Here is a 144179-nt window from a genome sequence, read left to right as displayed (position 1 = left end):
TTTATGTATAGTAGTTTTTATCTGTTAATCCCATACTCCTATTTGTCCCTCCCTCCCTCCCTCTCCCCTTTAGTAAACCATAAGTTTGTTTTCTATGTCTGTGAGTCTGTTTCTGTTTTGTATATAGAGTCATTTGTATTATTTTTAGATTCCATGTATAAGTGATACCATACAGTATAATAATCTCTAGGTTCATTCATGTTGGCAAATGGCAATATTTCATTCTTTTTTATGGCTGAGTAATATTCCATTGTGTATATATATACATCACATCTTCTTATGCCAATCACCTGGGGTTTTTGTTTTTGTTTTTGTTTTTTTAAGTTTATCTTTTGGATAACTTTTTTTTTAATTTATTTATTTTTGGCTGCATTGGGTCTTCGTTGCAGTGCGTGGGCTTCTCATTGTAGTGGCTTCTCTTGTTGCGGAGCACGGGCTCTAGGTGCGCGGGCTTCAGTAGCTGTGGTGCGAGGGCTCAGTAGTTGTGGCTCATGGACTCTAGAGCACAGGCTCAGTAGTTGTGGTGCACGGGTTCAGTTGCTCCGCGGCATGTGGGATCTTCCTGGACTAGGGCCCGAACCCATGTCCCCTGCATTGGCAGATGGATTCTTAACCACTGCACCACCAGCGAAGCCCCCAGTCACCTGTTGATGGGCACTTGGATTGTTTCCATGTCCTGGCTATTATAAATAATGCTGCTATGAACAATGGGGTGCATGTATCTTTTTGAATTAGAGTTTTCATCTTTTCTGGATATATGCCTTGGAAGGGGATTACTGGATCACATGGTAGCTCTATTTTTAGTTTTGTAAGGAACCTCCATACTGTTTTCCATAGGGGTTGCATCAATTTACATTCCCATTAACAGTATAGGAGGGTTCCCTTTTCTCCACACCCTCTCTAGCATTTATTATTTGTAGACTTTTTGATGATGGCCATTCTGACCGATGTGAGGTGATATTTCACTGTGGTTTTGATTTGCATTTCTCTAATAATTAGTGATGTAATAGAGCATCTGTTCATATGCCCATTGGCCATGTGTATGTCCTCTTTGGAGAAATGTCTATTTAGGTCTTCTGCCAATTTTTTGATTAGGTTGTTTGTTTGTTTGTTTGTTTTTAAAGGTTTGCATTTTAAAAAAAATTTATTTATTTATGGCTGTGTTGGGTCTTCGTTTCTGTGCGAGGGCTTTCTCTAGTTGTGGCAAGCGGGGGCCACTCTTCATCGCGGTGCGCGGGCCTCTCACTATCGCGGCCTCTCTTGTTGCGGAGCACAGGCTCCAGACGCGCAGGCTCAGTAATTATGGCTCATGGGCCCAGTTGCTCCACGGCATGTGGGATCTTCCCAGACCAGGGCTCGAACCCGTGTCCCCTGCATTGGCAGGCAGACTCTCAACCACTGCGCCACCAGGGAAACCCCTGTTTGTTTGTTTTTATATTGAGTTGTATGAGCTGTTTGTATATTTTGGAAATTAAGCCCTTGTCGGTTGCATCATTTGCAAATATTTTTTCTCATTCTGTAGGTTGTCTTTTTGTTTTGTTGATGATTTACTTTGCTGTGAAAAAGCTTTTAAGTTTGATTGGGTTCCATTTGTTTATTTTTGCTTTTATTTCTTTTGCCTTGGGAGACTGATCAAAAAAATATTATTACTATTTATGTCCAAGAATGTTTTGCCTATGTTCTCTTCTAGGAGTTTTATGGTGTCATGTCTTATATTTAGGTCTTTAAACCATTTTGAGTTTATTTTTGTATATGGTGTGAGAGATTGTTCTAATTTCATTGAATTACATGAGGCTGTCCAGCTTTCCCAACACCACTTGCTTTCTCCATTTTATATTATTGCTTCCTTTGTTATAGATTAATTGACCATAGGTGCGTGGGTTTATTTCTGTGCTCTCTATTCTGTTCCATTGATCTCTAAGTCTGTTTTTGTGCCAATACCACAGTGTTTTGATTACTGTAGCTTTGTAATATAGTCTGAAGTCTGGAAGGGTTATGCCCCAGCTTTGTTCTTTTTCCTCAGGATTGCTTTGGCAATTCTGGGCCATATAAATAGTACCACACTTTTATTTAAGATTCCAGGAACATCTGCCCATATGTATTTATTGAGAGGGTTATGCTATATTACTGGTCTAATATAGAGGATAAAGTTATGTTTCTGTCTCATAACACCTTTTGAAATAATGCTGGTTTTATTTAATACCTTTGTGCTGGGGAAACTGTGCTAGGGGAACACTATGGACAAAGGTACATTTTATAGTAATAGAACATATGTAGTTCCACTGAATTTCTCCCTGAAGTATAGGTATTGTTATTGCTAGTTGAAATACAATGTATACAGTGTTGCCGTGTGACTGGAGAAAAAGCAAATTTTAAAAGTACATAAACAAAAATAGAATATCAAATACAGGAATGAAAATTTTGAAAAGCCCTGGTTGATCCTTGAACAACACAGGTTTGAACTGTGTCAGTCCACTTATAAGTGGATTTTTTAAAATAATAAATACTACAGTACTACACAATCAGGTTGATTGAATCTGTGGATGCAGAACTTTCAATATGGAGGCCCGAATGTGAAGTTATACACAGGTTTTCTACTGAGTGGGTTGGTGTCCCTAACCCCAGCGTTTTTCAAGAGTCAGCTGTATTTTTATTTTTTTATCTATTATTTTTCTTAGAAAAGATAGTGACCCATGCAGAAGAATGTTTAATAAATGAGTATTTTCATAACAGCTACTTCACAACAATATTCAGCTAAGGGAAACAGCTAAGGAAATTGAGGCATATAGAAATTAATGAGAAACAGTTGGATTAGGAAATTCACTGAAGAAACTTGAATAAAATTAAACCTAATGATTAGAGAAAGGCAAAATAAAACAGCAATAAGATACCATGTTGAGTGGTACTAGACTGGCAAAAATTAAAAGAGATTTTTTTTTTTTTAAACATCTTTATTGGAGTATAACTGCTTTGCAATGTTGTGTCAGTTTCTGCTGTATAACAAAGTGAATCAGCTATATGTATACATATATCACCATATCCACTCCCTCTTGCACTTCCCTCCCACCCTCCTTATCCCACCCCTCTAGGTGGTCACAAAGCACTGAGCTAATCTAAAAGAGATTGTTAATATCCACTTTGAGTGAGGGTATAGAGAAAAGGGTACTCTCATACACTATTGGTGAGAAAATAATTAATTAAAAAAATGGAAGAGCATTTTTGGAAGACAATTTGGTATTATCTTTCATTATTTAAAATATTCGTTCTCTTTGACCTTGTAATTTCATTAATATAAATCTTTCCAAGAGAACTCTTCACTTTTAAGCTCAAAGATAAGTGTACAAAGATGTTCATTAAAGCATTGTTTCTAGCAGAAAAATCAAAATCTGCAAACAATGACTGATATCCATTTATAGAGAGAAACAGATAAATTATAGTATAGTCACATTATAAAATACCATATAATCACTTACAAGAATGAACTCTACTGTCGAAAATGTACTTGGCATGTTAAAAAGGAAGTAGAATAATATGTAAAACTTGTGTTCATTATATGTGTATGTCTATAAGTACATAGAAAAGGATCTGAAATTATATATTCTAAACTGTTAATAGTGGTCACCTTTAGGCAAGCGAGATTGGAGTCCTCACTTTTACTCTGTACTATTTTTCTACAGAGTTCTAAGTTTTTACAGGAGCACTTGTTTTAATTAATTTAAAACTGAACCAAAAAAGGCAGCTTAGTAGCACTTGAGGATTACTGTGGTGATATATGGAAAAAGCCATGTAAATGTTCAACTCTGATATATCTGATTTGAGGTAGCTGATTAAGTCTTGGGATTTCTTCATCTTGATATCATTTTGTGCCTTTTAAATTTATAGTTCTGAATCGCACAAGGTGCATGATGACCCAGCTTCACATGAGCTTCCTTCATATTTTGGAGAGGCAACAGGTAACTTCTGTCAACACTGTTGAGGGTACAATACTAGACATTTTGAGAAGATAAAAGAAATCTTAGAAAGTAAAGCCCCCATTCCCTTAATGTGATATACAGTAGGAATCTAAGAACATTTTTTGGAATAAAATAAATACAACAAAAAATATGTCAGTATAGAATTTTTGCATGCATTCAGAAGAGATGAGAGAAATGGAAGGCTCAGTGAAAACTACCTTGGGGTGGATGACATGAGAAGCAGCCTTGGGCATTTAGTACACAAAAGCAGCCACAGACAGTTCTTGAGTTGGGAATCAAAACAAAGTGCATTATGTAAAAGATTATTTTCTCAGAGTATTTAGGTACTAATTAGTAGACTGCCGAAATAAACCAAAATCGCCTATATAATAAATAACTGCCAGAAAACATAATTGAAAACAAGCAAACCACCTATATAGACATCTATTAGGTCACTGGGTGGTATCAAACATAAATTCTCCCAGGGAAAGTGAAGGTAGGTATTAGTGAAAGGGGTGAAATATTTAAATAGGCTGAAGTTTGGGGAGTGGCTGTAAGAGCTTTATCATCATGGGGTTTCATGTTCAGCATTCTGTCCTTATTGTTATATAAAAATGTACAAAAAAGAACAATTTATCAAATCTCTCTTAGCTCTAATTGTCCCTTTGGAGGTAGAAATTATACAAATAAAAACCATCAGCATTTTTTTTTTTCTTTTCACACTCTCCTTGAACACATGGGTAATGACATTTTCAAGGATGGTTTTCCATTTCATTGTTCTTGCCTATGTTTTTTCACAATAATGTTTTACAGTAACTCAATGTGAAATAATAGGGAAAAAAAGATAGATAGATAGATAGATAGATAGATAGATAGATAGATAGATAGACAGATCTATATACATTAGATATATATTGGGCTCTGCCCCTGGTTCCTGGCCCAGAGTGCATAAAAACCTTGTAATTTCCTAAATGATAAGAACACTATGACCATCTCTTGTTCTAGTATTTGTCTTTGACCCCCATCCCTGACATAGAGCTCCTAAAACTCTTGTAATTTCCTAAATGACAAGAACACTAGGACCAGGGTGGAGTCAAGATGGCGTACTAGGAGGCCGCGGAATTTGCGTCTCCTAACAACTAGGGCACCTACCAGGCACTGGTGGGGGACCATGGACACCTAAGGGGAGGGGAGGAACCCCCAGTGACCGGGTAGGACGTGGGGCATGGAGGGAGTGAAGGGGGAAGAGAAGTGGAGGAGGGACGGGACTGGCGCACCTGAGGGGCGGCTGGGGGAGGGGAAGGGATCCCACACCCGAAGGGGGAAATTGGGGAACCACTGGGAGGGCAGAGGGTCAAAAGGGAACGTGGCCAGGTTTCCCCTGCCCACTTGGGCCCCTGGGAGCCTGCTGAGATCCTGGGCCTGGTCCTCTGCCCACCAAGGCCCCCTCCAGCTGTGCAGTCCTGAGGGAGTGGGAGGGAGGGAAGGGGGAGCAAAACTAAAGGCTGGACCTCGAGGACCAGCACCCCTGAGGGGTGGCTGGGGGAGGGGAGGAGTTCCCAAACCCAGTGGGACCCACCCACGTTTAGGGGTCCAGTGGTGATGGGGGAGACCCTGGGGGAGATGGTGGGGGAGGGGCGCAAAGGAACAGAAGGGAAAACGGCCAGTGCCTTCCCTGTCCACTTAGGCACCGGGAAGCCTCTTGGGCTCCCGGGCCTAATCCTCTGCCCTCAGAGCCTCCCTCCTGCTGCACAGAACCCAAGCCCCACCCCTACACCCCCACCCAGGGCCCTACCTCTACACTCGGAGACCCCCTCCAATGGTGCTGGGCCTAAACCCCACCCACACACCCTCACTCAGGGCCCTACCTCGAAACTCTGGAACTCCACACTCCAGAGGCCCTCCTTTCCACATGCTGCCTCTCCCCTTCTGTGCAGGTCCTAAGCAGAGGCCCCGCCCCACACTTGAGTGTCACCCAGCCTAGGCCACGCCCCCAGGGCCTTTTGTGGCTACTTGGGTCCTGAGCCTACGCCCCGCCCCATGCTCAAACTTCACCACCCCACCTGCCTAGGTCCCACCCCACCCTAAACCCTGCCCCTGCCTAAGTTCCACCCCTGCCCATAGCCAAGACTCTTTTTTTTTTTTCTTCTTTTTTCCTCTTTTAGATTGGGATACTGTTTTACCTTGTTGATTCATTGTTGTTGAGTCTTTTATATCTTTATTTTTCCTAATAAATCTTTTATTTTTCTAATTCTATTTTATTCTGTATACTTTATTATTGTCCTCTCCTTTTGGCTTGTTCCCTCCGTTTTTCTCTCTCTTTTTTTTTTTCCTGTTGTGGTTTTATTTTACCTTGTTGCAGTTGTTTCAATTAGAGTTTTATTTTTCCTAATATATTTTTTATCTTTCTAATTTTATTTTGATTTTATTCTTTGACATTGTACTGCTTTCTTTCTTTCTTTCTCCCTTTTCTTTTATTTTTTTCTGCACCATGAAGTTTGCGGGATCTTGGTTCCCAGGCCGGAGGTCAGGCCCAAGCTCCTGTGGTGGAAGCTCCAAGTCCAAACTACTGGACTAAAAGAGAACCTCAGACCCCAGGGAATATTAATCAGAGTGAGGCCACCCGGAGGTTCTCATCTCAGCACCAAGACCCGGCTCTATCCAACTGCCTTCAAAATCCAGTGCTGGACGTCTCAGGTCAAACAACCAGTAAGACAGGAATACAGCACCACCCATCCAAAAAAAAAGAAAAAAAAGAAAAAAGAAACGACAAAAAATGAAGGCGAAATAGGCAACCTACCTGAAAACGAATTCAGAGTAATGATAGTAAAGATGATCCAAAATCTCGGAAACAGAATGGAGAAAATACAAGAAACATTTAACAAGGATCTAGAAGAACCAAAGAGAAAACAGTGATGAACAACACAGTTACTGAAACTAAAGATACTCTTGAAGGAGTCAATAGAAGAATAACTGAGGCAGAAGAACGGATAAGTGACCTGGAAGATAAAATGGTGGAAATAACTACTGCAGAGCAGAATAAAGAAAAAAGAATGAAAAGAATTGAGGACAGTGTCAGAGACCTCTGGGACAACATTAAACGCACAAGCATTCGAATTATAGGGGTCCCAGAAGAAAAAGAGAAAAAGAAAGGGTCTGAGAAAATATTTGAAGAGACTATAGTCAAAAGCTTCCCTAACATGGGAAAGGAAATACTCAATCAAGTCCAGGAAGCACAGAGAGTACCATACAGGATAAACCCAAAGAGAAACACGCCAAGACACATATTAATCAAACTATCAAAAATTAAATACAAAGAAAAAATATTAAAAGCAGCAAGAGAAAAGCAACAAATAACATAAAAGGGAATCCCCATAAGGTTAACACCTGATCTTTCAGCAGAAACTGCAAGCCAGAAGGGAGTGGCAGGACATATTTAAAGTGATGAAAGGGAAAAACCTACAACCAAGATTACTCTGCCCAGCAAGGATCTCATTCAGACTCGATGGAGAAATTAAAACCTTTACAGACAAGCAAAAGCTGAGAGAATTCAGCACCACCACACCAGCTTTACAACAAATGCTAAAGGAACTTCTCTAGGCAGGAAACACAAGAGAAGAAAAAGACCTACAAAAACAAACCCAAAACAATTAAGAAAATGGTAATAGGAACATACATATTGATAATTACCTTAAATGTAAATGGATTAAATGCTCCAACCAAAAGACATAGACTGGCTGAATGAATACAAAAACAAGACCTGTATATATGCTGTCTACAAGAGACCCACTTCAGACCTAGGGACACATACAGACTGAAAGTGAGGGGATGGAAAAGATACTCCATGCAAATGGAAACCAAAAGAAAGCTGGAGTAGCAATACTCATATCAGACAAAATAGACTTTAAAATAAAGACTATTACAAGAGACAAAGAAGCACACTACATAATGATCAAAGGATCAATCAAAGAAGAAGATATAACAATTGTAAATATTTATGCACCCAACATAGGAGCACCTCAATACATAAGGCAAATGCTAACAGCCATAAAGGGGAAATTGACAGTAACACAATCATAGTAGGGGACTTTAACACCCCACTTTCACCAATGGACAGATCATCCAAAATGAAAATAAATAAGGAAACACAAGTTTTAAATGACACATTAAACAAGATGGACTTAATTGATATTTATAGGACATTCCATCCAAAAACAACAGAATAAACTTTCTTCTTAAGTGCTTATGGAACATTCTCCAGGATAAATCATATCTTGGGTCACAAATCAATCCTTGGTGAATTTAAGAAACTGAAATTGTATCGAGTATCTTTTCTGACAACAATGCTATGAGACTAGATACCAATTACAGGAAAAAAACTGTAAAAATACAAACACATGGAGGCTAAACAATATGCTACTAAACAACTAAGAGATCACTGAAGAAATTAAAAAGGAAATCAAAAAATACCTAGAGACAAATGACAATGAAAACACGACGATCCAAAACCTATGGGATGCAGCAAAAGCAGTTCTAAGAGGGAAGCTTATAGCTATACAAGCCTACCTCAAGAAACAAGAAAAATCTCAAGTAAACAATCTAACCTTACACCTAAAGGAACCACAGAAAGAAGAACAAACAAAACCCAAAGTTAGCAGAAGGAAAGAAATCATAAAGATCAGAGCAGAAATAAATGAAATAGAAACAAAGAAAACAACAGCAAAGATCAATAAAACTAAAAGCTGGTTCTTTGAGAAGATAAACAAAATTGATAAACCATTAGGCAGACTCATCAAGAAAAAGAGGGAAAGGACTCAAATCAATAAAATTAGAAATGAAAAAGGAGACGTTACAACAGACACGGCAGAAATACAAAGCATCCTAACAGACTACTACAAGCAGCTCTATGCCAGTAAAATGGACAACCTGGAAGATATGGATAAATTCTTAGAAAAGCACAACCTTCTGAGACTGAACCAGGAAGAAATAGAAAATATGAAGAGACCAATCACAAGTACTGAAATTGAAACTGTGATTAAGAATCTTCCAACAGGGCTTCCCTGGTGGCGCACTGGTTGAGAGTCTGCCTGCCAATGCAGGGGACACGGGTTCGAGCCCTGGTCTGGGAAGATCCCACATGCCATGGAGCAACTGGGCCCGTGAGCCACAATTACTGAGCCTACGCATCTGGAGCTTGTGCTCCGCAACAAGAGAGGCCGCGATGGTGAGAGGCCGGCGCACTGCGATGAAGAGTGGTCCCCAGTTTCCGTAACTAGAGAAAGCCCTCACACGGAAATGAAGACCCAACACAGCCATAAATAAATAAATAAATAAATGGATCATCACGTTTAAAAAAAAAAAAAGAATCTTCCAACAAACAAAAGCCCAGGACCACATGGCTTCACAGGTGAATTCTATCAAACATTTAGAGAAGACCTAACACCTATCCTTCTCAAACTCTTCCAAGATATAGCAGAGGGAGGAACACTCCCAAATGCATCCTACGAGGCCACCATCACCCTGATACCAAAAACAGACAAAGATGTCACAAAAAAAGAAAACTACAGGCCAATATCTCTGAAGAACATAGATGCAAAAATCCTCAAGAAAATACTAGCAAACAGAATCCAACAGCAAATTAAAAGGATCATACACCATGATCAAGTGGGGTTTATCCCAGGAATACAAAGATTCTTCAATATATGCAGATCAATGTGATACACCATATTAACAAACTGAAGGATAAAAACCATATGATCATCTCAATACATGAAGAAAAAGCTTTCAACAAAATTCAACACCCAGTTATGATAAAAACTCTCCAGAAAGTGGGCATAACGGGAACCTACCTCAACATAATAAAGGCCATATATGACAAACCCACAGCCAACATTGTTGTCAATGGTGAAAAACTGAAACCATTTCCTCTAAGATCAGGAACAAGACAAGCTTGCCCACTCTCACTAGTATTATTCAACACAGTTTTGGAAGTTTTAGCCATAGCAATCAGAGAAGAAAAAGAAATAAAAGGAATCAAAATTGGAAAAGAAGTAAAATTGTCACTGTTTGCAGATGACATGATACTATACATAGAGAATTGTAAAGATGCTACCAGAAAACTACTAGAGCTAATCAATGAATTTGGTAGAGTAGCAGGATACAAAATTAATGCACAGAAATTTCTTGCATTCCTATACACTAATGATGAAAAATCTGAAAGAGAAATTAAGGACACACTCCCATTTACCACTGCAACAAAAAGAATAAAATACCTAGGAATAAACCTGCCTAAGGAGACAAAAGACCTGTATGCATAAAACTATAAGACACTGATGAAAGAAATTAAAGATGATACCAACAGATGGAGAGATATACCATGTTCTTCGACTGGAAGAATTAATATTGTGAAAATGACTATACTACCCAAAGCAACCTACAGATTCAATGCAATCCCTATCAAATTACCAATGGCATATTTTACAGAACTAGAACAAAAAAATCTTAAAATTTGTATGGAGACACAAAAGACCCCGAATAACCAAAGCAGTCTTGAGGGAAAAAAAGCAGAGCTGGAGGAATCAGACTCCCTGACTTCAGACTATACTACAAAGCTACAGTAATCAAGACAATATGGTACTGGCACAAAAACAGAAATATAGATCAATGGAACAGGATAGAAAGCCCAGAGATAAACCCATGCACATATGGTCACCTTATCTTTGATAAAGGAGGCAAGAGTATACAGTGGAGAAAAGACAGTCTCTTCAATAAGTGGTGCTGGGAAAACTGGACAGCTACATGTAAAAGAATGAAATTAGAACACTTCCTAACACCATACACAAAAATAAACTCAAAATGGAGTAAAGACCTAAATGTAAGGCCAGACACTATCAAACTCTTAGAGGAAAACATAGGCAGAACACTCTATGACATAAATCACAGCAAGATCCTTTTTGACCCAACTCCTAGAGAAACGGAAATAAAAACACAAATAAACAAATGGGACCTAATGAAACTTAAAAGCTTTTGCACAGCAAAGGAAACCATAAACAAGACGAAAAGACAACCCTCAGAATGGGAGAAAATATTTGCAAACAAAGCAACTGACAAAGGATTAATCTTCAATATATACAAGCAGCTCATGCAGCTCAATATTAAAAAACAAACAACCCAATCCAAAAATGGGCAGAAGACCTAAATAGACATTTCTCCACAGAAGATATACAGATTGCCAACAAACACATGAAAAGATGCTCAACATCACTAATCATTAGAGAAATGCAAATCAAAACTACAATGAGGTATCACCTCACACCAGTCAGAATGGCCATCATCAACAAGTCTACAAACAATAAATGCTGGAGAGGGTGTGGAGAAAAGGGAACCCTCTTGCATTGTTGGTGGGAATGTAAATTGATACAGCCACTATGGAGAACAGTATGGAGGTTCCTTAAAAACTAAAAATAGAACTACCATATGACCCAGCAATCCCACTACTGAGCATATACCCTGAGAAACCATAATTCAAAGAGTCATGTACCACAATGTTCATTGTAGCACTATTTAAATAGCCAGGACATGGAAGCAACCTAAATGCCCATGGACAGATGAATGGATAAAGAAGATGTGGCACATATATACAATGGAATATTAGTCAGCCATAAAAAGAAACAAAATTGAGTTATTTGTAGTGAGATGGATGGACCTAGAGTCTGTCATACAGAGCGAAGTTAAGTTAGAAAGAGAAATACAAATACCGTATGCTAACACATATATATGGAATCTAAAAAAAATGGTTCTGAAGAACCTAGGGGCAGGACAGGAATAAAGACGCAGACATAGAGAATGGACTTGAGGACATGGGGAGGGGGAAGGGTAAGCTGGGACAAAGAGAGTAACATTGACATATATACACTACCAAATGTAATATAGATAGCTAGTGGGAAGCAGCTGCATGGCACAGGGAGATCAGCTGGGTGCTTTGTGACCACCTAGAGGGGTGGTATAAGGAGGGTGGGAGGGGGCTTCCCTGGTGGCGCAGTGGATAAGAATCTGCCTGCCAATGCAGGGGACATGGGTTCAATCCCTGGTCCGGGAAGATCCCACATGCCACAGAGCAACTAAGCCCACGTGCCACAATTACTTCTCCTGAGGTCTAGAGCTTGCGAGCCACAACTACAGAAGTTCACGTGCCTGGATCCCATGCTCTGCAACAAGAGAAGCCACTGCAATGAGAAGCCTGCGCACCGCAATGAAGAGTAGCCCCTGCTCGCCGCAACTAGAGAAAGCCCGTGTGCAGCAATGAAGACCCACACAGACAAAAAAAAAAAAAAAAAATTAAAATGGAGGGTGGGAGGGAGACACAAGAGGGAAGGGATATGGGGATATACGTATACATACAGCCGATTCACTTTGTTATATAGCAGAAACTAGCACAACATTGTAAAGCAATATTACTCCAATAAAGATCTTTAAAAAAAGAAAGAAAGAAAGAAAGAAGAACATTGGACCATCTCTTGTTCTAGTATTTGTCTTTGACCCCAATCCCTGACACAGAGCTCCTAAAACTCTTGTAAATTCCTAAGTGGTAAGAGAGCTGGGAACATCTTTTGTTCTAATAAGGTGACTCTGGGTGGGCTTCTGGATGGGGGACAAGCCATGATCAGAAGCTTGGAATTTTTGGCCCCATCCCTTATCTTCCAGAGAGGGGATAGGGAAGTAGAAACTGAGTTAATAATTGATCATGCCTATGTGAGGAAGCCTCCATAAAATGCCAATAGTAGGGGGTTCAGAGAGCTTCTGGGTTGGTGAACACATGGAATCTCTACCCCTTTCCCCATACCTTGCCCTACACATTGCTTCTATCTAGAGGTTCATCTTTATCCTTTATCATATCCTTTTATAATAAACTGGTAAACATCAGTAAATACTTCCCTAATTTGGTGAGCTGCTCTAGCAAATTAAACCTGAGGAGGGGCCTTTGGAATCTCCCATCTATAGCCTATTGGTCAGAAGCCTAGGTGATAACCTGGGCTTGTAACTGGCGTATGAAGTTGGGGGGCAGTCTTGTGGGACTGAGGCCTTAACCTATGAAATTTGATGCTACCTCCAGGTAGATGGTGGCAGAATTGAGTTAAATTGTAGGACATGCACCTGGCGTCGTTTGGTGTGGGGAAAAACCTCTACATGTTTGGTAATCAAAAGTGAGGTGTTCTGTGTAAAAGTAACAGAGACACACAGGAGAGAAACATAGTAGGGAAGAACTGATTTTTCCCTACACGAAAGGAAGAAAACTGATTTTTTCCCCCCTGAGTACTCACCTACTGTCAATCCTCTATTTTAAGTGAAGCAAAGCCAGTTGTTCCTGTAGCACTTTATTTGTAACTCTTATAGCACTTACCATGGTGATTTACCAACTTACATCTTCACCAGACATGAGTTCTTTGAAATCAAGTACTGCTTTAATTTCATCTCTAGTACTTTGCCTGGCATATAAAATAATCAATCAATTAATTAATACTTCTGGTATAGATAGCTTTTGTGTATTTATTAAAGATGGATCTTTTGAGAGGTGGACGTAACACCACTCTCCAATGAATTCTGATGATTTTTCTGAAGCTTCTCTCTATCCTTTACTGAGTACTTTTGGTTTTATAAAAGAAGATCAATATCAGAAGTGAAGGTGATGAAAAAGAATAAAAAACCAAGAAATAATTATTGTTAGAATTAAATGAGTTACATTTCAAGTGATTTCCAAGGAAATTTGACATTGTAGATATATGAAAAGTATAAAATAAACTGGAATCATACATAAATAGAATTTATGAATTTGAGTGAAAGCTTGGCATAATCTCTAATATCATTTATACATTTGAATGGATAGGAGCTCCAGAGACAGCTGTCTGACCTATCACAGAGCTCACTTTATAAGTTATTATACAAAAGCAATTTGATACACATGAATACTGAGGTTTTATAAAAACTTGGAAACGATGAATAACTAAATATAGACATTAAACAAATATGTAATTAACAATAATGTCATGGGACTGTCAAGAGTAACTCATTTCTAAGATGTAGACTAGACCAAATAGTGTAGGACTGTAGAAAACAATTTCATTTTACCAAATCAATTCTAAAAGCTCTATGGAAACTAGCAGGGGATGTACTTCAAATAAGCCAGGACAATAAGTTAGTAAAGAGAAACTGTTCAAAGTACTTGGCACAGCTTGGCAGGGGACCCAGAAGGAAGACTGGGATGATCCAACCAAGGAAGCCAACTTGAAATAAACAAAGATTGGCTAAGACCCAGAAGATAATAAGGGTGTGAAGTGTTTTAGGGCTTCCTGATAAAGAGCTTTAGAGCTGAGGGTGGCATTCTCTAGTATGAAGGAAAGTCTGTGTCTTCTTAGGATTTTAAATCTTACGGAGAATGAAAGCATCTCTTTCTGGTGATGTAAGGACTGGCCAGATGTCACTGGAACTGAAGTTTTCAGTATCTAGTAATTTTTAAACACAGCACATGGTGTATACTTTAGATTTTATCATACAAAGATACTAAAGATATTATCATAGGATTCCAAAAGGGATATATTTGAGGATGCTAATAAGATTATTGTCATTAGAGGGAAACAACAGTAGTTATTTTTACTACTTGCCACGACATTTGTTCATATAACATCTTGTATTTTCTAAATGCTTCCTTTTGGTTTTCCATGTCTTCCTAGCTAGACTGTAAGTTTCTGAAAAGCAGGTTCGCTCCCAGAACCTCAAGTAGTCCTGAATATTCTGTAACCAACATGTATTGCTATTTGTATCCATTCTCTTCTCTCTAGCCCCCGACCAGTGCCCTAATTTTTTTCTTATGTAGACCATTGCAACAGCCTTTTTACTGCTCTCCAAAATCTCACAATATATCTAGGAAGACATGGAAAACCAAAAGGAAACACTTAGATAACACAAGATGTTATACAAAGCAGATAACAAAAATAACTGCTATCTTTTCCCTCTAAGACTGACATTTCCTCTATAGCTCTCCTTCCTTCTATCACTATCGCCTAAACTTCTATATTCTTTGAATTATAACTATTAAACTATATATTATATATGTGTGTACACATACACACACACACACACACACACACACACACACATTGCCAACATAGACGGAGGGCTGGAAGGGCCAATGTTATATGTAAACACAGGGTCTTAAGTTTGTTTTTAGATTATAGTAGAGCAAATAGAAGTTAGGACATGCAAAGTTTTAAGACTCCCTGAGTGGGCTGTGTAGAACCAGCAGGGTTCACTCATGCCTAATAAAGTGTAATAAATTCCAATTAAAGTGTGATGTTGCAGAGTGGGGAAAGGAGGGAACCTTCAGCTTAGAAACAGAGAGTACCCCAACTTGCCTAAAAAAAGAATGTTTTTTAGGAAAGTAGGAAGCTTTGAGAGAAAAGAGGGAAACAGGGAGGGGGTGAGGAAAGGGGCAGACCTCAAGGGCACAGTCAGTCCACTGGCAGAGTCCCCGGACTGCAAGGAGCTCAGAGTGCATAGTAGGCTTAATCCAGATAGAAGCGGAGATAAGGTGCTGGGCGGTCTAAATCCTAGACCAGAAAGAAGAGGCTAAAAGAAAACAGGAACAAAAATCCTCTTAGGGGGGCCAGGTAAAAGGGCTGGAAATAATGGGGGGAATATTTTACTTTTATAAAAGGAATATTTTACTTTTATACAAAATCCTGAAGAACAATAGATCTAGTCAAGGTTAGGAAAGTCCCATAATTAGAAAGAAATCTTCAGCAGGACTTCTTAAACTTTAGTGTGCAGATGAATTACCTGGGGATCTTGTTAAAATGCAAAGTAGAATTCAGTAGGGCTGGGGTGGAGACCAAGAGTCTGCATTTCTAACAAGTTCCCAGGTGGAGCTATGCTGCTTTGAGTAGCAAGGATTTACGGTATTAAACATGAGCATTTGTGTTTCCATACAAATTGTGAAATTTTTTGTTCTAGTTCTGTGAAAAATGCCAGTGGTAGTTTGATAGGGATTGCATTGAATCTGTAGATTGCTTTGGGTAGTAGAGTCATTTTCACAATGTTGATTCTTCCAATCCAGGAACATGGTATATCTCTCCATCTATTTGTATCATCTTTAATTTCTTTCATCAGTGTCTTATAATTTTCTGCATACAGGTCTTTTGTCTCCTTAGGTAGGTTTATTCCTAGATATCTTATTCTTTTTGTTGCAATGGTAAACGGGAGTGTTATCTTAATTTCACTTTCAGATTTTTCGTCATTAGTGTATAGAAATGCAAGCGATTTCTGTGCATTAATTTTGACCCAGCTCCCAGAGAAATGGAAATAAGAACACAAATAAACAAATGGGACCTAATGAAACTTAAAAGCTTTTGCACAGCAAAGGAAACCATAAACAAGACCAAAAGACAACCCTTAGAATGGGAGAAAATATTTGCAAATGAAGCAACTGACAAAGGATTAATCTCCAAGATTTACAAGCAGCTCATGCAGCTCAATAACAAAAAAACGAACAACCCAATCCAAAAATGGGCAGAAGACCTAAATAGACATTTCTCCAAAGAAGATATACAGATGGCCTACAGACACATGAAAGAATGCTCAACATCATTAATCATTAGAGAAATGCAAATCAAAACTACAATGAGATATCATCTCACACCAGTCAGAATGGCCATCATCAAAAAATCTAGAAACAATAAATGCTGGAGAGGGTGTGGAGGAAAGGGAACACTCTTGCACTGTTGGTGGGAATGTAAATTGATACAGCCACTATGGAGAACAGTATGGAGGTTCCTTAAAAAACTACAAATAGAACTACCATACGACCCAGCAATCCCACTACTGGGCATATACCCTGAGAAAACCATAGGTCAAAAAGTGTCATGTACCACAATGTTCATTGCAGCTCTATTTACAATAGCCAGGACATGGAAGCAACCTAAATGTCCATCGACAGATGAATGGATAAAGAAGATGTGGCACATATATACAATGGAATATTACTCAGCCGTAAAAAGAAATGAAATGGAGGTATTTGTAATGAGGTGGATGGAGTTAGAGTCTGTCATACAGAGTGAAGTAAGTCAGAAAGAGAAAAACAAATACAGTATGCTAACACATATATACGGAATCTAAGGAAAAAAAAAAAAAAAGGGCCATGAAGAACCTAGTGGCAAGACGGGAATAAAGACACAGACCTACTAGAGAATGGACTTGAGGATATGGGGAGGGGGTGGGGTGAGATGTGACAGGGTAAGAGAGTGTCATGGACATATATACACTACCAAATGTAAAATAGATAGCTAGTGGGAAGCAGCCGCATAGCACAGGGAGATCAGCTCGGTGCTTTGTGACCACCTAGAGGGGTGGGATGGGGAGGGTGGGAGGGAGGGAGATGCAAGAGGGAAGAGAAATGGGAACATATTGTATATGTATAACTGATTCACTTTGTTATAAAGCAGAAGCTAACACACTATTGTAAGGCAATTATACTTCAATAAAGATGTTTAAAAAAAAAAAAAAAACAAAAAAAAAAACATGAGCATTTAAAGCATTTTTTATAAAAGAAATAGATCAATGAATCAGTATAGAGATCTTCCCAATATAGAGAGATCCCAATACAGAGATCTTCTGTGGGTTTATCAAAGACATTAATTATGAAATTATCCTCCCTTTTACCTTTAGTTGAGGGCAATGAAGACAGTTTTTTTTTATTGGAGTATAATTGCTTTACAATGTGTTAGTTTCTGCTGTAAATGAAGACATATTAAGATGAAAAGAGGGAATACAGTGCCTCAGTTCAAACCAATAATAACATATTTGATAACATAATTATTGCTAGGTGTCTGTATTAATAACAAGATAACTACCTGTGTTGGTTACAGCTAGTACATCTGCATGTTAAAGTGCCGCAAAGAACTTTCTGTGATGACAGAAATGTTCTCTATCTGAACTGTCCAATATAGTAGCCACTAACCATCTGTGGCTATTGAGTACTTGAAATGTAGCTAGTATAACTGAGGAGTAAATTTTTAATCTTATTGAATTTAATTAATTTAAATTGAAACAGCCACGTATGGCTAGTAGCTTCCATGATCATCAAAGCTGCTGGGATGACCAAAAGACAATCAGACGTTTTTGCCTTCTGATGGAAGTAGTCTTCCTATCAAGGCTCTAGAACTAGCTACCAATCTGCAAAGGAGACCCCAGAAGTGTTCAGATCACATTCTGAGAACTGATAGTATAAGAGAATTTACTACCTGACGCCCACAGAAGGCAGTTGATAAAACAGCCAGGGAATTCAATACTCCCTTTATCTAAAGAAGAGTTCTCCTGCCAAGTCATCATCTACAGTAATACTGACTTGAAATAGAAAGAATATCCCACGAAGGATTCTGCCTTTGAAAAGTTCCATATAATACACACAAACACACACATATGTGGGCTTTTGAAGGAGAAATTTTTTTTTTTTTTTAAGTTTTTGGCCATGCCAGATGGCATGTGGGATCTCAGTTCCCCGACCATGGATGGAACCTGCATCCCCTGCATTGGAAGCGCAGAGTCTTAACAACTGAACATCCAGAGAAGTCCCATGAAGGAGAAAATTTGAGTTTCACCTCTAGCTACATCCTCACTAATGTGTGACCTCTGGCAAGTCACCTAACCTCTCTGATCTTCAGTTCTAATTCTCTCTGTAAATTGGAGTTGATAATACCTAGTGGGCAAGGGTGTTAGGAAGGTAAGTTCCTGAAGGACACTGTAAGTTTTAAAGTCCTATGCAATGGCTAATTATTTATTACTCACTAAAAGGGAAGTGAAATGCCATATTTAGAACAGAATCCAAGGAACTGCTCAGACTCTTTTGTTGTACTGAACTTGTGTAGCATGCCACATGACCTTGGAAATGTTATGTAACGCATATTCAATCCTTCATTTTTGTTGTAACGGGATATAACCTTCAAGGAACGAGCATTCCAAAGCCATTTGGGAGAATGATGGTAAGGGAGGAGTGCTTTATTTAGTAGTGTGGGGCCTGGTAAGCATCCTCCCTGCTAAGATTATACTGAAAAGAAAGGAAATCACAGACGGCTCATTTCCCTTGTACTGGTTGTAATCTTGTGGAAACTTCCTGTAAAAGGCAGTTATAGCATTAAACGTAAACTGATTTCACACTCGCCGGATACTACCAGGGCAACAATTGCGGTCCTTTGGGAGAAAAATAAAATAGCATACTTATCCTTTATACTTTGTATTAGTTTGGAAGAACATAGAAACCCTAGTGATGGAGAAACAAGACTCATGCCAGAGGCAAGGAAACTATTTAGAAACATGGTTACCATTTAGTAATTCCACTGAGAGGCAGAGCTCATTAGCCAAGAGACTGGTTACACTAAAAAAAAAAAAAAAAACACAAAAAACAAAGAACAAAAGAACCCCAAAACATTCATTAAACAAAGTACAGCATGAAAAAAGAGTCCCCTTTGATCTAGGTACACATTAACTACAGTTTTAAAATACAAAATACAAAATTTTAATAACATCTGCTAAGGGGTAATGTTAAGAGTAAGTTTAGAAATGGAAATGTGTACATATATTTTATGTACTGTTAGAACCTCAAATGTTGGCATGGCTGTCTCCTTTTTGCTTTCCAAGAATACAGATATCTGCTGAGAGCTTATTAGTGCAAGGGACAGAGTGTGTGAAATGCTGAACTGCAGCAGTGTTGAAGTCACAATAGGAAGCCAGAGGGACTCCTGATTTCCATCACAGTGTCAGTCAACACAGCATCATTTTCATACATACATAAGGCCTTTGCATAATATTTGAAAAGCCTCCATTACTTGAAACCACTGCTAAAGAGAATAGCAAAAAATGTGAAATGCAGCCTCTGCCTTCAAGCCACTTAAAAGAAACATGAACTCAAAAAAGTTGATTAGGAAGAGAGAGAGAGAGAGAGAGAGAGGATTATCAATAAAAGTATAAAACAGTGAAGGCAAAACAAAAAAAGAATTTGTGAAGACAAATTCTGAGTACATAAGAAAGATAATCAGTATGGACAAGTGGTCTGGAAAGAGGGAGAAAGCCTTGGAGAGCTACATGCTGTCTGTCAGTGCCTCCATGAAAACAGGCTACCTTTGCTATGCTTATGAACCCTGGTCTGACACACACATGGAACCCAGAACACAGTTGTACCTTAATTTTCATGGCATCCTATACTGGCAACTAGTTGGCAATTGTGCTGTTGGTTCATGCATGATTTTGATAATTAATCATCTATAACAGGTTAAGTGGCTGTGGCTAATTCCTAAAGCTGAGGACAATAGTACTGAGAGCCACCTGTGAGTACCAGCAATTGTGACCAGCCTCTTTCCCAAGACCCACCTGAGAAAACACAACTGAGCAAATACAAGTGTCCCCTGCCCTGCTGACCCCTGACATGGCCATAGAATCCTTTTTGACTAGTGCTCACTGGTAGCTATACCAGCTGAATGAAGTTGGAACTTGGGTGAAATTGTGATCTATATCTTCTCACGTGGCTTATCAAGTCTTATTGGATCTACCTTCCCTAGCTAAACCAGCCCTTTGGCCTTGACCAGTACCTACCTTAGTCTGTGATATACGTTGGACCGCACTTTTTTGTGTTCTGCTGGAATGAGCTCTCAGGGATGTGTTCAGAGATGGGATGACACAAATAGTTGCAAGGAAAGAGGGAGAAGCCTGTGAAGGGCTAAGAAGGATCTAGTACCTAGCATGCTTCTGGAAAAGCAGATTTCTTGGTCCCATTGCTGATCTGCTGATCACAATCTCTGGTGTGGCGCCTAGGAATCTACATTAAAGCAGTACTTGCAGTGTACTTAAAAAACCTTTTTATTATGGAAACTTTTAAATATATAAAATGGTACAGAATAACCAATCTTGTTTCATCTAAATTCCTACCTACTTCTCTCCACTCCTGACCCCACCGCATTATTTTGAAGCAAATCTTAGATATTATGTCATTCATTTGTAAATATTTCAGTATGTATTTCTGAAAGATAAGGACTTTCACAACACCACAACACCAATTCTTTATAATCATCAATTTCCATTTAGTGTTTGTTTCTCCAATTATCTCAAATTTTATTATTTTTTTAAGGAGTGAGATAGATTTTTTTTTCCTTTTTTTCTTTTTTTTTTTAATTGGGGTATAGTTGTTTTACAATGTTGTGTTAGTTTCTACTGTACAGCAAAGTGAAGTAGAGTTTTCTGTGCTATACAGCAGGTTCTTATTAGTTATCTATTTTATACATATTAGTGTAAATATGTCGATCCCAATCTCCCAATTCATCCCACCTCCTCCCACCCCGTTTTCCCCCCATGGTGTCCATATGTTTTTTCTCTACATCTGTGTCTCTGTTTCTGCCTTGCAAACCAATTCATCTGTACCAATTTTCTAAATTCCACATATATGTGTTAATATATATTTGTTTTTCTCTTTCTTTTTACTTATTTTTCTCTTTTCTTTTTACTTCACTCTATATAACAGTCTCTAGGTCCATCCATTTCTCTACAAATGACCCAATTTTGTTCCTTTTTATGGCTGAGAAGTATTCCATTGTATATATGTACCACATCTTCTTTATCCATTCGTCTGTCAATGGGCATTTAGGTTGCTTCCATGACCTGGCTATTGTAAATAGTGCTGCAGTGAACATTGGGGTGCATGTGTCTTTTTGAATTATGGTTTTTTCTGGGTATATGCCCAGTAGTGGGATTGCTGGGTCATATGGTAATTCTATTTTTAGTTTTTTAAGGAACCACCATACTGTTCTTCATAGTGGCTGTACCAATTTACATTCCCACCAACAATGCAAGGGGGTTCCCTCTTCTCCACACGCTCTCCAGCATTTATTTGTAGATTTTCCGATGATGCCCATTCTAACCGGTGTGACGTGATACCTCATTGTAGTTTTGCTTTGCATTTCTCTAATAACTAGTGATGTTGAGCACCTTTTCATGTGCCTCTTGGCCATATGTATGTCTTCTTTGGAGAAATGTCTATTTAGGTCTTCTGCCCATTTTTGGATGGGGTTGTTTCTTTTTTTGATATTGAGCTGCATGAACTGTTTATATATTTTGGAGATTAATCCTTTGTCCATTGATTTGTATGCAAATATTTTCTCCCATTCTGAGGGTTGCCTTTTCTTCTTGTTTATAGTTTCATTTGCTGTGCAAAAGCTTTTAAGTTTCATTAGGTCCCATTTACTTATTTTTGTTTTTATTTCCATTACCCTAGGAGGTGGGTCAAAAAAGATCTTGTGGTGATTTATGTCAAAGAGTGTTCTTCCTATGTTTTCCTCTAAGAGTTTTATAGTGTCCGGTCTTACGTTTAGGTCTTTAATCCATTTTGAGTTTATTTTTGTGTATGGTGTTAGGGAGTATTCTAATATCATTTTTTACATGTAGCTGTCCAGTTTTCCCAGCGCCACTTATTGAAGAGAGTGTCTTTTCTCCATTGTATATCCTTGCCTCCTTTGTCATAGATTAGTTGACCATAGGTGCGTCGGTTTATCTCTGGGCTTTCTATCCTGTTCCATTGATCTATATTTCTGTTTTTGTGCCAGTACCATATTGTCTTGATTACTATAGCTTTGTAGTATAGTCTGAAGTCAGGGAGTCTGATTCCTCCTCAAATTTTAAAATACTTGTTTAAATCAGGATCCAAATAAGACATAACACACATTGCATTGTTGTTATGTCTCTTGTACCTCTTAAGGTCCAAACACTGGGATAGACCAGGGCAGCTGCTGATAGAAAGTCAGACTAGAAGACCCCTGGGCTCTGAGCTTCATTGTAGGACCATTTCTGATGGTTTCAGGGTAGAAGACTAAGAGCTCTGGCCATTCAAAGACAATTTTTCTTTTAAAGTTGGTAAGATCTTCAACAACTGTGTGAGAGGAGAGAGCTACAAATTCACCCTTTAAAGAAGGGCACAAAATTGTCCTGAGAATGGCCTGGGGAACACCAAAGGCAGTGAATGGATGGTGACTGTGTCTTGGTCATGGGACTGGGAGCAATTTGGAAAGCATCAGTTCGAGCTGTTGATCATACCTTGTCCCTTTAGGTAAGCAATGTGTGTACAAGTAGCCAGCACAGTGCCTTGCACGCGACAGCCAAGATGGTTTTCATATCTTCTCTCAAAGTTTGTAACTGATACTTTTCCTGATGCACTTGAACCTCAAACAGATATGAATTTTCTTCAAAAGAAAAGGGGGCCTTTGCAAGTGACCCAACTTTCCTTGTACTTACTTACCCATAATAACTCTGAGAGCTATGATTTATTGATGGCTTACTAGGGACCAGGCCATGTGTGTAGCAAAAGTGGTACATGGAAGAAAACTGATGGTTATTTGTTGAATGGATGAACAAGGCTACTGAATGCTTTACATTGAAACTTCAGAGCAACTGCCACCACCTTGTCATGGAGTTTACTATTATCTCCGTTTTACCAAATCATGGTAAGAGCGAGACACTGAGCTCCTAGTCTGTTCTAAGTGCTTTCAGTATATTATCACCTCATTAATCCGTACAGCAGTTCTAGGAGTTAGGTACTATTATCCCCATTTACACAGGCACAGAGTTTAAGTAACTTGCCTGGAACACAAATTGTCTAGAACACAAATTACAACTGATGGAACTTGATTCAAATCTGAGCAGGCAAAGTGGTGAGTACTGGAAGGAGAGCAGGGTAGTACCAACACTCCCAGTTACAAGTTCTTTGGAGGAACAAGGCCAAAAATGCAGGTTCAGTGGTAACAGAGGTAACCTCTGACTATGGAGGATCCCCTTACCTCTTCCTTTCACCAACACTGCCCCTTCCTTGCTCTCAAAAAGGATAATTCTGCTGCGAGGCAGGAAGCAAGAGTTACATAAAGAAACCTCGGAAATCAATGGGACGGTTTTTTGGGCAGACTGACTAAACTCCTTCATTTATTCCTCAAACACTTATTAAACACCTATTATGTCCAAAACACTGTTAACAAGCTAGTGTAGGGCTCCCGAGAACAGCAATCCTGAAACTTTCTGGAGATGGCAAAAGAGGAGTGCTGGCTCGTTCGGGAGTTCTCCCACTTTCTTCTTCCTCAGGAATTGTTCTACCCCTCAAGGTGGCAGGAGCAGGAACCTTCATTCTCAGGTCTCACAAACCTGAGAATGAAGAGAAAGCACTGCACACAGAGCTAGACTGATATCTCGGGAGATGCGTCAGAAACCTGGGACTCAGTCCGCCAGGACTGATGATGTATATAGGCTGGCTTTCTAGGTAGAGAAGAGATAATAGAATTTGCAGAGACAGGAGCTCTGAGTCTTCTGGTCCCGCAGACCCTAGACTCCGGCCCGCAACCCCAGCAGGTTTCTGTACAAAAACCTTTTGAACTGAATGCATACATTGTCCTCTAACAATGCAAACGCAGCAGCTGCCTATTGAATAATCGTCCCGCCTCCGTTTAGAGCAGTTCGTGCGTGCCACAGAGGCATCTTCTGCGCTATAGTTATGCAACCTCACTCGCAGCGGGAGTTATTTCCTGTGCTTCTGGCTGCGCCAGATTCATGTAACACGCCTACCCAGGGCTCAATGGAAGTCGTTCTCCATTAACAACCAGTCTAGCTTTCAGAGATGAATGCCCCGCACAGCATACCCCTTGCGCGGTAAGAATCCAAGGTATTAAAACTCTTTCTCGCTCTCCAACACACACACACACACACACAAACACACACACACACGCACTCTCTCTCTCTCTCTGTGTGCACGCAGCTAGGAGACTGCAGCAGTGCAACCAGAGGGACAGCAGGCGGAGCTCTCTTTGTACAGTCCCTCTCTCCAACCCCCACCAACTGAAGATGAACTCATGCCAGTTCCATTCTTTGCAAGGAAAACACACACACACACACACACAAACCCAGAACAGAGCAGCCTCCAGTTTCCTCCTGGAGCACACTGTCATTCTAGCCTCTCCGTTCAAACAACCCGGATATTCCAAAGCGAGTAACGGGGAGCATCGCGCCGCAACAATGCAACCTTCCGAGCTGCTCCCCGTGCAGCTCCCACCCCCGCCCCCTTTCGCGGCGTGCCAAGAGTTTGGAGCGCGCGCACGCACATGAGCGCGGTGCCTGCGTATCCCTCCGCCTCCCTCCTCCTCTCGCCGCTCGGAGGCTCGACAACGATTTGGGAAATGAAGGGAGGAGGGAACTACTTTCCTGAAACTTGCTATGCTGCACACGACTTCGAGTTGCAGTGATTCGCCCGGAGGCCGAAGCTTTTAGTCCTCCTACCCACACGCCCTCTCAGTCCGGGCACCCCGCTCGGCAAGCCCAGCCCGTACCCGCTCCGGCCCTCCGGGAAGCCGGCGTCCCGGAGAAATCACCAGGGACTACTTCGCCTCCTTCTCCCGCGGGCGCCCCCCGGTTCGGGCAGCGGCGGCGGCGGCGGAAGGAGCGGGCGGCTTGAGCGCTTCCGCCGCCCCCCTAGCGGCTCCCCTCTGGCGAGCGTGAGGAGCTGGCCCGCCGAGCTGCTGGTGGGCACTGGCTGGTGGGGGGCTCGCGGCCGCTGTCCTCGCTCTCCCGCCTCTTCTCGGGACCCTGCACCTCGGGCGCGCCGCTCTTCTCCGGCCCGGGTGCGGACGATTGGTTCGCTCGCCCCTGCCTCACACGCGCCCCGCCGCCCCCTCCTCCCCCCTCTGGAGTCGTTCGGGCCGGAGCGTGTCTGGAGGAATCCGCCGCCGTGAGGCCCCTCGCCCGCTTCTGCTAGTCCCGAAGGACCGGCCCGGTCGCCGCCGGGGGCTGAGCGGGCAGCCGGCGGCGAGGCGGGAGATGGTGGGGTGGGCTCCGGCAGGACCGCGCCGCCGCCGCCCGGAGCCTGGGCTCGGCACCCCCCCGCCGGCCCCCACCGAGCGGAGCCCTGCTTCCTCCTCGCCGCATCCCTGAGGGAAGCGCCGCCTCTGCTCCCGGGTTCTCCGCCCGCCCGCCCGCTCGCTCCTTCCTGGCCGGACCCCGCCGCGCTCCACCCCAGTGGCCGGAGGAGCCGCTCTCCAGTCTGCCTTCACAGCCCCCTTCCTTTTTTCCTTTGCTCCCAATTCTCCCCGGCCTCATCGGATCTCTTGGTTGGGCGCTGAGGCGGGGGAAGAGGCTGGGGTCGCCACGGCGGAGGTTGTCGCCGCCACCCCCCTGCGGGGGTGGCCGGGGTTCCCGGCTGGGGGGGCACCGTTCCGGGTGAGGCATCCACCATGGTGAGGCCCCTGAGCCGCTGCCCCCGCGCCCCCCCGGCCGCCGCTGCCTCCTGCCCCTCGGTGCCGCTGCTGCTCCTCCGCCTGCTGTTGCTCCTCCATCTCCAGATCGGATCACGGTGAGGGAAAGATGAGCGAGGAGACGGCGACTTCTGACAACGAGTAAGCACCTCACAGATCTACATTACTTCCCCCCCACCCCCCATTCTTCCTCGGCACCTCCCCAGACCCCCTCGGAGACTTGGGTGCTTGCAATCCTGGAGAGTTGAGTGCATTCTGTTCTGGAGAAAACATTTGATTTTCTTAGCCATTTTATTTAATGGCAGCAACCCCCGACCCCCACCCCCACCCCCACCCCCACCCCCACCCCCAGTATTTAGTTGCTTGCTTCTGGGAGAAGGTATTGAATGTTGGGCTGGAGTTGGGCTGGAATGGCAATTGTACGTCCATGAGATGGAATAATGTAGATGGATGGAGACGGGGTAGAAATTACCCCAGTGCCTGGAAGACCTCTGACCTGTCCTTTTTCACTTTAGCACACCAGTCAACATACCTTGAATATCCGTCCAGACTCCTTTATAGCTATTTCGCTTGGAAACTAATGTGTGGGAGCACCTCCTGCAGCAAACTGCTCTTGAATCTTAATTCGATGAGTCAGTGACTCTTAAATACCGATTAAGCCTCCCCCCTCCCCCCCCCGCCCTTTTTAAACTTATGACCTGTAAGATTCTTGTAAAAAATAGGGCGAGGGAAACATTTTTATAATTTAATAGCATTAAGGACACCTGGAGTGTGGGAGATGTTGAACTATTCTATTTTGCCTTTGCGAATACTGGATTTGTCTTTATCAGGAGCATAAAAGAATTTTGTAGGCTAATTTTTATCTTTCAGCTATATTGAAACACACCGTTTACGTTGATTTAACACTGTTTACATTGCTGAACATGTTGATGACTTCATTCATTAACTTGTAGAGCGTCCCGGCTTAAGTTTTTGTTTATTTGGGCTGTCCTTATGTTTTCCAAACGAAATACTTTGGCTTTTAAATATTTTGCTTTAACATAACAGCTGACTGGAGGAATAATGATGCGGCAACAGTTTCCTATTGAGACGGGGTTTAATTCCATGCGAATATTTGTGTCCGTTTTCTTGTAATTAAATTCAAGTTTTATCTTCGGAGGGTTGGAAATAGTTAAGTGAGTTAGGACTAGTCCTAGGACGCATTCCTTTAAGTAAAGTGCATTCCTCGAATCAGACCTTTCTGAGAAAACTTTAAAGTCCAAGGCCTAGGCTTGTTTAACATAAAATAGCTTGAGAAATGCCAAGCAGCGTCCCCCCACCCCTCAACACACTCTTCTGATGAGCGGGGGTGGGAGAAGGTGGATTGCTGCAGTGTCAGTGCGGTCTAGAAGCAGAAGTGGCCGCCATGTTCTCTCTCTTTTTGTGAATCGCCCTCATTTGCATAGCACACTCTTCATTCATAAAAAAATAATTAAACATCCATCACCTTGGACATCTTGAAAGGATTTCCCAAGAAGAAAATTCGAAGCTCAATTGTCTGTCTTCATGTAGATTTTTGAGTTCAGAAAGTAAGGAGAATTCGAAGTTATAGGTTAAATTCAAAAACAGACGCCCACACAAACAACTACCCCTGTTCTCAGAATGTTGACACAGTTATGTGGGAAATATCAGTTCGGGGAGGTGCTGGGATCACGTGATCGCCTCCATTCATAAAATACCTGGCTGTCCATTCACAGTGCAGTACACTGTCTCACTGCCTTCCGCAGATTAGACCTACTTTGAGAGAGATCAAGAAGTATCTCAGCGCTTAGTTAGGAGAAAAACTGCTAAAAATCCGAACAGAATGACGATAATTTTTGCTGCTGTCTTCTTTTAAGAAAGTAGCCTGGATTAAAATGTCAAGTTCTATTTTGGAGATGGGAGAAGACTAATTAACTATATTTAAAGTAAAATATTGAATACCTCCTTTTTGGGTGCAGCTAATTAGAAACGCTAATATGGGAATGTGAATTGACACACCTGTGAAATACAGTTTTTAAGTGAGCTCTTTTTCAAATATTTGTCATGGACAAATTGAGAATACAGGTTTTTTGGTGTAGTGATTATCAGTGGATGATGCCACTTTTACACTAAAAATGAATAAATATTCCTGGTGGTTTAATTCCAAAGATTTGATATTTGAAACACCTAAGGGCAGTATTTACTGGTAGGATTGCCTTTTAAATGTATTTAGTATGGGACAATTTGGAAATTATCTCACTCACCCAGACTTTTAGAATTCTATTTTCACAAATTTATCCTGGTTTATTCGTAAATTTTTCCCTACTACGGGCTTTGTTATGTTAATGTTGGTAGGACAAGAATAATGTTTTAACATATAATTTTTTGCCATGAGATGTTAACTCTTCATGGGGACAAACTCTTGGAGGTGTTACTTTAAATTTTTTTTATTTTAGAAAGTGATGTGTTCATCCGATAATCAGTTTTATTATAGCCCGCATTGTTTGTGTAATAGCTAAACCACAAAGAGTGAACTTCTTAGGAATGTAGACTTTATTCCGATAACTTACATATTTCATCTTTCATATATATAGTAATGTTTTGAAATGGCAATTTATTATATACAATCATACATATTATGAAGAAACAAGAGATATATTATTGTAGATGCCCTTAAAGCCTTAGCATAGTTTAAAACTGCCCTGTAATATGGATTTTATTTGGGCCTTATGTTTATTTTTTCCTTTTGCTTTACTCTCTTTTTTTAAATCCACAATCAATAGGTATTTACTTAAAGTAGAGACTGTTCTTAACACTCGAATGTTTTTCCACCTGATTTCGACCTTTAAAAAGAGTGAAAATCACCAATATCTTGGCAAACTGTTAACCTTTTCTAGATAGCCATTGTGGTAAAATCTAGTAAGGCCTTTAGAGGCCTCATTTTGAAATCCTCTAGTACATGCTTATTTGAAATTAGAGTTCTGTGTGGAGAGAGAAATAGTTCTCAGAGGTTGACTGTGGGTATATAATTAATCAAGAATTACTGAAGGATCATATTATAAGTCTATAACACTTTGTCTTAGCAGTGCCAAACTTGGGGAAGGGTTGGTGAAAGTCTGCTTTTCTTCTCTAACCTTCAGTAGGAACTGGAACTGCATTAAAAGTGCCATTAAAAAAAAAAAAAAAAAACCCCTCCATGCAAGAGTAATAGTTCATTTCAAATAATGTACAAAATGGTCTTTAAAGTGAGTAATAATTTATTTATTAAACAAATATTTATTTATTTAATAAGTCTTAACATTTGATATATAATCAAACTTTACCTTTTCTGTGATGTTGATGATGAATCATATTCATTTATTGGATTTTTACTATGTGCCAAGAATAAAAATATGTGATAAATGCTTTACACATGTATTATGTAATTTATGTATATACATGTAGCTTCAACAGAGTAGAATTGCATAGTAGGTACTATCATACCTTAATATATTGTGAACATTTTCCTGTGTCATTAAATATTTCCTAAAACATAATTTTTAACACCTACATTATATTCACTGTATAACATATATTAGTTTTAATCAGTCTACTATATCTCTTATTTCTGAACAATGCTGCATTTGATCCTGAGTTCTGTCTTCATCCAAATTTATTACTTTTTCCTTGAAATAATCTAGGAGTGGAGTAAAAGATGCAAATTTTAAGTTGTTTTATTTTTTCTGCTAAGTTGCCCTCTAGAAAAGAAGCAGTGTCTGAGAGTGCTTATGCCTTGAAATGTCTGTCCAGTTCTCTTTGAAAAAAATTTTACCAATTTTGAAGGTGGAAGTGAGATCATGTTCCTACTTTTAAAATGTGATGGATAATAAAATTGATTTTTCAAAAAACTTGTTAGGTTGTTTTGGGGCAGTTGGACTGTTTTTAAATATAAGCAGAATTAAAATGATCATACAAAAAAAAATGATCATACAAAAGGCATCTGCAGATAACTTATTTAACTCTTACCAACTTTTATGCAGTATGGTATAATATAAAGAACATTGGACTTGGAATTGGGAGATGCATTTCTGTCCTCAGTGTCACTAATTTATTCTATGATTCTGGGCAAGTGACAGCCTTTGTGGCCCTTAGTTTGCTCACTTGTAAATCAAGGAATTTGAACTAAGCATCATTATGGGCCCTTGTGCTAAATTACCCTAAAGTAATACAGCGATAGACACAGTGCAAGTCACTAGACTTGTAACATACATATTTGTTAATTGGTCAATTTTATTAGATTGTTGATTTTGACATATTTAAGCAAATGAAAGACTTCCAGTAGAGATCTTGTAGTATTATGAAGTAGAAGCATGAATTTTGAAGAAACAAGATAAATTTGGAAACAGTTGGTGCATTCATAATCTTTTAAGACTTTCTCATTTTGAGCTTAATTTAATAGCCATGTGTCTTTGATAATATATATACATCACAGATGGAGAACTTTGTAGTGCTCTTTTTTTTTTTTTCTTTTAAATAAATATGGTCTCTGGATAAATAAGTGAACAACAGGCTATTGGGCTTAAACATCAACTTGAGTAGTTCTAAGAAGAATATATTAAGATACCAGCCCTCATGCTTTACTTACTGGCCTAGAAGTGTCAAAAGTAAATCTTCTCATTTGGTTATTCATACAAATCATGTTAATCTAATACTAAAGGATAATTTCACATTTATTCAGTGTAACAAATTAACTCAGACAATGAATTTTTTCATTCTTTAACATTTAAGTTTAATTCGCTGTTTATCTCAAGTTGTATGTCATAGCTGCATCTCATTTTAGAGTCCAGTACTAAAGTTATTACAAATCCCCAAGATGTTGTTTTTGTGGCACTCAGAATGGTTTGAAATGGAAAACAAACAAACCAACCTATTGGTGTATTTTTGTTTAAACATAGTTCATTATTTTTGCTAAAACATAATTCATTAGTAATGGATCTCAGACTGAGGTGTTAAATTGATTTAGACACAGAGTCTTAGAATTCAGAGTGTTTTTACTAATCTCTAACTGAAACTTGTTTACTTTCATAATTGAAGAAAATACCAGCAAAGCATAGCAGCATCAGAGGTCCTTGTGACGGCAACTGTATTAGTTTCCTAGGGCTGCCGCAACAAAGTACCACATGTGTGTCATGCCCATCTTCTCATAAGGACACTACTGGATTGAGCACACTCAACTCCAGTATGACCTTCTCTTAACTAATTACATCTGCAGTGACCCTCTTTCCAAATAAGGTCACATTCTGTGGTACTGGGGGTTAGGACCCAACATCTTTTTTGGAGAGATTCAATTCAACCCGTAATACCAATAGAAATCAGATTTTTTTTTTTTCTTACAGTACAATTGCTGTTCAGTTGTTACAGATATCTTGAAATAGCACTTACGGTCATCACTAGTTTGAAATTATTATAGTTATTAAGCCATTGCTAGAGCTTGTGTTTTAATATGTTAGTACAAAAACATTACTATATCAAAATTAATATTTTAGTATATGTGCTGCCAAAGCAAGCACCAAAATTAAAAATATTTTGATAATTATTTCAATATAATTGATTTCTTTTGTAATTTTATGTATTTTGTTTTAAGCCTTTAATATTCTGAGAAAGGGGGCCATTGGCTTCACCAGACTGCCGAAGAGGTCCATGGCACAAAAAGCTAAAGTCTCCTGCTATGACTGAGGTCTAAAGACTGAACCCAAAGATAGAGATTATAAAATAGGAAGATTAAGAAACATGAACGATAAGATGAACAAGTCCAAGTTACAGCTAACGGTTGCAAAAGAAGAGGTAATGGGAGAGAGGAAATATTGAGAGATACTGGCTGAGAATTTTCAAAAAGTAGCAAATTAAACCCAATTCAGTGAACTAAAAACAACAAAGCCTCACAGTAAAACCGAGTTTATCGTGAGATTGCAAGAATGTCAACATGAGAAAATCAATGTAGTTTATCACATTTGAAGATTAAGGAAGAGAAATTATAAAATCTTAAATGCCAGATTGTCATTCAGTCTCTGCTTATAATATGGAAGTGAATGTCCATAATTTATAGATTTGTAATTGTTCATAAATATGGATTTATATTATTTTTCTGCTTCCTAGAAGATTTAGACTTTTAATTTTTCTGATTTAAAATGAGAGTGTTGGATTTGATCAACTTTTAGTGTTGCTTTTAGTTCAAGAATCCGAAGTGATTTTCTTTTTACTTCTGAAATCCACATTTAATCATTCATGTAGCTCATAAATACAGGATTGACTACATAAATTACTTTGTATCTGAAATTTTAAAATTACCTTGGAAGGCATTTTCTTTCTATATTTAGAGTATGAAGAATAAGCTTTGGTAAATTTAAGAGTAATTGGAAATTAAATTTTAATCTAATATCAGTTTTATTATTTTATTTCTAAATGTTATCTGTAAAACAGGGAGTATAGTTTAGATAAAGGCCATTATGACTTGGAATGCAGAATGTAATTGTTCTTCTGGTAGTATATAATGGTACTGTTTCTTATGATTAGACACATTTTGTTTGTCTATTCCCTTGGTTAGAGATTACTTTCACAAATACACCGTATTTGTTAATGTGTTGGTATTCAGTAGTTGCATTACTGAAATTTAGATGGAATTTAGTGAAATGTGACTTTGATGCCACTTTTTCAAAGTTATTGTAACTTTTACCACATCAGAATGTTAATGATTAACTTTGGCATAAAATCACCAAACATTTTTTACTGTTCTGTTGTGAATTACATTGATATTCTGAGATTGGGATTAGGGATCAATTCTGGGTTTGCCCCCTTAGTAATATGTAAAAACATTTCAGAATTTTAGTTGCTGAATTATATATATGGATTTCTTAGTTTTTCTGGATTTTCTTCAAGAATTTCAGTTCAGTGACATTTGAGTGCCTACTGGGCACTTGACTTTTATTTAGCCCCGGAGATACAAAGGTAGGTAAAACCTGATAACTGCTTTCACTATCCAGCAAGGGAACTAGATCCCTCTGAAATGTGGTGAGTGCTCTGCGTATGAAGTTCTTCAAGACTTAAGAAGAAAGTAATTCTACCTTTGGTGGATGACAGAGTGGGAGTTGTGTGAAGGAAGCCTTCAGAAAAGAGATGGCATTTAGGAGTCAGCCAGAGAAGAGGGCAATGGAAAGAGGAAGGGCATTCCAAGAAGATGGAAAAAAAACCCCAAACAAGCATAAAAGTTATTTCAGTGGTCTAAACCAAACCTGCAGTATCTCCCAAGTATGCCTGTAGTTGAAGTGGAAAATTGACCAAGGAGAGTATTAAATAGTAATAGAAAAATGAATAGGGAGAATCAGGAGTGTTTTTAAGGGAGAGTGAGAAGAGACAACAAAAGAAAAGTCTTGAGAGGTAGGAGAGAAAGTATGGAAGACAAAATGGGAAGTGATGAAGTGGAGACAGCAAAAAGTAAGATTACATAAATTTAGGGGGAAGTGTTAATAGTTGAGATTATTTGTTGGATGAGATGGTGTCAGTAATGGAGAGGAAGAGAAAAAAAGATTTAAGGAAAGGTGGGTAATTGGAAGAGCAAGGTCCAGGAAAGAGGAGTCTTGCAAACTGTTTTACTGCTTGTGTCAGATACTGTCCTAGATTTAATCCTTCTAATGACCATGTGAGCTAAGTGTTATCCATAGTTTACAGATGAGATAACTGAGACTTAAGAGAGGTTTAGTAACTTGCCCACAGCCACGAAAGGGAGTGTTAGAACTGAGATTCAAATTGCACTGTATTTATACTACACTATATCTCATATATTTAATGGCCAGACTAGATTTTGAAGAAAATAAGTTTGAAGTGATAGGTAGACAAGTAGAAGTGACAGCTGTTTTGAGGGACTACAGGTTTTGGTAAAGTTAAAGAGCATGTAGAGTGGAAGTGGGGAAAATCGAAAGATAGATTTTGATCAAAGAACACAGACTCCAGAGTGATAACATATGAGGGAAGATTAAAGTAGAAAAAGGTTGTTAGAAGTAGAGGAACCAGGATCTGTTAGGATATTTAAAAAGGTCACCACTGTGGCTGTTCAAGTTGCTGGGTTGGTATCAGAAGTTGAGGCAGAGAGGAATCCTGAGCCAGCACCAGTGTATCTTATAAGTGTGTAGGATGAGCTGCTTAGAGTGGGAGTATGAATATTGACATCTGCCACTGCAATTTAAAGAGACAGGAGTAAGCGTTTTGGGATTGGAAATTGAAAAGGATTATGCCAAGGGGAGGAGGATAAGAAAAGGGAAGGGCTTAGCCTGGAGGAGTTGAGAGTATTGGAAATGAATAGGATCTCATGTAATAATGGTCCTACCAAGAATGAGGGGTGTTGGGAATTAGGAAATAGAGAGGAAGACGAAATATGAATAAATTATCCAGATTTGGATTTTATTAAGAACTTTGTTTTCTGAGAGGCTGATCAAGATGTTGACTGATTTTGTAGGGCTTTATCCAAATAAATTATATTGTCTTTGACAGAATGTTTTGTATTTTTTGTGTACTCCATTCCTAATGTGGTTAGAAAGGCCTTTTCAAAACAAAATTCACTAATTAAATTTCTACAATTAACATGGTGTTCATAATTAACATGATCCTGTGGTTACTACTGACTGTCCCATTAAGACTTTGGCAAATCATGTAACCTGTCTTTGTGCTTGATTCTCCATCTGTAAAACCAGGATAACATGGCCCTACTTCAGAGCCATGTTAAGATAACACGTAACCTCCCTTCCCCTCCCAATAACATTTTTTGATTAGAGATAAGAGAATATTAAAAAGAACTTTTAGTTCTTGAGAAGAAAGGTACTATGTTCATGAAATAATCAGTGCTCATTTTCATTTAGTCTGAAGGTAAGGTTACTTTTTAAAAAGGATTATTGATCTGCTGGAAAAATTGTATTTCAGTTTAAATGTTAAAAAGCTGCTTTTCAGAAAAACTTAAAATTTAAACATTCCAACAAGCAAAAAAATAATTTAAATCTATATTGTGAACATTTTAAAAGCAATTTTAATACCTGAGCACATTTGGGAAGTACATATGAGTAGATTTGATGTCTCTCCATCAATTTCAGGGAAAAGCTATCTTTCTCAGAGTCAAATGAAGGAGTTTTCAAATTATAATGGAGGGAAAAAAATCTACTTTCATGGGAGAAGGGGAGAGGAATTTTTTTTTCAGGTTATTAAAGATTTAGACATTTAATTTTTCGCAACTGTAATCAACTAGGATCCCTGTTAATAGGTGAGATAGGCTAGATCTGCTAGCTAGAAGTTCATTGCTTGTGGTTTAGTGCCGACTTTAATTTGGACAGCTAAAGGTCTGTAAGCTTATGTTTAGTTCATTTTATAGTCATCAACAGCTAAAGGAAAAATTTGTTTATATTTTGATTTAGCCTGATGTTTAGCATTATTATTCTGAAACTGTATCATTAATTCAAAAATAACAGCCTTAGATACATAATTACTGAAACTTGGTTTACGAATGAATTTTAAGTTATCTACAAATCAAGATTTTGAATGAATGTAAATCAGGAACTTAAAAATACGATGATGAAAAATGTATATGCTTTTTCTCTTGAGAATTATTTGATCTAAAAAACCAAACTTAATTAACTTAGTAAAGGTTAAGAAAATATAGCAAATAACTTTAATAAGTAGCATATCAAATTAAGATATTCTTCAACTCTGCGTTATGATTTTTTCAAAAAGGAAGGGGAGAGACAGGAGATGAATGAATAAGACAAGGTGGCCTCTCTAATCATCTTAGTTTTCTTTAGCAGTTTTTCATCTTGATACTTCTGGAGAGAGCCAGACTTAGCTTCTAAGCGAGCCAAAAGAAAAAGAATGTATCTGATGTTATATAGACCCTATTATTGTTGAGTCTGCAACTGTGTGATGTGTACTAGGCCCCAGCATACATCAAATAAGTCGTTTGATTATGGCTAACTTCTAGTCTTCCCATTTTCGCATTTACGCCTTTTCAGACAGATTTAGCTAGGTACTTAGGAGGAGGAAAACTGAGCTGAATCCTTTTAACTGACTCCTATTGTCTGAATGTTTGTTTCCCCACCAAACTCATATGTTGAAATCCTAACCTCCAAAGACAATGGTATAATGAGGTGGGGCCTTTAGGAGGTGCTTAAATCATGAGGATGGAGGTTCCACAGAGATCCCTAGCCCCTTGCACCATGTGAAAAGTCCCTAGCTATGAACCAGGAAGAAGGCCCGTACCCAGCCATGCTGGCATCTCGATCTTGAACTTGTCAGCCTCCAGAACTGTTAAAAATAAATTTCTGTTGTTTATTCGCTACCCAGTCTGTCGTATTTTGTTATTGCAACCTGAATGAACTAAGATGCTGACTTTTCTTTGTTTTGGGGAGGACAAGGAGCAATAATTACATCAAAGAAAGAACAAAATCAATTAAAAACCCAACATAGTTTTCAGTTGCTTCTGGTTCCATACAAATATATTTTACTTGTTTTAATAGTGTACATATGAATATTTATTATTTATTTTCACTGGATATACTTAAAGAATTTCTATGCTTATACATAGTTTTTTAGTAATCATTATTTTAATGCCTATAATAGTTCATCAAGTTGTACCATAAGTTTACATAGCTGTTTTCTTCTTAGTGAACACTTCAGGTGTCCAGCTCTTATAAGTAACATTGTAATGGGCATCTTTTCTGCATATAATTGTTTTTTTTCTGTTCAATTAATTTCTTAGGATGAATTTACAGGAGTGAAATAATTATGTCAAAGAATATAAGTGGCTTTTTAAAAATTCTGGTTATGAAATGCTGCTTCCAAAAATTTGTATTTTTTCTGTTGTGGATTATTTATAAATGACATTCTCATATTTCTTAGATTCCATTTTTGTTCTTTAGTACCTTGCGGGTTTTTTTACATAGCTCCCAGTATGTAATTAAATGATAGCTAATATTTGAGTTATTACCAGCATTGTCTTAAAATCATTTGATAGATTTAGTCTTCATAACAACTATTTTAAATGTTATTACTATTATTACCACCATTTACAAAGATGAGGAAGCTGGGGCTTGGGGAAGTTGAATAGCTTGGCAAAGATTACATAGCTGGTGAAGACTCCAAAGCCTGTACCCTAAAACAGTAGCTTTTAAACTCTCGACTGTAATAGTAACAAATACTTTATACTGTTTGACACAGTGTACATACATACATACATGCATTCATACACACACACACAAAACCTTTTGTAAAACAACTTAGACTTACTGTGATGACACAGGCTGACTTCTGTATTCTATAGACTAGAATTATATATTACAGAATATTTTATCTATTCTGTGTAAGAAGTTAATGCTGGTAAAGACCCTTGTAGTTAAAAGTACCCAGTTCTGAACTACAGTGCATTATATGGGATATTGTCCTCTAAGGATGTATCTCCTTATTGGTACTAAAGATTTACATTTATGTTCAGCTTATTATTTCATGAAAGAAAGAGATAATATGAAAAGGTATAGGATTCTCAGGGGAGTGCATTTCAAGGTTGAGTTGTGAGGCATTGTAGGGGAATTCAGATTTGAATTGCTGTAACTAGATTATAGATAATAAGCCTTATGTCATTGCTTCTCAGATTTCTTTCACTGAAGTGCCCCGAATGTTAAGGGAGTGTATCCCAAAGCAGCCTGTAAAATTGTATAATTATTTTGAAATCTAGTAAACTATCACAAAGATATGTGAATATTGCATTTTAATCAATAATAGAGTTGTATTTTCAGTATGAAATGTTTTTAGTCATTTATATTAGGGAAAAAAAGAAGAACTCTTAACCATGCAGTCTTTACGTATTTATATCCTATGGCATTATATGTCTCTAACTTGTATGACACATTCCTGGGAGAATGTGTACTCTGGTGAGAGGCAGCATTGGGGGTACATTAGGGTGTTGCTCAAGGGTAAGTCATGATTGTGCACTGTAATTATAGCAGCTGCCATTTTCAAACAAAAAGTAGGAATGTATGAATCCAGCAAACATTAATAGAAACTTTTTGAAGTACAAAAACAATATAATCACATTGTAGGAAACTTGGAAGACAACTGGAAATTACCCATAGAAGAAATTTTCTTTTTTGCACTCTTATTAAAAGTTTTGTAAAGGCAAGAAATATATAGGAAGGATTTGAAATTTAAAATTTGTTGTTTCTCTGAAAACTTCACGTAGATCATACGATTTATATAGATAGTGAATTACCTGGGTCAGAAAGAATAGAATTATGCTAATTGGCACACTAAGAAATCTGCAAAGCTGTGTAGAAAAGAAAGAAAAACTCAGGTTCTAGTCTCAGTTTTGCCATTTACTTATGTGACTTAGAGCAAATCTTTTAGTGTCTGAGCATCTGTGCTAATGAAGACAGTAATCTTTTCTCATCCATAAATTACTTTTTGCCTGAAAATTGTATAAAAATGGATTTATGTATGTATGAGTTTTGATTTACTCACAAGGAAAGGTAGTGTTTTCTAGAGGACTGGGGGAAAAAAAGAGAGGTAAGGCAGAAGACAGAAAAAGAAAAGGTTCTAGCAAAACCTTAGGGAGAGGAGGAAAGCTGAGGAAAATGAACCTAAGCCTTAGAATTGAAATGTCTGGGCCTGTTTGGGGAACTAAAGGGGATTGTACACATAAGGAATATAGCTAAGTTAAAGATTATATAACCTCCATATTGAGAAGTAATGCAAAATATCTACATAGGTTACATAAGCTTTGCGAAATATCTACATAGTTAAAATCAAACTGTGTATTAAATGCACTGGAAAATGCCCTTTTAGAATATTGTTTTCAGTAAAACAAGTTCACAAGAATGTTGAGAACCTGAAGTGGGATGGGGGAGATCCTAAACGCTTTAAAGTGATCAGGGGATGGTAAATGAGAATTCGTTATACAAGACCCACTATTTTTGAAAGATAGTTACTGTTGATATTCTGTCCATTATTTGAGCATGCTTTCCTTATTTCTTAATGAAGGTAAGGTAATTATAAGAGTTTTCATAAGCTCATATATTAAAGCAGTGTTTGGTACACAATAAGCACTGTTTGCCAGTATGCCTTCAGATATGACTGCAGTCTCTTACCTTATTTTCTTTCTAAGTATTTAAGTCTTTTCCTCAGTTGCAGTAATAACCTTACCATCTTAGTTGGGGAGGGATTCCTGCCAGCTTTTGTACATCTCCAGCCTTTGAAATCATTATAAAGCAATTGTAGAAAATACATTTTTACCACTAGGTTTTAATTCACTGTCTCTCATTTCTTTCCAAATGTTTCTATTACTTTATTGAAATACTTTTTTTTTCTCTGCTGAAATTTTCCTTATTTCCATTTGCTACCATTTGGGCCTTATCGGAGTTCTTTGAGAATCTAAAGCAGTGTTTCCAATAGAAGTTTCTGTGGTGAAGGAAATGTTCTGTTTGTGCTATCCAGTATGATGCTCCTGTGTGGCTGTTTGGCTTATGAGTACTTGAAATGTGGCTTGAAGGACTGAGGAACTAAAATTTTAATTTAAATTGCCACATGCTAATGATTCCTTTATCAGATAGTGCAGATCCTGAGTGTTTCTAACCCTTCAGTCCCAGCAAATTTTTGAAACCAATGACATGGTCTCTATTCAATCTTAGCCAGTTTGTTGAAAATCTTTTAAATAGGGGGATAGCTAGAGGAAGTGCAGCATTTTCCAAAGTATGGAACTTGCCCCTGGTATGTAAGGTAATTTCAGTTGTTTCACAGATGGGGCATTAAATTGACAAGTTACTCCTTTCTCAATACTTTTTGCATCTTAATTAAAATTTATTTTTTATATGTTTGTTGTTTTTTAATAAGGAAGGAGTGATGTCAACCTCAGTCTCTGGTAGATAAGCCAATACTGTTTGGCTTTTACTATATTAAATTTTATGGTTACCATCTATTTATGGCTTGTGATAGTTTTTTTTTTTTTTTTAATTGGCTGTTGTGATTAAAACCTTTCCTTTTAGGAATAACAGTTTTTGGATAATATATATGGTACACATATAAAGCAAAAAAATAATGAAAGTCATGACTATCAAAACAAAATTGAGTTTGTGACATACTGATCTAGTGGAAGAATTGGATTGGTAGGGAATCAGGAGCCCTGCTGTGCCACTAGTTTGCTGAGCAGGTCTCTGTCTTTTTTAGGGATGGTTTCTGCTTTTAGGAGGTGGGAAAGAGGTTGGTTTAGAGTGAGAAGAGATTTTAAATCTTAAAATGTGTTTTATTCTGTAATAAATCATACCATTTTAGGTAGTAGCTAATGTGTGTTAAGCATTTTGCTGCGTGTCAAACATGAATTATGTCATTTGACCCTTCATTCCAAAGCAGGTTACAATTAACTCTCAATTCTTTTTTAAAAAACCTTTGGTGCACAGAATTAGACTAATCATTATCTTGGTTCATACTGTCATCATTGGTCTATATATGGACCTCTGTAGTCTACTATTTTTACTTTTTAATTGACCAATACCCACTCACAGTACAATCCAAGAATCAGGACAGTGATGATTATTAAAATCTACCTAATGTGCTTCTGTTATATTCCTTTTATCTCTTCTTAGAGCTTACTCTATCCTGAGTTGTGTATTTACCATTTATTTCCTATTAAAAAAAACTTTATCATATATATTTGAACTCTATAAAAGGAATATACATATGTAAGTATCAACTCCTGAACTTGATTTCTTTTTTACACTCAGTAATAGTAAGATGTGTCCATTCTTTTTGCTATAGTTTTTTGTTCATTTGCCCTGACGTGTAATATTCCATTGTGTGACATTACCACAATATAGACAATCTGTTGTCTAAGGATATTTGAGTTATTTTCAGTTATTTCCTATCATGAACATTACCACTGTGAACATTTTTGTAATATGCTTCTGATGCATATATGCTAAAGGTTCTCTTTAATATATATTTAGGAGTAAAATAGTTGGATTTAAGTTATGTTGTAAATTTTCAAGTTTATAAGGTAATGCCAAACTGTGTCCCCACATAGTTCCAATTTGTACTCCTACTGGCAATGTAAGAGAATGGGTATAAAAACTGCATTTTTATAGCAGATAATGATATTTGTTAAAATTTTTTGATTGCTTACTATGTGCCAGACACTGTTCTCAGTGCTTATATGAATTAATAAATTCTTAAAATCCAACAACCACTCTATTGGGTACTGTTACATGCATTTTATAGATGAGGAAATTGAGGCATGATGAGGTTAGTTAGTAAATGACTGTTAGGATTCAAACTTGGTTAGGTCGGGCTGCAGAGTCCAGCCTCTGAACTGTTGTGATATTTTACCTCTCCAAATGCATATCTGTGCATTCACCTTCTCTTTCCTTTTTCCCCTATCCCCATCAATTTCTTGGCCTTTATGTACTTGTGATAGTGAGTGTTGGTTATTTTGTCCTTATATTATTGTGTGTTAGCATTGTCCATTGTATAGTCTTCCTTTAAAAAGCGATTTCTTAGAAAACCTGAGTTTCCTAGAACAAGTAAGATGGCTCAGATGATATCTAGCATTTTTGGCTCTAGTATTTTGTAATTTGACATAATCTCCTATATATTTCATAATTTCAGGGTAATCTTATTCACATTTTCTCTTTAAATATTAAAATGTGAAACAGTTTAGTGTACTTTATTTCATTGTATAATTTTATTTAAAGTTAATTATTTATTTTTTAATAGAATCTTTTTAATCTATTAAGTAGTGAAAAAAAATTCTGGCATGGACATGAATGTATACTCATCTCCACATAGGCTTTTGTATGTACATCTCTTGAACTGAATGAATTTTTTTCCTTTAACATTTGTAGGTATTGTTCTTGAGGTAGTTTATTTATTAAGCCAATCATCTTTGTAATCTGCTAGATGCTTGGTAGATGTTTTGTTTTTTGTTTTACCTTTTAGGTACTGAGTTAAGATGAAGTGTTATTTTAAAATTCTAATTGTAGTGATAGATGAGAATTTATTTGCTTAACGTTGAATGACAAAATTCTAGACCCAATAATATACACCTAATTATCCATATATCTTGCCAAAGTAGGGTATTATCTAAACCTCAGATGTTAAAGTGTTTAGGTTCTGTAAAAATAGTATTTAGAACTGTTTCAGTAAAGAAAAGTCTGTTAATTCAAATCCGTTATGTGTGTGCTGCACATTTAGTGGTAGTTAAATGTTTTCGGTGCAGTGGGCCCTAAAGGATCAATCACACGTGTGTTGGAGTGGTAGGCTGATACAAGCAGCCAAACAGATGGAGATCAGGATGTTGCAGCATTTCTTATTAGTCAAATTTAGTCCTTCTTCTGGATTTTACATTGCTCTTAGGTTTGGCACAGTCATTAGTGCTGATGCTGAATGAAACAGCTACAATAAACGTTTATTGAGCCTTTCTTATATGCCAGAGAAAGGATTGGAAACTAACATTTTTGAGATTCCAGGTGTTAAGCCTGTAGGCTTTGGGGATGTAGATGAGTAAAATCTGGGTCTTTGCCTTCACAGAGTTCTCAGTCTGCTCTTAGAAATACATGATTGGTTCTTTGGTAATGAAGGACTTGATTCTCTGCTAGGGGAAAATACAGTTGTCCTAGAAGAGTGAGGAAAAACATTGAAAGTAAAAATTACTTCATTTTGAAGAGACATGTTTACATGTTATGTGTAACTTTGTGTATAGTTCAGTAGTCTTGTGATCTGACAAAGTAGCTATAGTCTTGTCTTTCAGTTCACTTTGAAGTAGGATAGATTGTGTAAGAAAGGCAAAAGATTTAGTGTCTTAACAACTTAGAGCTAAGGGTAGATGATTACTGTGAACTTAGTCTTTTTATAACTTCACACATTATGTATTATAAAGTTCTATATATTAATGTTTATTTATGGGATGTGAATGACTTTAGTGTTTCCTTTTTAAAAAATCATGTCTGACTAGCAAGAGCTTTGAAATGAGTAATTTGTAATTGTTTAGCCCAGTTGGGTCAGGCTTTAGTGTAAGAGCATGAGATATGTCGTTCAAAGACAGATAAATGGTTCAGACAGCCTAAATTTCTGATAGGAAGACTAAGGGGCATTTTAGGTGAAGTACACAGTTGTGGTTCCAAACTCCTCACATAACTTGTCATGAACCTACTGAACCTACTGTAATTTTTCTGTTTCCTCTTAATTATTTGTATTAAAAATTGGAGATTTTATGGGCAGAGATGTCAAGGTAGAAGCACTGAAGGGATTACATGAACATTGCCTCTTACCAGCCTACATAATCTTGAGAATTTTTTCACTATTATATACTAAAGAGCTGCTCAAAGATCTGTGGCAGTTATTGGTAAAACAAGTATAAGCTAGTCTTCCTCATATTGCTGTGTTTCTTCAGAAATTCATGTGTGTTTATATAATCTCACTTTGAAATAATTTTAGACCTACAAAATAATTTTTTCCTACAAAGAAGTAGGAAAAAATATACAAAGAATATCCATATATTCTTCAACTGGCTTCCCAAAAGTTTAGTATCTTACATAGCCCAATCAGGAAATTAACATCGATGTAATATTATCTACTGACCTTATTTCAAGTTTCATCAGTTCCATAATGTCCTTTTTTCTAGTTCAGGATACAATCCAACATTGCATATTGTATTAAGTATTCATGTCTCCTTAGCCTCCTTTAATCTGGAATAGCTCTTCGGTGTTTCTTTCATAATTTTGAAACTTTTTTGAAGAGTACTGGCCAGGTATTTTGTGGAATGTTCTTCAGTTTGATTAAATTGAAGTTAAACATTTTGGGCAACAGTACTATAGAGTGAAGGTGTCTTCATGCTTTAGGAGGTCTGTGATGGTGATCTATCCCATGCTGATGATACGAACTTTGATCATTTGGTTAAGATGATGCCTGCCAGTTTCTCAGATGGTAGATCCTTTGTGTAATAAGCATCTTCTAGGGGGTGATACTTTGAGATTATGTAAATATCCTGTTTCCTATTATACACTTGCTCACTATTTTTAATGTCTGTTTATGAGTCTTGTCTGTAACAAATATTGTGATGTTTGCCAAATTGGTGATTTTGTTTCCATTATTCCTTTCACCTTTATTAATTGGAATTCTATAGACAGCTTTCTCTTCTCTCCACCATTTATTTATTTATTATTTATTTCTATTAGTATGGACAATAATCCATTGCTGTCATTATTTTGATACTCTGTTGTCCTAGATTTGGCCATTGGGAGCCCCATCAAGTTGGTTTCTGTGCCTTTTGACATGTTCCTTCATTTTTTGAGCACTTCCTTTTTGTTTTCTTTTGTTTGTTTGTTTAAAATTTTTTTGTTGTTTTTTGACAGGGAAGTAGGATTTATTGGTGGGCATGAGCAAGGAGGGGACACTGTTAAGGCTGTCATGAATGCAGGGCCCACCATTTGTCCAGGGGCCACAATTAGGCATGTATTTGACCCCACACCCATCCGGGATGAGCCACTTTTTTGCTACCCTGTTTTCAAATTCATCTGCATTCAACTTAGTAAATCCCCACTTCTTGGAGATACGTATCTTCTGGCAGCCAGGGAACTTGAACTTGGCCCTGCAGAAGGCCTCAATCACATGCTCCTTGCTCTGCTGCTTGGTGCGGATGGACACTATGACTTGGCCAGTGTGGACCCTGGCCACTGTGCCCTGGGGCTTTCCAAAGGCACCATGAACACCTGTCTGGAGCCTAGATTGGGACAGCATGCCAGTCATGAATGGCCACGGGAAAGGGCTGTCTCCAAGGTCCCTTAGGGCAACCCATAGAGGCAACAGGCTGCATACACTACCGAGGAGGCTGCTGTTTGCAGCCATTGCACACGGGGCCCCCATGGGGAAAAGGGCGCGGTCGGCTTAATTGACCGCAGATGAGCACTTCCTTTTTGGCTTCACAAGATGTTCTAGGCTCATTTCGTATTTTCCCTGCCACAGCTGTAGAGTCATCCTATTTATCCAAGGAACTCCGGTTTCTTTTATTGGAGAATTATATTTAGAAACTATTATCTGAGTGGTAGGTGTGCTTATTGGCATTAGGGTGATGCTGGTGGTACTAACCCCATTTTACAGATGGAAGAAAACTAAGCTGAAAGTTAAAGTCTTGTTCATAACAGCCAGGTAAAAGTGATACAGTTGGGACATAAACTCAGGCCTTCTCTGTCCAAAGTCCGGGTTCTTTCTACTTACTCTCCTATATCACTGTAATTCCTTCCTTACACTTGTCTTTTCCGTTAATTCTGTTATTTGTCTTTCCTGGCACGGACAGGGCACACTTTAGTTCGTAATATTCAAGACAATTATTAAACATTATAATAGGTATAGCTGTTTCAAAACAGAAAATAGTCATTGCAGTCCCAAAAATATTATATTCTTGCTATGGTTAAGGCAGTATGCTAGACATTGGTAGTATTTGAGTATATGTTTTGGGAGGACATTGTGCTGAGAATGTTTTTTTGTTTGTTTACTATGTGGCTTTTTTTTTTCCCCCTCAGTAGTTAAGGGGTTGAGGTAGGTGGTATCGCTATTGTAAATTGATTCATTATCCATGGCTCTCGGCCTTAGCGCCATCTTCTGAGAAACGTCCGCCCCATGAGAGCGAAGTGGAGGAAGCAGCACATGTGCAGGCTGAAGCGCAAAAGAAGAAAGGTGAGGCAGAGGTCCAAGTATACTCGTACCCGTGGAGGCCACGGGAGCAGAAACAAAGGGCAGCCAGAGGCCAGGCAAGCTGGTGCAAATTGTCAGACTGCCTGCCTCCTGTCTAGAAGTTGTCTCAACGAATCTGGAACATCCACGACCATTACGATCGCCTCAACCACCTTGGAAAGACCCACCTTGCTCGTATCAAAACGGTCCCCTTTGGTCCTTTGCCCTGGACCTGTGATATTCTGGACTAGTTCTGTTCTCAGTTGTGGCTGAGAATGTAACATGTGTACAATAAATCATCTCTTTTGCTGTCTTAGCTGAAGAAAAATAAAATAAGTTGATTCATTATCCATGAATCCAAATGGCTTAGAGATTTATATATTATATATAAATTATGCTAAATGAATATATAGTATTTAGATTAATATATAATATTTATGTGCCTCCTTTTAATACATTGCCACTTAATTTAGTAATATTATGCAACCATATATGATATCTGTTTGCTAAGCACACTTACGTAAGCACTTTATGTTGTTGCTTTTAATTCTTACAGTATCTTCTTGAGTCGATACTATTTTTCCCATATTCCATGTGAGCAAAGAGACTTAAGTGATTTGCCTAAGATCATAAAGTTTAATAAATATCATAAAGTGGTTTTAAATCCAAGTTTTATACTGCCTACTGTGTGAAGTACTGTTTCTGTTATATATGTATTCACAGTTTCAGAGTGTCTGTTGTCATGTTGAGGGTTTGATGAACGAGTTTATTCTGTATACCTCCATGGGGGATTTTGAGTTCATTCTGCCAAGGTTGGAAGCCCAGTTCTGTCACTTACCAGTTTTGTGATCTTGGACTTTTGTAAATCATGTCTGTAAAATGAGGATAATAATTATATGTTTTGGAAGATTATTGTGAGGATTAAATGTAATCCATGTAAAACATTGAACTGTGTAAATAGCAAGTACTGAAGTGTTAGCTGCTATTAATAGTAGTAGTAGTAGAAGTAACTAATTCGTTGCAAAGAAACTTTAAAAGTTCATACTGTAGAATAAATACTAAGTATTAATTGACAAATATTTATGATGGACTACCTGGGATAGTTTTACAAGTCTTGGATAGTTCATGGAATCAAAGAAATTTAGAATGAGAAAGGATTTCGATTAAATAGCATCTTGTCTCTTTAAGTTTTTTGGATGAGGGTATTAAGGCCTGGAATGATAAAATAATTTGCCCAAAATGTTACAGTTGCATTGTATCAGTCTCAGTGGAAACTTTGATTTTTGACTGTTAATTCTGTGTTTTTTTCCACTGTAGATTTTTTTCCCAATATCTGTTAAGGGAAATAATTTATTTAGGGATGTAATCCTCTTCTTTACTTTTAGGAATCATTGATACCAGTAATCAACAATTATGCCTAAAATATAGCTAATGTAAGTTGGAAGAGAAATATCTGATTTGCCTTTTTAAAGGGATTTTAAAGGGATTTTAATCAGAATCCCTTCATTAATAGGAACAACAGGTAAATGAAAAAGCATCTCTGAAAGCACAGTTCAGATCCTCATGCTAGTCAGCAGGATCTTGGCAAGAAATAGTTTATTTAGCTTGTGGGTGAGTTGTTTATTTAATTTTTAGAAAAGTAAAAGATGCAAAGAAGGTAAAGGTCATGTAGATTCTTATCATCCAAAGTTAATCACTGTTAATCAACTGTCTTAGTCCCAGGTTTTTTAAAAAAATCCATTATTGTTTTTGTGATGGTAATTATAATTGAGTTAGGCTACTAAATCTATTTTATCTAAAAATAGATGAGATGAAAAATGTGATACTTTAGCCTCAGTTATTTAGGACATTCGGTTGAGCACTGTATTCAGGAAGTTAATGAGTGTGTATGTGGACCAGCAAACTACATTTTCTTTTGTAAGCAAAACCAAATGTTTGCAAAACCAAACAAGAACGAGTAAGTGCAAATTATTTAGCATCTCTTATAACTATAAGGACTACTTAGAATGTGAACTCTTGACCATCATTCAGGAATGTGGCTGTAAAATGGATGGCACATTAAAGGAGAAAGCAGTGAATTGCTTTGCCTAGTGAGTGAGCTTAGCCCATCACCTAACATCCATATCTAAAAAGTTGTTATTTATTCTTTTCCCCCACACACATAGCCATGGTGACAAATTCATAATCTACCAGTATGATGAGATATTTCGAAACTAGGTTAGATGAGGAAGAGTCATAGGAACTTGTCATGTTGAGCTTGGGAAGAGTTGATCAGCAAAAAATGTTAGCTATCTCCAGATAATTAAAAACCTCATAAAATATTTGGAGTAAACTTAGATTCTCTTATTCCTGAGAAAAAAACCAGATGGAGGTTAAAGGGTGGGGATGTAAATTTTTGTTTTATGAAGAAGACAACTTCCTAATGATGTGAGTTGGCTAATAATGGAATGGACTGTCTCCTGAAGTTGGGAGTTTCACAACTTGTTATTTTCAAACTGAGTTAAAAAGAATTATGATCATCAATGTAGATCTTTTCAAAACGGATCTTTTCTTTAACCTGTGTTGTGTGTTGTATTAGTCTATGTCTTTCAGGTTCCTTATAACTGCTTAAGTTCTATGCTTTTTAATTTTTATACACTTAGTACACCACTCTGATTTGAAGTTTCCACCTTCTGAAAATGGCACATTTTTCTGTATAAAAATAAAATGCATACCTTTGGAGAAGTACCTCACAGTTTGAGATGTATGGATGAAGAAAAAATCATCTGTTAATCTTTTGGTTTAAAGGAAAGCACACATCACACATATTCAATTCATGTTCACTTATAGGAAGTTCCTGAAAATTTTAAATGTGAAGTTCCTACCCATTTCAACATACCTTCCTCTTTAGTAGATGCTATGAGCTCTTATAGGGCAAAGAAAGTATGTTTTTGTGGCTGTCTTAAATTTATCTGTGGAATATCTATATGAATTTTATCTGTGGAATGAAAAAGCTTTCACTCCTTGATGCTTTCGCCAGCATTACTGAGATCATATATGTTCCCATGTATACATCTTTTTGGAAATAGGTGTGATTTTACTATATGTTCATTAAGCATTCCTTATTCTGCTCAAGAAACCATGGATGGTATGTTTGATTCATTCCAGCTGTGTCTGATATAAAAGCTGCTGACCTAGATAGATAAGTGGTATTAGACTGGTTTGAGTTTTTGGATATTAGAAACACTTGAAAATTCTTATCTATGCCTATTTCCTAATACTAATGGGAAATATATTCTCTATATCTTAACTATAATCCTTTACTTATTACAGATTTTAAAATGAAAGTTTATAGATTATAATTTGATGATTAAAATTTGGTGATGGTTGTTTAACTTGATGATTAAAGTTTGGCGATGGTTGTTTTATTTCACCATTCCCTGTTTTTAATTTCACGTGAGGACCGTGGCTTGTAGGTTAGTAGGAGCCTTACTGGCATGCTGTTTTTGTTTTGTTTTTTAAACTACTGTGTATGAGGACCACGATGCTGATTTAAATCCAGTGTTGCTCATAATTGAAAAGCTTCTCCTGAGTTTTAGTGGATTTCCATGAGGTATACTAGGTTGCTGAACATTTTTGGGGTCAGGGGATGGAGTGGTATTGGGCTTTATATAAAGGGTATGTTGTCAGGGTGGACATGTTTACTTTGTGAAATTAGGATTACAGATTTGAGACTTGTTTCTCTGCAGAAGGGGGAGTCATGATTGTGGAATCATTTTTTTAAGTAGATGCTCTGACCTTATATTTAGACTTATAAAATTGTAGAAAAATGGAAAATATAATTGATAAAGAATATTTATTCCAAATACTATTCTTACTTTTACATAAATGAAGCTGGGAGTAAAGAGCGACTTTTTTTTTTACTTTCTAGTCACAGCTATAAGTTGTGGAGCAGAACTAGAACAGCATGGGTTTTAAATCCTTGCTCAGTCACTTGCAAGTGACATAAGTTACTTAACCTCTTGAAACTTTAGTTTCCTTATCTGTAATATAGAATAACACCATTTTGCAGGGTTATCATCAGAATTAAATATAAGTCCCAAATAGATTAGGCATATGGTAAGAGCTACGTAAATGTTTGCTATTAAATGTTTGTTATTAGACCTTGGATTGCTTTGTTTCATTTTGGTACTTTTATTGTTTTTGTGATTATAAGAGAAGAGAATAAAGGTAACCTCTAACTCTGCTACTAAAGGATAGCCATGATGACATCATGTTGTGAAGTTTTAAGGTGTATTATTCACATCTTTTTATTTCTCTAAAACTGAGTCTTAGGGCTTAGCCTCTTACTGTGAATGAAATATGTAGCTCTTGCAGGGTTTTGAGCAAGAGTCATGTGACCTGGCTTATGTTTTTAAAAGATCACTCAAATGTTCTTGGCTTCTAAATATACTTAGACACTTTTTTTGTTGTTGTTACCTTCTTTTTCCCTGAAAAAGTCCACTGATATTTTAAACTGAATTTCCAACAAATAAACAGAATTTAGATAGAATTATTATCTTTAGAAAACATACAATAAAATGTCCTTTTATTCATTCAGGTCCTTTATACTCTTCATTAAAGTTTTACAGATTTCTTTATATTGATCCTACGCATTTTAGTTTAGTAATTTTATATATTTTTTATTGTAGATTGGCTCTTTTTGTATTGTAATTTCTTAATTCACTGGTAAATAAGAAAGCCAGTTAATTTTTTAATTATTTCTTATATCCAACTGCTACACTGCACTTTTTTTTTTTTTTTAAACAGACTTTATTTTTGTAGAGAAGTTTTAGGTTCACAGCAAAATTGAGTGGAAGGTACAGATTTCCCACATACTGCCTATGCAAACACATGCCTATCTGCTACCATTGTCAACATCCCCCACTAGAATGGTACATTTGTTACAATTGATGAATCTATGTTGATACATCATTATTACTCAGAGTCCATAGTTTACATTAGGGATTACTCTTGATGGTGTAGCGTATTAATCACAGTTGTTTTAAATTCTTGGTTTGATAATGCCAACATCTCTGTCATATCTGAGTCTGGTTCTGATGCTCTGTCTCTTTAAATTGTGTTTGTTACCTTTTAGTATGCCTTGTAATTTTTTCTTGATAGCCAGACATGATGTATTGGCTGAAAGGAACTGCTGTAAATAGGCCTTTAATAATGCCGTGGTAAAATGTGAGGGGGGTAGGGAAGTGTTTTATAGTTCTATTATTAGGTCTTCTTTTCCTCCAGCTTTAATGAGTTATAATTGACAAATAAAAATTGGTTATACTTAAGATGTACAGTTTGGTGTTTTGATATTCGTATATATTATGAAATAATCACCAAGTCAGTGTAATTAACATATTTATCACAGCATATAGTTATCTTTTTTATTTTTCTTTCTTTTTTCTTTTTGGTGGTAAAAAACAATTAAGATGTACCCTGTTAGCAAACTTCAAGTATATAATACAGTATTGTTAATTACAATAACATTGCTGAACATTTGGTCTCCAGAACTTAGTCTTTTGTGATCCTATGTCTCTGGACTGTGAACTTCTCAAATGCTTCTTTGTTTCTCCCTCACCCCTCTTAGGTAGGACAAGATGGCTGGAGTGGGCTGTAGCTGGGTATTTATTTACCTTCCCTTAGGTCAGTTAGGTTCTGATACAACTTTAGGAGGTTAGACTCTGGTTAAATAATTTCTCCCGAGGGCAAACTTTGTTAAGAACAGTGTGCTCCATGTATTTCAAAATGCTTCCTTTCCCCCTTCTGGAAATATGAGGGGATTTTTCTCTGATAGTCACTGTGAGGACTTGGTAGAGTGCCAAGAGGTAAAACTCACAAAAGTGGGGGGCATTTCGATGACTGGGTCCCCTTGGAGTTTTTAATCTCAGAATTTTCCACACTGAGCCTCCAGCAATTCATCAATTATACCTCAGGTTCCCCTCCCCCAGCACTGTTTCCCAAAGAGCTCTCTGCTCTTGCGTTTCTGTTACAATAAATTGTCATTCTCTGTATTCATCTGCCTGGCTCTCCAAGTTTGGGGGCAGTGGTTTGCCCTGTGACCTCACTTCTCTTATGGATCTAAGAACTGTTGTTGATTTTTAACTTTGCTCAGCTTTTTACTTGTTGTTAGCATAGATTGGTGGCTTCCAAGCTTCTTATGGGCTGGTCTGGAAACAGAAAGTCTTCCTTATTTTTCTAATAAATTTGCTTGTTTTTTTGGGGGGGGGTGGGCTGTGTCGGGTCTTATTTGAGACACGTGGGATCTTTCATTGTGGCATGCAAGCTCTTCGTTGTGGTGTGCTGGCTTCTCTGTAGTTGTGGCGCTCATGCTTCTCTCTAGTTGTGGCATGTGGGCTCTGTAGTTTGCGGCACGTGGGCTCTCTAGTTGTGGTGCGTGGCCTTAGTTGGCCCGCAGCATGTGGGATCTTAGTTCCCCAACCAGGGATCGAACCCACATCCCCTGCATTGGAAGGTGGATTGTTTACCACTGGACCACCAGGGAAGTCCCTGCTTGTGTGTTTTTTTTTTTTTTTTTTTTTTTTTTAGTTAAAAGACATATTTTAATCTAGTTTTCCCATTTCTGCTTGTGTTTTTTTAGATAAGCAATCATATAATCTACAAATAAGGATAATTTTTAAATCAATATTTGTATTTCATTTCTCTTTTCCTTCCTCACTCCTCTTTAATCATATAACTGAAATATTAATTTTTTTAACTTCCTCAGTAATGTCCTATAACTGGCTATAATAGAAGCATCTCAGGTGTTTCACTTAGAGGTATGTAATAATCATTGAGTTTTTAATAGCTTTTACCATGTTAGGGAAGTATTTTTCTAATATTTCTTTACCAAGAATATTTTCAAGAACTAATGTTGAATTAAAAAAAATTTTTTTAAAGCATTGTTCAAGGTAGTAAAGTTTTTCTGAAACAGTGTTTCTTAATTCCCAGATTAGTTCTCTTTTCAGCATTTGAATCTTGGGCTGCAAACTATGTAAAAATAGTATCATCCTACTTTATTAAATTTATCAAATTTATATTTAAAACTCTGCTCCTGCTCTGTTTCTGTGTATTTTTATTTATAGTGCACATTATTATGTTGCTATTTGTATTGTCTATCATGCTATTTAATAATGCAATTTAGATGGTGAACTCCTTGAAGAAAAAACTTTGCATAAAGTAGTCTTCTATCAGGAAAACCACTCTATTCCTTCCTTCACTGTTCCGCTTCTTTCTAATTTACCTATGTTCATCCTTCCCCTTTCATCGGATCCAGAGTGCACTTATTTCCTGGGTAGACAAATCACTCTGAGATCTGAGGTAGTCTTCCCTGAATGACACATAGTTGAGACAAATTTTATATCTTCTGGGTTTTGCTAGGATTGTAAGAATGTACTTGCTTGCAACTCTCAGTGTCATTAGAGTTGGTTTTGGAGGCTCTTAGGCTTACCTGCCCCAAGTCAAAATTACTTGACCACAGAGGCACAGGGGAATGACTGTTTCTGGAGGAAGGGAGCTCAGAGGAGGAAGGTAGAGGAAGCTAGGGGAAATTTCCTATTTTAATCTTGCTTAGTACTAAAAATTGTATAAAACATTTTATTGTCGTCATAGAGGTTTATCAATGTGCACATTTAAGTTAGAAGTAAAATTGGGGTGTTTTGTATGTTTTTCTGTTCATTTATTCAACAATTACATACATATTGAGCACTTACTATATCTCAGATAACATTCTAGTGAACAAGGAAAACAGTGTCCCTGCTCACATGGAACATAAGTCCTATTAATAGGAGACAGAAAATAAATACCTAAAGAAATAAGTAAATAAGGGACTTCCCTGGCAGTCCAGTGGTTAAGACTTTGCCTTCCAATGCAAGGGGTTCGGGTTCGATCCCTGGTTGGGGAGCTAAGATTCCACATCCCTCGGGGCCAAAAAACCAAAACATAAAACAGAAGCAATATGTAGCAAATTCAATAAAGACTTTAAAAATGGTCCACGTGAAAAAAAAAATCTTTAAAAAAAAGAAAGAAATAAGTAAATAAGATAATTTCAGATAGTCATAAGCATTATGAGGAAAAGAAAACCAGGAAAAGAAATAGAGTGTAATAGATAAGGGTGGAGGAAAGCTGGATGTTGGGGCTAGTTTAGATTGGGTGAATCTAATTTGAGGAGGATTCATGTTATCTAATGCTTAAGGAGGAAGCCAATAGCATATCTCAGGGGAGTCTCCAAGTAACTGCAGAGGACCTGGGGTAGAGGGAGACTGTTTAAAGCGTGGAAAGAATGCTGTTATGGTTGGAGAGAGGTAGTCAGAGAGGTGTTGTTTTGTAAGTCATGCTAAGGAGCTATTAAAGGACTTTAGATTGCCAAGCTATTTTAAATCAGTATTTTAGTTCTGACTGTTGAATTCTTGAATTAGTGCTTTCCTTTGGAACTTTAATTTTTAAGATTATCTAAGGCCTAATACTAGAGTAACCTGTCCGACTATATTGCCTGAAGTGATCGGAAATAAATTATTCTAAGTAGAATTTTTTTTTTTTTTAATTTTATTTACTTATTTATTTATGACTGTGTTGGGTCCTCGTTTCTGTGCGAGGGCCCTCTCTAGTTGCGGCAAGCGGGAGCCACTCCTCATCGCGGTGCGCGGGCCTCTTCACTGTCGCGGCCTCTCTTGTTGCGGAGCGCAGGCTCAGTAGTTGTGGCTCACGGGCCCAGTCGCTCCGCGGCATGTGGGATCCTCCCAGATCAGGGCTCGAACCCATGTCCCCAGCATTAGCAGGCAGACTCTCAACCACTGCGCCACCAGGGAAGCCCCTAAGTAGAATTTATAGTGACAGATTTTCAGTTCTAATGTATTCAAAATTAAGATTAGTTTTACAGTTTATTAATATTCTGAATAAGTAGTTATTCCTAAATACAGCTACACATCAGGACTCTTTAAGAAATTTAAAATACAGCTTTCCTAAGCCTCATCCTTTAGGAATCAAGGGAGTAGACCAGTAGACCTTGGCAGCCTGTGTTTTTTTTTAAAGTTCTCCAGATAATACTCACAGAATGAGCCAACCCTTGGACATGAGTTTAGGAACCTCTGAACCAGTGGAATTTTTATCTGGAGCAAGTTTGGCCATGATTCCTGGTCACTCATGTGGTCATTATTAAATAAATTTGTTGGGATTTTACATGTTTTGTGTTTCGTGTTTATGAGCAAAGTGTATTCAGCACTTTGAAATGAAAAAATGTATTAAAGTGACATTTAGTTTAGGGAATTAAGGATAAAGTACTAATTGGTTAATTGCTGTTTCTTATTTCTCGCATTGTGTAGGAGATGCCAAATCCTATGTTTATTGCATAGTGTTTTAGTTAAAAAGAGAGATGAATGCAGTGGTTAAAGTGGATAAAAACAATTTTTATTTCGGTTGAACTAAAGATTCATTATTTATTTAAAACAGACGATGAAAACTGCAGGTGAAACCAGTCCACATATAAATGAGCCAGTATTTAAGAAGTCAGAGGACTTCATATAGGCAGGATTTCCAGGTTCTCTAAAAAGATCAAAACATTCTCGTAATACTGAGCTTGCATTCCTGCAAGGCAGCCGCTAGAATGGAGTATTACATATTCCCTTTAGATGGCCACAGTCCCCACCACTACAAGTATTATAAGCACTTTACTATTTTTGTTCATTTATGTTTGTTTTTGGCCTTTGCGTTAAGACCTAAGATACTATTAGAGGTATCTTTATAGGCTGAATCTGAGTCTTCTGTGAAATGAGAAGAGATAGAAAATTCAAACTTTGATTTATAGCTATTAATTCCTTTCTAACAGACAGTCTTACTTAAAATGATTTGTTTAACAAAAAGATACTAACAGGATCTGAATTATTACTTTATTCTCTATTGCTGGAGAAATGAGTGTTCTACATTTATTGTATCAATCCATTAGTACTTTTGCTTTCAAATCATGTTTCCAATAAACTAGGCTTCTCTTTTGCATTTTAAGGCAAACCATTGTCTTGGTTTTCATTACACTGTATTCCTCAGATTTTCCCACTGATCTTAAGTACTCTGACCCCTATCACTGACTCCTCTCTTCCTCCTTAAAAGAAAGAGTATTTCTCCCAAAGCTCAGTCTCAGTATATTCTACTTTTCTTTTTTTTACAGGCTTCTGTTTCATTTTTGAAGCTTCCATTACCAGAATTAATGGTAATTTTAAAAAATTATTGCCCTTATTACTTATTCAAGTTAGTTGTATTGTGATTTCTTTGAGAACAGGGACTGTGTCTTATTCATCTTTGGATACTTTCTGTTTAATATGATATTTGGCTTGTAAAAGACATCCAATCCATTCATCCATATATCTGATTTTTTTATCAAATATCTATTATGTGCTAGGGACTGTTGAATTACTTATGCTCCCCATGGCTTTTTAGTTAATTCCTTTGAGTGTTCTTACCACAATCGATGACAACTCTTATTCTAGATAACGACAGATTCTATTCTGCATCATTTACACTCTGTGTACTACCACTGGACTGAATCTTTACAAGCTTACAGTATTGGAGGTTATCTTTGACTACTGTATTTTTTGTATCCTCTCCTTATTTTCATAATATTTGTTCTGGTTGTGAGTTTTGTTTAAAAGAATAGATTGAGGATTCTACCTTGAACTTCATTCTGTAAAGATACTGCTGCTTTCCCAGGTTTCATTATTGAAATAGCATTTGGATTCAAATAACATCTTCCTAGCTGCCTTTCTCGCTCTGCTTCCTGAATATTCCGAGGTTTCCTGATCCTATTTTTCAATATAATTACTCTTAGATATCAATTTAATTACATCCTCCCTACACAGAAGCTTAGAATAGTTCCCTTTTGACTATCCTTCACCAGTAGGATTCCTATTTAGTGTAATTCATTTTTGTTGTCTTCAGTAATATTCCAACTCAAGCAAGAATAACTTTCATTGCATACTTGTATGTCCTCTTTCATGATGTGTAGCCCATTTTGATTAATTTTTTACCTTATCTTGAATTCAAGCCCATGTTACCTTCTTCAATATTGTAATGGTCATCTATTGTTTTAGTATGCCAAGTATACCTTGATTATTCTTCTATTAAAAGGTCCAAGTAAAAAGTACCAAGGAAAGGTACTTTTCTTGGCGGAAGTCATTCCTTCACTTTTAGGCCTTTTGGTTTGAGTGGGTTGACCCTCCATGGGTGTGATTAGTTCAGGGCAGACAAATCAGAGACATGAGACTCAATTCCACGACTTTGAACTATGAGAAGAGACATTCTCTGCTTCAACTACAAGGATTTTGCATACCTAGAGCTAGTTGGGTTGGGGGAGATAAATAAGGAACCTTAGCCAGAGTCAACTTTAAAATGAAGTCAGTTTTGTTTAAAATTAAAACCCTTTCGGTTTGAAGCCTTGTCAGTACACTTCAAACGACTCAATAGCAGGGATCCTGCTAAATTTACCACGTTGACATTTGTATGTAATGTCCACATGCGGCCAGGGGTGTGTGTGTGTGTGCGCGCGCGTGTGCATGTACACGTGCAAGAGAGATTACTTTTTAACTTACTCTACAAGAATCCAACAGCTTCTTGCAACTGTGGAGAAAGATTAAAAAATTTTATTTTTAAGTAAATGAATACATATAAATGTGAATACCAGAATATCAGTGAGTTATATCAACCATGCATTTGCTTGGTTGTAACAGTGATAAAAAGCATAGGCTTTCTATTCAGACCTTTGTTTGAATCTTTGCTCTATCACTTACCATCTATGTAATTGGGTATGGAAAAATTGAGGAGTTAAAGAAATCTCACGGTAAGGAAAAAAAAACTAGTTCTGAAATTGACTCTTAGTTATTTTAGTCTAACTGGAGAAATGTTATCAAGAGAATGTCTTTGTTTTGATCCCCAAAGGGATCCCTTTGCCTTTGGTTAATTGGCAGCTGCCAGACTTTCTTCTCAGAAGGCTTGATTCGGAGGAGCATATGTCCTGTCTTCCCACTTTTAAAATCTACTCTGCCAGCGCGGATTGACTGGCGGTTCTTATAAACTTCCTCACCTGCTCTCTGTCCCCACAACTCCGGATACACATCTGATGCTATTTCTAAATGTTCTGTCACAGTCCACTTTTTAAATAAGGTGTGACTAGAATATTTTTCTGCCTCTGTCAGTGACATTTTAGTTGAGATGTTGTTGGAGGATATTTTACTTGTTGAAAGCAGCAATGTTTTCATCTTTACAACTCATTATTAGAAATACATACATAAGAAACTTTAGTCTTAAACAGAATATTATTACAATGAATAAGTTACATATAATTAGGTAATATCCATAGTCTGATTGTTGATATTAATAAACTGAATTACATTGAGCGAGCACCTCCTTATGTATGTATGTAAATGTGTCCCCATCTACTTAGCAGTTACTCTGTTTTACATAATAAAGACCTAACCAAATCTATTCTCCTTTATGGAAAATGACTTTGGGTTAAGCTCTGGTCGTCTAGAATCCTGATGAAGATAGAATGTCAGTTGTGTTAGTAGGCAACATTGCTGATTGGTAAACGGCATCTGCATGGGGAGGATTGTGAATGAACTAAATATATATACCAGAGCTTTGCTCTGCTCTGAACGTGGTGTATTTGTTTACACGTGGGTATATCCCTTGCCAGAACTTCAAGGAGCTATGTCCATGGACTGTGTGTTACGAGATATTTTGACTCTTATATGGAATGTGGGGCTTTTAAGCCAGGAGTGTTTCCACGCATTCATGATTTCATACGCATGGGGTTTCATTCCCTCCTAACTGAACTATCAATTAAGGAGCTAAAGAATAGCCCCTGAATTGCTACGAGGATGTTGCAGGTGTCGTTTTGGTATCATCATTACCTGCATATGAAATATTGTTTATTAGTTGTAGTAGGGAGAGAGTTATGATGGAACAGGAAAATGTTGAATGTTAAGTTCTTGCTGTATACGAGGCACTACATACAGGTGGGCAGGGAAGTTTAAGATGTGATAAATTGGAGAATTGGAAGTTAAATAATAGAAGATAATTTTAGAGGAATCATAAGGGTAATAACTGCCTGAAAGATATGTGATGAATACATTGAATTCACCAGAAGGAGAAGCCTTTATAGTCTCTAAAGGACAAGATGAGAGTTAAGTGATGGTCTTTTACCTAGCTGTAAAGACCATTCCAGGGGAGAAAATATGGTCGAAGGTAGGATTATGCATATATTTATTTCTTCGGTGGCTACTTCAATTTATAAAAAAGAGAAAGTACTGGAGATTACCTACAAGTGTTGTAAGATAGAAAGTAAGTATTCCAGATTTTAAGAATGTCTTCTTTCAATATATGCTCACCTGACAACTTATTTTTGTAATCTCTTAATAAGATTCCCTGGCCAGTATGGTAGCTGTTAGCTACATACGACTATTGAGCACTAATCAGAATGGACATATGCTATATTTGTAAAATGTGCACCAAATTTCGAAGACTTAGTATGAAAAAAATATAAAATACCTCATTGATTATTTTGTATTATCTATTTAAATATGTTGGATATAATGGATTAAAGTATACTATTAACATTAATTTTACCTGCGTTCACTTTTTAAAAATTGAGATGAAATTCACATATAACATAAATTTAACCATTTAAAGTGTACAATTTAGTGGCATTTAGTACATTCATATTGCTGTGCAACCCCCATCTCTGTGTAGTTCCAAAACTTTTCATCACCCTAAGAAAAAACGCAAACCCATGGGAATTCCCTGGCTGTCCAGTGGTTAGGACTCTGTGCTTTCACTGCTGAGAGCCCTGGTTCAATCCCTGGTCAGGGAATTAAGATCCTGAAAGCTGTGTAGCCCAAAAAAAAAAAAAAAAACAACCAAACCCATATCCATTAAGCAGTTTTTCTCCTTTACCATACCTCTAATCCCCTGGCAACCACCAATCTATTTTCTGTCTATAGATTTGCCTATTTTAGGTATTTCATATAAATGAAATCATGCAGTATGTGACCTTTTGTGTATGGCATTTTTTTTTTTTCATTTAGCATATTTGTGAGGTACCATGTTGCAGCATATCAGTACTTTATTCTTTTTTTATTAGATGATGTGGTATTCATTATTAAAAGTATGGTAGGTATTAAAGTCTTCAACTATTACTGCAGGTCTATTTCTCCCTTCAATTTTGTCAGTGTTTACTTCATATAGTTTGGGACTCTGCTGTTTGGTGCATATATGTTTATAAGTGTTACATCTTCTTCATGAATTGACCCTTTTATCAGTATATAATGACCTCTGTTTCTTATAATAATATTAATATATTCACCCCAGCTCTCTTGTTTTATGGAATACTGTTCTCATCTTTGCATTTTCAACCTGTTTGTAGTTTTGGATGTAAAGTCAGTGTCTTATAGACAGTATATAAGTTGATATAGTTTAAATTGATACTAGCTTAGCTTTAATAGCCTATAAAAGCTCTGCTTCTGTTCATCTCCACTCCCTTTTATGTTGTTATTGTCACAGTTTACATCTTTATACTTCAATGGGCCCATTAATATAGATTTATAATTACTGTAGACAAAAAGAGAAGTTAAAAACCAAAAATACAGTAATAATAGCTTTATATTTACCTATGTAATAACCCTTACCAGAGTTCTTTATTTCTTCATATGGCTTTGAGTTACTATCTAGTGTCCTTTCATTTCATCCCCAAGGATAGAGGCAAACTCCCTCAGCCCTTTAGTTATCTGAGAATGTCTTAATTTCTCTTTCATTTTTGAAGGGTACTTCTGCTATGTATAGATTGGTTGACATTTTTTTTCTTTCAGCACCTTAAATATGTCATCCCACTGCCTCTGGCCTCCATTGTTTGCTATAAGTCGGCTGTTAATCTTATTGAGATTCCCTTGTATATAACGAGTAGCTTTTCTTTCACTGCTTTCAAGATTCTTTGTCTTTCAACAACTCCAGTTTCTATCTCTTTGTTTATCCATTTTGGAGTTTGACTTCTTCGATGTGTAGATTTATTATATCTTTATCAAATTTGGAAAGTTTTCTGGCACTTCAGATATTCTTTCTGCCCCTTTCTCTTCTCTCCTGAGCCTCCCCATTACACATACATTGGTACATTTGATAGCATCCCACAGATTTCTTAGGCTCTGCTTATTTTTTCTCATTCATTTTTCTTTCTGCACCTCAGATTGGGTCATTTCAGTTGACATATCTTTAAGCTCACTGATTCTTCTGCTTGCTCAAATCTGCTGTTGAAACCTTTTAATGAAGTTTTCATTTCAGGTACTGTACTTATCAGCTTCCAAATTTCTATTTGGCTACTATTTTGTTTTTGAATTTTATTTTATTTTATTTTTTATATAGCAGGTTCTTATTAGTTATCCATTTTATACACATCAGTGTATACATGTCAATCCTGATCTCCCAATTCATCACACCACCCCCACCCCCACCACCCTCCACTTTCCCCCCTTGGTGTCCATATGTTTGTTCTCTACATCTGTGTCTATTTCTGCCTTGCAAACTGGTTCATCTGTACCATTTTTCTAGATTCCACATATATGTGTTAATATACAATATTTGTTTTTCTCTTTCTGACTTACTTCACTCTGTGTGACAGTCTCTAGGTCCATCCACATCTCTACAAATGACCCAATTTCGTTCCTTTTTATGGCTGAGTAATATTGGCTCCTTTTTGTAATTTCTGTTTCTTTATTGATATTTTCTATTTGCTCATACATTGTTTTCCTTGTTTCCTTTACCTCTTTGAGTATATTTAAGACAGTTGACTTAAAGTGTTTGTGTAGTAAGTCCAGTATCTCTGCTTCATCAGGGACAGCTTCCATTAACTTCATCTGTGAATGGGCCATACTTTCATGTTTCTTTTCATATTTCATAAATTTTTGTTGAAAATTGAGCAGTTTGAATATTTTAATGTGATAACTCTGGAACTTGTATTCTTCCCATTCTTCAGGGTTTGTTTTGTGGCTGGCTTTGGGCTATGGTTGTTTGGTTGTTTTTCTAAACTATTTTTGTAAAGTCTTTATTCTTTGCCATGTGTGGTCTCTGAAGTCTCTGTTCCTGTTGCCTGTGATCCTTTTGTGTTTTGACAAAGATTTTCTTAAACACCAGGAGTTTAAAAAAAGAGAGAGGGAGGGAGGAAGGAAGGAAAACTCTCCCATTCTTTGCAGATTATTTCTGTATCATGGCACTCCTTTAATGCTTAGCCAAGCCGTTTACAACTCTGCCTTACCCATTACTTCCTGCTTGTGCTGAGCCTAGATGAAGACTTTGGGTCTTCCCAGATCTTTTCTGAACATGTGTTCTGCCCTGGGTATGCATATGGCTTCTTAATTCCCTAGAAAAACTGTCTCCGCAGCTTTACCTCCCAGGCTTTTGGTACATCTATTGTTGGCCTCATTGTGATATTTTGCCCCCAGCAGCAGCTGGTCGTTCATTTGTCTTACGATGTGTTTGAGGAATGCAAACGCCTTGTGTCAGTCCTTCACATAGTTCCAGACAGGATTCTTTGAGACTAAGGTCTGCTGTGCTCTCTCTGGAACCAGAGACCAGGATCCCATACTGAGAATGCAGACTGTCATCTTTAAGACCATTGCTGATGGAACTTCCCTGGTGGTGCAGTGGTTAAGTGGTTAAGAATCTGCCTGCCAATGCAGGGGACATGGGGTTGAGCCCTGGTCTGGGAAGATCCCACATGCTGCAGAGCAGCTAAGCCCGTGTGCCACAACTACTGAGCCCACGTGCCACAACTACTGAAGCCTGTGCGCCTAGACCCCGTGCTCCACAACAAGAGAAGCCACCGCAGTGAGAAGCCCACACACTGCAACGAAGAGTAGCCCCTGCTCGCCGCAACTAGAGAAAGCCCACGTGCAGCGACAAAGACCCAACACAGCCAAAAATAAATGAATAAATAAATTTATTTATTTTTAAAAAAAGACCACTGCTGAGGCAGGGCTGGGAAGTGAGGTTAGACCACTGGCAAGTAAAAGTGCCACAAAGCTTTCCTACCATTTTAAAGTTGCCTTTTGATTTAGCATTTGCTTCATCACTGTAAACCTTTGACTGTTTTCTAGAGTTCTGACAAAGTTGCCTGGCAATTTTTGTTCTTTTCTTTTTTTAGTATTTGTGTTGTGGGATGGGCTCTTAGAGCTCCTTTTTCTACCATTTTCATGGCCATCCTCCTCTTTACTTTTTTACTCTGACTACTGGAAAGTTGAACATTATGTATTTGGCTTGCGTTGTATTTCGATTGGACAGCACTGCTGTAGGGTATTCAATTTTCAGTGAAAATTGAATCCATTTATGTTGAATTTGGAAGGAAAAAAATGTTCAAAGGTCCCACAATTGCACAGTTAGGATTAGCTATTTACCATTGTACTTTCTATTCCCAGACTAATGTGGCATTTTCAGAGGAACTCTATAAACTTCCTGCTATAGGATAGTGTTATTAACATTGTGTATTTATGTACCTCCATCACTGAAGGCTCCTAAATTTTGACTCTCTTATCATTTGATTAAGTGTTCAAGCCACCTCGTGCTGTCTACTTCTCTCTTGATAGGTATTGTAAGAACTACTGAACACTCTTGGTAGGTATTTATAAGAAGAGCTGAGAAGTCTTCATGCTGCTTCATTGGATTTTATTTTTTATTTCTGGATTCAGTTGTACACATATTTATTAAATGCCTATTTTATGGAGGTACTCATAGGACTTATCTTCAAGTGTTAGCCATAACCCGTACTCTCAGATGTTGGTGATTTTTAATATTGAATGTGGAGATACTTTCTTTTTCTCAGGAGATTATTTTGCTGATTAATTTGTGTCCCTGCCACTGATTCCATATCTTTAGCATCCTCGGCTTGTGGCCTGACCCCTGAAGAATTGGCATCCTAGATTTGCAGGGTTGGCAGCTTACCCTTGTTATTCCTCTGTTCCTTGCCATTAAATGCCAAGATGTTATATGCATTCTTAGCATGGGCAAAGCTGCACTCTAAATACTTGCATGCAGGTACATTTGAAAAAGTGAGCGCCCTTCACCTCTACTAAAAATACGGTAACATGTACAGAACCATATAGAAGGAGTTGGCAACATATTCAGAAGTTGTGGATATTAAATGTAAGGGATTCTTTTGGCTTCATTAGCGAAAGCCATCTTATATTGACAGTGAAAGAATTCCCACGTCAGTACTGTCAATTGAATTTCCCTGAGTCTGTTCCCTGACCAGAGAGAGCAGTGATCTCTCACTGAATGTTCTTGCCATTGCCCTGATACAGTCAAAAGATTATTACTTCATCTCAGGCATAAACCTACAATTTTTTCATTAATATCTCTGGTGGCACAGATAAAATCAGGCAGTATAAATTTACTAAAGACCCTGAGAAACTAGAGTAATAAACTACTGTGCCTTCTTCCTACTTGGTAAAAAGGAACTTCTCATATAACTACATAGCAATACTCATGAGGATATAATGTACCTAACCTAAATCAGAAAAAGAGAGCACTGTTTCCTTTTTGCTTTAAATAAAAATTATCAACCACAGCTAACCATCAAATATCAATTATTTGAGTCTCCTGCTCAAACTTTACATGATGGAAGCACTTACAAAAGATATCTAGCCCAATGATAGGCATCAGGAAAGACTTTCTGGAGAGTAATAAATAAAACTAGATAATTGTTATAATTTAGAGATTGTCCATGGCATCTGTAGGAATACCTCTCTGCTAAACATGTCTGCTTTCAAAGGGTAGAAATCATTTTTCTCCTTCCACCCAGGAACCCCTCAAGCATACCTTTCCTTCTTGAAACCTTGTTCTAAGGTGTGAGAGGACTCTGGAATCCTTTCTCCTGACTGTCCACCTTCTGAGTTTTATCTCCTCTCTTAGGACATGCCTACTTTTTTGTATATCCAATATGAGAATATCCAGCTTTCTTCAGGTAAGATCTTATTTGCTATGTGACCTTATACAGAGCAACTACTTTAAGTGTAGTAAAATGAGCCCAACATCTTTCAAAGGAATACATGCATATGATATGATTTGTGGGATGTTCTTAGAAGTATGTGGAGAGAGCTGGGATGCCAGTCCTTATGTTTGAACAAGTGTGTGTGTATGACTGGAGAGAACTATAAATTGTAAACAGGTGGGAACAGAGCAGAGGTATTGCTTCTCTCAGTTTGGTGGGAGGGCAGGGTTCAGCAGGTTTTGACATCAGGGAGGGGAACAAGGCTGTTCAAATCAATCTGCATTCTGCAAAACAGTCATCATTGTACCGTTAATGGCAAGTGCTAGCTCCTGTTAGACAAATACTGTTTTGAGATCATAGCCCTTCAGGGAGTGTGTGTGTATGTATAAGAGTCCGGTAAATGTATTTTTGAATGGGTAATACATACACATGGTACAAAATTCAAAAATATAAAAGGTTATTTAATGAAAGGAAAATTACCCTTGTACCTCTGTCTCATTTCCCCTTGCTAGGGAAACAGTTACCAGTTTTATTATGTAAAGATTCTATTCATATACAAGCATATGTGTGAATGTGTTTTTTGCTGCAAATGGTTGCATACTGAACATACATACGTACCTTTAAAAAAAAAACTTAATAGAACTTAGAGATCAGCTTACTTTGACAATGTAAAGAGCTTCCTTATTTTTGTCATGGCTACATGATATTGCATTGAATAGGTGTTCCATAATTTTACTAGTTTCCTATTGAGTCTTCTTTAGGTTGCTTTCATCCTTTTTTTCTGTTAAAAACAACATTTTTCTTTAAACTTTGCTTATAAAGGTATAATTTTATACATGTAGAAGAAAATGGGTAGAAGTAGCATTTGCTGAGTCACAAAATATGTACATCTTAAGTTTTGATAGATATTTCCAAATAACCTTCCAAACATGTCATACTTCCGTACTCCTCACCAACTTCTGTGTTAACTAGTTTCTTGGTATTTGCCAATCTGATAAATGAATAATGGTCTTTAATTTGCAGTCCTCTTATTTTAAATAAAGTTAGGGGTTTTTGATTTATGTATTTCATGGCACCTGTATTTTTCTTCTGTGAATTTTGTTCATGAACTTTGCCTATTTTATTCTGGGTTGTTGATTTTTTTTCTTATTTTTTTTGAAGTTATTTTTAAGGAAATACTGTGCTTGTTTTCTGTTAAAACAGAACAGTTGTTGATCCTCCTCCCCCAAACCCCTCCCCATACCTCAAAGATGTCCTTGCCCTCATCCTCAGACCTGTGAATATGTTAGGACTTTGCAGAGGTGATTAAGGTTATGAGCTGTGATATGGGGTGATTATCCTGGATTATCTGGATGGGCCCGATTGAATCACACAAATCCTTAAAACTGGAGAACCTTTCCTGACTGTGGGACTGCAGTCAGAGAGAGATGTGACTATAGCAGAAGGGTCAGAGAGAAAAAAATATTCCTGGCTTTGAAGATGGAAGAAGGCCACAAACCAGGGAATGTGGATGACTTGTAGGATTTGGAAAATACACGGAAACCCATTCTCTTCTATGGCCTCCTAAAAGGAATGCAACAGTGCCAGCACCTTGATTTTAGCCTTGTGAAGCCCTTTGGACTTCCAACTCATAGAACTGTGTAAATTTGTGTTGTTTTATGCCACTAAGTTTTCAGTAATTTGTTATAGCAGCAATGGAAGGCTAATACATATTGCTGTACATTTTTTCTCAATTTGTTACTTTTTTTTTTAACTTTATGGTGTTTTTTTTACTATGCAGGAATGTGTTTTGTATAGTTGAATTTATCTTTTTATTTTTTAATGGCCTCTGGATCTTAAGCCTTCTCTACTACAAGATTATTCTAAAACTTACCATATTTTATTCTAACGTTTTTATCTCATTATGAACTCTAGTGTTAATGTTGGTTCCCTGTCTTCTACATTCTGATCTCTTACTGACAGTGAATACTTTTATTTATATCAGCTCTTCTGACATAGACCTAGAAAACTTCATAAGATTGGTGCTGGTAGTCAAGGAGTTGGGGGACATACTAAGACATGGACAGTAGTCATGCCAGAAGGCAGGGACATACTAAGTGTTAGAATTTTAAACTACTTTGGCAGGTTGATGATACTGTTTAGCAGAACCTAGAATGGTTGATTTTAAAGGAATATTTTGTGAATACCTCTTTATTCTTCAGATTTTAGTTTTATGTTTTCATTCTTGTGGGAGACTTCCCAGATGCCTATGACTTGGTTAGATGTAAATGTTTCCATCATGTAAGCAGTATGTGGAATATTTAGATAACTGATGCTGATACTTAGCTGTGGTTAAAAATTTCTACTAAAAGTAAGAAGTTCTGATGGGGGGCTGTCTCCTCAGTTTGTTATATAAAACTATCATAAATACAGAATGAGACGAATTTAGGCCATTTCAGAATGCAGATATTGTAACATCATAGAGTTAGTTTATTATATCAAGTCAATATAGTGGTAACATTTATTGAGTACCTAACTGTGAGCCAGGTACACTGCTAAGCACTTTGCATAATTTCCTCATTTAGTTCTCAAACCCTGCAGTAGATGCAGTTATTATCCCCATTTTACAAATCAGAAAAATGAGGGTACAGAGAGTTTAATTTGCTCAAGATTGTAACTTCTAAATGATTCAACTGCCTTTGGAATCTAGGAAATCTGACTTGCTATTAAACACAATGTTATTAACTGCCATGTGGTACTTTAGATTGATGATTACTACATGGAAAATAATAAGTGTTGCCAGTACAAGGACTTCCCTGGTGGCACAGTGGTTAAGAATCTGCCTGCCAATGCAGGGGACATGGGTTTGAGCCCTGGTCTGGGAAGATCCCACATACCGCGGAGCAACTAAGCCCATGTGCCACAACTACTGAACCTGCACTCTAGAGCTGGCGAGCCACAACTACTGAGCCCACGTGACACAACGACTGAAGCCTGTGTGCTGCAACTACTGAGCCCGCGTGCTGCAACTACTGAAGCCTGCGTGCCTAGAGCCTGTGCTCCGCAACAAGAGAATCCACCGCAATGAGAAGCCCACGCACCGCAACAAAGAGTAGCCCCCACTCGCCACAACTAGAGAAAGCCCATGCGCAGCAATGAAGACCCAACTCAGCCAAAAAAAACAGTTGTCAATACAGAAGCAGTATTTCAAGACCTTTATCTTTCTAATTAAACTAATTCCTTAATTTCCATATCTGTAAAATGAAGAAATAACCCATCTCATTGGGGTTGATGCAGTAAAGTTCTGTTAAAACACAAATCAGATTACTCTACTCCTTTGCTTTTGTCACCCTGTGGTCTCTTTATTGTGATAAATTAGAGTACTAACTTTGTTTATGGTGTGCAAGGCTTGATACAGTAAAGTCCAGTAAGTTAAGTATTATTTCATTTCTTACCCTTCTTCTGCTTATGCTTGCCATACTCTTTTGAACTTAATATTCATCCTTAAACATGACATACTTGTGTCATGCTCCCTGCATGGAATGTCCTTTGCCTTTTTCTACCTGATATACTGCTATTCAAAATCCACATCAAATATGAATATTAGTCATTTCCTCTCCTGTATTCCCAATTTGTGTTAATATATCTTTGCCCACTAACTTATGAGCTTCTATAGGAAAGAACCATAACTCTTAAATTTTGTTTATGTGTGAAGCATATAACTAAATGCTTACTGGATAAGTGAATAGTCCTAATGTGGTTATCTTCTAAATATCATCTGCTTCTTTATAGCTTAGAAAGCAAGTAAGTACTTATACTGTGAAGTGCTATATCATAAATTACTTCTATTAAATGCTTCCTTTTTTTATACCCCGTCTCTGTAATAATGTTTAATATTTTGGATGGTAATGTTTTACTTAAAATATACTGTAGAGAACATAGGATGTTTTGTCACTGTAAATATCCCTCTATGGGAAAATATCATAAATTCTCATTGTACTGAACAAACCTTAAGGAATTCTAAGTATCTTCTCTTTTTTGTTGTTGTTGTTCTTTGAGGGTATTTTGGGCTATTTTGTTTTGGTGCAGTTGTAGTTAGAAATGTAAAGTAGTTATCTTTGCCTCCTGTATATGGATCGCTTTCATATCCTCAAGAAGGTTTTTCCCTCATCTTTTGTATTGTTTCCTGTTGCTACTGTAACAAATCACTACAAACTTAGTGGCTTAAAATAATACAAATTTATTATATTGTAGTCTGAAGGTCAGAAGTCCAAATGGATCTCAATGGGCTAAAATCAAGTTATTCGTAGAGCTGCATTCTTTCTGGAAAATCTAGGGAAAAATTCATTTCCCTGCCTTTTCCGGCTTCTAGAAGCCCGTATTCTTGTCTCACGACCCCTTCTTCCATCTTCAAAGCCAAGTAGTGTAGCATTTTCAACTCTCTGATTCTGACCTCCTCTTTTGCCTCTCTTTTCTACTTTAATTGCTCTTATTTTGGTTTCATTTTCATTTTCTGGATATTACTTAACACATTTCATTCACTTGGAAGTATAATTTTGTGGTCTACTTAAGAGAATGTGATGTAACTCTTCTTAACCAGCATTCAGATAACACATTTGTAAGGAATTATCATCTTGATAAATCTGTAAATTATAGGACTTAAAAACCCATTGCAGAGCAACTTTGCCCTAGGGATTAAATGTTCTTAATCTCAGGTTTGTGAACCTCTTGGAAGGGAGTGTGAATCCCCAGAATTGTGTTCAAATGTAAGTTTTTAGCCATATATGTATTTTCTTCATAGGAGGTAGTCTGTGCTTTAATCACAGTTTCAGTAGCATCTAAAATACCTTTCTTTCCTTTGTTTTTCTTCCCTTTTCTCTCTGTTCTTCTTTTTTCTATATATATATAGGCACACACTGTATATATACTGCATCTTCTTAATCCAGTCATATGTTGACAGGCACACTTGGGTGGCTTCTGTGTCTTGGCTATTGTAAATAGTGCTGCTATTAACATTGGGCTGCATGTATCTTTTCGAATACGTGTTTTCATTTTTTCCAGGTATATACCCAGGAGTGGAATTGCTGGATTATATGGTAGTTCTATGTTTAGTTTTATGAGGAACCTCCATACTGTTTTCCATTGTGGCTGCACCAGTTTACATCCCTACCAACAGTATACAAGGGTTCTTTCCCTTTTCTCCACATCCTCTTCGACTTTTTAGATAAACTACTGGGAACAAGTGCCTTTCAGCTATTTTAAAGAAGATCAAGAATGAAATGCTGAGTTTTTGACAATAAGAGTACATTGTCATTATACATAGCTGTTGTCTCAGAGACTAATAGATTGCAAACATGATACCCAGAGAGAGTAAAAAATCCTACAAATTCTTAAATTTTAATTCCATGATGACAAATACTATTTTTCTTTATTTTCCACATTTACTAGAATGGGCATCTATTGTCCACATGATCAGGAAAAAACATTGTTATTTTAAGTAGGAGACTATGATTTCGTTCCTTGCTCTTAAGTCATTTTTATCTAAGTAGGGGATTACAATTACAGATTTTAATAATGCTACAAAGCAGAGTATAATAAAGTTTATAAGAGCTGCCACTAATGTCTTTGGGAGTGGTTGCATGTTTTTAGACAAGAGTTACTGTTTTTATTTGGGGAAAGAAGACATTTGAAGGCAAGGAGGTGATGAGATTAAAAGCACAGGTGAAAAGTTTAACCTTGGCAAGAAGGAAGGTCTTTCAAAAAAAAAAAAACCCCACATTAAACAACTTGAAAATTTTTGTGTTAAGTATTCTAGTCTTAGAGCTTAAAGTTCTTAAAGCTGAAAGCTGAGTTGTTAAATTCTAAACTAATGAAGGCTGTGGTATAGGGAATACAAATTTATTTACATAAGCTTCTAGAATACCTTAAAGTTTAAAGGATCAACTTGAATAGTTAAGGGAAACAGTTATATATTTGGTATGGTTGAAAACACGAGATTCAAAAAACAGTTTATATAAATTATTGGCCAGCTTTATAACCTGTTTTGTTGTATTAAGGTGAACAATGAATCAGGCAACCTTATTCTTCCAGTAAGAAAATCTTTATTTTATTCAATTTTCCTAAAAGGGCAACACATCTCTTCTAGGTGGTACTTTAATAAAACAGAAAAAAAGAAATTGGAGTGGTGAGGAGAATTACGTTAGGGATACTTTTGTTTAAAACATATTCCTGCACTGTTAAAAGTAACATTCTAAATTTTCTACAGTATTTTGAGTAAAGCCAAGATATAGTTAAAATGTAAGTTTTTAATTTATTTAAATTACTTTTTTAAAAATTACTTTTAATTTATAAATATTAATTATAAAATAATTTTTGGAGAAACTGAAAAATGAAGGGAAAATATTCTAATTGCAGCATCATAAAATAACTTTTAAAATTACTAGGGTTTTCGTGTATTTTTTAATACTCTTGCTTAAGCACAGTTTTATATTTTTAAAATACAAAATATGCCTAAGAAGCATTATACAAATTGTAAATGAGAATTAGTAATATTCAAAGATGATAAAATAAGAGTCCATATGCTCTGAAGAGGATAACTGCTGCTGCACTCTGAAGTTAAAATATACACTGAGCTTCTAAATGGGGTTATTTTACTCCTTGGGTCTCCCCAGTCTTGTAGAATCTAGTATAAAATTCTTAAATTTTCTAGTTTACTACATAATTAGGTGAGAAGGAAGAGTCAGGATCCTAGAGTAAAATAAACACTTAAATAATTATGGGGAACTTGAATTTTGGTTTTGACCGAAGTTCTACCTTATGACTTCGTAACTTCACTGAACTTCAAATGTGCTGAGCTTTACATGCATGAGTTCAATTCACACATATTTAATCTGAACCTAATATGTCTAAGTTACGTGCCATGTTTCTGGTATATCCTTAGACTTAAATTCTTAATAAACCAAATAACCTTCATTTACTATTACCTCTATCCCTCCAAGATAGTTTCCACTGTAATAAGCTTCTCCAGCTTCTTGGGATGCATGTCATGTTTATTTATAGTAGAGATACTTGTTCCAGCTCCTCCCAGAAGGAGGATTCCAATTTGATATCTACCTCAGCCCAGTTTTTATGCACCCATAACTCCTCTGGTCAGTTCTCTGAACTGAAGATTGGTAAGAATTGGCCCCAGACAAGAATCAGAGTCTCTAAACAACTGAATAATAAAAAGCTTAGACAGAATAGTCGTCTGTAAATCTAAAGACTTTCAGAACTTCTATACAAAGAATTATTTTGACCCTAGTAATAGAGAATTTTGTTTGACCTTGTAAATTTTATTTTTTCCCAGCTCCTCCCTGGCTTTGAATTACCAGTATGACAACTACTTCAATTTTAAATTCTTTGTTGTAGTAATAATTAACTTATAATAACACTTATATAGTGTTTATTATGTGTCAGGCATTGTTTACGTTTATTAAAGGTAGGTATTGTAACTTTCTCAAGGACATGTAGGTAAGTTGCTGAGCTAGGATCCAACTTAATAAAGTTTGACTTTAGACTCCTTACTCAACCAGCAACACAGTGCAGCTTTAAAAGTATACAGCTCTCTGGCAGAAGACTTGTGTCGAGACTATATGAAGAACTTCTAAAAATCAATAATAAAAGACAGCACAATAAAAAATAAAAGACTGGGACTTCCCTGGCGGTATGGTGGTTAAGACTGTGCACTTCCACTGCAGGGAGCATGGGTTTGATCCCTGGTTGGGGAACTAAGATCCTGTGTGCCACGCGGTATGGCAGAGAAAAAAAAGACTTAAAAAGAAGGCATACAAATGTGACCAATCAGCATATGAAAAAAATGCACATCATGGAAAATGGATATAAAAATCACAATGGGTTACCACTTACATACTTACTACAATGAGTAAGGTTTAAAAAATTGAAAACAACAAGTGTTGGCACAGATGAGGAGTAACTGAAACTATCATACATTGTTGATGGGAATGTATAATGGTCCAATCACTTTGGAAAACAGTTTGTTAGTTTCTTATATAGTTAAACCTACTACCCTATGACTCATCAATTCCATTCCTAGGTAATTATTAAAGAGAAATGAAAACATATGTCTACAAAAGACTTATACAAGAATGTTTATAACAGCTTTATTCATAATAGCCAACAGCTAGGAACATTTCAAATGCCCATCAACATAAGAAAGAATAAATGAATTGTGATATATTTATTCAGTGAGAGGACTACTTAGTGGTAAAAAAGAATGAAGTACTAATACAACAGCATAATGAGTGAAAGAAGTGAGACAAAAAGGGTACAAGTTGTGATTCTATTTGATTCCATTTATGTGAAAGCCCATAACAGGCAAAACTAATGTATATATTAGAAACTGGGGATAGCAGTGTTACCTAGGTTACCTATTTGATGGGAGGGAGGCTTCAGGGAATTTTCTGGAGTTCTATATCTTGATTATCATGTTGGTTGTACAGATGTGTAATTTGTCAGAATTTGTTGAATTTTATGTTTAATATCAGTATGCCTTATTATGTGTAGAGTAAAGTAGAAAAAAAGCAAGGGGCAGATCTCAGACAAGCACTCTGACAACAGAAATGACAACTGGCAACCTAACACTTAGAACGTGCAGAGACACTAAGTAGTAGCACATAATTGTTCCATTGAACCTCAGTTGATAGTAGTAATAACCAAGACATGTTTAAGTTATATTCAGTGTAATTTTCTAAGAAGTCACCAAGGTATACCACTTTTAGAAAGGATTTCATTAATAATTATTATATTAAAAGTTTTACAACTAAAATGCTGAGATGTCAGTTATCTAGAACATTAGTATATGAAACATTACTTAGATTTTATGTAAAAAATAGTTGTGGCTAATACTGGGAAATGATTCTAAATGGAACTAGAATATGGTCTCTCTTAAGAATAGTCTGCCAAAAAGAGGGCATGAAAGACCAATTTACTTGATAACTTACTAAAATAAAACATGTTTATATATATTTGTGATTTAGATTCCCAGGTGTTAGAAAAAATCAAAAATGTGTCTGAGCTAATAAGTATGTTTGTTTCAGCATTTTACTTATATTTCAAAAATGTTAGAAACATACAGCTGTCACAATTAAATGTGCTAAGATACAGCAGTAATTTGTCCTGGTTATATTGTAGGAGGTGGACATATATTAGATAACTGTGAGGGCCGACTGTAGTTTGACCATGTTTGTCTCTGGGATCCTTTGTTACATATTCCATGGCAATCACATGTGCTTGAACTACTCAAATGATGAATTGAAATAAGAGATCTGTAGTCTTTTATTGTGAGATTGGTCTTCAAGATAAGTTAACCTTTAAGTCAGTTACTCTGTGGTTTTTGACCTTTTTCAATTAGGTTACTGTCTGTGGACTGTCATGGAAGTAGTAAACACTTTAGTTACTGCATGTTAATTGATGTGGTCTTTGGTTTCTCAAACAAGACTGACACCTTGGCTGTTTTTTGTTTATGGAAAAGCTAATTTCTAATCTTTGCATCTATTTTAGTAATAGTTATGCACGAGTGCGAGCTGTGGTGATGACCCGGGATGACTCAAGTGGTGGATGGTTACCACTTGGAGGGAGTGGACTAAGCTGCGTCACTGTCTTCAAAGTCCCTCACCAGGAAGAGAATGGCTGTGCTGACTTTTTTATCCGTGGAGAGCGACTCAGGGACAAAATGGTAATGAATAATGCATCTATTGCTATAATTTAAAAATTCTATAGAATGAATTTTCTGCTTAAAATTATGATTAGTATACTGTTATTTATGAAAATTATTTTTGTCCAGGATCAATGATTGTTTCTGTAGCTCTTTTAAAGTTAAAGACAGCAAAATATGCCTGTTTCTTTGCAGCTGTGACTGACGTTAATGTGCATGTGTTAGAGGGGAGCTGCTTTTCTGTTAGGTTTAATGCAAGAACATTCATGAATAGTCCCCCTAGTTATTAACCCAGGTGCACCATCTTCCCCTTCTCCCCACTGTTCCCTAGACTGGAGGTTGGCACTATAGTCCACAGGCCACATCCATGCCTGTCATGTGTTTTTGTACAGCCCATGAGTTAAGAATGGTTTTTACATTTTTAAATGACTGGAAAAAATTGAAGAGTAATAATTTTATGAACATGAAAATTATATGAAATTCAAATTTCTATGTCCATAAGTAAAGTTTTATTGGAACATAGCGAAGCTGATCTGTTTACATTTTGTCTCTGGCTGCTTTCACACTGCAGTGGCAGAGTTGAGTAGTTGCAACAGAGACTGTAAATATCTGGCCCCTTACAGAAACATTTTGCTGGCCCCTACCCTAGACTCTTGTGTTCTCAGATTGTTTCTCTTCATCCCCTATCAATCTAGGCTCATCATATGACTACCTGGTGGCCATCCTAGGTTTTAACTCTACTATCTTCCACCCAGACAAGTGTTTTCTTACATTCATATATTTAAAATTTTGAATCTAACCTTTGATAATGTTAGACATCTACTCTCTCTTAATTAGTGTAGAAAGCTCTTTCTCTTTTATTTCATTCGTGAGCCAAAAAATAATCATATCTAAAAAGCTGAGTAATGTTAATGTCATTCCTGCATTAAGCAGAGAGCATACAACTTAGAAGCAAAAAGAGAATAAAGTGCCCAAAATTTCCAAGACTCTTGAAAATAACTGTTATTCCCTTTAACTATATATCTGTGGATTAATTTGTGAGCTCATTCAGCATCTATAATATTATTTCTATTGAAAATGTGTTTTAAGTGTTGAATAATTCTTTCATACAGGAACATTTTGAATAAACCTACTTTTAATTTTGGTTCTTGGTTCCTGGATATTTTTTACTATTGAATTATTTCAGTAATTTTAAAAGTTGCCTAACTTGTCTGTGCTCCAGTTTCTGTCTCAGTTAAGTGGAGAGTTTTCCTAAATCATCTTGAAAGCCTTCTAACTCTAATTTTTTGTGAGTTTAGGATTTACTACTGTGTATCTCAATTAACCAGAATGTGGTTTTAGGACTAAGAAACCCCATTTGAAGTCAGAAGTATATATGATAAATTTAACATGTCATCTCTAAAAGTTTAAATATTTAAATGTGGTTCTGGCCTTGGATAACATGGTGGCTAGCATATACTGATGCTTATTTAAAATATGGCTTGTAGACTTCTAAGAGAGAGCCTATGGTGACCTGTCCTGGAGTGTAGTGCTTTTTGTCTGAGCTGTTGATAATTGGGGAGTGTTGTTGGAGAAGTTGTAGATTTTAGAAACTGAGTACAATACTGACAATCTAAGGCATTTTTTAATAGTAAAGATGGAAAAAGAGAAGAAAGAAGTCAAAGGTGGAGAAAGGGAGAAAAAAAAGCTTGCTAGAAAAAGCATAAGAACAAGGAAAAGATGACCTAGATGTGAAAAAGAGGAAAAAAAAAAATCAGGTGAAACAGAACACACAGTCGACCCTACGTATCCATGGGTTTCACATCTCTGGATTCAACCAACCACAGATGGAAAATATTTGGAAAAGAAATTACAGAAAGTTCCAAAAAGCAAAACCTGAATTCTCCTTGTGCTGCCAACTATTTACATATCATTTACTTTGTATTAGGTATTATAAATAATTTAGAGATGACTTAAAGTATATGGGAGGGAGGATGCGTGGGTTATATGCACATACTATGCCATTTTATACAAGGACTTGAGCATCTGCAGATTTTAGTGTCAGTGAGGGCTGGGGGGCGGGTCCTAGAACCAATCCCCTGTGGATACCAAGGGACTACTCTATTGGCTATATTGATGAGCATGGACAGTTTACTTGAGGAAAATTAAATAAGGAACCAAATCTGTATCACTAGGAGTGAGGCTGGTCAGAGATAAGCTCAGATTAATGTTTTAGGTGGTTGCTCAGAGTGTGGCTTTGACATAAGCTTAGAGAGAGTAAGCCTGGGATTTGGACATAATACAAACTTATTTCCTAATGTGGGACATAAAAAAGAGCCCTTAACTTAATCCTAAGGTGTAGAATCATAATAGACTAACAAGAAAATAGATTCTTTTGATAGAAGCACTGACCTAGGAATCAAAATGGTTGTTTCACTTAACCATTTCTCCTTGAGGAAGCTTGTTATTTGTGAAACAGGAATGATAAATATATCTCAGTGTAGACATAAAGGAAACATTACTTTCAATTGGAGGATTGTCTTAATTCTTGTAGGGAATAGTTATAATAAAGCATTTTAGGTCATGGGGAATTGTACGATCAAAGGCAGAGGCAATGCATGGCCATAAATTGAAAATAGCAGTCTTGTGAAGTCTCAAGACAAATGGGACAGTGACATTGAAATAAGCAGATTAATTGGCCCCTTCTGCTGCATAATACACTTCTAAGATACTTCTGAAGCAATTACAGAATTGAAGTATTATTCTTTTACATTATCACTGCATTTTGGGGTCATTAATGTCCATTTCTATAGATATTTTTATTGATTGGCTTTATTTTAATCCATTTTTCTGGGTTCTAGTAATATAAAAAAGGTGTACACTGTGACTGTTGAATCTATAAGTTTACAAAGTTAATGATAGTTTTCTTTAATATCCTTCTTGATGAGTAAACTGAATTTTAATATTGTTCCTATGTAATAGTTAATCATGTAAAAGATAGTGCTACAAACTGTGTTCTCTACCCATTTTGTCTGTGGGTCACATCTTAGAGTCCTCTACCTTGGATGAATTCTATAAATGAAGTAAGATAGCTATCCCTCATACCTCAGGAAAAAACTTGTGTCCTTTAAGAAAGAATAGATAATTAGTAATGAGGTACCTATAGCCACTTGTGTAGCTAATAAAGAAATACTAGATAATATTTTAAAGAGGGCTTATAATAGTCAAAATACTAGTAACAGTAGTGAAGATGAAAGGTGGCTTTTCTGAAGAGTGAATGAAGCATTTAGTAGAAGATTTTTCCAGTCTTAGATTTACAAGTACTTGTACTAAAAATGTCTTGTTACACTTCCCAGAGGGTTATATTTCACTCTTTTTTTCTTTTTTTTTTGATAAGAAAGGGAGCACAGATCAAGAGCAGGCTGATGAGGATTTTTTCAAGAAGGTGGCATTTTGTATAATTTGCTCAGTATTCATTCATTCATTCATTCAGAGTGACCTGAAATTATTTCCTATGATGCTTACCTATAACTTGCTTGTTTTCGTGATACTTACAAAGGTAGAGTTTATTTCCCAAGTTGCTAATCTAAATTAGAGCTTCCCAAGCTGTGTGCCATGAATAGGTAAAAGTGGCTGGAGCCTCCAAGTCTCTTTGCCTCTTAACCACTAGGCCCCTTCTCTTTTCTGGTTGCCTTATAATTGTTATTTTTCTGAGTATGCCTGAGGAATAAGTTGGAAAGCACTGCTTTATATAATTGGCTTTCATACTTTATTGATAATTCAGGAGAAATTAAAAAAACACCAGGCTTTGGTGTTGTAGCCCAAGATATGAAAGTACTTTCTCCCAGATGCTTAGGGATGTATGGAATGGTCTTTGACAAGGATAGCTTCTCAGAACCCCTTCACTTGATATGTATGAGTTGTATCCTCCATTTCCTTCTAAATCTTTATAGCTTTGATTTCTCCCTTTAATTCTTTAATATAAATTAGTGTTGTCTTGGATCACATTTTTTTAAATGCTAACTAAAACTTAACTGTTAATTTGTATAGATAATCTTTACTATAGAGCTTCAGATTCCCCATGATAGAAACTTTCTCTTTTGCATTCATTTTTCTACAGTGGCTCTTCTCTATTGGTGTGACATTGCTATTATAGGCAAACATTTTATCAGCTTACCATATGTATATGTTAAATTATTTGATCATTTTTAGTTGAATTGTATGTGATAGGAAAATCTGAAATACTGAACTATAATACACTTTTAAAGTCTTTATTAAGTACCTGAATAAACTTTCAATAATGATATTAAATTTTTGCTAAAATATTTACTGCTAAACAAAGTTTTTAATAACTGTGGGGATCTAAATTAGCCATTCCTAAGCTTTTATCGTAGGACAATAAAATACTATAAATTTACTAATTAATGTTATTGTGCTTTTTAAAGCATATTGTGTGCTAAGAGATGACAAAAATCAAGTGGGCTGCATAGAAAGATACAGTAAGACTTACAACCTCTGTCCTTAAGATGTTCTGTGGAAAATAGAAGAAGGCACTGTTCAATGTCAAAGCAAACTTACAGCTATCATTATAAACTTAGAAGTTTATAGTAAGTATAGTAATTGAAACGAAGAAAGGAAAAAGCAGGAGATATCAAGTTTAGGAAGTTGCCAAAGAGATTAAGGAATTGTTGTTTTGGATTAATAAGTAATTAGGTTGTGGATAAAAGTGGTTTATAAAAATTAAAATGCCTATGAGATAATAGTTCTATTGTTTAAAAAGGTACATTTCTAAAATGGAGTTTCTTTACAGTTATTAGAGCCTAAAGCAAAATTCGAGTATTTTTAAAGAAGAAAATAAAATGATTATAACATAGCAGTAGCTTTATTAAAAATGAGACTCATCCTCCTTTCCACCATGGGAAACCCCAAAAGACCAGGGAAATATCTTTCTGCCTTGGATTGAACTTCATAAAGTACAGAACCACAATTTTCTGCTTAGCCTTTCCCACTGTGCCTCTGTGATTTATTCCATTGTGAAACATCAGTCCTTCTACAGTACTCTTCCTCCACTAAAAAACCAATTCTATTAACTGGCATTCCCCTTAGGACTCAGCAGCTCTGTCTCTTGAAAGATACCGGTTCTCCTATTCACCATAATATCACAGAATTGGGAAATAAGTGGGAGTGGGAGTAGAGGTAGTGTCAGCATTTTTGTTGTTCCTTATTCCCCTCGCAGAATGTTACTATATAACCCACATAGAGACATTTTTTTACTGATACTCTGTACCATTCAGAACACCATCCTTTAGCTTTTATTTTCATCTACTGATCTTAGCAATTCCTTCTAAATGCCAACTTTTCCACATCTGAGCCTCATCATCATTCTTGGCTACTTTTCTTTGCATGGTCTGACCTTCTGGTCTTCATTTCAGCAGGCTACTTTCCTGGATCTGGTTGTTACCAGAACTTTTCCATTTGAGGAATTTTACAATTTCCTGTCATTTCTACTTTATTTCCCATCCCTTGCTCTACAGTTTCATGCTTACTCTATTATCTGTGCCTCTCATTTCACTAGATTCCTTCTGGCTTCAGTATCTTTTATTATTTTCTTTTAAAATCCAATCTGAATTTTCCTTGTCAGTCATTTAAACCACTCTTTCATTGATATTTTAGTGGACAATATGTTGCTGAGTTGGGTTTTTTTTTTTTTTTTTTTTTTTGGCTGCATTGGATCTTCGTTGCTGCACGCGGGCTTTCTCTAGTTGTGGTGAGTGGGGGCTACTCTTTGTTGTGGTGCACGGGCTTCTCATCGCGGTGGCTTCTCTTGCTGCGGAGCACCGGCTCTAGGCGCACAGGCTTCAGTAGTTGTGGCATGTGGGCTCAGTAGTTGTGGCGCATGGGCTTAGTTGCTCCGCGGCATGTGGGATCTTCCAGGACCAGGGATTGAACCCATGTCCCCTGCATTGGCAGGCGGATTCTTAACCGCTTCGCCACCAGGGAAGCCCCTGTTGCTGAGTTTTAATCTTACCTTACACTAAAGGAACTTTGTTGAATACACATTATTAAAAGGGACAATTCAGTATTTAAAGGTGAGTCTGTCATGCAACAGATATTTATTGAGCATCTACTATTTGCTAGATACTTGCTCTTCTAGGCACTGGGGATATGTAAATGAACAAAGACAGAAATCCCCGTTCCTAAGGGAACATACATTGTGGTGAGGGCCAGAGAAATACTACCATAAATAAATAAGTAAATGAATATTATGCTAGACATAATATTAGACAGTATTAAGTGCTGGGGGAAAAGGAGTGTAGGGGATTTTTTGTGGGGAGGTTAGTTAAAGTTTTACATAGAATAACCAAGGAAGGCCTTACTGAGAAGATCTAGGTAACATTTGAATAAAGATTTCTATTATGAACAAGGCCTTATATTTTAGTTTATATGTTCAGATTTTTAAATCTTGAGTATTCTTTTTTTTTAAACGTTTCTTTAATTAATTAATTTATTTATATTTTATTATTTTTGGCTGTGTTGGGTCTTCGTTTCTGTGCAAGGGCTTTCTCCAGTTGCGGCGAGCGGGGGCCACTCTTCATCGCGGTGCGCGGGCCTCTCACTGTCGCGGCCTCTCCCGTTGCGGAGCACAGGCTCCAGACGCGCAGGCTCAGTAGTTGTGGCTCACGGGCTTAGTTGCTCCGCGGCATGTGGGATCTTCCCAGACCAGGGCTCGAACCCGTGTCCCCTGCATTGGCAGGCAGATTCTTAACCACTGCGCCACCAGGGAAGCCCTTGAGTATTCTTAAAGTAGGATAAATCTATATTCTTACTTAAATTCTTATGCTACACTGTATAAGATCTTGGGCTTTTCATGGATTTGGTGAATGATATCAAAGTATGCATCAATAATAGTCATAGGGCTTCCGTGGTAGCACAGTGGTTAAGAATCCGATTGCCTGCCACTGCAGCGGACATGGGTTTGAGCCCTGGTCTGGGAAGATCCCACATGCCGTGGAGCAACTAAGCCCATGTGCCACAACTACTGAACTTCCGCTCTGGAGCCCGTGAGCCACAACTGCTGAAGCCCGTGTGCCGCAGCTACTGAAGCCTGCGCACTTAGAGCCCGTGCTCCACAACAAGAGAAGCCACTGCAATGAGAATCCTGCGCACCAAAACAAAGACTAGGCCCGCTCACCACAACTAGAGAAAGCCCGCTCACAGCAACGAAGACCCAATGCAGTCATAAATAAATACGTAGATAGATAGATAGATAGATAGATAGAAAAAAATAGTCATAAACCTAGGTATTAGTGATTCCTCCATTTAATTGAATCAGGTCTTATTTATTCTTGATTCTGTTTTATCCTTTTCATCTCGACCCCTCTTCAGTCTTGTCTGTATTATTGCAGATAAGGTTTCTAATATTTTTTCAAGGCCCAGTTTCACCTCTCTCTAACTTTTATATTGCTTACAATACTGAACTTTATAAAGCTTGAGTCTCATATTCCTTTAGTAGTTCCCCCAAAATTCCTAGATACAATTTCATCTCCTTAATTTCACCACAATAAACTCGTATAATCTGACCCTTACTTCCTTGAATCTATCTGCCTGTTTCCCAAAGACAACACTTTCATGATGTTTCCTTACTGAGTTGCTCATGGTTCACTAAAAGCATGCGTTGAACTTAGGGAAATGCTATCCCCTCTTTTACATTAACTAAATAACTATAAAGATAGTATACTACAAGTTGTATGTGGAATAGAGAATGTGTACATACAGCTTGCTAGTCCTGAGGAAATAATAATGGCAGGAACAATTTCCCTTTTATTGTCACAGGTAACTCACAGATGGACAGATAGGAAAATTGAGTTAGAGGAAGCACCTTGGGCAAACCAGTTTTGCTGTGAAGGACTATAATTGAAAGAAATGCTAATAATAATAACATTCATCTAGTTTAGAATAACCTGTTCATTTTAGGGTCAATCCATTGAAAAGATAATAAATTATACTATTAATTACTTTTCTGTACAACCATGAATTTTGTGACTTTCTCCCAGCAGTTTTAAAATAGTTCATTCTTTAATACTACTAATATTCCTTGAAGGGGAAAAAACCTGCCTGCTGCATTTCTATTCTCTTTCTTTTGGAGCAAAAAATAGCTCTGTGTGTGTGGGGGGGATGTTAGCGGTTTCCTGTGTTTGTGTGTGTGTGAGCGGTTTCCTGAAAATTAAGATTTAGAATGTAACCCATATTACCTTCCTGGTTGCTATTATTTCCTCTTTTTAGAAAATGTCAGCTTAATACTTATTATTCAGTTGTTTTGAACTAACTTCATTTTATTCTTTAGTTATTGATTTATACTGGTTGATCTAGTCTATCAGGTTCATCATGATTATCTTGGCTTCATCTTTCCCTTTTATACCTGATTGTGATATATTTCACAACCTTTCTATTACATTCCCATTGCCATTAAACTATTATAATGGATAATAGCCTCCCTAATAGCTAAAGCCCAAAATCTTTGATCTCAAATTATTGACCTTACTTAATAGTTTTCTAAATATTTCCTTACTAAATTATAATCTGAATGTAGCATGCTTTTAGTTGATTGGTTGATTGATATTATTCTTTTAATTAATCAACAGCTGTTTGAGACCCTTCTGTGTACTAGGCTTCTTTTTTTTTAAGTTTAAGGTGTACACTATGATGGTATGATTTAGACTTCTTGTATCAGTCTGCTCAGGCTGCCATAACAAAACACAACAGACTGGCTGATTTAGACAGCAGAAATTTATTTTCTTACAGTTCTGGAGACTTGGAAGTCCTAGATCTGGATGCTGACTTTTCTCTGGGATAGATGACCAAGAGTACAGTTGCTGGGTTGTATGGTAGTTTTATGCTGAGTTTCATAAGAAACTGCCAGACTTTCTTCCTGAGTGGCTGTACCATGTTAAATTTCCACCAGCAGTGTGTGAGCAATCCAGTTTCTAGGCATTCCCGCCTGCATTTTGTGTAGTCAGTGTCTTTTATTTTAGTCGTGTTGGTAGGTGTGTAGTGGTAGCTCATTGTAGTTTTAATTTCCATTTCCCTAATGGCTACGGTTGAATATCTTTTTATGTGCTTATTTGTATCTTCTTTGGTGAAATATCTGTTTGTGTCCTTTTCCTGTTTTCTCATTAGATTGTTAGTTTTTTTGCTGTTGAGTTTTGAAGGTTTTTTTTTTTTTTTTTTATTCTAGATACTAGTCCTTTTCAGGATATATGGTTTCTAAATATTTTCTCCCAGTCTACAGATTGTCTTTTTAACCTTCACGGGATATTTTGCAGAGCAGAGTTTTAACTTGATGAAGTTCAGTTTATCAGTTTTTCCTTTCATGGATCAGGTTTTAGGTGTCAAGTTCGTGAACTCTTTCCCTAATCCTGCGTCCTGAAGATTTATCCTATTTTAAGTTTTATAGTTTTACATTTTATATTTAAGTCTGTGGTCCATTTTAAATAATTTTTATATAAGGTGTGATACTTAGGTCAAGGTTCAGTTCTTTTGCCTACAAATGTCCAGTTTTTTCCAGAACCACTTGTTGAAAAGTTGTCGTTTCATTAAATTACTTTTGTACTCTTAAAAAATCAGTTAAGCATTTTTATGTAAGTTCTCCATTTTGTTCCATTGCTCTGTCTATCCCACCATAGGTATCACATACTGTTTTACTGTAGCTGTATTGTAAGCCCTAATAGTGGGTAAAGTGATTTCTCCCATTTTATTCTTCTTTTTCAATATTATTTCAGCTATTCTAGGGTTTGTGCCTTTCCATATAAATTTTAGAATGATCTTGTCTATGTCTACAAAAATCTTTACTGGATTTTGACAAGAATTGTATTAAACCTGTTGGTCAATTTGGGGAGAACTGACATATTTACTGTGTTGAATCTTCCAGTCCGTGAATGTGGTATGTCTCCAGTTTAGGTCTTTGAATTCTTTCATTAGCATTTTATAATTTTCAATGTATAGATCCTAAAGATATGTTTTGTTAAGTGTATACCTACGTGTTTAATTTTTCTTGGAGCAATTGTAGATAGTATTGTGTTTATAATTTTGGTTAGTGCATGCTCATTGTATGTGTATAGAAATTCAATTAATTTTCGTGTGTTCATCTTGCATCCTGTTACCTTGCTGAACTGTGAGGTTTTGTGGTAGATTCCCTGGGATTTTTTAATGTAGACAATCATGCCATCTACAAATATGAACAGCTTTATTTCTTCCTTTTCAATCTGTATACCTTTTATTTCTTTTTTTTTTCCTTATTGCAGTGGCTAGAACTTTAAGTTCTGTGTTGAATAAGAATGGTCATAGTGGACATTCTTACCTCATTCAGATTTTAACGGAAACATATTCAGTCTTTCACCCTTGAGTATGATGTTAGCTATAGAGTTTTTTATAGATGATTTTTTTTTTTGTTTTTTGGCTGCGTTGGGTCTTCGTTGTTGTGCACAGGCTTTCTCTAGTTGCGGCGAGCGGGGGCTACTCTTCATTGCAGTGCGCAGGCTTCTCATTGTGGTGGCTTCTCTTATTGCAGAGCATGGGCTCTAGGTGCGCGGGCTTCAGTAGTTGTGGCTCGTGGGCTCTAGAGCGCTGGCTCGGTAGTCGTGGCACACGGGCTTAGTTGCTTCGCGGCATGTGGGATCTTTTCGTACCAGGGATCGAACCCATGTCCCCTGCATTGGCAGGTGGATTCTTAACCACTGTGCCACAAGGGAAGTCCCTATAGATGAGTTTTATTGAGTTGCTGATAATTTTTATTATGAATAGGTGTTGGAATTTGTCAAAGATTTTTTCTGTGTCAATTGATATGATCACATCTTTAGCTTGTTGATATCATAGATTACACTGATTGATTTTTTTTAATGTTGACCCAGCCTTGTATTCCTGGAATAAGTCCCACTTGGTCATGGTGTGTAATCTTTTTGTATATTGTTGGGTTTGATATGCTACTATTTTTGGAGAAATTTTGTGTTTAAGTTCATGAGAGATACTGGTCTGTAGTTTTCTCTTTTTTTGGTACTGTCTTTGTATGGTGTTGGTATCAAGATATTGGTGGCCTCATAAAATGAATTGGGTAGTATTCCCTCCTCTTCTGTTTTCTGAGTTTGTGTAAAATTGATGTTAGTTCCTCTGAAAATATTTGGTAGAATTCTCCAGTGAAACCATCTCAGTATAGAGATCTCTCTCTCTCTCTCTCTTTTTTTTTTTCTTTTTTGGCCACGCCCTGCAGCTTGTGGAGTCTTAGTTCCCTGACCAGGGATCAAACCCCGGCCCTTGGCAGTGAAAGTGTGGAGTCTTAACCGCTGGACTGCCAGGGAATTCCCAAGTGATCTCTTTTTGAGAGCTTTTAAATTACAAAATCAGCGTCTTTAATGGTTATAGAACTATTTAGGTTTATCTATTTTATCTTGGTTGAGTTTTGATTATAATGTGATTTTCAAAGAATTGGTCCGTTTCTTCTAAGCTGTCTAATTTGAGTGTAAAGTTGTTTTTAGTATCTCAAGTACTGTTTTAAAGGCTACAAGGATCTTTAGCAATATCCCGTCTCATTCCTAAAATTGGTGATTTGTGTATTCATTTTTAATTTGTCAATCTTACTAGAGATTTATCAATTTTATTGCTTTTTTTTAGACCAGCTTTTTGTTTCATTGAGTTTCCCCCCATCTATTTTCAATTTCTATTTCTATTGATTTCTATTATTTGATATTTTCTTCCTTCATCTTGCTTTGGGTTTATTTTGCTCCCCTTTTTCTAGTTTCTTGAGGTAGGAACTTCAATTATTGATTTGAGACCCTTCCTTGTTCCAACATCCGTAACCTTTTGAAAGACTTCAATTCACTGTAATATGAAGGTTTGAATTTATAAAGTTTAACCTTATTTACTAAATTATTCAAATATTATGTATCCTTTTTGTGTGTGTGTTTGCTTCAATTTAAAGGCTGAAGACCTACAACTATCATTATGTTTTTGGATATTCTTGTGTTTCTAAATGGTTTTTTTGTTACATAGATACTGCTGTGTAAGTCAGTTAATAAAGGTTCATGGCTGTTAAATTCTTAGATCACTGAGATTGATTCCATCAGAATTGTATGGGCCCCTCTCCAAATTATGCAGACCCAGTTGAGGGTGAAGAGAATTTTTTAAGCTTATTTAGTTTTATTGTAGCAATTCAGAGTTCTGACAGCCTGTGGGGACTTGGGAAAGAGCCAAGTAAAGAAGCAGGGGCGTATTGCCTGTGCCTAAGAATTTGCCACCAGGAGTTAGAGCAGTATTCAAATTGTGACAGTTCCCTCCTCTGTTTTGTATCTCATCTCCTGTTCCCTCATCTTGTCGCCTTTCACTATCATTTTCTACTGATCCAGTTTCTTTAATGGTTACAGGTTTCTAATGGTTTTATATTTTCAGTCAGTTTTGGTAAGTTATAATTTTTCTAGGAAATTGCTATTTCACTTAGATTTTCAAATTTGAGGTCATAAAACCTTACATTGTATTGTATTCTTCGTTTTTTAATATTTATTTTATTATTTATTTATTTTGTCTGTGCCGGGTCTTAGTTGCGGCACGCGGGACCTTCCTTGTGGCATGTGGACTCTTACTTGCAGCATGCAGACTTCTTGGTTGCGGAATGTGAACTCTTAGTTGCAGCATGCATGTGGGATCTAGTTCCCCAACCAGGGATCGAACCCAGGCCCCCTGCATTGGGAGCACAGGGTCTTACCCACTGGACCACCAGGGAAGTCCCACACTGCACTCGTTATTACTTTTCTAAATCTTTGCTCTGCCTTCAGCTTTGATTATGTAGTCACAGTATAATTATCCTATTTAGGAAATTTAACATGAATGTAGTACTTCAGTCTTTAGTCCATATTCCAGTTTCACCAACTGTTCTAATAATGTTCTTACAACATTTTTGTTCTCTCAGTACAAGATCATGTAGCGTTTAGCTGTCATGTGTCCTTATGCTCCTTTAATCTGGAGCAGTTCCTCAGTCTTTCTTTCATGACATAGACATATTTTTAAAATAGTGGCTCCCTCCCTTCCTTTTGTGGTAGCTGAACTGTTATTATTTGAGAAGGAACACTACCACTGTTCCTTCTGTTACTTTTAAAATTTTTTCTAAAATCTTATTCATCTCAGAATCCAGCTTTGAACACAAATTTTTATTACTAGATAATTAGTAAAAATGTGTTATTTGATAACAATATAGTTTCGTATTTCATAGAATGCACTGGTGTCCTTTATAAAGGATACTAGTTTTTATGTCATCCAGAAAACTAAAGTTCATAATACAAGGCAACTATTTGAAATACCAATTACTGATTTTGGTTATCAAGTAATTTAACTTGAATATAGAGATTTTATTTCAAAAATGAAATGCTTTTTCCATGATTCAAAGGTATTTCAGAAAGTTACAAAAATAATTTGTCTAGTTACCAACTATTACTACATCTTAGATAATACTTTTTGTAAACATGTAATTATCTACTTGTAAGGTAGCATCTATAATAAAGTTACATAGTAGTTTGAAAGTACATTTTTAACTTTGCTCTCCCAAATTATTAGTTGTTATTAGTGAAACAGAAATGTACTTATACCCATTTTTGGCTTGGTCTATTTTAAATTCTTCTGGCAAACAGTCCAGTAATTTGCTCTATATTTCCTAAAATAACTTGGAATATATCTTCAGAAGTTTTGGTTATTTAGTGACTGTGGTGTCCCCTCCCCCACTTTTTTTCTCTGTAATATATCCTAGAACTTCTTTCAGAAGAAGGAAAAGCGTTGGAGATTATGTTTTCACTGTCTTTAGAATCAATTAACTTAAACTTCACGGAATCTATTCACAAGCTCTTTGAGGTCCTGAGTACCTTTATTTATCATTCAAACTCCTCCCCCTCCCTTACTCAAAAAAGTAAATACTGACCTCTCAGGCTTTCATAGCAACTGTACTATTATGGGCTAGTGGCATCACCTTGTGACCAAAATCACCATTGCTACTAGTATGTATTGAAGATCTACTCTGTTGTCAGACACTATTTGAGTTCTCTGTATGTATTGAAGATCTACTCTGTTGTCAGACACTATTTGAGTTCTCTGTATGTATTGCCTTATTTAATTCTCAAGTCAGATGGGTAATGAGTGGTGGAGAGTGGATGGGACCCAGCTATTCTAAGCTGTAGAACCCACAAGCTTAATTAACTTCTATACCAAAATTCCTCTTACGCTTTAATAACATTTTTCTTCTTGGGAAGTGTATGTGTACTGTTCCTGTTCCTTCTGTTATTCATATCTTAATTATTTTATTTTGGAAATTTTTTACTCATGTGAAGAATATCCATTCTCATTAACCATCTTTCTTCTTTTCCTTTCTCTTTTAACTCTTAGCTTGGTACTATAAGGAAACCACTTCTCTTCCCTGACTCCCTTCATCTATATCAGATTTTAATATATTTATGCTAATAGTAGTTTTGCTTTCCTTAAATTCAGAGTTCACCTGTGCATCTGTTTGTTTGTTCTTTCATAATATCTATTTAACCTTTATAGAAGAAAGACAAAGAATATTCGTTCTTTTTGTTACCACTATCTCAAAAGACTTCAAGATCTTATTAAAATATTCATGGTTCCAAAAGTATTTATCTAGCTAGAAAAGACTTGTATGTCTTAAGCAACTTAGACCTATTTAGAGTCTATCATATTAAAATGCAAAGCTGTTCTACCAAATACCCCTTAATATCCTCCCTTCGGTATAGTCCCCTTCCTAAAGGTGGTTCCAGTCAGTCTGTTTGCAGTGACTATATTCTACTCAAACCTAGTCAGGTATATTGGTATGTAAAAGTCTGAAGTTTTTTCTTTTAGAGGTGGTCAGTATAAAAACATTTAAGTGCTTTTGAATTTGTTGTTGCTTTTTCTAGTTAAATTTTTTTCCATTATACTTTTTTATAGTTTATAATAAATAGTGATTCTTTTCTAATCCCAGTATACTTGTAGATGATCCAAAAGTTCAAAATATTCTAGTACTGATTCTAAAACATGACTCTTTAATTTCTTCTTCGTTAACTAGCCACGGGCTTAGTGGATCCATTAGGCGTTATTGATGTCAAGTTACTTTGGCAGCATATTCTTTTGTAGTTATTCTTGTTGAGTCACTCTTACACTTAATAGTCACTTTACAGTTGTTATTTACACTCAATATCTTTTCTGCTTATTAGTTTAATATATCACCTGTCTTCTTTAGGGTAGAAATAAGGGCAGGGCCACTAATCTACTTTCAAATTTATCTTTCTCTAATTTATACATGTCCTTCATGGTTACTATGGAGGTCTGATGAAATTCACATCACTCCTTAACCCCAGAAAGAAGTATAGTCAACTAATAATTAGAATTAGCTAGAGATGTGTTTCAAGTTTGACAACTGTTTACAGACTATTTTTACGGTTATACTTTTAATGGCTTCTGGCAGTTGCTTTTAGGGTAGTCTTAACAGAACTTAAAATTATTCATTTCATTTTGTACTAGATCTTTTCTTGTAAAAAAGTTCTAAGAGTGAGTGCAGGTCATGTATTCTGGGAGAGATGTAACCACTTCAGGCCTGTAGAACACCTGTTACTTTACTTTATTGGTAATTAATAGATATAACTCCCTATTAGCCAGAAGTAATTTATCAGGGTACCTCATTTTTACAACAGCATAAATAATTCACCTGGCAGTGCTGGATTGGTTGATTGTAATCTCTTGGCAAAAATGTAATTGCCATTTTCTACAGTTTGTTTGCTAGTTATTCCAATCACAAATATGGTAAACTTTGAATCTGCTTCCTGTATGCCTATTACTGTTAATATTACTGTGATCTTAAGATACAGAATTAATACAGTGAAAATTGCAGTGAACTAAAGTCAGAGCACATTGTTCTGATATAGTTGAGAAGAGGCAGTGGAAGTGGGAGGCAGCATAATTCACTGACTTTTAAGAATCCTTCTAGGTCGTAAAATTATTTTTGTTTTTTCTGGAATGCAGATTTAGTTTTGATCACATGGTAGGTAGAAGCCTTTTGAGACATTCTCTTAACTACTTTTTTTTTAACACCTTTTTACCCTCATTGATCTTTTTTAAAAATTTGAGATGGACAGTTGTTATCCCTATTACTTAATAAAGGTGTGGTTTATATTGTCCTTAGTGTGATGAGAATGCATTCATTTTTTAAATGCTACTTAAAGTCAGAAGCAAAACAACTTTTTAATATATTGTGTGACTTAGATGAGAAATTGTTATGCCTTAGATATGGAGGCTTTGATAATTATGTAAATGCTGAGTGATGCAGAATGTTCTAGGAAGCATAGTTTTTAAATTATCTACAAAGATGGTGAGTGGTTATGTCAGTAGATTACCTGCATTTTTCTTTCTCATTACCTATTCCTAAATTCAGAATAGCTACTGCCATAGTAGTAGCCTTTTCCTAAATGATAGTTATTTTTATGGTACGCTAAATACATACTATGAACAGTAAGATATATTTTATTTCCTAATATTACTTTGTAGATAAAAGTTAATGACATAAATTGACATCTACTTCATAATTAGGTGGCATTTTGTTTTTGTACCAACATGATGTGTATGATGTGCAACCTCAGTATTTATATGACTTCTAGGTGGAACACATTCTTGCATAGATACTTGTATGAGTCAAAGAACTAGTTTATTATCCTTACCATTTCCTCACTGTATTTTAAAGCTCATTTTAAAAATTTATTTTTTTATGTGTTTTGGGAGCCTCTGTAAAAAAATAGATAGCCATTTGTAAATAAGTGGTATAGATGAGTATAGATCACGTTGAAATTTTATTTATCTAACAGATAATAGTTGGAAAACAACTTTGGGAAGTTTCAGAGAGGAGCTAATTTAGCAATATTTTCATGTATTAAAGATTAATTTAGTGACATTTTCATGTAATGACTGTAGGACCAAACTCCGTTTTTTATGTCCTTCTCTTTTTTAATAATTGCAATTTAACAGTTTTCTAAAATACATATCTCTTTCCCACTGTTTATGAATACAGTAAATATGTTGCAGTAATCCATAATGCCAATTTTAACTTCTTGAATTCCAAAACCTAATTTAATTATGAATTTTATTATTATTATTGCAAAATGGTTGTTGTAACAGATAGTTAAATCTTTGTCAAATGCCAAGTGCTAACACACTTTGCCTGTAAGCAAGCAGGACATTATTTTGTTACCTTCTTTGTTACTTATTGCAGAATAACAAGACTTACTATCAAAGATATTCAGTGACAGGCTGGTAAAATTTAACAATCAGCTTTTGGTGGGGGAGGGCGGGGGGATTGGAGAGAGGAAACGCTTTATAGCTTAACATACTTCCACCATGGCTGTTTTCAGTCAATATAACGTCACTGCATGTGGAGTTGGGAAGAAGTGATTAGTAGTGCACCATTATTTTTTCTTTTGTTACCTGTGCCTTTGGTGTCATATCCAAGAAAACATTGCCAAGTCCAGTGTCATGAAGTTTTTGTCCTATGTTTTCTTCTAGGAGTTTTATCGTTTTAGGTCTTCTTAGGGTCCTTGATACATTTTGAGTTAATTATTGCATGTGGTGTTAGGTAAGGGTCCAACTTCATTCTTTTGCCTGTACACATCCAGTTTCGCAGTACCATTTGTTGAAAAGACTTTCCTTTCTTCCACTGAATGGTCTTGGCACTGTTGTCAAATATGTTGAGGTAGTTTCCTTCTAGTTCTTGTTTGTTAGGTATTTTTATCATGAAAAGATGTTGAATTTTGTTAAATGCTTTTTCTGCATCAATTGAGATGATCATGTGGATTTTTTTTCCCCTTTTTTCTGTTCAAGTAGGATATTACATTGATCAATTTTCATGTGTTTAACCATCCTTGCGTTCATTTGTTGAGGATTTTTTGCATCAGTATTCATAAAGGATATTGATACATAGTTTTCTTGTAATGTCTTTGGCTTTGGTATCAGCACAATGCTGTCCTCATAGAATGAGTTAGGAAGTGTTTACTCCTTCAGTCTTTTGGGAAAGTTTGAAGTATTGGTATTAGTCCTTTAAATGTTTGATATAATTCACCGGTGAAGCCATCAGGTCCAGGGTTTTTCTTTATTGAGAGACATTTAATTACTGATCCAATCTACTTACTAGCTATATATCTATTCAAATTTTCTATTTATTTTTGATTTAGTCTTGGTCTGTTTTATGTTTCTAGTAATTTGTCCGTTAAATCTAGGTTATCTGACTTGTTGGTGTACAGTTGTTCATAGTACTCTCTTATAATGCTTTTTATTTCTGTAGAATTGATGGTAATGTCTCCACTTTCATTTCTGATTTTTATAATTTGTGTCAATTTGCGTCTTCTCTCTTTTTCTTCTGAGTCCTTCTAGCTAAAGGACTTATTAAAATCTTTTTGAAGAACCAACTTTTGGATTCATTGATTTTCTCTATTATTTTTCTGTTCTCTAATTTGTTTCTGCTCTCATCATTATTATTTCCTTTCTTCTGCTAGGTTTGGGTTTAGTTTGTTCTTCTTTTCTAGTTCCTTAAATTGTAAAGTTACGTTGTTGATTTAAGATTTTTCTTTCTTTTTTTTTTTAATGCAGGTGTTTGTGCATTTTCCCCTTAGTACTGCTTTCACTGTGTGCTATAAGTTTTGGTATGTTGTGTTGTTTTCGCCCTCTAAGTATTTTGTAATTTCCCTCGTGATTTCTTCTTTGATCAGTTGGTTAATTCCCAAAATTTTTTTAATTTTCCAGTTTTCCTTTTGTTATTGATTTTTAATTTCATCTTATTGTGGCCAAAGATACTTTGTATGATATCCATATTTTTTTTTTTTTAAAGATTTTCTTTTTCTCTTTGTTTTTATTTATTTATTTATTTATTTATTTATTTATTTATTTATTTATTTATTTATTTATTCCATGGCTGTGTTGGGTCCCCGTCCCTGCGCGAGGGCCCCCTCCAGCCGCGGCGAGTGGGGGCCACTCCCCACCGCGGCGCGCGGGTCCCCCACCACCGCGGCCCCTCCCGTCGCGGAGCACAGGCCCCAGACGCACAGGCCCAGCAGCCGTGGCCCACGGGCCCAGCCGCTCCGCGGCACGCGGGATCCTCCCAGACCAGGGCCCGAACCCGCGTCCCCCGCATCGGCAGGCAGGCTCCCAACCACCGCGCCACCAGGGAAGCCCGATATCCATATTTTTTATTATATTGAGATTAATTTGTGGACTAACATTTGGTCTGTCCTGAAAAATATCCCACGTGCACTTCAGAAAAATGTGTGTTCTGTTGCTGAGTAGAGTGTTTTGTATATGTCTGTTTGGTCTAGTTGGTTTACTATGTTAAATTCTCTATTTCTTTATATTCTGTCTGGTTCTTCTGTTGATTATGTGAGTGAGGTATTGACGTCTCCAACTATTACTGTAGAACTGTGTTTCTCTCTTCAGTTGTGTCAATTTTTGCTTTATATATTTTGATGTTCTGTTACTAGGTACCTAAATGTTTATTGTTGTTTCTTTTTGCCCTATTGAACCGTTTATTAATATATAATATTTTTATTTTAATGTTCTTTTTGATTTAAAGTCTATTTTGTCTGATAATAGTATAGCCACCCCTGCTCCCTTTTGGTTGCTCTTTGCATGGAATGTCTTTTTCCATCCTTTCGCTTTCAACCTGTTTGTGTCTTTGGTTGTGCTTTTATTTGTTCTGCCAATCTCTGTCATTTGGTTGGACAGTTAAATCCATTTACATTTAAAGTAATTGCTGATAAGGAGAGACTTCTGTCATTTTGCTGTTTTTGTATGTCCCTAATAGCCTTTTCTCCCTCATTTCCTGCTTTCCTATCTTCTTTTGTGTTTAGTTGATTGTAACAAAATGTTTAAATTCCTTTCTCATTTCCTTTTATTTATATTCTATAGCTATTTTCTTTGTGGTTACCATGGAGGTTGCATTTAACATCCTAAAGTTATAACACTCTAATTGGGATTTAAACTAGCTTAACTTCAATAACATACAAAAACTGTTTCTTTACAGCTTTGACCCCACCCTTTCATTTGTTGATAAATTACATCTTTATACATTGTTTGCCCAGAAACATAAATTAATACTTCTTTTAAATGTATTAGTCTCTCAAATTTTGTAGAAAACAATATTTGTAGTTATACACCACAGTTACAGCAATACTTAGCTTTTACACTAATAATTCATTGTTTTCTTTAAATGTAATAGTCTCTCTTAAATTTGATAGAAAACATAAAGTGGAGTTTCAAACCAATGTTAAAAATATTGCTTTTATAATTGCCCTTGTATTTACCTTTATTTCTTTATATGGCTTCAAGTTACTTTCTTATGTCATTTTATTTCACCTTGTAGGTCTCCCTTGTGCATTTTTTGCAGGGCAGATCTAGTGGAAACAAACTCCCTTAGCTTTTGTTTATCTGGAAATGGCTTAATTTCTTCGTTACTTTTGAAGGATATTTTTGCCAAATATAGAATTCTTGGTTGACAGTTTTTTCTTTCAGCACTTTGACTATGTCCATCCACTATCTTCTAGCCTCCAAAGTTTCTGAAGAGAAATCTGCTGACGTTCTTATTGAGGATTCCTCATATGTGACAATTCATTTCTCTATTGCTACTTTGAAGAATCTCTGTGTCTCTGTGTGGCCTGTTGAGTTCATCTTACTCAAAGTTTGTTGAGCCTCTTGGATGTTTATGTTCATGACTTTCATAAAATTTGGAGTTTTCAACCATTCTTTCTTCACATATTCTCTCTGCCCCTTTCTTGCTCTTCTTCTAGTTCCCACGATGTGTATGTTGGTCCTCTTGATGCTGCCTGTAGGTCTCTTAGACTCTGTTTGCGTTTCTTCAGTCTTTTTCCTTTCTGCTCCTCAGACTCTAATTTCTGTTGTCCTATCTTCCAGTTCAGTGTTTATTTTTTGTGCCTACTCAAATCTGCTTTTGAATCCCTCTAGTTGAAGTTTTCATTTTAGTTATTTACTTTTCAGCTTCAGAATTTTTTAGTTTCTTTTTAGATTTGCTATCTCTTTATTGTTATTTCCATTTTGTTCATACATTGTTTTATGTCATACTTTGCTATATCACCTACTGAAAGAAACAAAAAGAAATCAACAGAAAATGTCCCGAAAAAGACCCAATGGCAGATCATTAGACAAAGACTTATTAAAAAACTGTTGTAAAGATGCTCAAAGAACTAAATAAGATATGGAGAATCTTTGAATGCTTTGGGAATTTTCTTTTGAACACTGGACATTTAAATCATAATATGGTAACTTGGAATATGGTAATATGGAAATCAGATTATTCCCTTCCCTGGAGTTTCCTAATTTTTGTTATTGTTTTTGTTTTCGTTTTTTTGATTGTTGTAGGTTGTCTCTGTGCCAAGGATCAGCCTGAGGTGTAAATTTAAGGTTTTTTCATGTCTTTTCTGAGCCTTTCCCTGGATATGCATAGTCACTTTCTAATTCTTCCTGTATATGTAGTTTTTTTTTTTCAAAATTTTATTTATTTATTTATTTATTTTTGGCTGTGTTGGGTCTTCGTTTCTGTGCGAGGGCTTTCTCCAGTTGCGGCGAGCGGGGGCCACTCTTCATCGCGGTGCCTGGGCCTCCCACTGTGGCGGCCTCCCTTGTTGCGGAGCACAGGCTCCAGACACGCAGGCTCAGCAGTTGTGGCTCACGGGCCCAGTTGCTCCACAGCATGTGGGATCCTCCCAGACCAGGCCTCGAACCTGTGTCCCCTGCATTGGCAGGCAGACTCTCAACCACTGCGCCACCAGGGAAGCCCCTGTAGTTATTTTTGAATGTCCTAGTCTTCAATGTCTGGCTGCCATCATGGGAAAAAGTGATAAATGACAGATAAAAAAGGGAGCTGGCTTTTTAAATACCTTGGAAGTCACTTCATTCTGATGCAGAGGAACTTGCAACAATGAGGGAAGATACAACAGTGGCAAATGGCTACCCTCCTCTTTGTCTGCACCTCTGTGATCAGAAGCAGCAATTAGTGATGAGAGCACCAATCCCTGATACTTGGAGGATAAGGTCCTTTTTACCTACCATGGCTTCTGTAATTTGCATGTGCACAGCTCCCTGCCCTATGGCTGGGAGTTGGGATGAAGGAGGTGCTGCTACTGTGCTAATACCTGAAATTGACAAAATTAACTGCAATTTACTGTCCATGTCTTCCCTGGAAGTTACAAGCTTTCAACAGACTCTATAGAGTTCTAACATAGTCACAGCAGACAGATTCTGCCAGTCAGTTTTGTCTAGGTAGGGAGACAGATTCCTGGTGTTTCTTGCCTCCTGCCATCTTCCCAGAATGGTGGGAAGATGGTGCCTCCTGCCATCTTCCCAGAATCTTCTTTAATCCCATCTTAATTTCTGTATTGAGTGACTTTGTGAGTAGATTAAGTAGCAAGACCTCTGTATTAATGGGGTGGGGGTGCTTTTATTAAAATATAACAGCTCTTTTCTCACCTACCTTTGTATTTAAGAGCTACATTAGATGCATTTGATATATGTATAGTAATTTTGGCATTTAACTTTTGGCAGGTGGTTTTGGAATGTATGCTTAAAAAAGACCTCATTTACAATAAGGTCACTCCAACATTTCACCACTGGAAGATTGATGACAAGAAATTTGGCCTTACCTTTCAAAGTCCTGCTGATGCTAGGGCTTTTGATAGAGGCATTCGAAGAGCTATAGAGGATATTTCTCAAGGTAGGTTATTTTGACTGTTTTCTTAATTTGTTTATCAGTTATATATAATAGAAGTGACTTCAAGCAAGTCAACTTTTGTGATATGAGATCAGGCTTTGAAAGCTGACTGTAGGTGAAGATAAAATAATGGGCTCCTTAATCTGTTTTATGTTTGTCACATCACAGTATATACCAATTACATGTATTATCTTGAAGAGCCCATCAACAGCACACTTCAGATAATTTGAAAGTTTTAAAATAAAAGCTCAAAGAAGAGGGCAGCAGTCAGGTAGAACTTTGAAAATCCTCCGTGAGTATGTTACTCATATCCTTGTTTTGGTAATTATAAAGAGAAAATTTGTAATAATCAAATATATGTCAACTCCAGTTATTCTATGGCAAAGCCTTCCTTACTGCTTTATCTGATTTCATTAATAAGGATTGGCAGAGACCTCAACCCAATCTATCCCTTTGTATATCTTAACCAATCTGTTAAGATCATTAACTCTTAAAGCTTGCAGGTTTTAAAGGGAGGAAGAATATTTACACGTAAGACTGGCCTCTGCTTAATTAAACAAAAAGAAATCACATTAAAACCCATTTCTTTCCCCCAAAGAAGTCATAACTAAGATTTGATTTGTTTTTCTTATTGAGAAGAAACATTATCTCTATTAGAAATAACCTTCTTATACAACATAACTGAATGAAAATGTGTTGACAACATTGTGGCTCATATATTTTGAAGATGGCATTTTAGTAGGAAAATCAGAAGAAATAAACTAATTATGAGACAAACCATAGGCAAGAACATGGAAATGCTTAGTACAAATATGTATTGCTAACTGTGTGAAACTGAAGTTAAATAATGTATTTAGCTACTTTGAAAGACTAGAATTTGGTAAACAAACAATCTTTGATTTCTGATTCAGAAAAAAATTCCATGAAATGGTAGCACTCATTTTTAATACAAGAACCCATAACTTCTTCCTATATCAGGGTTCTCATTGTTCGCTGCACATTTGAATCACCTGGGAGCCTTTTGAAAAATAGCATAATTGGTCCCCACTCCAGCCCATTTGAATCAGACTGCCTGGGGAGTGGTGCTGAGGCATTCCTTTTTTTTTAAGTTCTGTGCATTTCAAATGTGGTGAGGAATTGTCAAATGATTATATATCATGAATTTAGGGAGGGGCAAGATGAATATGGATCTTCAGATTCTCCAGTAGTAGTTGTGGTTCTCAAACCACTGCAAGAAACTTAAAAATAAAAAAATTTATGATGCCCAATGCCTCACCCCTCAGAGATTCTGACATTATTGGTCTGAGACTGTATTCTGGCATCATTATAATTTTTTTAAAGTTTCCCAGTTAATTCTGATATTTTGTTAGTGTTGAAGAACCAGTGCTTTAAAAAGAAAATCGTTATCCATGGTTGCTGGAATATTTAGTTTTGAATACTTTTATGCCTACATTCATACCCCCATAGGAACATACTTCTTTCACTAGGATCAGATAGATTGGGTTTAACCTTTTAAAAGAAAATTAATAAGGAGACGCTTACAAACACCTAGCCAGGTAGAATAGACTACAGTACTCAGCCTGTCTCATTGTTTTTGAACATTTTTGTAAACATACTGGTTAGCATTATTATCAGCCACTGTATAGGTTTTCAACAATCCCATTAAATTTTTCTTACTTAGCCTCCCATGACAGTAAGAATAAACTATGCACCTTTTCCATAGGACAGCTTTCTCTTCATCTCCATGCTAGCTATGTCTCAAGGGTAGCATAAACTCAGAATACTTTGCTAAGGTAAATCCTTCCTTATTAATTTATTGGAACTAAAGGCACTCTTGAACGCCATGAAAACTTATATAGAGGCATTGGTGCACAAAAGTCAATAGCAACAGTTGGCTATTGACTATCAACAGTGGATTAAGGCTCATTTTTTTTCCTTACTAAAGCTACTGAAATCCTAGTTGGGGGTACTAAATACTGTTTCCTGGGTCAGAGTACTTAGAAAAATTGAATAAATCATGTGGGCATCACCTAAACACCAGAAGAGTGCGGTGCATATACTCTTCCTGGCAGTTTCATTATTTCAGAGAAATCAGAGGCAGGGCTTGCCAGAGATAGCGTACTTTCACAGAAGACACCTCTTTAAGTAAGTCACTGGAAATTTACCTGTAGAAGAGGAAAGCAATCACTTTATTCTCTCTTTATCTAACAGAGGGGCAAGTATGAGTGACCAACATCTGACTGGTTGCCAGGCAGTCCAGAATGATCTCTGATTAGTCTTCTACAGTATCATAGTGATATTATCAATGAGTCAGCAATACTAAAATCTAAAACAAAAATTCTATGCTTAATTAACTTTTACCCATTTTCTTAGGATGCCCAGCATTTAAAAATGAAACTGAAGGAGCAGAAGACAACTTACAAGTAAGTAGTTTGGATTAAAAGGAATTTCTAGACATAAAGGATGTAGAGGAAATCACTAGCCTTAATAAATAAACAATTCATATAAATTCTTAAGAAATTTCTGGACACTGTATTTGTCAGGAAGTACAGGGAAACAAAACCAATAGAATGTGTGTATGTATATATATATATATATATATACATATATATGTATGTATTTATTAATATGTGTAAAGAGGACTTGGTTTTGTTCGGTTTGTTTGTTTAAGGAATTGGCTCATGTGACTGTGGGAACTGGCAAGTCCGAAATTCACAGGGTAGGCAGGTAGGCAGGCATCCCAGAAGTTCTGGCAGGAGTTGATGTTTTGCTCTTGAGTCAGAAGGCAGTCTCAAGGCAGACTTCCTTCCTCCTTGGGGGACCTCAGTCTTTTCTTTAAGTCTTTCCAGAATGAGTCCACCCACTTTATGGAGGATAATCTCCTTTACTCTGAGTCTACTGATTTAGATGTTAGTCACATATGAAAATTACCTTCACAGTAGTTAGACTGGTGTTTGACCAAACCACCATCGCCTAGCCAAGTTGACAGATAAAATTCACCATCACAGATACCCCACCGCATAGGCAAGGTACTTGTATTAAAAATTCGTAGAAAAGTAATTTCAAATTATTAATAAGCATATGGACACCCTTCTGTTTTATATCACTAGTAATCAGCAGGTAGTATAAATTAACATTTATTAGTTATGAAATTATCAAGATTTAAAAATTAATATTACCCCAGACTGTGTCTTTTCATGAGGTTGACAGATTGACGCTCTGCTAGAGAAAATATAAATTGGTAGATTCTTTGTAGAAAGCAGTTTGGTAATAATGTATTTAAAAGCTTTAAAAATAGAAACAGGACTTCCCTGGTGGTCCAATGGTTAAGACTTCCCCTTCCAGTGTTTCAGGTTCGATCCCTGGTCAGGGAGCGAAGATCCCACATACCTTGTGGCCAAAAAGCCAAAGCATAAAGCAGAAGCAGTATTGTAACAAATTCAATAAAGGCTTTAAAATTGGTCCACATTTAAAAAAAAATCTTTAAAAAAAAAAAAGAAATATTCATACCTGTTGGTCCAGTGAATCAATTTAAGGAAATAGAGATACACAAAAAATTTGTGTACACAGATTTTTGGGTGTGTATGTGTATGAAATATTGATAATAAAAAATAAGCTATCTAAATGGAATGGAAATGGTTGAATTAAGGTATCTTTGTCATGCGACCACTAAAAATTTTATTATTAATTTACTTGCAGTGTATTGAGTAGTAAAAACAGATAATTATATGGTGTTGTCATCCATTGTTACTCAGCTAAAATGTTAAATAATTTTGTTACTTTTGGATTGTGGGATTCTGAGATATATGGCTTTCTTTTTAGTACTTTTAATTTCCTAAAGTATTAATACTTTTAGGATAATAGTGAAAGAACCCAAATTTATATGTATACCTTGTATTAATAATCAATTATTCATATTATTGTAAAAATAGTCATCACCTAAAGGACATGGCAAAATGTTTTATGTACATTTATAATCAGAAAATAAAAATGGCTTTTATTTCTGAAAATTTGAGAAATATAGCAAAGTTCAAAAAATAAAACATAGATATGCTACCATCCATGATAACCATCATACATATTTTTTAAAATATTTATTTATTTATTTGGCTGCTCCAGGTCTTAGCTGCGTCACGCAAGATCTTTGTTGCCGCGTGTAGGATCTTCGTTGCTGCATGCAGGATCTTTAGTTGCGGCACATGGGATCTTTAGTTGCGGCATGCAAACTAATTAGTTGTAGCATGTGGGATCTAGTTCCCCGAACAGGGATTGAACCCGGGCCCCTTGCATTAGGAGCACAGAGCCTTAGCCACTGGACCACCAGGGAAGTCCCATACGTATTTTTAAATATGGCCTCTGAGTTTTTTTCTGGACAAATAAATGGGTACACATGTGTTATTATGATATCATTATTCTGTAGCTTTTTTTTTTTCACTTAAATACATAATGATATTTTGTGACCTTAAATATTTTTTCAACTTTACAATTTTTAATCTTTTTTGTGTCTATCTAATTTGTTTTCAATAGATGTATCCTAACCCATTATCCTTACTGTACATTTAAGAGTTCTTATTTGTGTTTTAATATATGAATCTGTTTATTGATGGTTAATTATTATTTTAAAAACTGAGTTTCAGTTAATTAGGTATAAGAAATAAGTAATAAAATGCAAAATAAGTATACTTTTTATAGTTAAGTGTTTCCTAAAGTTCTGTTCTGGTATCAATGAGAATATGGAGCTGGAAATGGGAAAACATTTTCTGAATTGCTCCCTGTGAAGAGAGTAAATTTGGTTAAAATTCAACTTGAAAAAGAGTTTTTTAACATTCTGCTTTGGTTTTACTTCATTTCTATATATAGCACTGTATAGAGGAAAAACTTTTACAGGACTTAATTGTTTGCAAGACTTTGTGCATATTGCCATCAATGGCTAGTAAAGAGAATTACTGTATAACCAAAGCAACAAGAGTAGTTAATCTGTTGTTAGCTCCTTGGGATCTCTGCTTCATAGTAAGTTCTCTCCACTGCCTCCAGTCCAACAGGTTATACACACACACACACACACACACACACACACTCTCTCTCTCTCTCTCTCTCTCTCTCTCCCACACGTACACACCCACACACCTAAAAGAGTTATTTATATTTTAGCTTCATTGTATACTAAAGCACTTGCTTGGTTTTTATTTTCATAATAAAATAGAAAATGTGCATTGTCACTAGAGACTCTAAAATAGGCTTCCATGTAAATGTAATTTCACTAAGAGCAATTTTTATATCAAGTTTTAGTTCTTGGTTTTTGCTTACTGTGGTGTTTTTAAAATAGATTCTTAAATTATATTCCTTTTGGTGGAATCTTATTCTCCTCCCCTTGAGTGGGCGCTATACTTACTGGGTTGTTTCTTAATAAGGAGCATATGGTAGAAATGACAAGAGTATGGCTTCCAAAGGTAGGCCATAAAAGATATTGCAGCTTCTTTCTGGCTCTCTTAGATCCCCTGTACTGGAGGATGCCAACTGCCATGTCATGGGGACACTCAAGCAACTCTGTGGAGATGTCCTTGTGGTGAGGAACTGAAGTTTTGTGACAATAAACATGTTAATGAGCCATCTTGGATGCAGGTCATTCACCCCCAAATGAGCCATCAGATGACTGCAGTCATGGTTGATGTCTTAACTGTAACTTCCCTAGGGACTGTGAGCCGGAACCACCTTGTTAAGTGGAAGCTTAAAGTTAAGCCTTTGAGGAGACTGCTGATGAGGTCTTAAATGAAAATGGAAGAGCACCATATTGGAAACTGAAAGAAAGGAAATCACTGTTATATAGTAGCAGAAAGTTTAGCAACACTGTCACCTGTAGTAATAAGTGAAGTAGAAAATGTACTACTTCTGGTTATGGTAAAGCAGTGGATGGGAGAAATAGGCTCAGGAAGGGGTCCTAAACAAACAAAAAGAACCAGGACTTGCTGGTTTTGAAAATTCTCATCCTCTCAATATGTCACACTATGCTAAAATTAGGAAATGGCTTCCAGGCAAAGATCATATCCAGGGCACTCTCAGAATAGGTTTGTCTAAAGATGAAGCCAGTGGTGTGACTATAAAATCCTTTGTTAAAACCTCAGAAAGATGTAATGTGAGCCTCAGAGAACCTTTCAATCAAAGTAAGAGGGCTTAAAGCAGATTAAGGGTGTCCTCAGCAGAAATTTAAAGTAGAGAAGAGTTTGTCTCAGAATTGTGACTGTGCTTTTTGTCTAACAGAGTGAATCCCAGTAAGATTCCCAAGAGACCCACAAAGTTTTCTAAAGAGTTAATTGGCAGAAATATTACCAGTCTGAGGAGCGGCCCCTTGAATCCCCAAAATTTTACTGGCAGGAAGCAGGTTGAAAAACATTTTACATGTAAACATGGACTTCCTTTCATAAAACGGAAAGATAACTCAGAAATAGAACCAAAATCTCAAAGGGCAGAGCCAAGAGCTATGGAGAATTATTCCCATATTCAAGGAACTTCTAACATGTTCCCACCTTGATTACAGAATTACTTTGGATCAGTGACTCCATTTTCTCTTATTCTGAACCAGAAGTTTTGTAACAGTTATCCTCTGCCTGTCCTACCATTGTATTTTGGTTGTGTGTGGGGCAGATAATTTGTCTGTTTAGTTCATGGGTCCTCACAATGAGAGGAACTGTACTTAAGGAACACCATTCAGCTAAGTTGCTCCCAAATTTCTTACTCAAAGAAACTATGAGATAGTAAATGTTCTTAGAAGCTGCAGTTTTGTGGTAATTTGTTATGCACCAACAGCTAACCAATACATAAGCAGAAAAGGAAGATGAGTAGAATGAAAGCTAACATTTATAGTCATGTTCATTTCATCTTGCTCCCATTCTCAACTTTTTTAGATGATACATCTAGCTTAGGTTAAATTCCATTTTTCAATAGAAGATTGTATTATATCTTGGTTTTATAGCCCCTTTACAACTAAAAGTATGTTCAGGTAGAAAAAAACACAGTTCTTATTAGTTTAAAAAATTCTGAGCCCGATTATGTATGTATAATATATTAACCTTAATTACACCAAAAGGGGCTGGGGGATACTGAGATGCTAGCAAAATGTGAAATTTTTAAAAAAAGAATCAACTTACAGAATTAAACTGCCAAAGAAAACTCTTAAGTTTACTTTAGTACCATTTATTTCATGATATGCTAAAGTTTTCACATACATCATTCTTATTTTGGAATGTATTGGAGGTTATAAAGTATTCTAATTCAGTTAACCACTTTATTAGGAACAAAGTACATTATTGTTTTGTAATCCACCTATGGGCTTGACATACTAAACATTTTGAAATTATTTTGAGTGCAAGTTGACTGTAGTTTATGATAGTGGTTATGTCAGGTTTACTTTATTAGTGATTATTTGCAAAGACAACTAAAATGGCTTTAAAAGAATAACCCATTCTCTAATTATTTTAACCCCAAGGAAGTAATGACTGTTAGTTAGATCATAAATGTCTTTAAGACTTTAAATATCAGAGTGGAAATCCTCTCCATTTTGAGTACTTATTAATTCATTCAGTAAATATTTGAGCACCTGTTCTGTTCCAATAACTATGCTGAACATTTGATTATTTGCTGGTAGACAACTTTGAGCTTTTAGCAATTCAGTATCTTTATCGGTATCATAAATCATCAGAAAGGTATTTACCTTTCTATTTCATACCTGTCTTTGAAAGCTTTCATAACATCATTATTTGGATTTAAAATCGTATCTTGCTCATCTTTTATCCCTGATGTTTAGTACAGTTTTGACCATATACATAGTTGGTAGGAAAGGTTTTTTGAAGAAAAATCTTCAAAATTAAGGAGTTTAAAAAAAAAAAAACCCAAGCAGCAGTAAGGTATGAATGTTCTTTTCATTTGGTTTCTTTATTTAACTATTTTAATGAGCCGGTTAGGTGGGGTTTTTTCTTTTGTTTTAATGTTAGCTTACATTTAATTAAGATTATTTTTACAGTGTTTTTCCAACCAGAGTTGTTAGTCATAACAGTTCTTATTGTTCAGATAGGCTAGATTGCTAACAAAACCCATAAAATTCACCTCACGATTGGTTTGTGATTATAAGAGGAAAAGATCTCAGATTCCATGCTTTGGGGCAGAAGAAAGGTGACACCTAATTGATCTGAAGTGAAAAGGTATCATATTTTCTCTTCGCCACTGAGAAATACTTGACTAACTTACTCTTTTTTAGAATTAAGTAAGGTCATTTTTGAGCCAAATGATTAAAAGGATTGTGATTTACATTTATTGTTCAAAGTCATTTGCTTTAGTCAAAGGGGATATGAATTGTTCATGTACTCATTTTCAGAGGTGGTAACATTTTAATAAGGCTCTGTATCTGAAAACTAAGTTAATGGATAGAACTTTATTTAGCTAGCAAAATGGATTTTATATTACCGTGATCTCTCAACATCCTACCTTATAGTTAAGTTCCTGTAACCTTTATATATTTTAGATTGAGTTTAATTATCTAATAAGGGAGTAAAAAAACTCTATATAATCTTTTTGCACAATATTTTGTCACTATTTAATTTTTCCTTGACTCTTAAACTAATCTTCATGTAGAATATTTGGATAGTTAGAAAATTATAAAGAAGAAATCAGGAATCATTTATCCCTACCTAGTGGTAATTGTTATTAAGATTTTGGGTTCTTCTTCTTAAGTTTTCCTTTGTTCTTGCATGTTATATTCAAATACATACTTCTTTTTAAAAGTACCATCAGAATCAGTCTCTTCTCCATTTTGATTGTGTTTTTGATAGGATTTTTGTTTGTATTGGTAATGGTAGTGATAGTGGTGGTTGGAATTTAAGTAGTACAAATCATAAAATTTGAACACACACAGTCTGATTTCAGAGTCTTTGAATTTTGCCATTATATTATGTAACTGTACTACAGTTTATTTAACCATTCATGTTTCATTGAACATTTACTTTATTTTCCACAGTCTTATACATTAATTTTTGTTGGTACTTCTGAATGTGACCTTAGGATAAAATCCTAGAAATAGATTTACCAATTAAAGGATTGTCTAAAGGTATATAGTTAGCAGGAACTATGCAACTATTGCCTGCCTATTAACTAAAAAACAGACTTAAAGACAATAAACAATCCCTGAAAACCTAATACCACATTTAAGCCAAACTAACTTTTCATTTAAAGGGTACTTTCTGTTGATTAATAAGGTGGAGGACTTGTTTTCCTTTTTTGTTTTTGCTGGACATTATATGTTGGTACTTTTCTCACATGCCTTCCATATTATTTCATCACTGATTACTGTGTTCAGGTTGCCTAAACAAAATACTATATACGCTATTAGTATTTTTAGACAAAGCTCATAGACATGCAAAATTGAAAATTCAAAGTTTAGTTTATTCTTAAACTAATAAAAAGTAACTAAAGAAATCTAGCAAACAGAATAGGAGACATTGGTGGTCAAATATAAAATGCATTGCTACTGGGTGCTACATCAAAGTGTAAATAGTGATTTTGTTGGGCTTGTAGAATTGTTAGTAATTTTTTTCCTTTTCTGTGCTTTCTAAGTTTGCATAATTTGACTGTATAGTTTTAAATACCAAAAGAATAGCTTTGATAGCATTTTTAACATATGCAATGCTAAAATATAAGATTTCTTTATCAAAGAACATCTAAAATTTTTTCATCATGCTAAAGTAAACTAATAATATAATTATTTAAAACTTCTCTTGTTGAATATGACCCAGTCACACGTTCAAACTTGTGATTCGTGATATACAACTACAAGAATGAAAGTTTGGAGCAACTGATAGACTGTGATATCACTTTTTTTCACACTATATTGTTTATTGGGAATCGTACATTTTAAAAAGTTTACAGAACAATACTGTTTTCTCTGCCTCAGAATTAATATAGAGAGAAGGGACAAAGGCAGGAGAAAAGCAAAATCTGTATTTATTTTCTCTACAGCTGTCATCTAGACTTATGTTCTGAAAGAGAACTACAGCTAGAATTATTTTATTACTTTATACTGCATCCTTTTGCCTCTACACACAAAATTGCTGTAATAGTCTTGGAGAAATAAAAAGCTAAACAATCTCTGAGCAACCATAGAAGAATAATTATTATACCAGCCTCTGAGAGTGGAACAGATTTCCACTGTACGTGAAATATTGGCATGGTTTACTTTTTAGGTAATACAGATGAGCCAATGCCAGCACAGTACTGAAAGCATTGAATGTGGATGTATATTACTGCTATAGACAACTTTTTAAAAGCTGGAGCTCATGCAAATGTATGTACATCCTTTGTGTATATCATACATTAGATTTTCTGCTCTTGTGGAAGATTTTTTGGCATTTTCCACCACCTAACTTGAGATTACACCCCTTTTCCCATAGTAATTGTTACCTTTAAAGAGTTGTAATCCAGTAAAAAACATTCAGGTTTGACTAAGCCAAAATACTTTTTACTCAGTCTGATCCAAGTTTTAAAAAATGTTTTGGCTACTATTAATTTTAATAATGAAAATGGTACAAATAATCTTTTTTATAAAATAACAATTAAAATTTTTTTCTTATATGAGTTTGGCAGAGATAGTTAAATAATAAGGCCCAGTGTGGGTAGAGATGTGAGGAAATAGTCTTTCTTGAGAGGTTTTCAAAGGGCACATAAGTTTGCTAGAGGGTAGCTTATACTCTCTACTATTAATGGGAATTAATCCTAAGGAAATAATATTACCAGTGCACCAAGATGTATTTATAAGGAGGTGTGTTGCAATGTATATGACCAAAAAATTGGAAGCTATTTAAATGCCCCTAATTCGAGTTTTGCCTACAGAATAAATATATAACAATATTGAACTTCTTTGCAACCATTTTAAAGCACAGGGTACATCTTTATATATTGACACAGGGAGAGGTTCATGGTATGTTTTGTGGTAAAAGAAAGCACTACATGGATAGACCTAAATATATAAATGGAATCAAATTATACACAGACTATAAACATATATATATGTATTAAGAAGTCTAGAAAGATATATATCAAATAATAATAGGTGCTATTCCATGCAGGGGGGGGGGTGTGAAGAATTTTTTGTGTAATTTGAACTTTTAACAGTTATTAAAATTATTTGTTTTGTGGGTGAAGACTTTTCATTGTTGTTTAAGGAGTTCTTTTTCTACATTTTTTTCTATTGCCAAATTTACTCCCAAGGGTCTGTATTAATATAATGTGATCTGACTTGTGGTTATTTGCATATCACTGATTATTTATAGCGTACTCACTGTGTGTCAGGTATAGTTCTAAGCTCTAGGAATAAAAGAGGGAAAGTCTGTCATTACTGGCTCATGGGAGAAATACAAATAAAAGAACACTTAGAATATAGGGTGATAGATATAAGTATTTTTGAGGAAGTTCAGAGGAGGGAGTAACTTTGGAGTGGATTAACAGACTTTTTGAGGAGTTTATGGCCGATGTTAAGGAGTTCTTTTTTTTTTAATTTTTATTTTATATTGGAGTATGGTTGATTTACGTTGTGTTAGTTTCAGGTGTACAGCAAAGTGATTCAGTTATACATATACATACATTCATTCTTTTTCAGATTCTTTTCCCATATAGGTTATTACAGAATATTGAGTAGAGTTCCCTGTGCTATATATAGGTCCTTGTTGATTATCTATTTTATATATAGTAGTGTGTATATGTTAATCCCAAACTCTAAAAAGGAGTTTTTCTAGTGGAAAAATTGAAGATAGTCTTTGTGGGCAGAGGAAATGATATGTACAAAGAATCAGAAGTGTGAAATTTTAGACAGTACTGGAGAGAAACAGTACATCTGAAGCAAAAGGAGATGATGAAACAGTAGAGTAGGAGCCATGGTAAAGTAACAAACCTATGCATTCATTTGTTAGTTCTTTTGTTCATTCTCAAAATTTCTTGTTCATGAAAAGAAAATACTATGTAATTTTTAGTAAGGCTAGTCCATTATCATAGAAATTAAATAGCATATCCATAAATAAGAGTGAAAGTTGTGATAATGCCTAGTCTTAGTGAGAATGTAGAACATTGCTTGTGGATACGTGAATTGTTAAAACCACCTTGGAAAATAATTTTTATTTTATAAATCAGAGCATACGTGTATCTTATAATCTAGCATTTCCACCCCTGGATATGTACCAGAAAAATTCTTGTATATATGTATCATGAGGCCTGTAGAAGATTGTTCTTAGCACCCTTGTTTGAAATAGCAAAAAATTAAGTGTTTTATCTTAGGCAAGTTACACAATGTCTTTGAGCTTTAATTTCTTCCTGTGGAATAGAGAGATAATAATGCTAACTAGCTCGAAGAGTTGTTGTGAGGATTAAATGAGTTAACCCATGTAAAGTACTTGAGACAGTGTCTGCTACATAGAAAATGCTTAATAGGTGTTAGCTATCATCACTACAAAGAAGTGAAAATTAGTGAGCTATTGCTACATATGTCAACGTGAATAAGTTTCATGAAAACAAATGAGCAAAAAAAGCAAGTTCCAAAATGTCCCAAATAGCATGATATCAGTCAAATAAAATTCAGAAGCATCTAGAACTAAATACTGTTTAGGAATAATACTTATGTGGTAAAACTGTAAAGAACAGTAAGAAATTGTAAAATAAACAACTACTTCAAGATAATATTTACCTATCCAAGTGGTAGAGGTGGGGGATGCTATTATTTGTTGTCTTGATAATATTATATTTGTTGTCTTGGTTATTTCTCTTTCTTAAGTTGGGTGATAAGTATACACATATTCACTTTATTACCTTTATATTATTATGTCTATAGTCCTTTATATAAAATATTTCCTAAGGGAAATATCAGTGGTTTTGTGTATATCCTTACTTAAACTGATAAAATTTTAAAATACCTATTCATCCATCCTATCAATTTGACAGATAGGATCATGTCGTACTGACAGTTCTGTCCCTAGCTTTTTTTCATTTAGCAATATCTTGTGAGTACTGCATACAGATCTTTTTAATGGCTTTTAGAATTCTATCATATATGTATACCATAATTTTTTAACCAGTCCTGTGCTGATACAGCCATAGGATGTTTTCTCCTTTTCTTTTTTTGTTAAAAAGAGTGCTACAATGATTATTTGTGTGTGTATGTATCTGTATATATGATCACTTTCTCAAAGAAGAAATGCACTCCCACCAACAGTGCAAAATATCCTATTTCTCCATACCCTTGCCAGTATTGAGTATTATTATGTATATGTTCCATCTTTTCTAGTCTGTATAAAAAACTGGCATCACATTTTTGTCTTTAATTGAAGTCCAGCATATTCTTTTCATGTATTTACTGTCTATTTCTTTTTCCTGTGAAATAAAATTGGACTTTGTCTTGTACCTCAGTGCTTCTGGGGTGAGAGAGTCCATTTCTATGGATTGTGTAAATTATGTATCTTGAAAGCGTTCCTCAGACAATAATGATTCTCGGCCCTCTATTCTCCAGTGTGTACAGGGTTCCCCAATAGAGCTTTGATAATTGGATACCTTAGAAGGGTTCTGAGTAGAAAAACCAACAGATTTACATGCCTAGCCTTTCACAAGACTGGAAACAAGGAGATCGCTTAGAAACCTACTAAAATAAGAGAGGCAAAAAAGATAATGAGAGCTTGCATTAAGAGAGTAGGTAAGTGGATATGGAGAAGAGAAAATGGATTTGAAAGATACTCAGAAGATTAGCTTGTTTAGAAAATTATTTTATTTTACTGACCAAAAGAGATATTCTGCGTGAATCCAGAAGGGTTTAGGGCAAGGGTTGAACAATGTCTCAGTTTATTATCTCAGATACAGAGTGGCGGGGGGTGGAGGGAGGAATCTACTTATGCCAAAAAACAAGTGACTGGTTCATTAGTCAGTTGAATTACTTGACTATTTTGATAGAATATAATTGTATTGTATTTTTAAATATTATGACTCTATATCAAAAGAAGGGGGGAAAGTATATACCTAGATTTTAAAAGAAATCGCCCTTATAAAAGTAAATAAGCTCTAGAAAAGTTGGAAAATCATTCATAATCATACCATCAAGGAATAGTATTAACATTCATTTTATATCCTTTTAACCTTTCATCTTTTTATGGTTATAACACTATAAATAAAATTTTATATACTGATTTTTTAACATTAAACAATTCTCCACAAAGTAGGTATTATTCATAAACCTAATTTCAAATGACCACTCATTCCATTAAGTGGGCATACCATAATTTACATAACCATTCCCTTAATTTGGGACGTTAAGGTTATTTCTTCATTTTTACTATTAAAAAAATTCTGAGAAAAAATATTTTGTGCCTAAAGCTCTTTCCATTTAGTACATTTTTTTCTTTACTAGATTGAATAAGTGGTCAAAATGTGTGAATGTTTTAAAAGCTTTTGATACATTTTACTAAAATTGCTTTTCAGAAATGGTTGGTCCAGATTTTACTCCTGCGTATAGAATAAGCAGTGAATGAGAATGACCATTTTCCTTATCACCACTTTTTTTAATACTTTGTCAACTTATTATACCCCTGAATTTAAACTTGCTGAAAGAGACATAGGTAGTAGGAAAATGCTCTTTTCCTGTTTAGGATTCTCTAAAAATGTTAGTTTCTCACAATTAATGGATAATATGTCCCTTATTGTAGATTGTAGACTCTACATTTTCAAACAGTGAAAGTTTGTTTATTTTTACCATATCAGACACCTGAAAGATGTTTTAGTTATTAGCTGAGACACATTTAGGTGTATAGTTATAAATTCACTGTGTAGTATGAAATATTTCTTTTTTAAAAAAATATTTGTTTATTTATTTATTTGGTGGCACCAGGTCTTAGTTGCGGCTCATGGGCTCCTTTGTTGTGTCATGGGAACTCTTAGTTGTGGCATGCATGTAGGATCTAGATTGAACCCGGGCCTTCTGCATTGGGAGCGCAGAGTCTTATCCACTGCGCCACCAGGGAAGTCCCAGTATTTCTAATTAATAGGTTAATTCCAGGTATTTTGGTAAGCATTTTTAAGTTGAACTAAATCATTTATTACCCAAATACTATACACATTTTATTTGTTTAATAATGAAACAATAATTTTGATATTTCCCTTTAAAAAATAATGTATTTTTAATCAAAATGAAATTTATTACTGTTTAATGTAAGTAGAATTAACCTAAGTCAGTACAGTAAAACACTGGGTCATGTAAACATTTTGTATTTGTTCAGATACAGATTTTTAAGTAAGCTTTATTATATTTTACAATTCTTAAATGACTTCTCAGTTAGATTAGAATGCAGTAAAGACAACCTGATCAAAATAGTTGTCACCATTAAAAGCATAATTACTTTATTATGATCACTACTAATACAGTTTATGCTTGTTTATAATTTTTAATCACTTGAGTATCTCAACTAACCCTGAGATTTTTAATACAAATACTATACCCAGTTTATAATAGGAGCTGTGATTTAGAGAAGTTAATTGCTTAAATTTCATACCCAAGTTGGATAAGACAAGGTTCCAACCTAGGCCCTTTCTCTAAACCTTTTTGTTGTTATTGTTGTTTTCTTCTATTCAGTTTGCTTATGATTTTTGACAATTACTTGGGTCATTTATTTTGAAAACTCTCTGGAACAAATAAATACGTTTCCCGAATTCTTTTTACTCTTCCCAGTTTTGATCATGCATTTTGAAAGAATGTTTGCTGAATACCATTGTTTAGCCACCTCCTTTCCAATAACTTAGCACTAACTGTCATAACACATTGATGCAACTATTAGGAAAATTAGCTAAAAATAGCAATTAACTGGGTTTGACATATGTAGTTTTAAGTGACAGTAGACTCTCAGATACATTTTTTAAAGCTTAATTGCTTCCTGATAAAATAACAGCTTTTAGTTTTCAGAGCATTTTCACATATATTATCATCTCACTAAATCCTTATGACAATCCATGTCATAAAACAGTATAGGTATTATAATTGAAAAAACTGAGTTCCAGAAAAATTAAATGTCACAAAGCTTCTTTGTTTCAGAGCAAGGACCAGAACATGCATTTATAAATTTATAATATCTTAGCCATAACTTTTATGAACTTTATTGCTTAATATTAGAAGGAATACCAAATTTTAATAACTTTTATGAACTTTATTGCTTAATATTAGAAGTAATATCAAATTTTAATGTTTTTTATTTTTATAAAAAAGCTTGTAAGGGTTTCTACTTTTTAAATTATTAGCCCTATAATGATTACTCTAAATTACTTTAGAATGAACCAGTAAAGGTATTTCTGTCATTTTAGTTGGCTGTCACTTTTTCTCCCAAATAATTATATACTAACGGGTAAAATAATAGCAAATAGTTATCTCATTTCTTAAAAAAAAAAAAGAAACAAAACCTTTTCAGGACTTTCTGTTTTGTAATGTGCTAAGTTTCACTTATTCAACATTTATTTCACAGAAATATTGTTTATGAAATTCCAAAAGCATTTTGTTAGTGACTGTCATTGATTGAACATATCTCCTTCACTGAGTCTTGTATATGATTTGAATCCTTCTAAATAATCAGTAAATTCAGGCTAATTAATTCATTCACTCATTCAATTACTTTTAAAATTATGTGGACTACTGCCTTCCTTCTTCGATCCCTCGTATCACACAGCACAATCCTTGGTACTGTGTAAAAAGAAAAAAGTTCTTTAAAAAAAACTTGCAAAGTAACAATTTTATTGATTTGTATTTTCTTCCTCATAATTTCTTCACTTTCTGTGTACATATATCACTTTTAGTTATAATTAACAGCTTTATTGTAATTAGATATCTTTCTCACCTGGCATGGATAGCCTTCTAATTCTTCCTATGTTATTTTTTTTAAGAAAGTCCATTTTGCTTATAAAGTTGATTCTTTTTTTTTATTCATATTATTTTATTTTGACATGGCTTCCTAACGCATATTTGAGTTTGGGGAATTGCCATACACACTGATGGTGGTGGTACATACTTACTGATTTGCTAAACTCTTGTTAGAGTGAAGGTATCTTATTTTGTTGTTGTTTTTTACATTCTGGTAACTAATGAGTTGGGGATTGTTCCCATTAGGCAGCTGAAGAGGATACTTCCAGTTCTCTAGTGAAAGATCATCCTTTCCAGCAAGAGACAGTTATAACCAGTGAGCCTTACAGAAGCTCAAGACCTTCTCCTTTTGAAGATCTGAATGCCAGAAGAGTCTACCTGCAAAGCCAAGCCAATCAGGTGAGAAAATAAATATTTTTCAATATATTATTCATATGTATAGAAATCGGATGTGTTAGATGAGAACATTAGGACCATCTGCCCTTTACCAGTCAAAGAACAACAGAAACCCAGGAGAATAAGACTTACAATGAATCAAATCCAGAATGAGACAATACATATATGTCATAATGTCCTATACAGGTGTAATAATTGAGTCATAAATTTGACTTTAAATTTTTTGATGATAAAGGGGAAAAGGTGTTAGTTACATTTTCATTATCCAGTAGAGGGATACAAAGGAACATAAACCATAGTTTCTGTTCTAAAAGAGTTTATGATGGCATAATAGATATGTGCTCATGGTGATATGGGAGCACAGGATAGGGGTATTGAAGTCGTTGTGGAAGATGAGAGTTTGTGTTTTTTCTTAAGATACACCTGAACTTTTCAAGGATGAGAAAAATTGTTAACTAATTGAAGAGGGTGGGGCTGGTGATGAAAATTGGGGGGGAAAACACAGGAGGAGCAAGGGGATGAATGTTTTAAACAGAGGGAATTTTAGTCAGCATAGTCTGCCATAACAAAATACCATAAACTGGGTGGATTAAATAACAGTTTTTTTTCCTCACAGTTCTGAAGGCTTGGAAGTGCCAAGTTTAGGGTGCCAGCATGGTTGATTCCTAGTGAGGGCTCTCTTCTTGGATTACAGACAGCTGCTTTGTCTCAGTGCCAGAGAACGCCCAAGTGAGCAAGCTCTCTGGTGTCTCTTATAAAGGGCACTAATCCTGTCATACCAGGACCACACCCTTCATGACCTAATTACCTCCTGAAGGCCCCATCTCCAAATAGCATCACATTGGGGGTTTGGGTTTCATATAATTTGGGGGGGGGGCAGTGGTGACACAAGCATTTAGTCCATAGCAGGGAACAGTATGAGCAGAGGTATGCATGATCTAGGGGGAAAACAACATGGAGGGTGAAAAAGAGAGGCAAAGAGAGCAAGAGCCAGACTGTCAGGGTTTTATGTCCTGCAAACCACCTTGGACTTAATCTTGTTTGTTGCTTCACAAACCTGGGTACACATTCATGTGCCAGAAGACAAAAGAAACCACAGGTTAAACACAGTGCATTTTCTTTTTTTTCTTTTTTTTTTTTTTAATTTATTTTTGGCTGTGTTGGGTCTTTGTTTCTGTGTGAGGGCTTTCTGTAGTTGCGGCAAGTGGGGGCCACTCTTCATCACGGTGCGCGGGCCTCTCACCATCGCGGCCTCTCTTGTTGCGGAGCACAGGCTGCAGACGCGCAGGCTCAGTAGTTGTGGCTCACGGGCTTAGTTGCTCCGCGGCATGTGGGATCCTCCCAGACCAGGGCTCGAACCCGTGTGCCCTGCATTGGCAGGCAGACTCTCAACCACTGCGCCACCAGGGAAGCCCTAAACACAGTGCATTTTCATGGAGTGTCACTTTTACTTAAAAACAAAAAAATCCAAAGTGGTGTACCAGGTTTACATTCCCACTAGTCATGGGAGTTTTCCTGAATACTTGGTATTGCGCCCCCCCCTTCCCCCTCCCCCTTTTTTTTCCCAATTTAGTCACTTAGTGGAAGTAAAGTAGTATTTTATTGTGATTTTAGTTTATACTTTCCTGATTACTACTGCTGTTGAGCACCTTTTTTTATATGCTTATTGATCATTTAGAAATTCTGTTTTGTAAAGTACCTATTCAAGTATTTTGCACATCTAATATTGAGTTGTCTTTTTCTTACTGATTTATAGGCATTTTCTTTTTGTTTATTTTGGAAATAAGTCCTTTGTTGGATATGTATATTGCAGATATCTTCTCTCTGGTGGTCTGTCTTTTCACTCTCTTAATAATGTCTTTTGCTGAATAAGAGTTCTTAATTTTAATAGAAGAGTGATTTAGTGATCATTCCCTCTGTGGTTAGTGCTTTTTGTGTCATGTGTAAGAAATCTTTGAGTATCCTCACCAAACCATGAAGATATTTTATGTTGTCTTTCAGAAGCTTTATTATTTTTTCTTCCATGTTTGATTTTTATAAGTGGTATAAGATTAGGAGGTCATGGGTTCCCTCCCTGCACCACAACCCCCAAATCTGGATGGCCAGTGATCCAGCACCATATAGTAAAAAATCTATGCTTTCTGAAACAGGTGCATTGCATTTTCAGCTTTGTCATGTGACTGTATGTGTGTGGATCTATTTCTATTCTCTGTTCTGTTCCCTTAGCCTATTTGTCTATTTTTATACCGGTACCACACTTTTAAAATAACAGTAGTTATATAATATTTCTGGGATCTGGGAGTTATGTCCCCCAGCTTTGTCCTTTAAGATCTTGTTCTTGACCTATGTAAATTTTAGAGTCAGCTTATCAATTTCTACAAAACTCCTAGAATTTTGATTGACATTGTATTGCATTCATAAATTAATTTGGAGGAAGTTAACATCTTGACAATACTGAATCTTCTAATCCATGAAATGGTGAATTCATTCATTTATCTTTTGTTAGATTTATTCTTAGGTATTTAATTTTTGTAAGTTTATTTAGGTATTTAATTATTATAAGTATATTTTGTAAATTGATCTTATATCCAGAGACATTGTTAAATTAATTTATTAACTCTGTACTTAAAATCTGTAAATTTTTTAAATGTCTGTTTCTTGTCACACTGGCTAGGACTTTCTAGTGCAGGGGGGATTGACTTATTTTGTTCCTTATCTCAGGGGAAAGCTTTGTATATTCATTGCATTCATCATTAACTAATGATATTTGCTGCATGTTTTCATAGATCCTTTTAACAGATTAAGGTATCTATCTATTATTCCCACATTACTAAGTTTTTTATGACATGCTTCTTCTGCAGTAATTGAGATGATTCTAATTTTTTTCCTTGTTGATTTTGTTGATTGGTAAATTGAAATAATTGGTTTGCAACCTTGCAGTCTTGGAATAAACGCATCTTGATTGCCATATAATACTCATTATACATACACATATAAACATATGCACACATAAAATTGGGTTTAATAATATTTTATCTAGGATTCTTATGTCTGTGTTCATGAAAGAGATTGGCATATAATTTTCTTTTCCCATAAAATCCCAGGCAGGTGTTGTAATCAAGGTATGCTAACTCCATGAAACAAATTGGGCAGTGTTTCTTTTTTGCAGTTTGTGGAAAAGTTTAAAATTTGTTGTTTTTCTTAAATGTTTGGTAGAATTTCCTGGTGAAGCCATCTGAGCCCAGAATTTTCTTTATCAGATGATTTTGAGCTACAGATCGATTTCTTTAACAGATACAGGACTATGCTGATTTTCTAATTCTTTTTAGAAAGGCTTTTTACAGGATTTTGGTTTTTATTCCTTTTTTATGGAAAATTTCAAACATAGTAGAAGTTGAATGAATAGTGCAGTCAATTGCTGTGTACTACCCTGCTTCTGACATTAGTCATTGGCAAAATGATGATATGCCATATTTTCATTATTATTCAGAAATGGATTGATTTTTAAACATTTGGGGTTTTCTACTTTTCTTTTTATTGCAGATATTCTAAGAATATACTCTGAATGATTTCATTCATTAACATTTGTTGAGGCTTGTTTAATGACTCAACATAAGATCCGTGTGCCATGTGCACTTGAAAAGACTTCATATTCTTAGATGTTGTGTGCAGTGTTCTTTCTATATACTAGGTCAGGTTTGTTATCCTTATTAACTTTAAAAAAAATCTGCTTGTCAGTAACTGAGCAAGGTATGTTTAAAAATCTCCAACTTTGATTGTAGAATCATCTCGTTTTAATTCCATCAGTTATTTACTTTATATATTTTGAGGCTATTATATATTGCTTGTAATTTTATAATTGTCATACCTTTATGTTGAATTGACTCTCTTGTCATTATGAAATATCCTTCCTTATCTCTGGTAATACTTTTTGCCTAAAAGTCTACTATGTCTGATATTAGTATGGTTACATCAGTTTTCTTTTGGCTAACGTTTACACAGTGTGTCTTTTCCCATCCTTGTACTTTCAACATTTATGTGTCATATATAAGATGTCTCTTTTAAACCATATGCAGTTGGGTTTTGTTTTTTTCTCAGGGTGTTTTTGTCTTTTAGAGTATTTTGTCTACTTACTTTTACTGCAATTATTGATATAGTATAAATCTACCATCTTACTTGTTTTCTGTTTGCCCCATTTTTCTCTGTTCATTATTTCCTCCACTTGGCTTATTCAGGTATATTTAACTACTTAATTTTTCTTCTTTATTAGATAATTAATAATACAGTTCAGTGCTTTTATTGTAATCCTAGAGATCACAATACGCATTGTTAACTCCTTAGAATCTACCCTAAATTGACTTTTTTTTAAAACCACTTCTGGAAAATGCATGGATCCTGCAATACCTTAATGCCATTTATCTCTTCTTCATTTACCGTTTGTGTTGTTGTTGTCATGAAATTCATTCTGTGTGTATGTATGTATAACCTCCCAAATAATATTTTAAACAGTCAACATTGATTTCAGTTTATCCGTCTACTTATGCTTTTGGCTGTTCTTTAATCCCTTGTTTATTACCATACTACCATGTAGGATCATTGGCTGCTTATTGCTGTTGGTGAATCTTCGTTGTCGTTTTTCTGGAAACATCTTTTATTTCCTCCATATTTGAAGGATGTTTTGCTGACTGTCACATTCTAAGTTATCATTTATTTTCTTTCACCACTTTAAAAGATGTCACACCATTGTCTACACTTTTCCATCATTGCTATTAAGAAATACTGTCTATCTTTGGCTTTTTGCTGTTTTATTATGCTATGCCTAGGTACTAGGTTTTTTTTATTGGGTTTATAGAGCTTTTTGAATCTGGCTGATATCTTTGAACAGATTTAGAAATTTCTCCACCACTGTCTCTTCAGATATTGCTTCTAAATCTGAGGCTCAGGGAGAGATATGGACTGAACTTGAAGTTGGGAGTCATTATCTAACGATGGAATTTAAAACTATGAGAGAAGTTTGAATTACTCTGTAAGAAGAATAGTATTCAAAGCTGGAACACTGAGGATCACTAAATGTTAAAAGACAGGGTGTTGAAGAAGAAGAGTCACACAGATAGGAGAACTAGGAAAGGGCAGTAATGTCTCAGAAGCCTGAGAAGGAGAGTTAAAAAGGTAAGTGACAGAGTAGTTAATTAATGTATTGCAATTACATGGTCCAATAAAGGACCTGGATGAATCCTGGATTCATCTCTGTAAAGGTAATTGATACCCCTAGCATAGTTTCAGTGGGATTAGGAGGCATTCATGACAGGAGAAGAAACAACTTTTTTTTTTTTTTTGCCTGAGCTCCTTTCAGTAGTTTGACTACAGAGGCCTTCCTTTGGAGAGCAGATGGAGCTAGAAGGTGGAGGGCCGAGGAAATAAATATGTTTAAAATTTGAAGGGATAAAGAAAGTGAGAAGTTAAAGATTTGGGACAGAGAGAATAATTGATAAAGACCCAAAGGAGACTATCAAGGACACAGGAATTACACTGAAAGAGGAATTACTTCATTTTTCTAGACTGAAGAGAAGTTTAGGTAGAACTACAGATTTATTAAAAAGGAGGTAGAAGGTTAATGAAATTCAGACTTGATCAATTCAGCAGTGTGTGCCCTCACATTCTTGGATAAACCTAAAATTTAATTGTTATTTTTATCTTAAAAACTTGAATATGGGGGCAGGGGGTAAAGAGAAAATAAAAAACCTTCTGGATCATCTGGGAATTTTTCTTCCAGCAAGTCCCAATACAGCCATACCACAGCAAATAAATATAGTTTGAAATATTCAAGTTAGACACAGATTGTGAAAGGTTCCCTGCTAATAGATCTGATTAATTAGGTTACTTGAGGTCACAAGAAACATATATTCTCAGGCTATGTAAGTTGGTGGGGACTTATCGTAATGACCTGGGCAAGTACCAGGCTAATAGCATGTATTCATACAACCTCTCTGGTCCTCCCAAAATTGGAACTTCAGTTAGGATTATCCCCCTTCCTCCACTCTAAGTCTAATGCCAGTGTTTCCCATATAAGTTAATGGTATATCACTTATACATTTGCTCAGGGCAGAAACTTGAAGCCATCCTGACTCATTCCTCTCTCAATCTCATACTGTAGATATCAGCAGTCAATCAGCAATCCTGTAAGCACTACATTCAAAGTATATTTCTCAGACCGTCATCATTTCTTATTGCTATAGTCTTCTAATTTCCCTACTTCCACACTTATCCTTCCCACCCACTCCAATAATCTGTTTGCACAGTAACCAAAGTGATCCTTTAAAAAGATACAAATCAAATGTGTTCAAAACTTTATAAAAGTCTAACATCCTATTTAGAACAACATACAGAGGTTTTACAGAGCTGTGCATGATTTTGTTCGTGGCTTCTCCAGATTTATTTTCTATTCTTTCTCACTCACAAGTTCCTTAATACCTCGACCTCCTATGTTTTAAATATATTAAGAATATCTATGCCTCAAGGGCTTTGCATCTGCTCTTCCTTTTATCTGGAACACTCTTCCTCCAGATGTTCCCAGAGCTTGCTCCTTACTTCAGGTCACCTCTTCTGTGAAGCCTTCCCTGAGCACTCTAAATGAAATACCAACCCTTCCATCACTGTATCCTTATGCTATTTTATTTTTCTTAATAACACTTATTTCCTGATTATAATTTGTCTCCTATTTGTACTTTTTTTGTTTGTTCACTGATACGTTCAGGAATCTAGAAGTTCCTATGATAGAGTAAGCACCCAGTAAATATTTGTTGAATGAAAGAATACATGAATAAATGCTAACAGCATCACCTTGAAAGCATCCTACATCAGAGGAATAACCTTGCCAAAAGGACTAGACTACTTTCTTGCTGTCAAGAAATATGAAGAGTGTGAGATTTTACCCTAGCTAGCAAGTTATATGAATGCTGCCAGAAGACATAAGACTGCTAGGTCAGAGACAAAGGACTGTTACTCACAGCACGATAAAGTAGCATGAGCTTCATGTTTGTGTCGGTTCCCCTTGCTTCCCAAGTCCCATGGGGTGGTGCTAAGCTGCTCAGGTGAATATTGCACACTCAGTGGGTTTGCATCCCAATATTGGAACCCTGAGTTTTGGGGAACCCCAGTCTTTTATAATGGGCGATAATCCTGCCTGACTTTTGCCAGGGAGGGACACAGTGTCTTTGTTATACTCGTTAACTAAACAAACCTAACTTCAAAGGAGAGATACTATATCTTTCAAGGGTTTCCCTATTCACACATCTTTGAAAAGATAGTCTGAAGCAAAGGCAGATAATACCTCTACACACTGGGTCTGCAGAAGTGAGACCCATGGAGAATTGTCACCTAACACTAGTTTAGGTTTTTCCCTCTAGCAGTGCTTAAACAGGTATTGTCAGTGTTTGTCCTTGGCTCATTTTCTATGCTTCCATGGACTACTTAAATCCTTTTGATGGATTAGGTACATTCTTTCAAACTGCTAGTGATCTCAGTCAGGTTTTAGTTAAATCTAATAGGCCTGGAGGCCTTTATAGTCCTTTTACTCAATTTCGCTTACTTTCAAGTTCCTGGAGGTCATTTCACTGCAGATGAATAAGACCACATGTATTATGGTCTTACGATCAAAGGTTTATGATGTATTTAATACATAGAAAATAATACATGTAATGAATACCTGAGAAACCAAAAAACTTTTAAAAAAGAGCACCCCCAATCCTGTTCCCTTGCCTTCATCCTGGAGGTGACCTTTACCTTGGACTGTGTTTGCTTATTAGCATTCTTATGCTTTTCTTGGTAATTCTACTACTTCTTTTTCTTCTGCCAGTAGATATTTTAGTTGTTTCCATATTTTTGTTATTAGGCATACTGCTAGTACAAACTTTCTTGCCCCTCAGCTATTCTTGTGCAAGAGTTTCTTTAGGGTGTACAGAAATGGGCCTTTGATATTGATGTGCTATAAAAAGGCTCTTGGGCAAATTAGTCTATAGGAGTCATGTGTTCTGTGACTATAAGAGATATATTTTGAGCATTTGAGAGGTTAGAGAAATAACGCTGAATATTCCGTTACAAACTAATTTTAACTATATACTCTTATATAACTTGTTATTGAGTAATAAAATTTTCAGTGACACTTCTTTTTGAATTTTATTTGTGGCCAGTATCTCCTAGTTTATGGTGGTTTTTCACTCTTTTTATGGTGTTTTGGTGAACAGATGTTCCAAAATTTAATACAGTTTAATTTATCATTCTTTTCGTGGTGGTGTTTTTAAAAACACCTCCCCATCCTTATCTCAAAGATTTTTCTCTTGATTTTATTCTAAAAGTTTTACAGTTTTGTCCGTAAAACACACTGTTTTTTGTTCCACTTTTATTTTTTCCATATGGATTACTGATTGTTAACAGCACCACTTATTGGATCCTTCCCCCTACTGATAGGCAGTGCCATATCTGTCATATATCAAGTTTCTATTTCTGGTCTCTCTTATCTGTTGGTCTGTTTGTCCTGGCACCAGTGCCACGTTGTCTTCTTTACTATAGAATGTTTTAACTCTATAGCTTGTCTTAAGATCTGTAGAGCAAGTGCATCTACCACTTTTTTCTTCTTCTCTTTTTTGTTGGTGGGTGGGGGAGCTGTTTACTCTTCCACAGAATTTAGAATTAGCTTAGGACTTCCCCAGTGATCCAGTGGTTAAGACTCCACCTTCCAATGCAGGGGGTGTGGGTTCAATCCCTGGTTGGGGAACTAGGATCCCTCATGCCATGGGGTGCGGCCAAAAAAAAAAAATTAGAATTAGCTTATCAAGTTTGTTGAAAAATCCATTTGCAGTCTGTATTTGAATTGCACTGAATCTGTATATTAGTTTGGGGAAGATTTTAGCCTTCTTTTCGATGAATATATATCCTTCTATTTAGCTCATCTATAGCGCTCAATAAAGCTTTGCATTTTCTTCATGAAAAGATATCATATATCTTTTAAAAGAGTGGATATATGGGGCTTCCCTGGTGGCGCAGTGGTTAAGAATCCGCCTGCCAGTGCAGGGAACACAGATTCGAGCCCTGGTCCGGGAAGATCCCACATGCCTCAGAGCAGCTAAGCCTGTGCGCCACAACTACTGAGCCTGCACTCTAGAGCTTGTGAGCCGCAACTACTGAGCCCACAGGCCACAACTACTGAAGCCTGCGCGCTCAGAGCCCGTGCTCCTTAACAAGAGAGGCCACTGCAATGAGAAGCCCACACACCGCAGCTAAGAGTGGCCCCTGCTCGCCGCAACTAGAGAGAGCCTGCGTGCAGCAACAAAGACCCAAAATGAGTCAAAAATAAATTTTAAAAAAAAAGAGTGGATATATGTATATGTATAACTGATTCACTTGGCTGTTCATGTGAAACTAACACACATTGTAAGTCAACTATACTCCAATAAAAATTTTTAAAAAATAAAACATTGGAGAGGTTATAATCATGCAAAAGTAATCCAGCCTGTGCCCTAGAGCCCGCGAGCCACAACTACTGAAGCCTGAGCGCCTAGAGCCTGTGCTCCACAACAGGAGAAGCCACCACAATGAGAAGCCCGTGCACCACAACGAAGAGTAGCACAAGCTCGCTGCAACTAGAGAAAGCCTGCATGCAGCAATGAAGACCCAATGCAGCCAAAAATAAAGATCTTAAAAAAAAAAAAGTAATCCAGAAATCTTACTTCATCCACATCAGTCCTTTAGTCCTACAACATAATTAAAATTGAAATACTTCTGTTTCTCTTTATGTTCCTATCATGTGATTAAAGTGCTAATGAAAGTAAAATTCAAAACTGCAGGAAACAAGGCCAGGAATGAGATAACCTCTTCAGTCATTAACTATTTTTATTAAACTTCCTTTCCTGTTTAAGACACTACTAATAATGAGTAGGTGGTTCGAGTTGGATATATCCATTTAAATTGCTTTTTGAATTGAAGCATACAAACTTTTTAATCCAGCATTTTTACTTTTAGCAATTTCTGATACAGATATACTTGGACATGTGTATTAAAGATAAATATGTATAAGGATAATTTATGCACTATTGTTTGTAACAGCAAAAGGTGGGGAAAAGCCTATATATATATATAAATCAGACTAGTTAAATTAAGTCATCCATTCAATGGAATATTAAGGTGCTATTAAAAGAATTAGGTAAAGCTATATGTATAAACACATACGCACCCTTGCATGTGTGTGTAGATTACATATGTGGCCAAAAAGTGGTAAGTACCACCTGAGTGGTGCATTTGTTACAATTGGTGACCCTACATTGATACATCATATAATCACCCAAAGTTCATAGTTTACAGTAGGATTCATTCTTGGTGTTGTGCATTCTGTGGATTTGGACAAATATATAATGATATGTATCCATCATTATAGTATCATATAGACATTTTTCACTGACCTAAAAATCCTCTGTTCTCTGCCTGTTCTTCCCTCCTTACCTCTCCCTTCTCCCAAACACAGATCCTGGCAACCACTGATCTTTTTACTGTCTCCATAATTTTACCTTTACCAGAATGTCATATAGTTGGAATCATACAGTATGTAGCCTTTCACTTAGTAATATGCACGTAAGGTTTTTTCATGTCTTTTTTAATACTGAGTAATATTCCATTGTCTGGATATACCACTGTTTGTGTATCCATTGAGCCTACTGAATAGATAAACAAACTTAGTTTCTTCCAAGTTTTAGCAATTATGAATAAGGCTGCTGTAAACATTTGTGTGCAGGTTTTTGTGTGGACATGTTTTTGAATCCCTTGGGTAAATACCAAGGAGTACAATTGCTGGATCATACGGGAAGAGTATGCTTAGTTTTATAAGAAACTGCCAAATTGTCTTCCAAAGTGGCCGTACCATTTTGCATTCCCATCAGTAATGAATGAGGGTTCCTGTTGCTCCGTGTCCTCCCCAGCATTTGGTGTTGTCAGCGTTCTGGATATTGGCCATGCTACTGGGTGTGTAGTGGTATCTCGTATTTTTAACTTGCATTTCCCTGGTGACTTACGGCATGGAGCATCTTTTAATATGCTGATTTGCCATCTGTATATCTTCCTTGGGAAAGTGTCTGTTGAGGTCCTTGGAACATTTTTAAATCAGGTTGTTTATTTTCTTATTGTTGATTTTTTAATAGTTCTTTGTACCTTTTATCTAAAGAAGAAACCTATTAATGAAAAATATGACACATATATAAAGAAAAAAAGGTTTTTGTACGTTTTAGGTATCAGTCCTTTATCAGGTATCTTTTACAATATTTTCTCTTACTCTGTGACTTGTCTTCTCATTCTCTTGACATTTTATTTTTCAGAGTAGATGTTTTTAATTTTAATGAGGCCCAGCTTATCAATGCTTTCTTTCATGAATCTTTGATATATCTTAAAAGTCACTGCCATAACCAAAGTCATCTATTCTGTTCCATTGACCTATTTTTTTTTTGCTGGTACCACACCGTCTTTCTTAATGTAGCTTTATAAAAGATCTTGAAGTCAGGTAATGTCAGTCCTCTAACTTTTATTCTCCCTCAGTATTGTGTTGGGTATTCTGGGTCTTTTGCCTCTCTATGTAAACTTTAGAACCATTTTGTTAATATCCACAAAATAACTTGCTGGGATTTTAATTGGGATTGCATTGAATCTATAGGCCAGCTGGGGAAAAACCGACATGTTGACAGCATTGAATCTTCCAATTTACAAACATGGAATATCTATATTTATTTCTTTGATTTCATTCATCAGACTTTGATAGTTTTCCTCATACAGATCTTGTACGTATTTTGTTAGATTTATGCATTAAGTATTTCATTTTGGGGGATGCTAACGTAAATGGTTTTTAATTTCAAATTCCACTTCTGGTTTTTTTGTTTGTTTGTTTGTTTTTGCCGCACCACATAGCATGTGGAATCTTAGTTCCCTGACCCGGGATCAAACCTTTGCCCCCTGCAGTGGAAGCACAGAGTCTTAACCCCTGGACCACCAGGGAAGTCCCTTGTTCATTGTTGGTTATAGAAAAGTGATTGTCATTTGTATATAAGCCTTGTATCCTGCAACTTTACTTTAAATCATTTATTAGATGCAGGAGTTATTTTGTTGATTTTTTCAAATTTTCTATATAGATGATCATGTCATCTGTGAACATGGACAGCTTTATGTCTTTCTTCTCAATCTGTATACTGTTTATCTCTTTTTCTTGTCTTACTGCATTAGCTACAAATTCCAGTATGATGTTGGAAAGGAATGGTGAGAGAAGGGACATCCTTGCCTCCTTGTACCTGATCTTAGTGGGAAAACTTAAAGTGTCTCACCATTAATTATATTAGTTTCAGGGTTTCTGTAGATATTCTTTATAAGTTGGAGAACTTCTCCACTGTTCCCAATTTACAGAGTTTTTATCATGAATGGGTGTTGGATTTTGTCAAATACTTTTTCTCAATATATCGATAAGATCATGTGATTTGATGTGTTACATTAATAGATCTTTTAATGTTAAACCAGCCTTGCATAGTGGGGTTGAATCCACTTGGTCATGATGTATAATTCTTTCTATACATTTTTGGATTCAATGAGCTAATATTTTGTTGAGGATTTTTGCATCAGTGTTTATTTGAGATGTCTGTATTTTTGTTTGTTTTCCTTTTTGGTAATGTTTTTGTCTGGTTTTAGGATTAAGATAATGCTGACCTCTTGGAATGAGTTAGGAAGTATTTTCTGTTTTCTATCTTCTGAAAGAGATTGGAGAGAATTGGTATAATTTCTTCCTTAAATGTTTTGTGGTATTCACCAGTAAACTCCAGCTGGATCTATGTGCTTTCTATTTTGGAAGGTTATTAATTATCAGTTCAACTTCTTTAATAGATATAGACCTATTCAGATTGTTTTCTTCTTCTTGTGTGAGTTTTGGCAGATTGTGCCTTTCAAGGAATAGATCCATTTCATCTAGGTTATGAGATTTGTGGATGTAGAGTTGTTCATAGCATTCTTTTATTATCCTTTTAAATATTCATAGAATCTGTAGTGATACCTCCTCTTTCGTTTCTGATAGTTAGTGATTTGTGTCCTCTTTTTTTTTCTCTTAGTTGTCCTGACTAGAGGCTTATCAGTTTTGTGGATCTTTTTAAAGAACCAGCTTTTGGTTTAATTAATATTCTCTGTTGATTTCCTGCTTTCAGTTTCATTGATTTCTACTCTAATTCTTATTATTTCTTTTCCTTGCTGTGGATTGAATCTTTTCCTAGTTTTCTAAGGTAGAAACTTATATTATTGATTTTAGATATTCTTTCCTTATATATTTAATGCTATAAATTTCCCTCTATGCACTACTATTGCTGTATCCCACAACATTTGATAAGTTGTGTTTTCATTTCTATTTAGTTCAAAATAATTTTTAATTTCTCTTGAGATTTCTTCTTTGATCCATGTGTTATTTAGAAGTGTGTTGTTTAACCTCCACTTATTTGGTGATTTTCCAGATACCCTTCTGTTACTGAGTTCTACGTTAATTCCTTTGTAGTCTGAGAACGGACATTGTATGATTTCTACTCTTTTAAATTTGTTAAGGTTTGTTTTATGTTCAAGAATGTGGTCTATCTTGCTTAAGGTTCCATGTAAGCTTGAGAAAATGTGTATTCTGCTGTTGTTGGATGAAGTAGTCTTCAGATGTCAATTATATCCACTTGATTGAAGGTGTTGTTTGGTTCACCTGTGTCCTTACTAATTCTCTGCCTGCTGAATCTGTTCATTTCTTTATTATTTTTTGGCATCTTTATTGGAGTATAATTGCTTTACAATGTTGTGTTAGTTTCTGCTGTATAACAAAATGAACCAGTTATATGTATACATATATCCCCATATCCCCTCCCTCTTACACCTCCCTCCCACCCTCCCTATCCCACACCTCTAGGTGGTCACAGAGCACTGAGCTGATCTCCCTGTGTTATGCAGCTGCTTCCCACTAGCTTTCTATTTTACATTTGGTAGTGTATATATGTCCATGACACTCTCTCACTTCATCCCAGCTTACCCTACCCACTCCCCATGTCCTCAAGTCCATTCTCTACATCTCTGTCTTTATTCCTGTCCTGCCCCTAGGTTCATCAGAAGCCCTTTTTTTTTTTAGGTTCCATATATATGTGTTAGCATACGGTATTTGTTTTTCTCTTTCTGACTTACTTCACTCTGTATGACAGACTCTAGGTCCATCCACCTCACTGCAAATAACTCAATTTCATTTCTTTTCAAAGGCAAGTAATACTCCATTATATATATGTGCCACATCTTTATCCATTCATCTGTCGACAGACACTTAGGTTGCTTCCATTTCCTGGCTATTGTAAATAGTGCTGCAATGAACATTGTGGTACATGTCTCTTTTTGAATTATGGTTTTCTCAGGGTATATGCCCAGTAGTGGGATTGCTGGGTCATACGGTAATTCTATTTTTAGATTTTAAGGAACCTCCAAACTGTTCTCCATAGTGGCTATGTCAATTTACATTCCCACCAACAGTGCAAGAGGGTTCCCATTTATCCACACCCTCTCCAGCATTTATTGTTTGGAGATTTTTGGATGATGGCCATTCTCACCAGTGTGAGGTGATACCTCATTGTGGTTTTGATTTGCATTTCTCTAATGATTAGTGATGATGAGCATCCTTTCATGTGTTTGTCGGCAATCTGTATATCTTCTTTGGAGAAATGTCTATTTAGGTCTTCTGCCCATTTTTGGATTGGGTTGTTTGTTTTTTTGTTATTGAGCTGCATGAGCTGCTTGTATATTTTGGAGATTAATCCTTTGTCAGCTGCTTCATTTGCAAATATTTTCTCCCATTCTGAGGGTTATCTTTTCGTCTTGTTTATGGTTTCCTTTGCTGTGCAAAAGCTTTGAAGTTTCATTAGGTCCCATTTGATCATTTTTGTTTTTATTTCCATTTCCCTAGGAGGTGGGTCAAAAAGGGTCTTGCTGTGATTTATGTCATAGAGTGTTCTGCCTATGTTTCCCTCTAAGAGTTTTATAGTGTCTAGCCTTACATTTAGGTCTTTAATCCATTTTGAGTTTATTTTTGTGTATGGTGTTAAGGAGTGTTCTAATTTCATTCTTTTACATGTAGCTGTCCAGTTTTCCCAGCACCACGTATTGAAGAGGCTGTCTTTTGTCCATTGTGTATCCTTGCCTCCTTTATCAAAGATAAGGTGACCATGTGTGCATGGGTTTCTCTGGGCTTTCTATCCTGTTCCATTGATCTATATTTCTGTTTTTGAGCCAGTACCAACCATACTGTCTTGATTACTGTACCTTTGTAGTATAGTGTGAAGTCAGGGAGCCTGATTCCTCCAGCTCCATTTTTCTTTCTCAGGATTGCTTCGGCTATTTGGGGTCTTTTGTGTTTCCATTCATATTGTAAAATTTTTTGTTCTAGTTCTGTGAAAAATGTCATTGGTAGCTTGCTAGGGATTACACTGAATCTGTAGATTGCTTTGGGTAGTAGTATAGTCATTTTCACAAGGTTGATTCTTCCAATCCAAGAACATGTTATATCTCTCCATCTGTTTGTGTCGTCTTTAATTTCTTTCATCAGTGTCTTACAGTTTTCTGCATACAGGTCTTTTGTCTCCTTAGGTAGGTTTATTCCTAGGTATTCTACTCTCTTTGTTGCAATGGTAAATGGGATTGTTTCCTTAATTTCTTTTTCAGATTTTTCATCATTAGTGTATAGGAATGCAAGAGATTTTGTGCATTAATTTTGTATCCTGCTACTTTACCAAATTCATTGATTATGTTTGGTAGTTTTCTGGTAGCATCTTTAGGATTCTCTATGTATAGTATCATGTCATCTGCAAACAGTGACAGTTTTACTTCTTCTTTTCCAATTTGGATTCCTTTTATTTCTTTTTCTTCTCTGATTGCTGTGGCTAAAACTTCCAAAACCATGTTGAATAACAGTGGTGAGAGTAGGCAACCTTGTCTTGTTCCTGATCTTAGAGGAAATGGGTTCACTTTTTCACCATTGAGAACGATGTTGGCTGTGGGTTTGTCATATATGGCCTTTATTATGCTGAGGTAGGTTCCCTCTATGCCCACTTTCTGGAGAGTTTTTATCATAAATGGGTGTTGAATTTTGTCAAAAGCTTTTTCTGCATCTATTGAGAGGATCATACGATTTGTATCCTTCAGTTTGTTAATATGGTGTATCACATTGATCAATTTGCATATATTGAAGAATCCTTGCGTTCCTGTGGTAAACCCCACTTGATCATGGTGTATGGTCCTTTTTTTTTTAAAGAATTTCACTTTTTTTTATTTATTTATTTATTTATTTTGGCTGTGTTGGGTCTTCGTTTCTGTGCGAGGGCTTTCTCTAGTTGAGGCAAGTGGGGGCCACTCTTCATTGCAGTGCGCGGGCCTCTCACTATCACGGCCTCTCCTATTGTGGAGCACAGGCTCCAGACGCGCAGGCTCAGTAGTTGTGGCTCACGGGCTTAGTTGCTCCGCGGCATGTGGGATCTTCCCAGACCAGGGCTCGAACCCGTGTCCCCTGCACCGGCAGGCAGACTCTCAACCACTGCGCCACCAGGGAAGCCCCTGTATGGTCCTTTTAACGTGCTGTTGGATTCTGTTTGCTAGTATTTTGTTGAGGATTTTTGCATCTATGTTCATCAGTGATATTGGTCTGTAGTTTTCTTTCTTTGTGACATCTTTGTCTGGTTTTGGTATCAGGGTGATGGTGGCATCGTAGGATGAATTTGGGAGTGTTCCCCCCTCTGCTATATCTTGGAAGAGTGTGAGAAGGGTGGGTTTTAGCTCTTCTCTAAATGTTTGATAGAATTCACCTGTGAAGCCATCTGGTCCTGGGCTTTTGTTTGTTGGGAGATTCTTAATCACAGTTTCAATTTCAATACTTGAGATTGGTCTCTTCATATTTTCTATTTCTTCCTGGTTCAGTCTCAGAAGGTTGTGCTTTTCTAAGAATTTATCCATTTCTTCCAGGTTGTCCATTTTATTGGCATATAGTTGCTTATAGTAATCTCTCATGATCCTTTGTATTTCTGCAGTGTCAGTTGTTACTTCTTTTTCATTTCTAATTCTGTTGATTCGAGTATTCTCCCTTTTTTTCTTGATGGGTCTGGCTAATGGTTTATCAATTTTGTTTATCTTCTCAAAGAACCAGCTTTTAATTTTATTGATCTTTGCTATTGTTTCCTTCATTTCTTTTTCATTTATTTCTGATCTGATCTTTATGATTTTTTTCCTTCTGCTAACTTTGGGGTTTTTTTGTTCTTCTTTCTCTAATTGCTTTAGGTGTAACATTAGGTTATTTATTTGGGATTTTTCTTGTTTCTTGAGGTAGGATTTTATTGCTATAAACTTCCCTCTTAGAACTGCTTTTGCTGCATCCCATAGGTTTTGGGTCATCGTGTTTTCATTGTCATTTGTTTCTAGGTATTTTTTGACTTCCTCTTTGATTTCTTCAGTGATCTCTTAGTTGTTTAGTAGCATATTGTTTAGCCTCCATGTGTTTGTATTTTTACAGTTTTTTTCCTGTAATTGATATCTAGTCTCATAGCATTGTGGTCAGAAAAGATACTTTATATAATTTCAGTTTCTTAAATTCATCAAGGCTTGATTTGTGACTCAAGATGTGATTTATCCTGGAGAATGTTCCATAAGCACTTAAGAAGAAAGTGTATTCTGTTGTTTTTGGATGGAATGTCCTATAAATATCAATTAAGTCCATCTTGTTTAATGTATCATTTAAAGCTTGTGTTTCCTTATTTATTTTCATTTTGTATGATCTGTCCATTGGTGAAAGTGGGGTGTTAAAGTCCCCTACTATGATTGTGTTACTGTCAATTTCCCCTTTTTATGGCTGTTAGCATTTGCCTTATGTATTGAGGTGCTCCTATGTTGGGTGCATAAATATTTACAATTGTTATATCTTCTTCTTGGATTGATCCTTTGATCATTATGTAGTGTGCTTCTTTCTCTCTTGTAATAGTCTTTATTTTAAAGTCTATTTTGTCTGATATGAGTATTGCTACTCCAGCTTTCTTTTGATTTCCATTTGCATGGAGTATCTTTTTCCATCCCCTCACTTTCAGTCTGCATGTGTCCCTAGGTCTGAAGTGGGTCTCTTGTAGACAGCATATATACAGGTCTTGTTTTTGTATCCATTCAGCCAGTCTATGTGTTTTGGTTGGAGCATTTAATACATTTACATTTAAGGTAATTATCAATATGTATGTTCCTATTACCATTTTCTTAATTGTTTTCAGTTTGTTTTTGTAGATGTTTTCCTTCTCTTGTGTTTCCTGCCTAGAGAAGTTCCTTTAGCATTTGTTGTAAAGCTGGTTTAGTGGTGCTGAATTCTCTTAACTTTTGCTTGTCTGTAAAGGTTTTAATTTCTCTGTTGAATCTGAATGCGATCCTTGCTGGGTAGAGTAATCTTGGTTGTAGGTTTTTCCCTTTCATCACTTTAATATGTCCTACCACTCCCTTCTGGCTTGGAGAGTTTCTGCTGAAAGATCAGCTGTTAATCTTATGAGGTTTCCCTTGTATGTTATTTGTTGCTTTTCCCTTGCTGCTTTTAATATTTTTTCTTTGAATTTATTTTTTGATAGTTTGATTAATATGTGTCTTGTCATGTTTCTCCTTGGCTTTATCCTGTATGGGACTCTCTGTACTTCCTGTACTTGATTGACTATTTCCTTTCCCATGTTGGGGAAGTTTTCAACTATAATCTTTTCAAATATTTTCTCAGACCCTTTCTTTTTCTCTTCTTCTTCTGAGACCCCTATAATCAAATGTTTGTTCATTTACTGTTGTCCCAGAGGTCTCTGAGACTGTGCTCAATTCTTTTCATTCTTTTTTCTTTATTCTGCTCTGTGGTAGTTATTTCCACTATTTTATCTTCCAAGTCACCTATCCGTTCTTCTGCCTCAGTTATTCTGGTATTGATTCCTTCTAGAGAATTTTTAATTTTACTTATTGTGTTGTTCATTATTTGTTTGCTTTTTAGTTCTTCTAGGTCCTTGTTAAACATTTCTTGTATTTTCTCTGTTCTATTTCCAAGATTTTGGATCATCTTTACTATCATTACTCTGAATTCTTTTTCAAGTAGACTGCCTATTTCCTCTTCATTTGTTTGGTCTGGTGGGTTTTTACCTTGCTCCTTCATCTGTTGCATATTTCTCTGTTTTCTCATTTTGTTTAACTTATTGTGTTTCGGGTCTCCTTTTCGCAGGCTGCAGGTTCATATTTCCTGTTATTTTTGGTGTGTCCCCCCCGTGGGTGAAGTTGGTTCAGTGGCTTGTGTAGGCTTCCTGGTGGAGGGGACTGGTGCCTGTGTTCTGGTGGGTGGAGCTGTTTGTTGTCCTTCTGGTGGGCAGGGCTGCAGCCGGTGGTGTGTTTTGGAGTGTCCTTGAACTTAGTATGACTTTAGGCAGCCTCTCTGCTCATGGGTGGGGTTGTGTTCCTGTCTTGCCAGTTGTTTGGCATGGGGCATCCAGCACTGGAGCTTGCTGGCTGTTGGGTGGAGCTGGGTCTTAGTGTTGAGATGAAGATCTCTGAGAGAGCTCTCGCTGATTGATAATATGTGGGGCTGGGAGGTTTCTGGTGGTCCAGTGTCCTGGACTCAGTACTCCCACCGCGGAGGCTCAGGCCCGACACCCAGCCGGAGTACCAAGACCCTCCCAGCCACATGACTCAGAAAAAAAGGAAGAAAGAAAAACAACAACAACCAAAAAAATGAACAGACAGAACCCTAGGACACATGGTAAAAGCAAACCCCTGGTGAAATTTCAGACCCACAGAAAATTGGGTCTGCTTCATTCGGAAGATCCAGTAGTGAGCCAAAAGAAGCCAAGAAGGATGGATTCCAGGTATGCAGAGATTGTAAAGTTACTTTTGGTTCTGAAGACATCAGTCTGTTCATTTCTGATAGAGAGGGATGTTGAAGTCTCCAGCTATGATAATGGGTGTATCCGTTTCCTTGAGGTTCTATCAGTTTTTGCCTCATGTAATTTGATGCTGTGTTGTTAAACACATATACATTGAGGATTGTTATGTCTTCTTGGGGAATTAACCCCTTTATCATTATATAATGCCTTCTTTATCACTGATAACTTTCTTTGTTTTGAAGTCTGCTCTGTCTGAAATTAATATAGGAACTCCTGCTTTCTTTTGGTTAGTATTAGCGTGGTGTATTATTCTCCAGCCATTTACTTTTACTCTAACAACACTAAACCACTTTACAGTGAGTGGGAGTACTTTATAATAACCATAATCCTAATTCCTCCTTCCACCCCTTGCATCACTGCTGTGAGTCATTTTATTTTATATACATATATATATGCATATGTATGTAAATATGTGCATAATCATACATGATCAGATACACTGTTGCTGTTTGTTTTTGTTTTTGGCCACGCTGCTTGGCATGCAGGACCTTAGTTCCCTGACCAAGGATTGAACCCATGCCCCTTGCAGTGGAAGCATGGATTCTTAACCACTGGACCGCCGGGGAGGTCCCCCACTGTTGCTATTTTTTGAACAAACTTCTGTTAGCTCAGTTAAGAATGAGAAAATTAAAATTTTTATTTTATTTTCACTTATTTCTTCTTAAATGCTCTTCCATTATCATGTAGATACCAGTTTCTGACCTATATTATTTTCCTTCTCTCTAAAGAACGTCTGTTAACATTTCTTATAAGGCAGGTCTACCAGCAACAAATTTCCTCCATTTTTTTTTACTTAAGAAAGTCTTTATGTCTCTTTCACATTTTTTTTAATGTTTATGTTTTAATTTAATTTTTCTTTTACATGATAGCTTGTCTCTCTTAATCCCCTACCCCCATGTTGCCCCTCCCCTCTTCCCTCTACCCACTGAGAACCACTAATTTGTTCTCTGTATCTGAGAGTCTGTTTCTTTTTTGTTATAGTCAATAGTTTGTTGTATTTTTTAGATTTCACATGCAAGTGGTATCATAGAGTATTTTTCTTTCTCTGTCTGACTTACTTCACTTAGTGAAATACACTCCAAGTCCATCTATGTTGTTGGAAATGTCAAAATTTCATTCTTTTTTATGGATGATAATATTCCATTTCGTGTGTGTGTGTGTGTGCACTCGCACGCGTGTGTGTGTGTATACACACCACGTCTTATCCATTCATCTGTTGATGGACACTTAGGTTGCTTCCATATCTTGGCAATTGTAAATAATGCTGCTATAAACATTGGGGTGCATGTATCTTTTCAAATTAGTGTTCATGTTTCTTTCAGATATATACCCAGAAGTGGAATTGCTGGGTCATATGGTAGTTCTATTTTTAGTTTTTTGAGAAACCTCCATACTCTTTTCCACAGTGGTTGCACCAATACATTCCCACCAGTCTCCTTCACTTCTGAAGGATAATTTTGCAGGGTACAGAATTCTAGGTTGGCGGATTTTTTCTCTTACCACTTTAACTATTTCACTTCACTCTTCTTGCTTGCATGGTTTCTGCAGAGAAGTCAGATGTTAATTACTCTTTATAAGTAAAATATTTTTTCCTCTGGCATCTTTCAGGATTTTTTTCTTTGATTTTTTATAGTTTGAAAATGATATGCTTAGGTGCTTTTTGATTTTTTATAGTTTGAAAATGATATGCTTAGGTGCTTTTTTTTTTTTTCCTTTTTCCTTCCCTCCATTTTCCTGCTTGCTGTTCTCTGAGCTTCTTGGATATGTGATTGGACATCTGACATTAATTTGGGTAAATTCTCAGTCATTATTATTTCATATATTTCTTTTGTTCCTTTCGCTTTTTCTTCATCTGTTCTTTCTGTTTTGTGTATGTTACACCTTTTGTAGTTGTCCCACAGTTCTTGAATAGTCTTTTTTTTTTTCAGTCTTTATTATCTTTCCTTTCAGTTTTGGAGATTTCTATTGCTTAATCCTCAAGCTCAGAGATTTTTTTCCTCAGCCATGTCCAGTCTACTAAGCTCATGAAAGTTATTCTTATTCTTAGTACTTCTGATCTATAGATTTTTTGGGGGGGGTGGTATTCTTTATTAGGATTTCTATTTCTCTGCTTTCATCGCTCATTTGTTCTTGTATGCTATCTACTTTAAACATTGGAGTCTTAGCATATTAATCATAGTTGTTTTAAATTCCTAGTCTGCTGAGTCCAATATCTCTGCCATATCTGGTTCTGATGCTTGGTCTGTCATTTCAAAATGTATTTTCGTCTTTTGGTATTTTTTTTAATCATTTTTCTTGGTTGCTAGACATGATGTGCTGGGTAAAAGGAACTGCTGTAAATAAGCCTTTAGTGATGTAGTGGTAAAGTGTATAGGAAGAGGAAGTATTCTACAGTTGTGATAAGGTCTCAGTCTTTTAGTCTGAGCCTTTCCCTCAGGATTGTGAATATCACAATTATTTATCAGTTTTTTCTCTCCCTTAGGTGCGTCAGATGGTTAGAGTTGACTAGTGTTGGGTATATCCCCTCCTCCAGATCAAATAGACTCTGATAATACCACAGTAGGTCAGACCCTCCTTAACTAGTTTTTCCTGAGGACAGGCCTTGTTAAGAACAGAGTGTTCTGGCACATTTCATAATGGTTCCTTCTCCACTCGCCTGCTGGAAGCATGTATGGATTTTTCTGATACTTATTGTGGGAACCTGGTTGATCTCCTAGAGGAAAACTCACAAGAGTTCGGGGGCTTCACAATGACTGTCCCCACCCCCAACCAGGAGTTTTTTTTAACTCTCCGAGTTGTCCATCCTGAGCCTCCAGCAATTTGTCAATTACAGTTGAGATTTTTCCCCCCCCCCCCACCCTGGCACTGGTTTCCATGGTGATTTTCACTCATGAGTCTCTGCTCTGGTAAGCAGTGACTCCCTTTTTTTTGCTGTCTCTCTCTGCAGTCTTAGGGGTGGGGTTTGCCCTGTGTCCTCCTCTCCATGGATCTAAGAGGAGTTGTCGATATTTTTTGTTGTTGTTCAGCTTTTTTACTTGTTGTTACAATAGAGTGGCAGCTTCCAAGCTCCTTATATGCCAAAACAGAAACCAGAAGTCTGTATTACTTTTTAAATTAAATTTTAAATGTATAAGGAAAGACCTAAGTTTAAATAATAAATAGGATGACTCAAGTAATGCTTTTTGTTAAAACCATTTTGAAAAACCTTACTGCTAATAGATTATGAAGTTTTGGAATACACATTATATATAGTTTTATTAAAAGTAAGGAATGCATTCTTTTGTCACTTAAGTAGAAATTGTTTGTATTTTAGATAATGTTCAGTCATCCAGGCCTAGACATTCAGGGCAGAAGTATAGAATATGTACAGCGGCAAATACCCAAGGAATGTGGAAGCCTAAAGTCCCAAAATAAGGTAAGTAATCTTAGTTTTATCTTCTGATTTGGAATGTAACTAATTAACATGTAAGTGAAATTTTCCAGTCTTTCTAATTCTCCATATAGTTGTACTAGAATTGTTTTTTAGCGTATAAATTTTCTATTTGTTTATATATACTTCTAAACCCCATTACTTAAATTCCCTCCAAATTTCTGGTTTGAGTCTGGGGGATTGTCAGTATACTTATCACCAATAGGAATCGTATGTTGTAATTTAATGGTCTGCATCCATCACTCCACCTTTAGTCCAGACGTGGACTTTTTTTAACCACAATTCCAAATATATGGGGAATAGAAGTCTGCCCCAACGTGGATCCATGTGCTTACTTACAGAGTAGTCACTGTGTCCAGGGACCGGCACTAGAAGATAGAAATGTGACTACTAGACACCCACTTATATGGGTGAAGGGAAGCGTCATTTTGATTTATGCCTGAAAGGTTTACTTTTCTCCCTGGCCTCAAGGAAACAGCCTCACCAGAAGGATGAGAGAGTGTGATGTGTTTTAAGTCATTTTCAGAGACTTGTATAGCCAACCTATGAACACGTATTTCTTTGTATTAGTTTGCCAGGGCTGTCATAACAAAATACCACAGACAGAGTGGCTTGAACAACAAAAATGTATTTGCTCACAGTTCTGGAAACTGGAAGTCCCAGTTCAAGGTGTTGATGCATTTGGTTTCTTCTGTGGCCTTTCTCCTTGGCTTGCCAATGGTCACCTTCTGGCTGTGTTTTTTTTCCTCTGTGCACCCACATCTCTGGTCTCTCTCTCTCTCTCTCTTTCTGTCCAAATTTCTTCTTCTTATAAGGATACCAGTCAAATTGGATTAAGGCCTACCCTAAGGGCCTTATATTTTAATCACCATTTTAAAAGACCCTATTTCCAAATGCAGTCACATTCTGATATACTGGGGATTGGAGCATCAACATATGGATTTGGGGGGACACAATTCAGCCCATAACATTCCACCCTCTGGTCCCTCTTCTCACATGCAAAATATATTCACCCCATCACAACACCCCAAAAAACTTAACCCATTCTAGCATCACCTCTAGGTCCCAAATCTCATCTAAATACCATCGAAGTCAAGTGTAAGTGAACTCAAAGTTTGATTCATCCTGAGGCAAAATTCCTCTGGGCTCATGAGGGAGGTGGCCCCACCCTCTTGGCCATCAGTGATAGCATCTTCCTGAGAATTTTCTTGCTCTTCAAGTTCTGGTTCATTTTTGTTTCAAAAATTACTATTTCAATTAATCACTTTCTTCTCATATTGTAGTATAAGCAGCAAGGAGGAACTAGGCTGCACCCTCAGCACTTTGCTTGTAAATTTCTGCTAAATATCCAAGTCCATCACTCACAAATTCTACCTTCCACAAGAGACTAGAATACAATTCACCCGCATTCTTTGCCACTTTATAACAAGGATCAACTTTCCTCTGGTGTCAACAGTATGTTCCTCATTTCCATCCAAGCCCTCACCAGAAGCACCTTTAATGTTCTTATTTCTACCAAGTCTCTTCAAAGTTACCTAGCCTTTTTATAACATGCACCTCAAAACTCTTTCAGCCCCTACCCATTACCCAGTTCCAAAGGCACTGCCACATTTTTAGATGTTTGTTAGCACAACATCCTACACCTTGGTACTAAAATCTGTATGAGTCAGGGTTCTCCAGAGAAACAGAACCAACAAGAGAGATATATATATAAAGAGAAAGAGATTTATTTTAAGGAATTGGTTCATGTGATGGTAGAGGTACATATTCAAAATCTGCAGGGTAGGCTGTCAGGCTTGAGACCCAGGGAAGAGCTGTAGTCTGTATCCAAAGGCAGACTGCTGGTAGAATTCCTTCTTGCTCCAGCAAGGTCAGTCTTTGTACTATTAAAGCCTTCAACTGATTGGATGAAAGCCACCTACGTCATGGAGGATAATCTGCTACACTTACGGTCTACCCATTGAAATGTTTATCTCGTCCAAGAAACATCTTCACTTAAACATGTAAAATAATGTTTGCCAAATATCTGGGCACTGTGGCCCAGCCAAGTTGGCACATAAAATTAACCTTCACAGTCATTATTGCAATTTTCATCTCTTTCCTTTTTAGGTCCCTTTGAAATCAATCCGACATGTTAGCTTTCAAGATGAGGATGAGATTGTCAGAATAAACCCTCGCGATATCTTAATACGTCGCTATGCAGACTACAGACATCCTGACATGTGGAAAAGTGACTTGGAGAGAGATGATACTGACTCCAGTATTCAGTTTTCTAAACCAGACAGTAAAAAATCAGACTATCTATACTCTTGTGGGGATGAGACTAAGTTAAGTTCACTCAAAGACTCTGTGGTATTTAAGACACAGCCTTCCTCATTAAAATTTAAGAAGTCAAAACGAAGAAAAGAAGACGGTGAACGTTCTCGCTGCGTATACTGCCAAGAAAGGTTTAATCATGAAGAAAATGGCAGGGGAAAATGTCAGGATGCTCCAGACCCTATTAAAAGATGCATATATCAAGTTAGTTGCATGCTCTGTGCAGAGAGCATGTTGTATCATTGTATGTCAGACTCAGAGGGAGATTTTTCTGATCCCTGTTCATGTGACACTAGCGATGACAAGTTCTGCTTACGATGGTTAGCCCTAGTAGCTTTGTCTTTCATTGTACCATGTATGTGCTGCTACGTCCCTTTGAGAATGTGCCATCGTTGTGGTGAGGCGTGTGGGTGCTGTGGTGGGAAACATAAAGCTGCTGGATGAAAGCATCCAGTGCCAAAATGAGCTTAAAATCTTTGTGTCCAGGAATTAGCTAACTTGGATTTGTGGAAGCTTTTGGCAAGCATTATGAAATCTTGCCTGGTATCATTGGGGCCACACGTGGAGGAAGCAGAACTCATCAGTTCTTGGCATTTCACAAATGCTAGCCATGCCTAACTTTTTCCCTGGAGTGCATGGCATGTTTTGTTGCAGGTTCTAAAGAATATTTGCAAAAGGAAACCATTTCTGGTTATTGGCTATATAAAGTGAGCATAAATATGATCCAACTAAAAGGGATTAATTTTTTGGCATTTTTGTATATTTATGCATTAGGTGATGGGACTTTTAAAGGTTTGAATTCATTAAGATATAAACTTAAAGTGCACTAGGGGACAGTTGATTTCAATCTAAAAAAAGTTAACACTTGGGAACTGTAAGAAGTAAAACAAGTGCAACTAAATCATTTATTAGTTGTTTTTTGAAAGCAGTTTTATGTATAAATAACAAATGTTTATATTTAACTAAATATAAGGTACGAATTATTACATATTAAACTTTTCCTCCCCTTCCTAGTTCTGAAGTAGATGTACATATATCTACTGTCACATTCCATTATATTTTGAATATTTTACTTATCTAGTTAATAACATTTTTGTTCCATGTGAATGATTTGATATTTTCATTGTCATTTCCCTTTGGCTACAGTTTATATTGAGTTATATCTGTACATTCTGGTAATCTAAAATCCTTAAAAAATATTCTAATAGCCTTGAGTGACCAACTTTTTTTTAAAGCACAGATGTAATTGTCTAATGTTATGATGGGAACATAACACTTATTTTTATATGAAAAGAGACTGAGTAAACATTATAGAAAAAAGTAAGGTTTTGGGTTGTTGTTTTGTTTTTTGTGGTATTCAACCAGCAAGTTGTTTTCTTTCAGAGTTTCCTCCTTCAAAAAATTATATTGCATTTACAAATGTTTTACAAGGTGAAAAGTGTAACTGGATAGTTAGAGTAAGTAAAGCAGTTTCCTCCTGAGATTTCCACTTATCATTCTGCTAAACCAGAATATGTTCAGCTGTGTTACTAACTTTTTAGCTTAATTCTCAGTGCTTATTATCACATAACAATGATAACTTTTCTCAATTGCATTTTATTTTATTTAAACTGGCCAAAAGCAAAATTATTTTATGTAAAGGATGTGCTAAACTATCCCAAGAAAGTATTTAATCCAGCATTGTGAGTGAAATATCTTGTACGTATAAATTTATTTCTTTTGCAGAGCATTGTCTTACTGGATGTTTTATTTACAAAGTAGTTGGATAAATGTTCTAGCAAATTGTTTGAAGTACTTTGGGGTCAAATTGTCTTTTTTTTTTTTTTAAGTGTTACATTAAAACTCTAACCAAGTAAGGGGTTCCTTAAGAACATTCCCTTAAAGGGAAAAGTTGAGAAGTGTGCCTTTTTTTAATGGCTTGAAGTTTCAGAAGTGATAAAAATTAAAATCACACTACTGTTAGAAGCTCATTTTCTATGCAGGTTTTTAAATGTCATTTATGTAATCATTCTTTTTACATATCACACTTAAGCTTGTGTTAGCTTTCTTCTTTTGCCCCAGATCAAACTGAACAATGTATATAACACTATCTGTCTGTAAAATACTTTTTTTAAGAAAGCATTTATATTTATATGACAGCTTGAACTGACAACATTGTGTATATAGATCATCTTAAAGTATTATTTCACATTGAAAAGAAGAAAAATATATTGATAACTATAGATGTTATGAAGAAGAGGTTATTTCTAGTTTTGTACTAAAAATTAATTGGATGAACTAAGTCCAAAACATGACACCGTAGCAGCAGTTTTAAGTCTTATTTTTACTGTTTATATATTTGGAAGCTGCTACACCAGATGATCTTCATCCCTGAAGTTTTCAGCTAAACTTGGTTTCCTCGAATAGACTGTTAACTTTCAAAATTACTTTTTATTGGTAAAATGGAAATACTGGTTTTCCTTGTGAATGACTTTTCATATTTGTAAGTGCTGAGTTTATAATTCAGGTTTGATCAGGTGTGAACAACTGAAGAAAATAACTTGCTGGCTATATAGGAAAATGCTGTGGAAATGAACTGTGTATATACTTCTGGGAAGAACAAATTTAATCATTTCTTCTGTTGAGCACTAATCAGTATAGTGCAACTCCTGGTCCTGTACTGTATTTTATATGCAACATATATGCTTTAATATTTTAATGTTTGTGCATTAATATTTTCAATTTGTTTAACCACTTTGCTGCTAAGATTTTTCCGTCCCATCCCCATTTTTTCCTTTACAGTTTTAAACAAGTTTCTTCATTAAAAACTATGGTCATGAAATGGTTTTTATTTTACCTTGGATCTTTATAGTTTAACACACCCAGGTTCCAAATCAGTCTAGAAGACTAACTGATAATATAATGTTACCTGAATCCCTATGTGGAAATTTTCTCTTGAGTAAATTAGAATTCTTATGTGAATTCTTAGGTTAAATTTCTCATTCTTAAACGTGTATAGGTATATTCAGGAACATTTTCTCGTTCTGCATACAGATTTGGCACTGCCAATTGGCTTGTCTTCTAAAACCTTTCTCTTTGGTTTTAATCTGGTAGTAGAAGCAAATGGCTAAACAAAACTGCTTAAGTAATAGTAAATATTGAAAATGAAATCATCTAGATGGCATGACAAGAAAGACTTTCGTCTGATGGCTTGTTCAAAATTGATAATCCTTAAATGATTTGTCTCCTGACTTGACAGGGGAATCATTTGATTTCTGAAGAAATATGAGGTATGTAACTTCAGCACCACCTACTGGATGATTTATAGACCATACGTGAGGTGGCAATTGGGATCTGACAGGGTTCATCATTACTACCAGTAAAGGGCTATTTAAGTGGTGGCCACCTCCAAATGGAGAAAGCAGGAATAAGAAATATCTCAAAGGAACTGTAAAACCAATCTTTTCCCTAATGTGTCTTGTTGAAAGATTTTAAGCACTTTTTTCTTACATATCCTGTTTTAAAATATTTATCAATATTTGGAACTGGCAATCAAACTTAATGTGCCGAAGCATTTATAGAACCAATTCTTTCAACTTGCAAAAGCCATTACCAAAATGGTATTCTTACTTTTCCTCCCATTACCAGTCAGGGAGAATTTTTTAGAAAAAA

At 36.2% G+C, this 144179-nt stretch overlaps 1 protein-coding gene and 1 non-coding gene across 2 annotated transcripts; one reads left to right on the top strand and one right to left on the bottom strand.

Annotated features, from left to right (window-relative positions):
• Window positions 1-25228: 25228 nt before the first annotated feature.
• On the top strand, window positions 25229-142607 carry SPRED1 (sprouty related EVH1 domain containing 1). The gene is made up of 7 exons (XM_059915588.1): window positions 25229-26407; window positions 74559-74733; window positions 97306-97474; window positions 99845-99894; window positions 114633-114785; window positions 138096-138197; window positions 140322-142607. The coding sequence occupies exons 1-7, from the start codon at window positions 26376-26378 to the stop codon at window positions 140970-140972; spliced, it is 1332 nt and encodes a 443-aa protein (XP_059771571.1). The 5' UTR covers window positions 25229-26375; the 3' UTR covers window positions 140973-142607.
• On the bottom strand, window positions 45082-45216 carry LOC132361362 (small nucleolar RNA SNORA70). Its single transcript, XR_009501664.1, has one exon. It is a non-coding gene; the product is annotated as a small nucleolar RNA SNORA70 (small nucleolar RNA).
• Window positions 142608-144179: the final 1572 nt, after the last annotated feature.

This window comes from Balaenoptera ricei, chromosome 2 (genome assembly GCF_028023285.1).
Source record: "Balaenoptera ricei isolate mBalRic1 chromosome 2, mBalRic1.hap2, whole genome shotgun sequence".
Lineage (NCBI taxonomy): Eukaryota > Metazoa > Chordata > Mammalia > Artiodactyla > Balaenopteridae > Balaenoptera > Balaenoptera ricei.
Note: the sequence above shows the minus strand (reverse complement) of the source record. Positions and strands in the feature narration are given on the sequence as shown.

What these genes read in the sequence shown, in the direction of transcription:
- SPRED1 (XM_059915588.1), top strand. Translation starts at nt 26,376, where the DNA reads ATGAGCGAGGAGACGGCGACTTCTGACAACGA. An exon ending in GAGCAGAAGACAACTTACAA is followed by an intron (nt 99,895 to 114,632) that starts GTAAGTAGTTTG and finishes TGTTCCCATTAG; the next exon opens with GCAGCTGAAGAGGATACTTC. An exon ending in GCCTAAAGTCCCAAAATAAG is followed by an intron (nt 138,198 to 140,321) that starts GTAAGTAATCTT and finishes TTTCCTTTTTAG; the next exon opens with GTCCCTTTGAAATCAATCCG.